The sequence below is a fragment of the Pantherophis guttatus genome, chromosome 10 (genome assembly GCF_059756535.1).
Source record: "Pantherophis guttatus breed Tessera chromosome 10, ASM5975653v1, whole genome shotgun sequence".
Classification (NCBI taxonomy): domain Eukaryota; kingdom Metazoa; phylum Chordata; class Lepidosauria; order Squamata; family Colubridae; genus Pantherophis; species Pantherophis guttatus.
The window spans coordinates 4862501-4985000 of NC_142072.1; the positions used below are offsets into that span (position 1 = coordinate 4862501).

The following is a 122500-nucleotide window of genomic DNA, read 5'->3' on the forward strand; positions in this document are numbered from 1 at the left end:
TGATTGGGAGGAAATGGGGATTTTGCAGTAACCTTCCCCTGGAGTGGGGTGGGAATGCAGATTTTACAGTATCCTTCCCCTGCCATGCCCACCAAGCCAAGCCACACCCACCAAGCCACGCCCACAAAACCGGTAGTAAAAAAGTTTGAAACCCACCATTGCCACAGATGTTTAGGAGAGAAAGGCATCCAGCTGTTTTAAGGCTCCACCGGTTCTGTCGAATGTTGCAATGGAACTGAATCTACTAAGGAGGGTCTATCCGGGTCAATGATTGCCTGAAGGAGTCACCGATGCTAAGGAGAAGAGGACCATAGATAGTTCTCCCATTAGAGTTCATTCTTTCTGGCGCCCCCACATAATTCTAAGAAAAATGGACAGCTAAGTAGGAAACATGATTACTGCCCATATTTAACAGGTTCCTGAGCCAAAACCTCTCTGGATTCCATTCCATGCCGGGGAAGGCAGAAGCAAAATATTGGAGATGAAATGAACAAAGGAAAACAAACAGCAGATTTCAATGAAATGGCAAACAGGTGAAAAATGTTTTACAGGTAGCTCTTGACTTATTGTGTAGTGACCATTCCAAGTTACAATGGCACCGAAAAAAGGGACTTTTCCACACTTACAACTTGTTGCAGCATCCCCGTGGTCACAATTTGGACACTTGACAATTGGAATGTATTTGTGACCGTTGCAATGTTCCGGGGGTCATGTGCCCACTTTTTGCAAGCTTCTGACAACCATGTTACTAGCGTGGTGCATTAACCACTAGACCAAACTGGCTATAATGGATATATTGAAAAAGACCGTAGACATCATCACTGGAAGAAATGACTTTTATGTCAGTGGTGGGATTCACCGGTTGTAGCAACCGGTTCGCTTCGCGTGCTCTCCGGAGGCCGGAAATGGGCCCGTTTCCGGATTTCCGGTACTTCCGGTACTTCCGGTAGGCCCATTTTTTGCCCTCCCCAGGTTCCAGAGGCTTTCCTGGAGCCTCCAGGAGGGTGAAAACGGCCTCCTCCGGGCACCGCGTGGAGACTCCTGAGAGGGGAGGGGCAGGTGGGGTGAGCCACTCCTTGGAACAACTGGTTCGGCAAACCAGATTAAAATTAACATCCGGTTTGCCCAAACTGGTCCGAATGGGCTGAATCCCATCCCTGAATTCTTCCAGTGACAATGGAGAACTGAAGTCAATATCCATGGATATAAAGAAGAGGTTGAGACTCTAGAAAGAGTGCAGAGAAGAGCGACAAAGTTGATTAGGGGACTGGAGGCTAAATGCTATGAAGAACTTAGAATGAAGGAATTGGGTATATCTAAGTTTAACGAAAAGAAGACTATAAGGGGACACGATAGCAATGTTGCAATTTTTGAGGGGCTGCCACAAAGAAGAGGGAGGGGGGGGGGTCAGCCTCTTCTCCAAAGCACCTGAAGGCAGGGCAAGAAGCAGCAGATGGAAACTAACCAAGGAGAAAAACAACCTAGAAATAAGGGGGGAAAAAAATTGGACAATTAGAACAATTAGCCAGCGAATGGCTTGCCTCGAGAAGTTGTGAGGGCCCCAAAACTGGAGATTTTTTAGAAGAGACTGGACAATCGCTTGTCTGAAATGGTATAGGGCAGTGATGGCTAAACTTTTTGCCATCGTGTGCCAAAAGCAGGGGGAGTATGGGGGGGCCACTCACCCGCGTGCCCACAGCCATAATTCTACGTACCCCGCCCCCTGCACATGCATGCATGACCCTCCCCCCGCGCTCCACCTGCTTTTGGCATGCGATGGCACGGTGGGCCCGTTTTTCGCCCTCCCCAGGCTCCTAGAAAGGCTCTGGAGCCTGGGGAGGGTGAAAATGGCCTTCCCCACCCCCATGGAGGCCCTCCAGAGGCCGGAAATGGGGCGTTTGCCAAATTTCCGGCCTCTAGAGGGTCTCCGGAGGGGGGGGGAGTAGGGAAGGCCATTTTTGCCCTCCCCAGTCTCCTAGAAAGGCTCTGGAACCTGGGGAAAGCAAAAAATGGGCCTTCCCCACCCTCCCGATGCCCTCCGGAGGCTGGAAACAGCCTGTTTCCCTTCTTCTGGTAGCCCAGAAGGCCCAAAAATCAGGTGGCGGGAGCTGAGCTCGCGTGCCCACCGATAGGGCACCGAATGCCACCTGTGGCACGCGTGCCATAGGTTCACCATCACGGGTATAGGGGCTCCTGCTCGAACAGGGGGTTGGACTAGAAGACCTCCAAGATCCCTTCCAACTCTGTTATTCTGTTATTCCATCAGACAGCTGCCACTGAAATTCTAGCTTAGAAGGCCAGTGAGTTTATCCCAAACAAGGACTTCCTAGCCACGTTCTTCTATCTCAGGGGTCGGCAACCTTAAACACTCAAAGAGCCACAAAGGTCTTAACCAGAAGCCCCCGTTCAATTCTGGAGCCGACCAGATGTCCGGTTCCCCCATCATAGTCTCCTCTTAGCACGGCATCCTTTTTCCTCTACCTGTCCTAACCGAAAGCCCTATCGATTGTGGAGCCGACCAGCAACAGGGAGCCGCAGCAGAGGGATGAAAGAGCCACATGCGGCTCCAGAGTCGCGGATTGCTGACCCCTGTTCTATCTTATCTACACCTAACTTTAGACTTGTTCACTCTCATTCAGAGTTACTAAAGACTGAGAAGGCCAAAGAATGGAGGCCTTTGAACTCTGGTGCTGGAGAAGACTCCTGCGAGTCGCTTGGACTGCAAGGCGATCAAACCGGTCAGTCCTAGAGGAGATCAACCCTGACCGCTCTTTAGAAGGCCAGATCCTGAAGAGGAAACTCAAATCCTTTGGCCGCATAATGAGGAGGAAGGACTCCCTGGAGAAGAGCCTAATGCTGGGAACGATGGAGGGCAAAAGAAGAAGGGGACGGCAGAGAACGAGGTGGCTGGATGGAGTCACTGAAGCAGTCGGCGTGAGCTTAAATGGACTCCGGGGGATGGCAGAGGACAGGAAGGCCTGGAGGAACGTTGTCCATGGGGTCGCGATGGGTCGGACACGACTCCGCGACTAACAACAATAACAAGCACCCTACAGCCCTGAGTTGTGAGCGACTGAAAATGAGTGGCTCCATATCTTTCCTTAAATTTCCTTTCTCGGTGTGTTGCGCCATCGAAAGCACAATAGTTTACGTCTTGCAAGTATATCTCTTGGCTAACTCAAGGAGTATGTCGCGTATCCCCCTTGCAGGTTGAGAGAAAAGACCCCATGGGGAAGGACTTCTTCCAGCCTTACCGGGCTCGGTCAGCGTGCTGAATCGTCGGTCATTCCCAAGAGTGAGGGAGCATTGGGGAAAGCTGGAAGCAAGGAACAACCCCCCCCACATCCACCCCACCCCCCCTAACTGGTTATGTTGAGAGGTCAGAGGATCCTGTAATATCTCAGACTGCAATCACTTGGCTATTTGCCTGTCACCGTAGCCATCAAGCTCAGCTATCAACACAGCAATTGCCTTTCTCTGTCCCTGTTTCCATATCGCTCTATTTCCCTCACCTCTTTTTATTTATTTATTTTTATTTTTTTTTTCTCTTTTCTTTTCAGATTCCCCTCCTCAATCCCTCTTTCCTTCAATCTGTCTCCTGGGTGCCATAATTCTAGCCACCAACATGTCTCGTTCGCTCCTTTCAATTGGGCAGTTCAAGTGCCGCCCGAGGTACAAAGGAGCATAAAATCCCCAGCAAGCAAGCGAACAAACAAACAGACTCCGGGATGGGGGGAAAAAAAAACGACAATATAGTGGTTCGTTTTTGGTTCGTTTTTTTTGTTGCTTTCCTAAGCAGGTTAAAGTGGACACCCGGAATCAAGCCAGGGAAGTAGAGGTAGTCCTTGACTTACAACAGTTTGTTTAGTGACCGTTTGACATTACGATGGCCCTGAAAAAGGGGACTTATGACCATTTTTCACACTTGCGACCATTGTGGCATCTGTACAATCTTCTCTTCTCTTCTCTTCTCTTCTCTTCTCTTCTCTTCTCTTCTCTTCTTTCTCTTCTCTTCTTTCTTTTCTTTCTTTTCCTTCCTTCCTTCCCTCCTTCCTTTCTTCCTCCCTTTCCCTTTCTCTCTCTCTTACATACACACACACATACACACACACACACACACACACACACACAGAGGCCTCCCCATTACTAAATGGAAACCCGAATGCTCTTGCAGGTTACAGAACCTTACAGGTAGTCCTTGACTTACAACAGTTGGTTTAGTGACCGTTCGAAGTTACGACGGCCCTGAAAAAAGGGATTTATGACCATTTTTCACACTTGCGACCGTTGTGATATCTGTATGGTCTTCTTTTCTTTTCTCTTTTCTTTTCTTTTCTTTTCTTCTTTCTTTCCTTCCTTCCTTCCTTCCTTCCTTCTTTCTTTCCTTCTTTCTTTCTCTTTCTCTCTCTCGCTCTCTTTCTCTCCCTCTCATACACACACACACACACACACACACACACACACACACACACACACACAGGCCTGCCCATTGCTACATGGAAAGCCGAATGCTCTTGCAGGCTACAGAACCTTACAGGTAGTTCCCGACTTAACAACAGTTGGTTTAGTGACTGTTCGAAGTTACGACGGCCCTGAAAAAAGGGACTTATAGCCATTTTTTACACACGTATGACTGTTGCAGCATCTCTATGGTCGCATGATCAAAATTCAGACGCTTGGCCACTGACTCACATTTATGACGATTGCAGTATCCTGGGGTCATGTGATCAACTTTTGGGACTTTCTGACTAGCAAAATCAACAGGAAAGGCAGATTCACTTAACAACCATGTGTGACTAGCATAACAACTGCAGTGTTTTCCTTAACCACTGTGCCAAGAAAGGTCCCAAAATATGGCAAAATTCTCTTAAATGTGTCGCTTAGCAACAGAAATTATGAACTCCATTGAAGTCGTAAATTGGGGTCTACCTGGACTTTATTTGGCCAAGCGTGATTCATTACATATACAAGGAATTTGTCTCCATCTCACGTGACTTTTTTCAGATTTGGACTTTTGCTTCCGTGCAAAACTTCCGTGCAATCTTCGCTTTCAAAGCTCCTCTGGGCCCCATTTTATTATTTTTTTTAAAAAAAATTACCTTCATCTTGAAAAATCCTGTTTTAAGAAGGGCGCTGTTTGCAGGTTTTCTCTACTGCCATCTAGTGGTGGTAATCAGGATTAGGATTCCCCAAACCCTCTCAACCAGGTCAACTTCTCAACATGCTTAAAACCCCGGATCAGCGGAGTAACCTTGGCTGTCGCGTTTCTGTAGCTTAACATGTTGTGGAAACGATGCTTAATTGATGCCCGAATAGATTGTGTGAGGCTGGAAAAAGGGAGTAATTCATCCATTCAATTACTGTGAGCCGGTTGTTGGGATTACGGGCGCAATCTGATTTCTTGTGTCGATTTGTTCTGAATCTGCCTGCGAGCTTCAAGACGGAGTTCTCAGCGCTCCGTGTTGGAAACAGGCAAGTGCAGGTAGGCCTCAACTTACGACGATAATTGAACCCAAAATTTAGGTTGCTAAGCAAGACATGGGTTAGGTTGACATGGGCGGAGTTTTGCCCGTTTTACGACCTTACTTGCCACAGTTGTTAAGTGAACTGGTGTAGTTGTTAACTTGTTGTGGCCCGCCAGCGGCCTCCGCGGATTGTTGCTGATCCCGACGACGAGAAGTCTGGTGTGGTCCTGCGCCAGTAGCCTGTGCAGCCGGCGCTCGAGTCGGACAGCGAGGAGGCTGAAGAAGATGTGGTGCCAGAGGCGGGGATTCAGCCAGGGCCTTCAGAACCTCCAGAAGCTCCTTTAAGTGAAGAGGATGAAGAGGAGGAGCCTCTTCTCGATGCACGGGAGTGCAGAGCTGCCAAAAGGCAGGAGTGGCTCCTCAAGAGGAAGTCTCCTCGAGAGTAAGGCTTGGGGCTAATTGGCCACTCCCTTAGTCTATTTAAGAAAGGACGCAGCTTGCAACAAGCTGCAGGAAACAACTTTAGTTCGCTAATCATCGCGTTGGGATTTTCTCTGCAACCTTGCTTCTGGGCTTTCGGCCAACTCCAGTAAGACTCTGACTATCTTATCTGTGGAATTCTGGCAGGCTGTTAAGAATGCTTATTCAGTTCAGCGGTTCGAATCCCTAGTGCCACGTAACAGGGTGAGCTCCCGTTCCTTGTCCCAGCTTCTGCCAACCTAGCAGTTCGAAAGCACGTAAAAAAAAAATGCAAGTAGAAAAATAGGGAGCACCTTTGGTGGGAAGGTAACAGCGTTCCGTGTGCCTTTGGCGTTTAGTCATGCCGGCCACATGACCATGGAGACATCTTCGGACAGCTCTTCGGCTTTGAAATGGAGATGAGCACTGCCCCCTAGAGTCGGGAACGACTCGCACATATGTGTGAGGGGAACCTTTACGTTTACTTATCCATCTTCAAGTTCCTGAAGTTGAGAAACATTGGTTCAAGGACACAACACACCCGGCTGGGGGAATTCTGGGAGTTGAAGTCCACTTATCTTCAAATCACTGAGACTGAGATACATTGGTCTGGGGTCAATCATGGATGTTCCATCTTCATGATGCTCAACCGCATTTGCAAGATATCTCTGCCGAGTTCTAGAACCATATCTCTCCTCTGTGGTACCAATCCCAACCTTTCTGGTACCAGGGAATGTTTTTTTGGGCCAATAATTTTTTCCACAGGCTGGGAAGAGGAGGAACATGTAACCTAGATACTGTGCATGCACAGTTTTGTTCACCTGCCACTCACCTCCAGCTCTGCGGCCTGATCCCTAACAGGCTATGACCCAGTCTGCAGCCTGGGGATTAGGGACCACTGCTCTGTAGGACAAACAGACCCAGCAGATGGGTACCACAAGGTTCTGTCCTAGGCCCAGTATTCTTCAATATCTTCATAAACGACTTAGATGAGGGTATAGAAGGAGAACACACCAAATTTGCAGATGATACTAAGCTGGCAGGAATAGCTAACACCCTAGAACAGTGTTTCCCAAACTTGGCTATTTTAAGATGCATGGACTTCAATTCCCAGAATTCCCCAACCAGTATGCCTGGTTGAAGAATTCTGGGAGTTGAAGTCCATACATCTTCAAAGGGTCAAGTTTGGGAAACACTGCCCTAGAAGATAGTTTCAAGATCCAGATGGATCTCGACTGACTTGAACACTGGGCCCTATCTAACAAAATGAAATTCTATGTAGAGAAAAGTAAAGTCTTACACTTAGGTAAGGAAAACCAAAAGCACACATATAAACTGGGAGAAACCAAACTTAATAACAGTGACTGTGAGAGGGATCTTGGAGTCTTAGTGGACACCCAGTTAAATATGAGTGAACAGCGTGCGGCGGCAGCCAAAAAAGCCAATGCAATCCTAAATCACATTAACAGAGGGATACAATCAAGATCAAGGGAGGTACTAATACCACTCTATAAAGCCTTAGTAAGACCACACCTAGAGTACTGCATCCAGTTTTGGTCACCACACTATAAAAAAAGAAGTTGAGCCTCTAGAAAGAGTGCAGAGAAGAGCAACCAGGATGAATAGGGGACTGGGGGCTAAAACATACGATGAACGGTTGCAGGAACTGGGCATGGCTAGTCTAGTGAAGAGACGGACCAGGGGAGACAGGATAGCAGTCTTCCAATATTTGAGGGGCTGCCATAGAGAGGAGGGAGGTCAAGCTATTTTCCAAGCCACCTGAAAGCCAGACAAGGAATAATGGATGGAAACTGACTAAGGAGAGATTCAACCTGGAAATAAGGAGAAATTTTCTGATAGTGAGAACAATCAACCAATGGAACAGAAGTTGCTTTCGGAAGTTGTGGGACCAGTGGTGGGTTCTAACTGGTGTTACCACCAGTTCGCTTCACGCATGCGCTTTGTGTGCAATCGGCACACACATGCTCACTTCATTCACCCGCACGCCAGACTTGCGCTTTGCGCAAGCGCATTGGATTTCAAAACAGGTGAAGCATGGCAATCCACTCTGCCGCGCCTTTCAGCTGGGCTAAAAACGAAGGAATGAAGGTAGGTATAGTGGGAGGGCCCAGCTGACGGGTGGAGAGAACCGGTTGCTCTCACATAAACATTTCCGCTACCGGTTCTCCTGAACCGGGGAGAACCGGTAGCAACTCAACACTGGACTGGACTGGACTGCCATCTGTCAGAAATGGAGTAGGGTCTCCTGCTTGGGGAGGGTTTGGACTAGATGACCTACAAGGTCCCTTCCAACTCCGTTAATCTGTAATCTGTAAAAATCTAGATGACCGCTGGAGGCCAGCAACGGTAGACCTTGCCAGTCTCTTGCCTTCCCCATCGCGCCGACCCGACGCCACTGCGCTGCGGAGTCTCCTGGGGCAGGGAGCTGCTTCTGCTTCTGTCCCACGGCGTTTCATTTAACAAAGGAGGCGGTGGATCAATGCTGACTCCTCGCCTAAATGTGGCAGGGCCTGGCCTGCTCGGGTGTCGCTGTGCGTTGCCCTCCAGCCGACAGCTTGAGTGATGGTACACATTAAACAGTTAATCCGCCTGATTGAATGTTTGCTTCCTCCAAATTGAAACATTAAACAACAACGGAGGGAGAAGAGGCGGCGACAAATCAGTCATGAAAGATTCATTTTCTCCCGAATAATGTATCTCATGAGCTTGGAATATACAAATAGGTTGGCGCAATTGGCGGAAACCCCACCTTCTCCACACATACCCCCAACCCCCACCTGCCAAGTCGGGCGCAGGCCACCCAGGGTCCTTTGCACAACCGGCCTGGCATTCTCAGAAGGCCGACGGAAATGTAGGGAGAGAGGTCCTACTTTGTCACCTGAAGCCCCACAAGGGTCTTTTCTGCAGGCCATCCAAGGAACTGGGTGGGTTGTCCATCAGGAGACCAGGAAGACCAAGGAATAATGGCAGCTCCAAAGTGGTGGTTCCATATTTCGAAGGACTGAGGCCTGAAAGAGGAGATACCAATTGTGAAAGGGTCTCAGTGCGACTTGAGAAACCAAATAAAGGAAGTAAACGGTGTCCCTCAACATCTACACAGGGGTGGGCTTCAAAAATTTTAGCAAAGGGTTCTCTGCCCGGTTGGTGGGTGGGCGTGGCCATGGTGGGTGTGGCCTAGTCAGCCTCCTGCACCACAGCTGGGGGGGGGCGTTTTTGCCCTCCCTGGGCTCCAGAGACTTTCCTTGAGCCTCCGAGAGGGTGAAAATGGCCTCCCCAGGCTCTGGAGGCCCTCTGGAGGCCGGAAATGGGCCTGCTTCTGGCCTTCCCAAACTTCCAGTAGGCCTGTTTTTCACCCTCCCCGAGCCTCCACCCACACCCTGCACTTACCTGCATCCAAAACGGGTTGTGTGGGGACTCCTGGGAGGGGAGGGGCAGCTATACCAGGAGATTCCCCACCTCCTGCTGATTTCTCTCACATGCATTAACTTCCAGCCTTATGAAAGGACTAGAAAAAAGTCACAAATGTTAGAGAATGCGCACGAATGAGGGAAGGGTTAAGCACCCTTTCTTGCGCACTAGGTTTTCTATGGACCTGGGGAGCTAATGGACCTGGGGAGGCCGGTGCTGCTTGGAATTCTCAGCTGAAATTGGTATGTGTGAGCTCTATCAGGGTGATGCGCAGAGCACATGCATTGTCCCTTCTTATTTTCATAGTCAGAAGGTAGCCAGCTGGTCATGCAAATAATCCTGTCTCACTTCCACTTGAAAAAAAAGGTGGTATGATTTTCTCAGCAACAACACATGTTTAATCCCAAGTAAGACACATGGCAGCCTTCCAACATTTGAGGGGATGGCAACTTTTCTCAGATATTGGTGGAGCAGAGAAAAAAAAAAACCCTCTACTCTGCAATTTGTTCTGCCTTCAGCAGAGTTTCACAAAATTGGCCATTTATTTTATTTATTTATTTATTTATTTTTATTTGATTTATATGCCGCCCTTCTCTGGAGACTCAGGGTGGCTTACAATGCGTTAAGCAATAGCCTTCATACTTTTGTATATTTATACAAAGTCAGCTTATTGCCCCCACAAACTGGGTCCTCATTTTACCCACCTTAGAAAGGATGGAAGGCTGAGTCAACCTTGAGCCTGGTGAGATTTGAACTTACAGTAATTGCAGACAGCTGGTGTTAATCACAATGCTTTTAGTCTGCTGAGCCACGAGGCCCTTTATTTATTTTATTTATTTAAAGATACGTGGATTTCCGTTTCCAGAATTCCTTAGACACCATAAATGGACTTCAACTCCCAGAATTCCCCAGCCAGAATTCCCCAGCCCAGGATTTCAACTCCCACAATTCTCCAGCCAACATGGGATTTCAACTCCCAGAATTCCCCAGCCAACATGGGATTTCAATTCCCAGAATTCCCCAGCCAACATGGGATTTCAATTCCCAGAATTCCCCAGCCACCATGGATGGACTTCAACTCCCAGAATTCCCCAGCCAGCCATGGTAAATAGGCCCGTGGTTTGGTCCATTGCTGTCATTTGCGCACAGAGTTACTAAGAAATACATAGTAAGAGAAAACGGCTGAAAAGGATGGGGAGATTGGTGAGGAAGGGGCTGTTGATGGACCATTGTTTTCTGTTTCCTTGTTCGGGCTTCAGGTTGGATCTGATGTGGAAGGGGAGTCGCTGTAATAAATGAACATCTTAGTTGCCTTTAAAGTTACAGACAAGTCTTAATGATGCATCAGCTCCAAAAGGATCTCTGCGTATGCGTGTTGTACCAATAGTAAATACCAGGAAGGATTTGAGCGATGGTCCCTGTTTTGTTTATCCTCATTAAATTTAGCACTACAATTTGCTAGCTTTGCCGCGACAGCTGATTTACATGGGTACTTAATGAGATGGGGGGGTGGGAGGTGGAAAAGAGGGGAGGGAGAGAGATTGATCACGGTGTGTATATGCACAGTAGGAGAAGATGGGTCTATCAAAGCTCATTTGTACCAAGGCCTGAAATCTATGCCAGCCTTTTTCAGCCCAACCTGTGTTTAAATTTTGGGCACTTCATAGAAAAATAAAATAAAAGATTGACCTTCTTAGGGATCTCCTCTGGAGGAAAACTCAAGAATGGATGTAGATTCTTCTTATTTCTTCTTCTTCTTCTTCTTCTTCTTCTTCTTCTTCTTCTTCTTCTTCTTCTTCTTCTTCTTCTTCTTCTTCTTCTTCTTCTTTCTTCTATTTCTTCTTCTATTTCTTCTTCTACTTTCTTCTTCTTCTTCTTCCTTCTTCTTCTTCCTTCTTCTTCTCCACCTCCTTCTTTCTTTCTTTCTTTCTTCTTCTTCTTCTTCCTTCCCTCTTCTTATTTCTTCTTCTTCTTCTTCTTCTTCTTCTTCTTCTTCTTCTTCTTCTTCTTCTTCTTCTTCTTCTTCTTCTTCCTTCCCTCTTCTTCTTTCTTCTTCTTCTTCTTTCTTCTATTTCTTCTTCTATTTCTTCTTCTTCTACTTTCTTCTTCTTCTTCTTCTTCCTTCTTCTTTTTCTCCACCTTCTTTCTTTCTTTCTTCTTCTTCTTTCTTCTATTTCTTCTTCTACTTTCTTCTTCTTCTTCCTTCTTCTTCTTCTCCACCTCCTTCTTTCTTTCTTCTTCTTCTCCTTCTCCTTCTCCTTCTCCTTCTCCTTCTCCTTCTCCTTCTCCTTCTCCTCCTCCTCCTCCTCCTCCTCCTCCTCCTCCTCCTCCTCCTCCTCCTCCTCCTCCTCCTCCTCCTTCTCCTTCCACCACACAGCCACTTGTTGTCTTCTGGACAAATAGCTCATCATCACAGTGGAATCCCAATGTAATTATTGCCGATTGATTCTGCCCGGTCTCAAGGGCATAAATTGGCCAATCCATATATCCTAATCTCATTTCATATCTTACAAGGGCCTGGTGCCCATGGAGGCTGCCCAGGAGTCAAGATTGCTCCACAGATCAGCAGAAGAGGATAATCGGGATTGCTTGGGTCAAGACCAAAGTGGTTGAGAAAACTCCCACTCTGCAGCTCGTCTTCCCTTCAGCAGAGTTTCTCACAATTGGCCATTGTGAAGATATGTGGAAAGCATCGGTGGACTTCAGCTCCCCAAATTCCCCAGTCAACTTGGTTGGACTTCAACTCCCAGGACTCCCCCAGCCACCATGATTGGATCACTTCCCAGAACTCCCCAGTCATTATGATTGGACTTCAACTCCCAAAATTCCCCATCCAGCATAAGTAGGTTCCCCTCTTAGGGACTCATGGCAGGAGGCTGGCACAAATGGGCATCTGATGGACAATATGCTCCTGCCTCAGGTCATCCCAAGTTTGCTGGCCTTACAACAAGGCCTATTTGCTGAGATTTTTTTCCTCCCTCTGGACCAGTGAATGAATAATGGCCAGGAAAATAGAGAATAGCTGTGCCTATGCTTAGGGATTCCGTCAATTATTCGCGCTTTCAATGGCAAAGCAAGCAGGAATTGGCAGTCCTGTACCCCTCCGGGAAGGGAATCACTGTGGGTGCGTTGCTTAATCCTTTCTCTGCAAAAAAAAATACAAATAAGTATAGGTAGTTCTCTACTTATTTGTATTTTTTTTTTGCATAAATTCAAGTATAAGTAGTCCTGTACTTATTTGTATTTTTTGCAGAAGTACAAATAAGTACAGGTAATCCTGTAGGCCTCTATCGCTAAGCAAGACATTTCTTTTTGACGCGCTCATTTTACGACTTTTCTCGATACCGTCGCTGCAGTTGTTAAGTTAGCCACCGTGGTTCTGAAGTGACTCTGGCTTCCCCATTGAATTTGCTTGTCAGAAGGTCGCCCAAAGGGAGGAATCCCATGTTCCCCAGGACTCTGCAGCCGTCATAAATAGGAGTCCGTTGCCAAGCATTTGAATTTCGATCACGTGACCATGGGACCATGCTGCAACGGTCGTAAGAGTGAAACAGGCGTTAAGTCGCTTTTGTCAGTGCTGTGGAAAATTCAAACCGTCGCTCAGTGAAGAGTTTGTAAATCGAGGACTACCCGTGTATGAATTTGACTACCTTCATAAGGTGTTGGGATCAGCGGTGAAATCTAAAATTTGTTACTGTGGGCGTGGCTTAGTGGAGGGGGGGTAATGTGACTGGGTGGGTGTGGCCAATTTTTTCTTTTTTTTACTTTTAAAACCATTTTTTCTACAACCTCTTCGGCTGAAGAGGTTGAAAAAAAATGCTTTCAAAAGGCTCTGACGATCCCAGCTGAGTTGCCTGATCGGCAGAGGCTTTTTTAAAAAACATCTGCCGATCAGGCAACTCAGCTTGGATCGTCAGAGCCATTTAAAAGAAAAAAAGGGTTTTTTTCTTTTAAAAGGCTCTGACAATCCCAGCTGAGCCGCGTGATCATCAGAGGCTTTTTTTTCTTTTTACTTTTAAAAGCAGTTTTTGGCCGAAGAGGTTGTAGAAAAAATGCTTTTAAAAGTAAAAAAAAAAAAAAACAGCCTCTGATGATTGCGTGGCTCAGCTGGGCATTGCGGGGGCGGGGGCAGGGATTTTTGCTACCGGTTCTCCGAACCACCCGCCTCCATCGCTACCGGATTGGGCGATCTGGTCTGAACCGGGAGCATTTCATCCCTGGTTGGGATGCTTGTGATGTACGCCAGCACAAATTTGTGGTGCTGAATGCTGTTATACCTGCAGCAGGAAGGCAATTTGGAATTCTGCAGATGTCTCTGCAACTCATTTGCATGTGGCAGATTTTGAACGATATCATTCAAAGCACAAAAAACAGGCAAATCCAAGGATCAAATCTTACGCGGCCTGTGAAATTTTTGCATTTTGAGTATGCCCGGAAGATCTTTTGGCCTTTGGCGTTTGGATTTTGGCAGCCGGCAGAAAAGAAATCAAATATCTCATTGCCATCCAATATATAAATAGAATCAAGTATGGTGTGGGGGGGTTGGGGAGGGAAACTAGGCTTAAAAATATATCTTGGCATCAAAGATGGCTTTAAAATGTTTAGGGAATTGATTGAGTGACGTTTGGTGCCATCAGAATAACAGAATGACAGAGTTGGAAGGGACCTTGGAGGTCTTCTAGTCTAGCCCCCTGCTCAGGCAGGAAACCCTAGACCGGGGATGGCGAACCTATGGCACGCGTGCTACAGGTGGCACATGGAGCCCTCTCTGCGGGCGTACGAGCCGTCGTCCAGCTCAGCTCCACCACACATGCGTGCGCGCCTCCCGCCAGCCAGCTGATTTTCAGGTCTCTGGCTTGGGGGTGAGGCACATGCAGGAGACACGCACGTATGCACGGGGGGGTCTCGCCCACATGTGCGGAGGTAGGAGGGGGTCTCGCACGCATGCACAGGGCTAGGGGGATGCGGCTGGAGCAGTGCGTCTCCAATGCCAAAATGGGCCGCGGGGGTGTGTGTGGCATACACACACACACCCGGCGGCCTGTTTTTGGTCCCAGGAGGCTTCAGGGAGGCCTGCCAGGCCCAAAACGGGCCGCGGGGGGGGTGTTCGTGCACGTATGCGCAGAGAGCAGGGGTGAAATGCTCCCGGTTCGGACTGGATCGCCCGATCCAGTAGTGATGGAGGTGGGTGGTTCAGAGAACTGGTAGCAAAAATCCCTGCCTACCCCCCCCCCCGCCCCCAATTGCCCAGCTGAGCCTCTGACGATCAGGCAAGTCAGCTGGGATCGTCAGAGGCTTTTAAAAGCATTTTTTTTACAATCTCTTCAGCCGAAGAGCAGAGAGGATGGGGGGAGCATGGGGGATCATGCACGCCTGCACAGAGAGGGTGGGGGGAGCTTGGGTGGGTCGCACGCATGCACAGGGGGCATGGCGGGTGGAGGTATTGCATTATGGGTGTGGCACGTGCACGCATAACCCCCTCCCCCCCGCATTCCCCCCGCTTTTGGCACATGACGGCAAAAAGTTTAGCCATCACTGCCCTAGACCATTTCAGACAAATGGTTGTCCAATCTCTTCTTAAAAACCTCCAGTGTTGGAGCACCCACAATTTCTGGTGGCAAGCAGTTCCACTGGTTAATTGTTCTCACTGTCAGGAAATTTCTCCTTAGTTCAGGTTGCTTCTCTCCTTGGTTAGTTTCCATCCGTTGCTTCCTGTCAACTTTTAATGACCACATAGATGGATTTTCTCTGGGCGCTTCGTGTTCAGCCTGGACTTTCAGATCTTCTAATAATGCCCGTCTTGCTGTCGGGCATCCCCCTGGTCACATGATCAAAATTCAGACCCTCGGCCACTGACTCATCTTTATGACGGTCGCAGCGTCCCCGGGGGGGGGTCATGTGATCCGCTTTGGCGACCTTCTGACCAGCGAAGTCACAATGGGGAAGCCTGATTCACTTAACAACCGTGTGACTCACTTAATAACGGCAGTGATTCGCTTAACAACGGTGGCAAGAGAACTCATTGAACAAAATTCTCACTCAGCGACACAAATCTTGGCCTCAGCGGTGGTCGTAAGTCGAGAACTACCTGCAAGTTCCAAAAATTCTGGAGAACTTTTGTGGTTCCTGGTGAAACTTTCTCGGAGGAAAACCTCTGTGTGTCTCATATGTGAATTTCCAGGATGTTCGGCTGTTCCCTGTTGGAAGCAGAATGCTAGATTAACGGAGCCCAGGCTGCATCCAATCAGAGGCTCCTTAATTTTATTTTATTATTTTTTTAAAACCATCTGACTTCTTTCCATCAACACAAAGATTGGCAGCTCCCACACGAAGAAGTACAAGCAGCCCGGCTGAAGGTGGCATGCTGTTGAGCCATCTGCTCTCTTCGAAAAGCAATCAGAACGATGGTACCGCTTTTCGGATTCAGCCCTCTCCGTGGAGCCTTGTCTGGGTCAATCACGGCAAGGTTTCTGATTGTGACAAATCAACAGCACTTGCAAAAAGCCCATTCTCTGAAAACGCAAGTCCCAGGTTTGTAAAGGTAAAGGTTCCCCTTGCACATATGTGCTAGTTGTTCCCGACTCTAGGGGGCGGTGCTCATCTCCGTTTCGAAGCCGAAGAGCCAGCACTGTCCGAAGACGTCTCTGTGGTCATGTGGCCGGCATGACTCAACGCCAAAGGCGCACAGAACGCTGTTATCTTCCCACCAAAGGTGGTCCCTATTTTTCCACTTGCATTTTTTACCTGCTTTCGAACTGCTAGGTTGGCAGAAGCTGGAACAAGTCACGGGAGCTCACCCCGTTACGCGGCACTAGGGATTTGAACCGCTGAACTGCCGAACTTTGTGATCCACAAGCTCAATGTCTTAGCCACTGAGCCACCAAGTCGAAAGGAAAGAAAGGAAAGGAAAGGAAAGGAAGTCAGAGAAGGGAAGGGAAGGGAAGGGAAGGGAAGGGAAGGAAGAAGTGGGAAGGGAAGGAAGTAAGGGAAGGGAAAAGAAGGAAGGGAAGGGAAGGGAAGGGAAGGGAAGGGAAGGAAGTCAGGGAAGGAAGAAGTGGGAAGGGGAGGAAGTAAGGGAAGAGAAAGGAAGGAAACAAGGGAAGGGAAGGGGAAAGGAAGGGAAGGGAGGGGAAGGAAAAAGTGGGAAGGGAAGGAAAGGAAAGGAAGGAAGGGAAGGAAGTCAGGAAAAGAAGGAAAGGAAAGGCAAAGAAAGAAGGAAGTCAGGGAAGGAAAGGAGGGAAAGGAAAGGAACGGAACAGGAAAGAAAGGAAAGGAAGTCAGGGAAGGGAAGGGAAGGGAAGGGAAGGGAAGAGAAGGGAAGGGAAGGGAAGGAAGAAGTGGGAAGGGAAGGGAAGGGAAGGAAAGAGAAATAAAGGAGGTGGGAAGGGGAGGGGAGGGGAAGGGAGGGACAGGCTTAGATTTGCTGACCTGAGGGCAACCTCGCCACCAAGTGTGAGACCCTGACATAGAAAGAAAATATGATGGGCACGTATTAACAAGGGGGTTGTTATTGTATGTCTCTCTGTGTGTGCACCAATCCTGCTGCAAAAGGAAAGCTGCTCTCACCTCCCAGGCTGGTCCAGTGCCGGGTTGCTGAAGGACCCTTTAGCCAGTTCCAGGCTGCAAGGGAGGCTGGCAAAGTCACCCAGGCGGCTTCGGTGCCCAGAGGAGGACCTCTGCCTCCTTCTACCCCCCTCCCACTCCCCAGTCGGGTGCCTTCACTAACTACACCCTCCTGCCTCTCCTTTACACCCAGAGTTACCCCTAGGCCCTCACTCCCCCAACTGACAGGCAGGCAGGCAGACAGACAGGCAGAGGGGACCCCCCCCCCATCCCAACTCCCCCTCCCTTTGGAGCCCAGGAAGACCCCCTACCCATGCAGGCCTGGAGATTTGGGGTGGGGGTCTCTCCCGTCCCTGGGCAGCTGTGGTGGCCGGCCCTAGGGTGGGGAGGGACAAGCAGGGGGCTGGAGCTGGGTGTGGGGGAGCGAGCCGTGAGCCCCTGCTCGGGCAGCGAAGTGGAGCCGACTCTGGAGTTGATCAATATTCGATTTAGGTGCTAATTCGCCGCTTTTCTGCTGCTGTCAGCGGGTGATATATGGGGGAGGCGGCGGGGGTCGCCGGGAACCAGAGCTTTCTCCGCAACTTAACAATAGAGCCGCTTGAATATTATTTATGGGCTCGGACTTTGGGCTGGGGTCTGTATAGGAGGGGGGGAGGAAGGAGGAGAGGAGGCCCGAAAGAGGATGGTGGACAGGTGGGTGGGTAGGTGGGGGGTTTGGGAGGGGGGCCGAGGGACGAAGCGAAGAGTTGTCTTATTTGTGATGTTTCTTTGGCCCGTGAATGACAACAACTCACTGGCTAATTTAACAAACACTACAGAAGAGAGACAAACAAGGGGCGGAGGGAGGGGGGGCACAGGGGAAGAAAAGGGGGAGGCTGCCAGCTGATCTCTTCTGCGCCCCCCCCCTTTCTCTCAACCACCACCAACTGACAACTTAATCCCCTTTTCAGGGCGCTGGGAAAAACACCCAGGGCTGGGTGGGGGGTGGGGGGGCGAGCTGGGAGAGGGTTCATCACATAAAATCTGGGAATTGGGGTGTCTGTCAGGGGAGAAATGGAAGGATGGAATGTTCTGGAAGAGAGCAGCCGGTTCTGGAAAGCAAGGTCATGGGTGGGTGGGTGGGGGTCAAAACCCGTCCTCTTCCTTTTTGTTGAACCCCCCAAATTGATTTGGCCCAATTTTCAGTCAGGTAACGGTCCAAATCAGTGTTTCTCAACCTTGGAAGCTTGAAGATGGGTGGACTTCAACTCCCAGAAACCCCCAGCCAGCGCTGCTGGCTGGGGGATTCTGGGAGTTGAAGTCCACCCATCTTCAAGCTACGAAGGTTGAGAAACACGGGTCCAGATGATGGTGATTTTCTGTCCCGAATTTGGGTGCTTTGGCAAAGAGAGATTTTTAAAAAAACGAAAACAAAAAAACAAGTATTTATGATTAAATTCGCATGCCTCCCATCTTGTGTTTTTCGAGGCGACTCCGGGCGGCTGACAATGTAATAAAACCCACAGATATATAAAAAAGGGGAGAACTTAGAAAAGGGCTCACACCCCTTCCTGGGCCATATACAAAAAAAAAGCGGGGGGGGGGGGAGGCCGTGGCTTCTATGGCACAATGGTGGCCGCCATCTTGGTTTTTTTGATGCTCCCTCCCCCAGCAGCGGGCAGCCCTGCTTGGCGCAGATGGAGAAGGTGTTGCATTTCCACTTTACGTAGTGTTTTTATGCTGTTAATATTTTATTGTACATCGCGTAGAGACCCTCTGTGAGGTAGATGAGCAGTTCTTAAATATGATTGATTGATAGATGGGTGGATGGATGGATGGATGGATGGATGGATGGATGATAGGATGGATGATAGGATGGATGGATTGGATAGATAGGATGGACAGAGGATAGATAGATAGATAGATAGATAGATAGATAGATAGATAGATAGATAGATGGATGGATGGATGGATAGGGGAGAGAGATGGATAATAGGATGGATTGGATGGATAGAGAGAGATAGGATGGATGGATGGATGGATGGATGGATGGATGGATGGACGATAGGATGTATTGGATGGATAGAGAGAGATAGGATGGATAAAGGATAGACAGGCAGATAGATAGATAGATAGATAGATAGATAGATAGATAGATAGACAGACAGATTATGGATAGATGATAGATGGATGGATGGATAGATGGATAAATAATACAGACAGAGAGAGATAGAAACAGATAGATTAGATAGATAGATATGATAGATGGATAGATAGATGGATGGATGGATGGATAGATAGAGATAGATAGATAGAGATAGATAGATATGATAGATGGATAGATGGATGGATAGATAGATAGAGATAGATGATAGATGGATAGATAGATGGATGGATGGATGGATGGATGGATGGATAGATAGATAGATAGATAGATAGATAGATAGATAGATAGTTTGATGGGGGCAGGGAGAGGGGAGAGAGGGAGGGAGAGGGAGAATGAGAATGAGATTCTATTGGAACCCGAGCCCAGGTCCTTTTCTGATCCCAGCTGGGTGATTCCATCCCTATTTATTCTTTTCCACCTCTTCCATCCCAACTTAATTGAGGTTCCCTCCCCTCTTTTTCCTCTGTTTTGTAAATCCACAATTATCCCTCGCTTCATTATGAGCCCTGACAAACCCTCCCTTCCCTCCAGCACGATCACATCTGCAACCCCTAGAAAGAACATCTCCATTTCCTATCCCACTTGCACGTATTTGCCCTAATTTTCATCCCTAAAAATGGGATTAGGGGCCCCGGAGGACGAGGCAGGAAAACCCGGGACCGAAATTGGAAAGCAGCTAAGCTGTCAAAGGAGCAGCAGAGATGCTAAGGAGGGAGGAAAGGATTTTCCCCTCGCATATAAATCTCCCACCCCCACCCCTTCAAAAATAAATAAACAGACAGTTTCCAATCAGAGCCAGTCAAGAGAAGCAGCTTTAAAGAACAAAAAGACAAGGAGGGAGGAGGGGGAAAAGGAGGAGGAGGAGAGAAATTTACATAGTAGCATATGATCTTGCCAGTAATTCGTTTTAATTACTATTAAAATCTGCTCTAATCATACAAGTGGGGTGGTTATAGCCTTGGGAGAGGCGAGCGAAGTGAAAGCTGCCAGCCTGGCATCTTTGGTGGCCAATTTGCTAAGGAAAAGGGCTACCCAAGGGCATAGGAGCCTTGGTAGTACGGTGGTTTAATGCACCCTGTAATTAACACAGCTGCCTGCAATTTCTGCCTGCAGGTTCGAATCTCGCCAGGCTCAAGGTTGACTCAGGCTTCCATCCTTTCTAAGGTAGGTGAAATGAGGACCCGGATTGTGGGGGCAATAAGCTGACTTTGTATAAATATACAAAAGTATGAAGGCTATTGCTTAACGCATTGTAAGCCGCCCTGAGTCTCCGGAGAAGGGCGGCATATAAATCAAATAAAAATAAAATAAATAAAATAAAAATAAATAAGGTTTGGCCGACCAAGTGCCGAAAAGGTCACTCATAAATGTCTCGGGCGTGTGCTCATTGGGGCCGAGTTCCGGAAAAGCTGAACTTCTGGGTTCTAGAGCGTATCCTTGCCTACAATCAGCTGGCTGGCGTGCATGTGTGCACCGGTTTCGGCATTGCTGCGTGCGCGATGGACAGCTGATTGTCACGCGTGCATACGTACCAGAAACCCGGAAGACAAACAGGCAAAGCCGTGCGTGCTGGGCAACATGGCTTTGCGTGCCACTTTGGGCACACATGCCATAGGTTCACCATCACGGGCCTAGTGATTAAGGCACCAGGCTAGAAACTGGGAGACAGTGAGTTCTAGTCCCACTTTGGCCCTGAAAGCCGACTGGATGATCTTGGACCAGGTACCAGGAGACAGTGAGTTCTAGTCCCATTTGGCCATGAAACGCAGTCGGGTGGCCTTGGGCCAGTTACCAGGAGACAGTGGGTTCTAGTCCTGCCTTAGGCATGAAAGCCGGCTGGGTGACCTTGGACCAGTTACCAGGAGACAGTGAATTCTAGTCCTGCCTTGGCACGAAAGCCGGCTGGGTGACCTTGGACCAGTTACCAGGAGACAGTGAGTTCTAGTTCTGCCTTAGGCATGAATGCTGGCTGGGTGACCTTTGACCAGGTACCAGGAGACAGTGAGTTCTAGTCCCATTTGGCCATGAAACGCAGTCGGGTGGCATTGGGCCAGTTACCAGGAGACTGTGAATTCTAGTCCTGCCTTAGGCACAAAAGTTGGCTGGGTGACCTTGGACCAGTTACCAGGAGACAGTGAGTTCTAGTCCTGCCTTAGGCACGAAAGCCGGCTGGGTGACCTTGGACCAGGTACCAGGAGACAGTGAATTCTAGTCCTGCCTTGGCACGAAAGCCGGCTGGGTGACCTTGGACCAGGTACTAGGAGACTGTGAGTTCTAGTCCTGCCTTAGGCATGAAAGCTGTCTGCGTGACCTTGGACCAGTTACCAGGAGACAGTGAGTTCTAGTTCTGCCTTAGGCATGAATGCTGGCTGGGTGACCTTTGACCAGGTACCAGGAGACAGTGAGTTCTAGTCCCATTTGGCCATGAAACGCAGTCGGGTGGCCTTGGGCCAGTTACCAGGAGACTGTGAGTTCTAGTCCTGCCTTAGGCACAAAAGTTGGCTGGGTGACCTTGGACCAGTTACCAGGAGACAGTGAGTTCTAGTCCTGCCTTAGGCACGAAAGCCGGCTGGGTGACCTTGGACCAGGTACCAGGAGACAGTGGGTTCTAGTCCTGCCTTAGGCATGAAAGCCGGCTGGGTGACCTTTGACCAGGTACCAGGAGACAGTGAATTCTAGTCCTGCCTTGGCACGAAAGCCAGCTGGGTGACCTTGGACCAGGTACTAGGAGACTGTGAGTTCTAGTCCTGCCTTAGGCATGAAAGCTGTCTGCGTGACCTTTTTTTTTTTTTTTTTTTTTTTTTAATTTGATTTATATGCCGCCCTTCTCCGGAGACTCAGGGCGGCTTACAGTGCGTTAAGCAATAGCCTTCATACTTTTGTATATTTATACAAAGTCAGCTTATTGCCCCCACAAACTGGGTTCTCATTTAACCTACCTTAGAAAGGATGGAAGGCTGAGTCAACCTTGAGCCTTGGAGAGATTCGAACCAGCAGTAAATTGCAGGCAGCTGTGTTAATAACAGGGTGCTTTAAACCACTGTAGTACCAAGGCTCTTGGACCAGTTACCAGGAGACAGTGAGTTCTAGTCCTCCCTTAGGCACGAAAGCCGGCTGGGTGACCTTGGACCAGTTACCAGGATTCAGTGAGTTCTAGTACCATTTTAGGCATGAAAACCACCTGAGTCCTCACCTACCTTCTAAACAGAGTGATTTTTGGAATAAAACCCCCTCTACTTCAGAGAGAGGGATAGGAAAGAAAAGGCACTTTTGATCTGCTTAGAGTACGTCTACACAGGGGGCTTAACACAGATTAACAAAACCACATTAAATTCACCCCTTTGATTCAGGTTAATTAACTTGCTTACAAACCTCACATGCGCCAGGCCTCGATCAATGGAAGGCCCAGTATGGTTGTTTTCCTTGGTTAAATTTAATGACAAGTTTGCTCACATAAGCCAAACACCGGATTCGGAAGGAGTTTCACCTGGGAAATGCAACCGCCCCTCCAATCGGGAACAGAGCTCCATGTTGAACAGAAATGGAACTCCATCAATCGATTAATCCATCAATTAATCAGTCAATCGTCATATGTATAAAGGAACCAGTGTGATGTAGCGATAAATATTTTGGACCAGAAGTGGGGGAAACCCTTGTTCCTTAGTCAGAAAGGAAGAAAGGAAGGAAGGAAGGGAGGGAGGGAGTGAGAGAGAGAGAGAGAGAGAGAGAGAAAAGAAAGAAAGAGAAAGAAAGAGAAAGAAAAGAAAGAAAGAGAAAAGAAAGAAAGAGAAAGAAAGAAAAGAAAGAGAAAAGAAAGAAAGGAAAGAAAGAAAGAGAAAGAAAGAAAGAGGAAGGAAGGAAGGAAGGAAGGAAGAAAGAAAGAAAGAAAGAAAGAAAGAAAGAAAGAAAGAAAAGAAAGAGAAAAGAAAGAAAGAAAGAAAGAAGGAAAGAAAGAAAGAAAAAGAAAGAAAACCTATCAGTGCATTATGGTCTGTTTCTTCCAGTTGTAATTTGTGGTATGAATATTTTAATATTTAAAAAGCACCAGAAAAGCATTTTTAGCCCTGGTTAAGAGAAAAATATATGGAATGGTGTAACAGCATCTGCCAAGCCTGTGGAACTGGGTTTGGTTCTGGTGCCCAGGCAGAAGTGTGTCGATGCGGAAACTTATCCCACTGTTTAAAAATGTGTATAAATAAATCATTTTATTGTGGTCATTAACCAGCAGAAAGTTTAAAAATGTATACGCAGGCATACAATACATACGGAGTCATACACTTCGTGGATTATGTGCCATCACGTTGTTTTTTGACCCGCTACCACATGGAGTACCAGGGAAGAATTTAAAAAAAATTAAGAGGGTGGTTATTTTTTTTTAATGTGTGTTGAATAAGAGGAAGGAAGGAAGGAAGGAAGGAAGGAAGGAAGGAAGGAAGGAAGGAAGGAAGGGATTTGATTGCATGCTTGTGTCCACCATTTTGGTTCTTTGATCTATACACACCCCAGTCTTAATAGACTGGCAGATCAAGAACTGGAATCTCAACTTGGAAATCATGATATAAGGGAGACATTCCTTCCTTCTTTCCTTCCTTCCTCCCTCCTTCCTTTTTTCCTTCCTCCCTCTTTCTCCTTCCTTTCCTCCCCCTCCCCCCTTCCCTCCTCTCTTCCTGCTTCCTCTCTTCCTCCCTCCTTTTTTCCTCCCTCCCTTTCTCCTCCCTCCCTCCCTCTTCCTTCCCTCCCTCCCTCCTTCCTCCCTTCCTTCCTCCCTCCCCATTTCCTCCCTCCCTCTCCCTCCCTCCTTTTTTCCTCCCTCCCTCTTTCTCCTTCCTTCCTCTTTCTCCTTCCTCCCACCCACCCACCCTCCCTCCTTCCTTCCTTCCCTCCCTTTTTTCCTCCTTCCCTTCCTTCCTCTGTTCTCTTTTCCCTACCAGCACTGCTCCTTTTAATTAAGTATCTTTCAGTGTTAATTGATCATTTCTTCTATTAAATTTCCAGCTCTTTTCTACTAGCCAGTTTAATTGCATCCCGAAAGGACGGTCCTTTTACCTCTGGGCTTGATCAAGATTTGCCTCCATCCTTAACTCTCTCCCTGGGCTTTGCATCGGTGACAGGACTCTCCCCATTATCTCCCCTTCATTTATCACAATTTCCACTGCGCTTCCGTGCTTTCTTATGAGAAGATAACAACCAGCACACTCAAATAGATGCTTAACCAAAAACTTGTCAGGTTCTGCTCGTTGTTATTAGTGTTGTTGTCGTTTTCTTGAGGTCAGCATGCAGAGGTTTAAAAAATAATCCTAATTGTGTGGCATCCAGTTTAAACAAAGACAAACTCAAATGGACCCAAAGAAATGGGGGCAAACTCTCTGACTCTCAAAACATCCCAGGAGTTCTGGCATCTTCCTCCCTGGCAGGCGGGATTAAACTAACTCTTGTTTTTCTTTGTCCCTGAATGTTGGGTTTTTATTACGACTAATGGATGTGTTTAATCTCTAATTTTCATCTTAAAAATAACTGCAGAATGCAAAAGTGACTGAAGTATCTGGCCTAGATTTCAGGCTTTCTGTTTCTTCTCCTGCTTTCCATAATATCTCATCCTATGAAGGCTTCTGAAGAACTTAAGGTTCCCCCCCACCCATCCATCTTATCCTGGTTAATCAAAGTATCATTCCTATCTATCTATCATCTATCTATCTATCATCTATCATCTATCTATCTATCTATCTATCTATCTATCTATCTATCTATCTATCTATCTATCTTCCATCCATCATCTCTCTCTCTCTCTCTCTCTCTCTATCTATCTATCTATCTATCTATCTATCTATCTATCTATCTATCTATCATCCATCCATCCATCCATCATCCATCCATCCATCTATCATCTATCTATCTATCTATCTATCTATCTATCTATCTATCTATCTATCTATTTTATCTATCTATCTATCTCTCATCCATCCATCCATCCATCATCCATCCATCATCATCTATCTATCTATCTATCTATCTATCTATCTATCTATCTATCATCCATCCATCATCCATCCATCCATTTATGCATCCATCTATCAATCATCCATCCATCCATCCATCCATCCATCCATTCATCTATCATCTATCTATCTATCTATCTATCTATCTATCTATCTATCATCCATCTATCATCCATCCATCCATCATCTATATCTATCTATCTATCATCCATCCATCCATCCATCCATCCATTATCCATCCATCGATTCCATCCATCCATCTATCATCCATCCATTCATGCATCCATCTATCTATCTATCTATCTATCTATCTATCTATCTATCTATCTATCTATCATCCATCCATCCATCCATCCATCCATCTATCTATCTATCTATCTATCTATCATCCATCCATCTATCATCCATCCATCCATCCATCCATCTATCATCTATCTATCTATCTATCTATCTATCTATCTATCTATCTATTTATCATCTATCCCCCCGTCCAGTAATGGGTTTCAATTTAGTTTGCTACCGGTTTGCCCATGCGCGCGCAAATAATTTTTATGCAGACCTTCAAAATTTCCTCGTGGACCAGTTGGTGACTGCTGTTCTAGCCCAACCGCTGCTCAGGCAAGAGATCGTATACCAGGGGTGTCAACCACTGATTTCATTGAGGGCAGCATCAGGGTTGTGTGTTGCCAGGGTGGGCGTGGCCAGCTCGGCATCACTCATATCAGGGGCACAGAGTGCCCAAGTGCTCTGTCAGTGAAAATGGGCTCCCGAGCTCTGTTTTCGGCTGTGAGGGGCCCCTGCAACCCTCTTCCAGTGAAAACGGAGGTCGGGAGGGCCGCATGCAGCCTTCCCAGGCTCCATTTTCGTTGGCAGAGGCATCGCAGGCCGGTCCTTTGTTGCTTCCGGGGCAGCCCCATGGGCCAGATCTGAGCACCCTGCAGGCCGGATTTGACCTTGAGTTTGACAGCCCTGTCCTAGGCCATTTCCAACAAATGGCTGTCCAATCTCTTCTTAAAATCCTCCAGTGATGGAGCGCCCACAGCTTCTGGAGGCAAGTTGTTCCACTGATGAATTGTTCTCACTGTTAGGAAATTTATCCTTAGTTCTAGGTTGCTTCTCTCTTTGATTAGTTTCTGGCTAATCAGACTGGTCCTCTCCTACAATTCACTTAACAACTGCAATGGTTGTCTTAACAACTGTGGCAAAAATGGTCGTAAAACCAGCCATGACTCACTTAACAACTACCTGGCATAGCAATGGAAATTCTGAAATTCATAAGGCGAGGACTCCCGATACTTTTCACTCAACATCCTCCCCGAGTTGCTCCTTTCTCCCCAACGTCACCTTCTATAGCCCCAAACTTTCCTTTTCCTCTGTCCTCTGGTCCTCCTCCTTCTCCTTCTCCTTCTCCTTCTTCCTCTCCTCCGCTTCTCCCTCTCCCGTCTCTCCACCCATCCATCCCTGTTGCTTCTCGACAGCCGAAAGTCCCAATCAATCAATGAGCCAAGGATGTTATCAATAACCCCGAAGATGGATAAAGCCTCACGTCTTGATTACAATCCCTGTCTGCCGCACTTTAATTAACACTTTAGTTAATTAGTTCGGGACCATTTACGAGTAAAATGTTTTTATTAGGGAATTTGCATGATGGTGCCATTTGATGAATTGATGTGTTACCCAAACTATCCGACTGTTCTTAATAGATAATAAACAGGAATCAATCAGGCAGGGCCGCCGGAGCCTCCCACAATGGCACACTGTCTCCGCTCATTAAGGCCGGGCGACGAAGTAAGTTTCCTGGCGGCCTCGCCTGTGGCAGAACATCAGGGGAGGGGAGGGGAGGGGGGGGAAGATCTGGATTTGGGGAAGAGAACAGCCTGTTCGGTGAAAGGTTCGCCGTGATCAACAGCAGCCCAGACCCACCGCAGGCATTGCGTCTGGCAGCTGGGAGTGCCGATTGTCCCTTCGAGTTAAGGATTCAGAGCATTGGGAAAAGCAGCTTGGAGAAGAACTGATCGGCTTCGCAATAAAGGCACCGGTACGTGGCGGGTCTCCGGGAAGCGTCAGAATTCTGACCCAGCTCCCCAAACACGACAAACCCTCTGTAGTTTTTTTTTTTTTTTTAATTTGATTTATATGCCGCCCTTCTCCGGAGACTCGGGGCGGCTTACAGTGCGTTAAGCAATAGCCTTCATTCTTTTGTATATTTTATACAAAGTCATCTTATTGCCCCCACAAACTGGGTCCTCAATTTACCTACCTTAGAAAGGATGGAAGGCTGAGTCAACCTTGAGCCTGGTGAGATTCGAACTTACTTTAATTGCAGACAGCTGGTGTTAAATTACAGTGCTTTAGTCTGCAGAGCTATCCAGGCTCCTGTTGAAGCAACAGTTCTTTTATTAGGAGCGCCAGCAGCCCCAGGAAAATAAGTTTCTCTCTCAGGCTAACATGTCCGCCGGTCTGGGAGATGAACAGTTGTCTGCCACATCTATTCATCTCCACCCCCTGCCTTTTATCCCCAGAGATAGGGTGGGGCTTCACTAGCAGCAGTGGCTCTTCCATCCCAAGGACCGGCCCATAGATTTCCACTGCTCTCCTCTCCTCTGCCTTCTGCGCATCGGCGCGTCAGGCACTGGACCCAGCTGTTCCTCCTCCTCCTCATCAGCCATCTCCAGACCTGGGGGCTGTTGACTCTCCATCTGAGGGCTGACGGATGGCCCAGGCTCCGCCTCTCTCTCTCTCTCTCTCTCCCTCCCTCCCTCCCTCCCTCCCTCTCTCTCTCTCTCTCTCTCTCTCTCTCTCTGCCAGCTCCATTCCCTCTTCCTCCTCCGAGCTCTCAGGTTACCTTGATGTGACCCTGTTTCCCACTCCTCCTCCACCTCCTAAAAAGAATAGAAAGTCTTATGAACGTCTTGCGCTAGACTTGGCTTGGCTTGTTCAGGGCCTCCTGAACGATTTTGCACAGGAAATAAGTCAATCAGAATAGAGCTGGAAGGGATTTTAGAGGTCTTATAGACAAGCTCAAGCAGGAGACCCTATAACAGTGGTCCCCAACGTTTACGGCTATCCCCCACCCCAACCTGCCTGAAATCCTGAAAAAGTCCTTTTCCCCATGCAAACCAACTAAGTGAAATCAGGGATTTTTGATTTTGGGGTAATTTGTTTTCGTTTTCTCCTCTCGCCCCCCCCCTCAGAGCAACCAAGAAAAGCCAAGCGCTAAATATGTCTCAGGAACAGACGCTTAACATTCAGGGTTCACATTCGGCCTGCAAATTTATTTTCGATGCTGAAAATTGAGTTCATGTCGGGGGTGGGGGAGGGGGAAAAATCCACATTCTCATTTTTTTCCTTCCAGACTACCCTTCGACCAGCTTCTTAACCTGTCCATTTTGGAAGAGAAGAGGCTCCCTTGGTTGAAGGACAGGCATGATTTTGGGGATCACATCCTATTCGGGGATCCCCATATTGGCTTGTGATGGCAGGAGTGGGATTCAACCGGTTCGTTCCACTTTGGCTGAACCAGTTGTTAAAATGCTGGCTGGCTCTGCCCCTCCCTGCCCCTTCCAGAAGTCCCCACGCGCCCCGTTTTTGCTCCCAGGAGGCTGCAGGGAGGCCTACTAGGCCCAAAACAGGGCACGGGGGGTGCATCGTGGCTTCCCTGCGGCCCATTTTTGCCCCCAGGGGGGTACAGGAGGCCAAGTGCTGCCTGTCACATCCCCTGGCCACACCCACCATGGCCACGCCCATCCAGCCAGTCATTAGGGCAGAGAACCGGTTGTTAAATTCTTTGAATCCCACTCCCGTGTGATGGTATCTGGGTTGTTCTGGGAAATGAAGAGCTGTGTGAATTTGTCGGATCGAGGCTTGGAGTCACTGATGATCTTGAAAGAGTTTGCATGAACCGGAAAGGAGAGAAGGCTCAAAACTCCTTGTACATTTGCTCCCAGATTAGCTGGAGATCCACCCCAGAGAGTCCTTGACTGACAATCATTCGTTTAGCAACTGTTCAAAGTGACAGTTCCACTGAACTCAATGACTTATGCCGGGTCCTTGCCAGGGGTGAAATGCTCCCGGTTCGGACCAGATCACCCGATCCAGTAGCGATGGCAGCGGGTGGTTCGGAGAACCGGTAGCAAAAATCCCTGTGCCGCCCCACCATGCTCAGCTGAGTCGCACGATCATCAAAGGCTTTTTTTTTTTACTTTTAAAAGCATTTTTTCTACAATCTCTTCCTACGAAAAAATGCTTTTAAAAGTTAAAAAAAAAAGCCTCTGATGATCGCGCGGCTCAGCTGGGATCCTCAGAGGCTTTTCAAAGCATTTTTGTCTGCAACCTCTTGGCCGAAGAGGTGGTTAAAAAAAATGCTTTGAAAAGTCTCTGACGATCCCAGCTGAGTTGCCTGATCAGCAGAGAGGCTTTTCAAAGCATTAGAAAAAATGCTTTGAAAAGTTAAAAAAAAACAAAACTTGGCCACGCCCACCCAGTCACATTACCTCCCCCACCAAGCCACGCCCACAGAACTGGTAGTAACACATTTTACATTTCACCCCTGGTCCTTGCCCTTAATAACAATTGCACCATCCCCATGGTTACATGATCAACATTCAAGGTGCCTGGCAACCAGCATTATTTACAATGCTTGTAGCATCCTGGCCAGGGCATCGTGCCTGCCAGTTATGACCTTCCCAGCCGGCTTCCGACATACGTAAGTGTCTAATACAAGCCATGATGGGTACCTTCATGTATCTATCTATCTATCTGTCTGTCTATCTATCTATCTATCTATCTATCTATCTATCTATCTATCTATCTATCTATCTATCTCCAGTTTGATCCAGTGGTTAAAGCACCAGTCTAGAAAACGGGAGTCAGTGAGTTCAAGTCTCGCCTTAGCCATGAAAGCCAGTTGGCTGACTTTGGGCCAATCACCAGGAGACTGGGAGTTCTAGTCCCACCTTAGGCATGAGAGCCCATATTGTTGGATGTTTTTTAAAGGTATCAATAAGCAAGATGACTAGACCCAACTGGAGAATTTTTAATATTTTTTTGAACTGGAGAAAGCTTTTTTGGAAAATTTAAGAAAGAAAGTGCCACAGATTGTTCTATCTTTTCCAGAGCTGTTAAAGATAGATAGGTGATATAGATAGATAGATAGATGGATGGATGGATGGATGGATGGATGGATGGATGGGATGGATGGATTGACGGACAAATGGATAGATAGATACATAGACAGACAGATATAATATAGATAGATGATAGATAGATAGATAGATAGATAGATAGACAGACAGACAGACAGACAGATAGATAGATAAATGGACAAATTGATAGATAGATACAGACAGATAAGATATAGATAGATGATAGAGATAGATAGGTAGGTAGATAGATAGATAGATAGATAGATAGATAGATAGATAGATAGATAGATAGATAATGATAGAAGATAGATAGAGTGAATAAATTATAGAGGATGGATGGATGGATGGATGGATGGATGGATGGATGGATGGATGGACAAATGGATAGACAGATACACACAGACAGATAAGATATAGATAGATGATATAGATAGATAGATAGATAAATAATGATAGATGATAGATATCTAATAGAGAGTGAATAAATGATAGAAGATAGATAGATAGATGATAGATAGATAGATAGATAGATAGATAGATAGATAGATAGATAGATATGTAATAGAGAGTGAATAAATGATAGAGGATAGATAGATAGATAGATAGATAGATAGATAGATAGATAGATAGATGATAGATAGATAGATAGATAGATAGATAGAGAGTGAATAAATGATAGAAGATAGATAGATATCTAATAGAGAGTGAATAAATGATAGAGGATGGATGGATGGATGGATAGATAGATAGATAGATAGATAGATAGATAGATAGATAGATAGTAATAATAGTGAGAGGGGGGAGAGAGATGATAGACAGACACACACACAGACATACTTCTAAAGCTTTGCAACTAGCCTCAACTGGAGTCTGTAATTGCGTTTCTAATAGCAGCTTGTTGTGCAACCCTTTGTGAGTGAGATTGCTTATCTACAGCGATTAATGCCACAAAAGCGATCTGGGAACCTGCTTTTTGGCTTCAATAGCAACATTTATTTGCCACTGGTTAATTCCAATGAAATTTATAAAGAAACTTTGCTCCAGGTATGTCCTCAGGAGTGTGTGTTTGTGTGTGTGTGTGTGTGTGAGATCAAAAAAGTGAAGATGGCAACCAGGACCCCAGTGGCTTCAAATCCCAACCTATTTTTTTTTTTTACTGTGAGGTGTGGGCAACGCACTTGAAAAGGGCCCCGTCTCCCCTTTCTCCTTGCATTTGCGATCTTTAATGTTGGTTTTTAATCGTGGACTCAGCCAGACCCTTTCCTAGCAACTCTACTTGGGGGGAAATTTGCAGGCAAAAGGTCTTGTTTCTGGGAGGGTTAGCCGGGCAATTTTCTTGCAACCCAAAATCTACTTGCAACGGGTGGATTGTAGTGGGTGAAAGGGCCAACACCCTTTCTACTGCCAATGTTCTGAGAAATTCCCTGCCTGGTGTGTTATGGGGAATTGCAATTGTGAGAAGCGAGGAGGGGTACACACACACTCAGGGGTGGCAGAGGAGAGAGGGGGCAAGCCCAATGCAAACCAAGAAATAATGCAAGGAAAAAAACACACACAGAGAGAAGTAAACTAGGGATGGGTGCCTGATTACTGGCAAATGGCCACAAAATAGTTCCTGAGGAATGCCAAGATTGGTTTCAGAGTTGGGCCACTCAATCTCGCCCTAGAGGGGCATGAGGAGAAAAAAAAAACCCCTGCTCTCTTTTGTATCTCTGTCTCCCATAAAAGCAAAACCATTTTACCAGGCAGAACTGGAAGGGCTCTTCGGTCCTTTTAAAATCCAGTTTTTCCCCCTTTTCTTTGAAGTCAGGAGCCTTTCCCTGCGGATACTCGTCAGCTGAGCGCCATCGTGTGGCCACAAGGAATCATGGCACAGAGCGAGCCTCTCAAACATCAGGAGCAGACTTCTCCAGAAACCCGGAGTGTGATCCTTCCTCCCTCCCTCCCTCCCTCCCTTTCTCCTTCCTTCCTTCCTTCCTTTCTCTCTCCCTCCCTCCCTTCTCTTTCTTTCTGTCTTTCTGTCTTTCTTTCTTTCTCCTTCCTTCGTCTCTCTTCCTTCCTTCCCTCCGTTCTCTTTCTTTCTTTCTCTTTCTCTCTTCCTCTTTCCCTTCCTTCCTTCTTTCTTTCTCTCTCTCCTCCTTCCTTCCTTTCTCTTTCTTCCTTCCTTCCTTTCTCTTTCTCTCTTCCTCTTTCCTTCCTTCCTTCCTTCCTTCCTTCTTTCTTTCTCTCTCCTCCTTCCTTCATTTCTCTTCCTTCCTTCCTTTCTCTTTCTCTCTTCCTCTTTCATTCCTTCCTTCTTTCTTTCTTTTTCTTTCTTTCTTTCTCTTTCTCTTTCTCTCTTTCTCTTTCCTTCCTTCCTGCCTTCTTTTCTTTCCTCCCTCCCTTTCTTTCTCCTTCCTTCCTTCCTCTCTCTCTCTCCCTCCCTCCCTTCTCTTCTTTTCCCTCTTTTGTCTTTCTTTCTTTCTCCTTCCTCTCTCCTCCTTCCTTCCTTCCTCTCTTTTTTCCTTCTCTTTCTTTCTTTCCCTTTCTTTCTTTCTCTTTCTCTCTTTCTTTCCTTCCTTCCTCCTTCCTTCCTTTCTTCCTTTTCCTCCTTTCTTTCTTTCTTTTTCTTTTTTTGTTCTTTCTCTTCATCATCACCGCTTCTTTGTCTCCCTCCTTCTTCTGCTATCTCCCAGAACGAATTGCTCCCAACCTACAGGTGGTCCTCATCTAGCGACCATTTGCAGCTAGTATGCATTGCCGCGGGTGAAATTGTAAGGCCGGTCTTGCGATTTTTCACTTAGCCACTGTTTCAGTTAACGACCAAGTTGCAGGTCCCAGTGGTGGTTGCTAAACGGGGACTGCCTATATATGAAAGCTGAATGCCTGTAAAATATTCGAGAAGACGAGGATTTTTTGCGACTCTAACCTGCAGGTTTGTCATCTTGCTGCACACCGTCAAAGCCAAGATGTCTTTCTCACTTTCAGGAGAATTTCATAAAGTTCTCCCTGTTTATTTCATGTTTTCCTTTTCCAAAGGTGCTTTTCCAAAAGGCAACTGGACTTTCTTGTGAACTGCTTTCATTGAGAACTGCCAAGTGAATAATAATTAAGCAGCACAAAATTAAACACGTTGGTTGGTTGATCAAAATCAGACTAGTTGGAGGTAACAAACCTCTTTGGGAACAGCTATATACCAAGGACTCCACAGTTCAACCCTGAGTTGCAAACATCCTCTTCTATTGGTATAATCAACTAGCTTTTTGAAACCATAGAGCTTTTGACCCACAATTATCTCCACTGTTGTCTGAATTCTGCATTGTTTTCTCTGGAATTTGTTGCCATTGATCTTAATTTCCAAATGTCCAAGGCTTGGCATACTTGGTTAAAACACCGCTCTTGCAGGTAACAGAAAAGACTCCGTGCTGTCGGTTGGTTTCATGTAAGATTGTTCCTACAGAGCATCTTCTGTTCCTTTATCAGCCGTGTGCCATCACAAAATTTTAGCTAGTGTGGCTTTAAGACGTGCCCTGTCGTGACACCAAGTCAAACGGTTGTTTTTCCTATGATGTCATGGCTAAAAATGTAAGAGCTGGTTTTAGTTGTCGAATTCAAGCGTGTTAAAAAAGGAGAATAAAGCTAAATCTTGAAAAGTACATCTACAGTGGGACTAGAACTCACAGACTCCTGGTGATTGGTCCAAAGTCACCCGGCTGGCTTGCATGCCGAAGGTGGGACTAGAACTCCCAGTCTTCTGGTGATTGGTCCAAAGTCACCGAACTGGCTTTCATGCCTAAGGTGGGACTAGAACTCCCAGTCTCCTGGTAATTGGTCCACAGTCACCCGGCTGGCTTTCATGCCTAAGGTAGGACTAGAACTCGCAGACTCCTGGTGATTGGTCCAAAGTCTCCTGGCTGGCTTGCATGCCTAAGGTGAGACTAGAACTCCCAGTTCCCTGGTGATTGGTCCAAAGTCATCCAGTCGGCTTTCATGCCTAAGGTGGGACTAGAACTCATCATCTCCTGGTGATTGGCTCAAAATCACCCAGCAGGCTTTCACGCCTGAAGTCAGACTACAACTCACTATCTCCTGGTTTGTAGGCCAACACCTTAACCTCTACATCAAACTGGCTCTCCATTGTTGGTCACTGTCATGACGAATAAGTTGACTTTCTTTGACCATCCCTTGAAGACAATCCTCAGCTTCGGACAATAAGAAAAGTGCACAAGTGAACCAAATGCATTCTGCACTTTTTAAAAATCTTCTGCCCAAGAGGTCTTGGAAGCAGTGGTGGAATTCAAATTTTTTTACTACCAGTTCTGTGGGCGTGGCTTGGTGGGCGTGGTGTGGCTTGGTGGGCACGGCTCGGTGGGCATGGCAGGGGAAGGATACTGCAAAATCTCCATTCCCACCCCACTCCAGGGGAAGGATACTGCAAAATCTCCATTCCCACCCCACTCCAGGGGAAGGATACTGCAAAAGCCCCATTCCCACCCCACTCCAGGGGGAAGGATACTGCAAAATCTCCATTCCCTCCCCACTCCAGGGGGAAGGATAGCGCAAAATCTCCATTCCCTCCCCACTCTGGGACCAGCCAGAGGTGGTATTTGCCGGTTCTCCGAACTAGTCAAAATTTCCGCTACCGGTTCTCCAGAACCTGTCAGAACCTGCTGGATTTCACCCCTGCTTGGAAGGCTTCGGCTTGTTTTAAATTTGCTTTCTTTTCTTGGCAACCCTTGTAAAGCTTGTTTTTTTCCCCCAAGGTTTAAGAAATAATATTCACTTGACCTCTCTCAAAAGTGGGAGATATCTATTCTTCCTGTCCTCTCCCGCCCCCACCTCTCAACACGCTGAATTGTTTCAACATTATAGATGTTTCTTCAGAGGTTTAGAGAGAAACACATGAGAGAGGTTGGTTTGTCAAAACAGCAGCGCCTGAGGCCTTTCCTTTTAACACGCTGTTTTGCTTTTTACCTTTCTTTATTTCATCTTCTAAAAGATGTGCTTCCCTCCTTCTACGGCCCCATCTTGGGGAGGGAAAATCCCTCGGAGTTATTTTGCTAATATCTAGCACGGTTTATTGTACGCCTTATCCTCTCCTACCCACCACAGCAACAGCAGCCCTTCTGTAGAAGGGTATAAAAAAAATTCATTTTACATATATGAATGAGGGTTAAATGGGTGTCTTTGCCTGGATTTCAAAGGGTCAACGAAAGGAAAAATAAAATGATGGAACTAACAGAAGCAATTAAGAAACAAAAAAAAAAATGGAAAGACACCAGGACCAAGATGGTTTGCCTGTTGAATATTATAAGACATTACAAGAATGCTTATGCCTCCCACTTTTGGACATTATGAATGAAGTAATGATAAATAAAACAATACCCCAATCATGGACTGAGGCTTATATCACACTGATTCATAAAGAAGACACAGACCAGTGGTGGGTTCCTCCCGGTTCGGTCCGGTTCGGCCGAGCCGGTAGCGGTGACGATATGACCTTCCAGAAATGACTCTGACCAGCTAGCCACGCCCACCTAGTCACATGACCTCCAAGCCACACCCACAAAATAAGCCACGCCCACAGAACTGGTAGTAAAAAAAATTAGAACCCACCCTTGACACAGACCCACAGCAAATTAAAAACTATAGGCCTATATCCCTGCTAAATTCGGATGATAAAATCTTCGCTTCAATACTGAAGCAAAATCTCCATTTCCACCCCACTCCTGGGGACAGCCAGAGGTGGTATTTGCCGGTTCTCTGAACTGCTCAAAATTTCTACTACCAGTTCTCCAGAACCTGTCAGAACTTGCTGAATTTCACCCCTGATTGTTAGTTATCATTGCTATCGAAGGAATTCATGGGAGTCCAAAAAAAAAAAAATGCAGGAGAATATACTGGAAGGTTTGCCAACCAGAAGAAACGAAATATGATGTTTGTGTGATTGTGTGAACATTAACAATTGTAAACATCTGTTAATTGAATAATCTTGGAGATCCAGCCAAAATATATGAAGAACGGTTGCAGGAACCGAGTATGTCTAGTTTAATGAAAAGAAGGACCAGGGGAGACATGATAGCAGTCTTCCAATATCTCAGGGGCTGCCCCAAAGAAGAGGGAGTCAAGCTGTTCTCCAAAGCACCTGAGGGTAGAAGAAGAAGCAACGGGTGGAAACTAATCAAGGAGAGAAGCAACTTAGAACTAAGGAGAAACTTCCTGACAGTTGGAACAATTAACCACTGGAACGACTTGCCTCCAGAAGTTGTGAATGCTCCAACACTGGAGGCTTTTAAGAAGAGTTTGGACAGCCGTTTGTTATTCGGTTATCCTTAAAGATTGCCATGCTTTTTTTCCCCCTGCTGGACCGCAGCTTGACACAATGTCACACCAAGCAACTACGTTCTAACTTAGCAGAATGTGTGAGAGACAACCTGTTTTGTAAACCATGGGATGGCACATGTATGAAAACGGTCAAACAAGCGATATTAAAACGACAGCTTAGCATGTTGCATGAACCCAACCGTGTTCTAATTAACGACCATCAGTTAAACCAGGGGTCTGCAATCTTAAATACTCAAAGGGCCATTTGGACCCATTTCCCACAGAAAAGAAAACACCGGGAGCCACAAAACCTGGGTGGGCGTGGCCAACTCGATGTCACTCACTTCCACCAGTCACATGACTCCCCCCTAGCCACGCCTACCCAGCAGGTCATTTGGGCAGAGAACCAGTTATTAAAAAACACCGGGAACCACAAAATCCTTTTGACATCTCTCTCTCTCTCTCCCTCCCTCCCTCCCTCCCCCGTCTCTCCCTCTCTCTCTCTATCTCTCTATGTCTCTCTCTCTCCCACTCTCTCTGTATCTCTCTATGGCTCTCTCTCTCCCTCCCTCTCTCTCTCTCTCTATGTCTCTCTCTCTCCCTCTCTCTCTCTATCTCTCTATGTCTCTCTCTCTCCCTCTCTCTCTGTATCTCTCTATGTCTCTCTCTCTCCCACTCTCTCTGTATCTCTCTATGTCTCTCTCTCTCCCACTCTCTCTGTATCTCTCTATGGCTCTCTCTCTCCCACTCTCTCTGTATCTCTCTATGGCTCTCTCTCTCCCTCTCTCTCTGTATCTCTCTATGTCTCTCTCTCTCCCCCTCTCTCTGTATCTCTCTATGTCTCTCTCTCTCCCTCTCTCTCTGTATCTCTCTATGTCTCTCTCTCTCCCTCTCTCTCTGTATCTCTCTATGTCTCTCTCTCTCCCCCTCTCTCTGTATCTCTCTATGTCTCTCTCTCTCCCACTCTCTCTGTATCTCTCTATGTCTCTCTCTCTCCCTCTCTCTCTCTATCTCTCTATGTCTCTCTCTCTCCCTCTCTCTCTGTATCTCTCTATGTCTCTCTCTCTCCCACTCTCTCTGTATCTCTCTATGTCTCTCTCTCTCCCACTCTCTCTGTATCTCACTGTCTCTGCCCTGGCCGCTTCTCCATCTCCTGCTGTCACCCTTATCTTCTCAGGCGAGGAGTAACTGGGAGGGGAGGGCGAAGGGCGGGGCCAGCCAGTGGTGGGATCACCCGACAGGGAGCCACAGCAGAGCGTCCAAAGAGCCGCATGTGGCTCCAGAGCCACAGGTTGCTGACCCCTGAGTTAAACTAACCCTGGTTTGGCATAACCTGAGAAGCCAAGAGACTCTTTGCCTACCATGGAATTTTTTTATTATTATCTCTTTTATTCATTAAACATGAAACTCAGTCAACTTATCATTCAAAAATGCATCACAAATACCATTGACTGGTGCTGATGGTTGATACGGGTTGCTGCCAGCGTCCTAGGGATCAGCCAAGTACCTTCTTAAGATGTACGATGTTCCAAGTAGCGCAGTTTTTTGCAGTTCCGCTGGTGTTATTGCAGGAAGCTGCAATTAGTTGATGTATCTTATAAAATTCATGGACATGGTACCAAGTGTCCCGATGACAATGGGTATCACTGTGACATGTTTCATCCATAATCACGTAGTTTCGATGGCCAGGTTGCGATATTTCGTGATTTTTTTCCCCAGTTCTTTTTCTTCGACTCTGGCATCTCCTGATACTGCAATGCCAATAAATTGTCCGTTTCGGTTTTCAATAACTGTGATATCTGGCGTGTTGTGTTCCAAATGACAATCCGTCTGTATTCAAAAGTCCCACAAGATCTTCACCTTCTCATTTTCTGTAACTTTTTCCACTTTGTGTTCCCATGACTTTTTGGTTACAGGTAAGTCGTATTTTTTACATAATGATCAGTGGACTAATTTAGCAACTCAATCATGTCTAGCTGTGTAATCAGTTTGCGCGATTTTGCTGCACTCACATAGTAAGTGTGAAACAGTTTCAACTTTGACATTGCAAAGTCAGCAGTTTGGATTGTTGGTGGATTTTTGTATCTCCGCTTTCATGGCATAAGTTTGTAGTGCTTGTTCTTGAGCAGCAAATATTATTATTATTTACTTTATTCATTAAACATGAAACTCAGTCAACTGAACATTCAAAAATGCATCTCAAATACCATTGAGTGGTGCTAATGGTTGATACGGGTTGCTGCCAGCGTCCTACGTATCAACCAAGGATCTTTTTAAAATGTATGATGTTCCGAGTAGCGCAGTTTTTTGCAGTTCCGCTGGTGTTATTGCAGGAAGCTGCAATTTCTTGATGTGTTTTGTAAAATTCTTGGACATGGTACCAAGTGCCCCGATGACAATGGGTATCACTGTTATATGTTTCATCCATAGCCGTGTAGTTTCAATGGCCAGGTTGCGATATTTCATGATTTTTTTCCAGTTCTTTTTCTTCGATTCTGGCATCTCCTGGTACCGCAATGTCAATAAATTATATGTTTCGGTTTTTTTTAAAATATGATGATGATGATGATGATGATTTTTAAAAGGCTGAGAAAAAAATTTGCCTTATGGAGCCTTCGGGAGAAACAGGGGCTAGTTGGGAAAAAAAAATGAAAGCCCTTCTTTAAGTTTGCATCTGTCAGGAGAGGTAAAACGTAGACTAACCCTGGCAAGAAAAATGGGCTGTTGTTTCTTAGATCAAAGGGTGGAGGGAGAGAAATGACAGAGCGGGGAACAAGAGCTTGCCAGATACCTGGCACATTATAGGATCTGCTTAAAGATCCATCCGTTTCTCTGATCCTGCCGGGATTTGAGGGATGGATAGGAAATTGAAGAGAGAGCAAGGGCTCGCAATAAACCATTGATCAGCCAAAGTCCTGCCGGAGACAGGTTCTTAAAAGGGGAAAGGAAGGGGGGGAGATGCTCAGCCCAGCTACGGGAGGGAGAGAAAAATCAAACAGGGTCATAGAAGGAGATCTGAGACCAGTTAATAATGATATAATGGGGCTTACCTTAGCCAAGCAGCCCTTACTCTAAAGGAGAAGGGTAACTAAGTGAAGAACACGTGAAGTGCAGAGGTGGGTTTCAGCAGGTTCTGACCAGTTCTGGAGAACCGGTAGCGGAAATTTTGAGTAGTTCGGAGAACCGGTAAATATCACCTCTGACTAGCCCAGTCCCCATCTATTCTTTGCCTCCCGAGTCCCAGCTGATCGGGAGGAAATGGGGATTTTGCAGTAACCTTCCCTTGGAATGGGGAGGGAATGGAGATTTTACAGTGGCCTTCCCCTGCCTTGCCCACCAAGCCACACCCACAGAACCGATAGTAAAAAATGTTGAAATCCACCACTGGTGAAGTGTTAATACCACTTTATATTGCCTTGGTAAGGCCACATCTGGAATACTGCATCCAGTTTTGGTCACCACAATGTAAAAAAGATGTGGAGACTCTAGAAAGAGTGCAGAGAAGAGCAAGAGAGATGATTAGGGGACTGGAGGCTAAAACATATGAAGAACGGTTGCAGGAACTGGGGATGTCTAGTTTGATGAAAAGAAGGACTGGGGGAGACATGATAGCAGTCTTCCAATATCTCAGGGGCTGCCACAAAGAAGAGGGAGTCAAGCTGTTCTCCAAAGCACCTGAGGGCAGGACAAGAAGCAATGGGTGGAAACTAATCAAGGGGAGAAGCAACTTAGAACTAAGGAGAAATTTCCTGGCAGTTAGAACAATTAATCAGTGGAACAACTTGTCTCCAGAGGTTGTGAAGGCTCCAACACTGGAAGTTTTTAAGAAGATGTTGGATAACCATTTGTCTGAAGTGGTGTAGGGTTTCCTGCCTAAGCAGGGGGTTGGACTAGAAGATCTCCAAGGCCCCTTCCAACTCTGTTATTCTGTTATTCAGTTCAAAGTGTGACTAATTCAACTATAGATGGTCCTCGACTTTCGACCACAATCCGGACCAGAATTTTCATTTGCTAAGTAAGGCAGTTGTTAAGTGAATTGTGCCTGATTTTGTCACTTTTTTTTGCCATGGTTGTTAAGTGAATCACATGGTCGTTAATCAAATCAGGCTTTCCCCCACCACCACCTCAATTTTGCTTGTCAGAAGCCGGCTAGGAAGGTGTCCCATGGCGACCCATGACCCCGGGACATTGCAACTGTCGTAAAGATGGTACTAAGTGCCTGAATTTGGGACACGTGTCCATGGGGATACGCCAATTGTGTGAGGACCAGTTGTGAGTGGGTTTTTTTTTTCCAACACCACTGTAACTTGGGGAAAAGAAACTAAAAGAATCTCTAGAACTCTGTAAAGAAATTGGCAGATACGTTTCCAGACATAAACCATGGTTTCTTTGAAAACGTGAACAGAGAATTCTGGGACCTGAAGTGGAGAGGTCAGCCAGAGCAGACAAGAAGGGCAAGATGGAGGAAACAGATGTGCCACCAAACCCGGCCATTTTCGGACACATTGCCACAGCTGCCATCTTGACTGGGGGACACTCTGCCCCGACGGATGTCTCTGGTTTTGTCTATGGAGATCCCTTGGCCCCAGCTGGACACAGATCTGCAAACAACATGCGATCTATCACTGCCAACTTTCTTTCTTTCTTTTTTATCTTAGTTTTTGCTGCATTTTTGGAGGCCTTCAGTTGAAAAACATCTCCAAACTAGCACAACAGGGAGTGGGCTGGCCTCAGACTTTGCTCCCCAAACATGCCACTTTAAAGGGGGCTGTTGTTATCTATGTAGCAGAACATCTAAACTCAGCAGCAACGCAACTAGTATCTATCCATTACTCATTCTTGGCTAGTTCCATAGATATTTATTATCTAATTTGATGTCTCAACTCAATTCCACCAATTCCGGCTAGTTTCTCCTGTCGTAAACGAACCCCGAGGCTTGTTCTAGATACTAGCTAACTAAGCCATAATGTGGGTTATTCCATCTTGGTCTTAGTGTACTTGTGTGGATCTAATTAGTATGGCATAGCCAAGCAACTTGATCATAGGGACCAAATCCATGTTTTTAGCCCCAGCCTAATAAGCCTTTTTCTTCTTCCTTTTTTTTTTTAAGGATAAAATATTTTTTATTTATAGTCTTATAGTAAAGGGAAGCCTTAACTTGCAAGACAATTCTTGGGCAGTATGTACAGCATACTTCAGTTCCATGGAATAGACTCACATCTGGACAGAGACCAAGCTACATTTGTACACGCTAAATTCAGAAAACGTCACAAACAAGTGTGGAAAGAAGACAAAAAAAATATCACACATACCACACGCACATGTATGTGCATATCCATGCATATGTGTGTACACACACACCCCTACACGCAAAGAGGCCTTTGCTTGCTTACAGCTTAGGCCTCTTTAATTCACATGGGAAACTGGCTCATTTGCCAGAGAGCAGGTCCACACTTTAAACTAGTACCAAGTAACAAAGCTTGTGTGTATTTACATTAAAAAAGCTGGTGCTTCTTGAGAGCCAAGATGGGGACATCATTGTTGTGGCTCCGACCCCCGAGCCTGTCTTATCGGAGGAAGAAGGCTCCGAAAGGGAAGGAGAGGAATTGGCCGGGCCTCCCTCTCCAGGACCCTCCTTTCTGGCAATGCCTCCTGTGTCTCCCGACAGAGAAGAGATTGGCCAGGAGCCAGGTATCCCCGCGCAGGCGCAGTTGGACAGTGACAGGGATGAGTCTTGGCTGGATCCACGCCAGCGTCGGAGAGATAAGCGTACGCAACAAAAGAGGAGGCATGCCAGAGATTAGGCTGAGTCACTGGACCACACCCCACAGGGTATAAAAGGGAGCGTGGTGGCCAGTCAAGCCTTGCGACGAACAAAGCTGAAAGCTTCCACGCCATTCTGCATTGCCGGACTTTTGCTATAGGCTTTGCTGGATTATATTTGGACTTAAGTTACTCTGTAATTATTTTATTTTACTTTGATGTACCAGAAGCGGAGAGAAGTTATCTCTTCCCTTCGTGAGTAATAAACTCTTGGCAGGCAGCCACTAGGTTGCTGCCAAGTTCCGTTATCATAAGGAGTTTGTCAGCTGGTTTGGTTTTTAACTCTTGGATGTCTGTTGGTGTGTGTGCATGTGGGACGGGGACAGAACAATCATGTCTTGGGCGGTGGGTTCAAACAACACAAATAATTGGCAGTATTCACAGTGTAGGATGGGCCCAATTTATAAGCCCCAACTTGCCAAGACAACCTACTGAACCACAAACCAACCCAGCTGAGCATCGCTGGGACTATGGCTTAAACGCAACCAACATGCCTTGATGTTTGGGCCTTGCTCGCTCTCTTTGCACAAGCCAACTTCCACGTTTACACGTTTCTGCAGGATATGGTGAAGAATTGAGAGACTGCCCCATTGCGGCTGCCGTTTTGCTATTCTTCATCATGTCCTGGGCACATCCCTACATCTCAACCTTGGCAAAGCTACATAATTCTGGCAAGGATGTACGGGTGTAATATTTTAAGGGGCTGCCCAAAGAAGAGGAGAGTCAACCTGTTCTCCAAAGCCCCTGAAGGCGGGACAAGAAGCAACGGATGGAAACGGATCAAGGAGAGAAGCCACCTGGAATTAAAGAGTTGGATAGCTGAGAATCTCCACGAACAGACGGTTAGAACAATTAACCAGTGGAACAGCTTGCCTCTAGAAGTTGTGGGGGCTCCAACATGGGATGTTTTTAAGAAGAGATTGTACAGCCATTTGTCTGAAATGTTATAGGATTTCCTGCTTCAGCAGGGGGCTGGACTAGATGACCTCCAAGGTGCCTTCTAATTCTATTATTCTGTTATTTTGTTCTCCACCAGGGCAGGGGTGTCACCCCTTGGCCTGGCCTCCTCCTTCTTCCTTGCCACCTTCGGAAGTCAAACTTCTGATTCTCATATTTAATTTCCCTTCTTTCTCCCTTTCTTTTTGGTTTATTCCCCTGGTCCCCTTCTTCTTCCTGGCTCCCCTCTCTCAGGTCTTCTGCCTTGGGCAAGGGGCTGGACTAGGCCTCCAAGGTCCCTTCCACCAGCCCTATGATTCTGTGCTTCTCTGTTTCTCTATTGTTAGCCACCATCTCTCTCTTTCTCTCTTTATTTTTCTTTATTTATCTATGCCCCCTAGCCTCCCACCCTCTTCCTTCTCTCCCCTCGGCTGCTCCTCCTCTTCTTCTTCTTCTTCTTCTCCTCTTCTTTCTTTCTAAACACTTCCTCCCTCCTCCTCCTCCTCCTCTCGGGAGCCCCGCACTCCCCCGAGCGTTATGACTTCATCCCCGGCGCGCGCGGGCTGCCGGCAAGGAGAAATAAATCTTCATAAAGACTGGGTTGTGATTAATCCGTGGGCCAAGGCTTGAGAGCGGGACCTTTCCCATTAGTGGATAATGGGAAGATGGAAAGCTCCTGTCGCCGGCAGTAGCTGCCCGTCATTTGTTCCACTTTGCACTCCATTTGGCGGGGAGACTACAAGGCACTCCATCAAAAATATTTTCAGAGTTAATTTCCGTCCCTTAATCTGCTTGATTCTTATTTTGTATCGAATGGCAGAATCGATTTTCGTGGCGACTAAATTAAATAAGGATCTTTTCATGCATGGGGGAGCCTGGGAGGTAAGGGGAGGAGGGGGGGAGAAAGCAAGGAGGAATTAGAAAAGAGGAGGAAAGGGGGTGACTGGGGAGTAAGGCACCAGTCCAGAATATTTCTTTTTTGGGGGTAGGGAAAGAAAACAGCCTCCCCTCCCCATGTGTTCCCCCATTCACATGCGTATCAGATAGGGCTGAAGAAGGCCGGTTCAACAGAACCGTCCTGATTTTTGTGCTTAAATTCTCCTGGGCTGGATTCGAAGCTATGATCCTGCCCGTTTTTGAGTCCTGGTATTTGGCATTTCGGAAAAGGTGGGGAAGGTGATTGAAACGGCCTAGCCTTAACAGAGAGGACTTCCAAGTCCACTCAACAGTCAAAGGAAGAAACAGTATAATTCTAAGAGTCTTACTTGACGGCAAAAAAGGGGCAGCCTGTAAAATTTAATAAATAAAAATAATCCAGATCATAAAAAGCAAAGAAATCGGGGGTTGGTCCTAGGGCTTTTATTCTCAAATGAATCAAATTTGGCAGCTCAGATGGCAGGAGGAGCATTGGGGTATCAACACACCCTGATATGCCAAGCCAAAATATACGAAACAGGAATTTGAAGGACACAGAGTAGTTACTAGTTGAGTAATGAAAGGTTTGTAAGCAAACAACCAAGCCCAGAGAGCACCAAGCTCCCTCCCAGTTCAACCCTGAGCTACAAATCAGCAGGAAGTCCTTGATTTATAACTACCATGGGGAGCAGAATTTCAGTTGTTAAGCAAAGCGGCTCTTAAGTTGGGCCCCATCTTGTGACATTTTTGTCACAGTGGAGTGATTGACTGCCATTGTTAAGTGAATCACACGGTCGTTAAGCAAATCTGGTTCCCCCCTCCCGTCCCACACCCCCCATTGACTTTGCTTGTCAGAAGCTGGCTGGGAAGGATGCGAATGGCAATCACGTGACCTCAGGATACTGCAACCGTCGTAAATACATGCCAGTTGCCAATCATCCGAATCATGATCACGTGACCGTGGGGATACTGAGATGGTCATAAGTGTGAGCACCGGTCATAAGTCCCTTTTTTCAGCACCACTGTAGACCGTTCAAAAAGCCCACTACACAAATGGTTGTAAGTTGAGGCCTACCTGTACTGATAGACAGAGAAGTACAGGTAGGCCTCAACTTACAACAATTTCACTTAGTGACCATTCAAAGTTACCATGGCACTGTAAAGTGACTTAGGACCGTTTTTCTCACTTACGACCATTGCAGCATCCCCATATGGACGTGATCAAAATTCAGATGTGTGGCAACTGACTCCTATTTATGACCGTCGTAGGGTCCCACGGTCCCACAATCCCCTTTTGCGACCTTCTGATAAGCAAAGCCAACGGGGGAAGACGGATTCACTTAACGACCGGGTTACTGACTTGAACAGCTGCAGGGGTTCACTTAACCCCTGTGACTGCGAAAGTCGTAAAATGGGGCAAAATTCACTTCACAACTGCTTCACTTAACAACGGAAATGTTGAGCTCAATGGTGATCAAGGAATATCCTGGACCTAAATTGTCGCAATTTCTACCCTCGAAACGACGTTATAGGGCACTGCACGTCAGAACAACTTAGACACAAGGACATTTTTTCCCCTCATGCCATCACTCTGCTAAACAACTAATTCCCACAACACTGTCAAATTATTTACTAAGACTGTATTACTATTCTTCTTCTCATTATCTCCTCCCACTTATGACTATAACCTTGCTGCTTGTATCTTTACGATTTATATTGTTTTATTTAGTTTCCTAGTGTGATTTGATTGCTTATTTAGTATCCTATGATTATCACTAAGCGTTGCATCTTATGATTCTTGATGAATGTATTTATTATGTACACGGAGAGTTTATGCACCAAAGACAAATTCCTTGGGTGTCCAATAACACTTGGCCAATAAAGAATTCTCTTCTCTTCTCTTCTCTTCTCTTCTCTTCTCTTCTCTTCTCTTCTCTTCTCTTCTCTTCTCTTCTCTTCTCTTCTCCCTATCCTATCCTATCCTATCCTATCCTATCCTATCCTATCCTATCCTATCCTATCCTATCCTTGTTTTATTCTATCCTATCCTTGTTTTATTCTATTCTATTTTAATCAGCAACCCTTCTCGGTAATCAACAAAAAGAGCCAAAATTAAGCCCTGGGTTTAAATTATTCCATGGACATTCGCCCTTCCTAGGAAGCAAATCTCAGATTCCCAGGACGCCCAGCCCCAAGAAGCAAGTGAGAGTAGAGGCTGTTGACAAAGAATAATAATCCAAAAGACAAATAATACACCAACAAGCCATCGCTTTCCCTGTCCGTGTCAGGCTTAAGCGTCCCTCCCCATCCCCATCTCCCCCCCCTCCCCAATCAGGCCTATCTGTGCTCATTTCATCCGCCATTCTTCTTCCGTTGTCAGATGGGCTGGCGGGCACCCCCTCCCTCCCCCCTGCCCACTCGGGGGTCCCCACGGGGAGGGAACGCTGCTCCTTCCGTCTGCCTCACATAACCCTTTTGCCCAGAAAAGCAGCGAGTTCATTTATTCGTGCTGGAGCCCCAGCAATTCATTTATCTCTCTTTTTTTCTGTATCTTTGACAGCTTGACGTGCCGCTGGTTCTCACCAATGCCAGCACACGGGCGTGCACGCACGCACACACACACTTAACACACACGCACACACACACACACACACACACACACAAAGAGAGAGAGAGAGAGAGAGAGAGAGAGGCCCTGGGTCTCCATTTCTTCTGATCTGCCTTCTCTTTCCACAATTAAAGAAAAAAAAAATCTGGGATTGGTATTTGGGAGCTATTTTTAATGATTACAGTGATAATAATAATAATTGCCATATTTTATTTATGCCTTTGAGGTTTTGCATCGTTTTTATCTTTTCTTTTCTTTTTTAAAGATTGTAAGCCTCCCAGAGTTACCCCGTGCTAAGAGGGGAGCCCAATAAATTTTACAAACGAACAAACGAAGAAATATAGGCTGAATGTTTTACAGCCTTGAAGACTTCTGGAAGGCAAACCAGTTCAGCAATAAAAGTAGGGGAAAAACCAGATGTCTTTGGAGAAATAGACAAATAGACTTTGCTTGTCGGAAAAAGGTGATCCCCGGGGACACTGCAGTCGTCATAAATGGGAGACAGTCGTCAAGCATCCGAATGTAAATCACGTGACCGGGGGTGGGTGGGTAGGATGCTTTTTCGCAAATGCGAAAAAGGATCCTAAGTGGCTTTTTTTCAGTGCCATTGCAACTTTGAATGGTCACTAAGCGAACTGTTGTTAAGTCAAGGACGACCTGTATTCTGTTAAATAAATAAATACCATTACCATCAGGGACATTAGCTAAGGACCGATGAGAGTTGCAGGCTAAATAGCTTAAATAGAATTGGTTTTAGTTGATGCTGAGGGCGTTATGTCAGCTCAGCCTGCAGCCATTTATGGCTCTCTGCAGTTAGGCAAATCTAGAAAATTAGGTTGAGTTAATCCACAATATCTTCACTTTTTAATGTTTGCTCTCTGCATCCCTGAGTAAACACCGTTTGTCGCTGGTCTCTCAACCACATAAGTTGACAGTCCAAAGTCCAGAAAGTTTAGCAATGGGAAAAAAAGAAAGCTTTGCCTACACAAATATTTACCAACCGCTACAGATTATGCTGTCAGGGTTGCAAGTAACACCCCCAACGAAAGAAAACTCCGAGGCTTGAAGTTCCTCAAAGTTCCATTTTATTAGAGATGTCAAATTGGCACATCTGGGAAAACCCGAATCTGAAAGCTTCCAGGTTTTCCCCACCCAAAGGGAAGTCTAAGTCCCTTCCTCCTGCACCCCACATGTCCATCACATGGTCCAATCAATGCATCAACCCAACTGGAGATGCCTCCCAGTCAGGAGTGCTATTCACTTACCTTCACTGCCAGTTCGCAAATGTGATGCGTGCACGCTTGCTCGCACGTGCCACCTCCGTGAATGTGCAGGATTTTCCGTGCATGCACAGAGCATCAAAAACGGGATATGATGACATCCGGGCAGGTAGGCAGAACCTCCCGCAGCCGCCGCTACCTGTTCGCCAGAACTGGATAGAACCGGCTGAATATCACCACTGCTCCCAGTCACGCCACTCCAGGTGCAGGCTGAATGTCCTTGACTCCCAGAGAAAAGAATGTTATTATGACTAGATATCTCTACAACTCCATGCATTCCCCACTCCCAATTTCCCACAGCACTAAGGGTGGCAGCCCTGAAGATCCAGAGAAAAAGATGACCTCCAGGGCTGACATATGCAGCTCAGGGCAACTTTCTCAAACCTCTAAATACGTTAAACCGCAATACCAATATTTCCATTATACGATTGTGTTGGAGGTATCATTCGGCGAGAAGAAACCATGATATCCGTAGACCAGGCAGCTGATCCCTCTGAGAAGGCGCAAGCCATTTTTTATTTTAAAAGGGGGAAAGTTGGAAACCCCAGAGATAACATCCTCTGCCCCTTGGGATATGATTTTCTTTATAAATCATATCCCTCCACTCTGTTTAACAAAGGTTAACAATCTTGGGCTTCCGTTTTACCTCCTAGTTGCCCCACCTGATTTACTCATGCTTTCCCTATCAACTCATTCTAAGCACAGCCCCTCCGACATTCTCCGCCCTAGCAATAAAGTCTATATAACAGATGGCCATTGACGGAACTGAGTTTCTTGCCTAGAGACAGCTGGGCATCAGAGAAATCTGAGGTTTCGGTTCGGGGTTTAAAAAAAGAAAAATACAGGTAAGAGAACGTAAGCCCGTGTGGAAATATTTGCAAATCCTCTGTGGATGCCAAGTTGGTTTTTGGAGCAGGAAGAAGAATAAATAGGAGTTGAAAAACTTTGAAGCTACCTTCTAGAATTGTGTGTTTTGTTTCCAGCTCATAGATTACGTTAGGTTAAATTGAGCTGCATGGTTTGTAGTTTATTATGTTAAAAGAAACTAGAAACAACACGGATTTTTTGGGGGGGGAGTAGGTTAATAGTAGAAAGAAGAATAAGGAAAGGGTGGATCCATTGTGAAGAGAAGAATGATAAGATAGGTGATAGATAGAGAAAGGGTTGATGCCTTAAATCTTCTTGAGGGATCCTGGGTGCTCTCTGAGCTTGACTGTTTTCTTGCATGCGTTTCATTACCCAACTAGGGAACCTCATCAGGACTAGGGGTGGAGTTTGCTCTTAGTTTATATTCTAGTGCAGGGGTGAAATCCAGCAGGTTCTGACAGGTTCTGGAGAACCGGTAGCGGAAATTTTGAGTAGTTCGGAGAACCAGCAAATACCACCTCTGGCTGTCCCCAGAGTGGGGTGGGAATGGAGATTTTGCAAGATCCTTCCCCCAGGAGTGGGGAGGGAATAGGGATTTTGTAGTGTCCTTCCCCTGGAGTAGGGTGGGAATGGAGATTTTGCAATATCCTTCCCCCAGGAGTGGGGAGGGAATGAGGATTTTGCAGTATCCTTCCCCTGGAGTGGGGAGGGAATGGGGTTTTTGCAGTATCCTTTCCCTGGAGTGGGGAGGGAATGGAGCTTTTGCAATATCCTTTCGCCAAGAGTGGGGAGGGAATGGGGATTTTGCAGTATCCTTCCCCAGGAGTGGGGAGGGAATGGGGATTTTACAGTATCCTTCCCAGGGGTGAAATGCTCCCGGTTCGAACTTGGTGGGCGTGGCAGTATCCTTTCCCTGCCACGCCCACCAAGCCACACCCTCCAAGCCACACCACGCCCACCAAGCCACGCCCACAGAACCGGTAGTAAAAAAAATTGGATTTCACCACTGTTCTAGTGGCTTGCCCTGTCGTGTTGATGGGGATTGTCGTAGAAGTTCTTTGGTTGGGCTGCTTATTGTTGACTTGTTTGGCAATTCCTTGATTGAGGTATTCTTTATACTTGATTGTTGGTCTGGTGTTAACATGATGTTCATCAAATCTTCATTTCCGTCTTCTCTCCGGCAGAAAACTGGGTTCAGATGAACTCCAGCAGAGACATCTTATGTCTTTGGAGGATATTCTCAATCATACAGGTCATGGTCCCTAGCTGATACAACAAAGGTGATTAGGGGACTGGAGGCTAAAACATATAAAGAACGGATGCAGGAACTGGGTATGTCTAGTTTGATAAAAAGAAGGACTAGGGGCAGGGGTGAAATGCTCCCAGTTTGGACCGGATCACCTGATCTGGTAGCGATGGTGGCGGGTGGTTCAGAGAACTGGTAGCAAAAATCCCTGCCCCTCCACCCCCCAATGCGCAGCTGAGCTGTGCGATCATCAGAGGATTTTTTTTTTTTACTTTGAAAAGCATTTTTTCTACAACCTCTTCGGCTGAAAAAATGCTTTTAAAAGTAAAAAAAAAAAACGATGATGATCGTGCGGCTCAGCTGGGATCGTCAGAGCCTTTTAAAAGTATTTTTTAAACAACCTCTTTGGCCAACCTCTTTTTGTACTTTTTTTAAAAGTAAAAAAAAAAGAAAAGAAGAAGTTGACCATGCCCATCCAATCACATTACCCTCCCCCCACCAAGCCACACGCACAGAACCGGTAATAACAAATTTTACATTTCACCACTGATTAGGGAGTGACATGATAGCAGGATTCCAAATTCACAGGGGCTGCCCCAAAGAAGAGGGAGACAAGCTATTCTCCAAAGCACCTGAGGGTAGAACAAGAAGCAATGGGTGGAAACTAATCAAGGAGAGAAGCAACCTAGAACTAAGGAGAAATTTCCTGACAGTTAGAACAATTAATAAATGGAACAACTTGCCTCCAGAAGTTGTAAATGTTCCAACACTGGAGGTTTTTAAGAAGATGTTGGATAACCATTTGTCTGAAGTGGTGTAGGGTTTCCTGCCTGAGCAGGGGGTTGGACTAGAAGACCTCCGTTCCGTTCCGTTCCATTCTTCATTCCATTCTTCTATTCTATTCTATTCTATTCTATTCTATTCTATTCTATTCTATTCTATTCTATTCTATTCCATTCCATTCCATTCCATTCCATTCCATTCCATTCTTCATTCCATTCTTCATTCCATTCTTCTATTCTATTCTATTCTATTCTATTCTATTCTATTCTATTCTATTCTATTCCATTCCATTCCATTCCATTCCATTCTTCATTCCATTCTTCATTCCATTATTCTATTCTGTTCTGTTCTGTTCCGCTCCGTTCCGTTCCATTCCACTCTATTCTATTCTTCAATCCATTATTCTATTCTATTCTATTCTATTCTATTCTATTCTATTCTATTCTATTCTATTCTCTCCTATCCTATTCCATTTTATTCTATTCTGTTCTATGATGAACGTAGTACAGATTCGTTATTCAACTTGGCTAAGTTTTATCTGTGGAAAAAAAAGGATTGTAGGAAAATCTACCAAATACGGTAGCAAGCAAGAGTGAGGGGAAAAAAATACCCCGTTACGCTTTCTAGAAGTCTGCAAAACATGTTTTCTTAAAAACAAAAAACGGAACTGGAAGCTGAAGGCAAACTTCAGGGGGCTGCCTTCATGTCAGCCTGTGCCGCGAAGAAGCCGCACTACAAATGCAAAAAAAAAAAACACCCCAACAACAACCCAACAACACATAACTCAGCGGCGCCAAAGGACGAGGCGCTAGTTAGAAGTGAGCTGCCTTGAAATCAATGGGATTTTCTTTCAACTGAATGTTTTTAGGATTGGATGTTAAGCTCATCGATTGTAGGCAACCCAAAGCTCAGTTAAATGTTTAATTCCCATTGATTGCAATAGGGTTTTTTTTTTCTCTCTCTCTTCATGAAAATCTCGTGGAACCTTGGAGGCTAACTTGGTTATTGTAGCCTGGGGTTTTCTCTTACTATAACAGATATATCTTCATGAATTCACTTCTCCTAAAACAAGGTTACCAGTGAGCAATTTAAAAAGCAACCAAAGAGAGAGAGAGAAAGAGCGAGAGAGAGAAAACAATTGGAGCGTTTTTGCTTTTCTCAGAGGTCTATGCTGTAGAGATCAGAAGGTGATCATGGAGAGAGAACCAACTGTCTGTGAAATCCTGAAGCTTGGCAGCAGGGCCTTATTATTCATTTTTTATTTATTTTTTGGTTTGATTTATATGCCGCCCTTCTCCGAAGACTCAGGGCGGCTTACAATGCGTTAAGCAATATTTATTTATTTGTTTAAATGTCTATACCGCCCTTCTCCAAATAGGACTCAGGGCGGTGCACAGCCTAAGTAAAAACAAAGCATACAAAATTTAAAAAACAGTGTTAAAATAATTAAATATTCTGGCCGTAAATTAAAACAACCCAATTTAAAATCAATTTAAAATTTAGCTCAAGCCAGCCCAGCCAGCCTTCATACTTTTGTATATTTTATACAAAGTCAGCTTATTGCCCCCACAGTCTGGGTCCTCATTTTACCTACCTTAGAAAGGCCGCACACATGTGTACAAGCCGTGCATGCAAGCAAGCCGCGCACGCTCACATTTTTGGTGCGCAGCGAACCTGTGGTAAAATTTTGTGAAACCCACCTCTGAGGCTAAAATATAAGTAGCCCTCAAGTTAGGATCACAACTGAGCACACAACAAAAGATGACGTTGCCAGCGAACCTGTGGTAAAATTTTGGGAAACCCACCTCTGAGGCTAAAATATAAGTAGCCCTCAAGTTAGGATCACAACTGAGCGCACAAAAAAAAGGACGTTGCCGGCGAACCTGTGGTAAAATTTTGTGAAACTCCCCTCTGAGGCTAAAATATAAGTAGCCCTCAAGTTAGGATCACAACTGAGCACACAACAAAAAATGACGTTGCCAAGTGAAACATTTGTCAAGTGAGTTTGCCCCCGTTTTACGACTTTTCTGGCCACCGTTGTTAAGTGATTCGTTGCATTTGTTATAAGTTAGTAAACATGGTTGTTAAGTGAATCTGGCTCCCCCCCCCTTAACTTGGCTTGTCAGAAGGAGATCGCAAAAGGGGATCACGTGGCACACACACACACACACACGGGACAATGCGACCATCGTAAATATGAGCCCGTTGCCAAGTGGCTGAATTTTGATCACCTCACTGTGGAGATGGTCGTAAGTGTGAAAAACGGCCATACGTTGCTTTTTTCGGTCCCGTTGTAACTTTGAACGGTCACTAAACGAAATGTTGTAAGTTGAGGAGTACCTGTATTGCTCATTCATATGGATTGTGGGTGAAGCAGAATCTGGGTCTCCTTAGTCCAGCACCTTCCCTGTTGTACCACGTTGGCTCTTATTTTGGTAGAGGTCAATGGAAGGAGAAGTTATTTGCAGAAACTCAAACTTATTTGCAGAAACTCAAACTCAAACTTAAACGTCAATGGAAGGAGAAGTTATTTGCAGAAACTCAAACTTATCATCGCCCACATGACCAAAACTCTGGATAACAAAGAAATGGTGTCCCACCCTTCAGGGTGTGTAGCTCCATCCTTCCATTTTCTCCTGCTCACCATTCCTTTCGATTCAGATAACCACACCACACCTGATTAGGCCCCACGTCATAAGCGTTCAACGTTTCATTGGAGGAGGGACCACTACAGACCTGGCCACCAGATTTGCAAAAAGGGGTTAGGTATGGATGTAGAAAAGGGACGCAGTGGCTCAGTGGCTAAGACACTGAGCTTGTCGATTGAAAGGTCGGCAGTTCAGCGGTTCGAATCCCTAGCGCCGCGTAATGGGGTGAGCTCCCGTTACTTGTCCCAGCTTCTGCCAACCTAGCAGTTCGAAAGCACGTAAAAAATGCAAGTAGAAAAAATAGGGACCACCTTTGGTGGGAAGGTAACAGCGTTCCGTGCGCCTTTGGTGTTTAGTCATGCCGGCCACATGACCACGGAGACGTCTTCGGACAGCGCTGGCTCTTCGGCTTTGAAACGGAGATGAGCACTGCCCTCTAGAGTCGGGAACAACTAGCACATATGTGCGAGGGGAACCTTTATCTTTTATGGATGTAGAGGGAAGTCCTTGCTCACAAACCACCATCCCAGACACTCAGATGTCCTTGGTGCTCTCTGAGCTGTGTTATTTGTTTGCAGATGCATTGTTACCAAAGTAGGTAACATCAACTGCATAACATCATTTACTGGGCTGGCAGACGAGTTTAGCTGAGCTCATAAAACCCATAAATATCCCTGTGTCTAGTTGTTTTGGCATGCATGATTTGAAAACGTCTCTCAAAAAGCCAGGCATGGTAGAGAACAGCCTATCCTACCTGAACTGAACCAGCAGCTGGTCTACCTGTCCCACTTCGTGTTTGTGGGAAATAAATATGCCGGGGCATCTGTGTTGCTTGATTTTTTTATTACAAACAAGTCTTAACTGAGTGCTGTCCAAACGCCTCCAGTTTGACCACGGTGCTACCACAAAACAAACAATTAAAACAAAGAGGCCCTTCCTTTTCCCCGGTGTAGCTCTGAGAAGGTGATTTTTTCCCCCTCTCCTGCTCTATGACTATCAGCTTCTCTTGGGTGTGATGGGAATATTTATGTCTCAAAGCTGTTCCTCAAACAGATATTTACAATCGAGGTCTTGTACCGTTCAGAGAAAGGTGTGTTGCCTTGCGCAAAATATTCATGGGGATGGACTGGGGCACAAATGGGATTGCTCTCGGAGAAACTTCTCACATTCCCCCCTCCCCGGAGGGGAAGAATTCAAAAGAAGAGCTCATGGGAATGGACTACAGCCCCAACATGGCCTGAATAGCAATGCCAGGGGAGGCCCAATCACTTCTGGATTGGCGGGTGCATCTCCCACGCTATAAAAAAGATGTTGAGACTCTAGAAAGAGTGCAGAAAAGAGCAAGAAAGATGATTAGACGACTGGAGACTAAAACATATGAAGAACGGTTTGCAGGAACTGGGCGTTCTCTAGTGAAGAGAAGGACCAGGGGAGAGAGGATAGCAGTCTTCCAATATTTGAGGGGCTGCCACAGAGAGGAGGGGGGTCAAGCTATTTTCCAAAGCACCCGAAGACCAAATGGAAACTGATCAAAGAGAGATTCAACCTAGAAATAAGGAGAAATTTTCTGACAGTGAGAACAATCAACCCATGGAACAGAAGTTGCCTTTGGAAGTTGTGGGAGCTTCATCACTGGAGGCTTTCAAGAGGAGATTGGACTGCCATTTGCCGGGGATGGTGTAGACTCTCTGGCTTGCGTGAGAGGAGTTGGACTAGATGACGTACAAGATTCCTTCCAACCCTGTTAATTTATCTATCATACAAAGGGTGTATAGGCTGACCATTCCCATCAGCTGTCACAAGGTGCCCTGAATGAGGGGGCATAGGAAGGGTGGGGGGTAGTGACAGTAATCCTAATCTCTCAAAAGAGATTCCAAAAGTTGGAGCTAATATTTATTTATTTATTTATTTTATTTTATTTTATTTTTAATTTGATTTATATGCCGCCCTTCTCCGGAGACTCAGGGTGGCTTACAATGCGTTAAGCAATAGCCTTCATACTTTTGTATATTTTATACAAAGTCAGCTTATTGCCCCCACAAACTGGGTCCTCATTTCACCTACCTTAGAAAGGATGGAAGGCTGAGTCAACCTTGAGCCTTGGAGAGATTCGAACCAGCAGTAATTGCAGGTAATAACAGGGTGCTTAGACCACTGTACCATCAAGGCTCATTTTATGGGTGAGCTTTGTGTCTGGGCTGCTTGGCAAGGGTCACAAACTGTCAGGGCACAATTTTAATGTCGCAGGGATGGGAAGAAAGGTTGACAGAGTCCGATCCTAGGTAGAGGCAGATATTTCTCTCTCTGGGCACACTGGGGGGAAAAAACTCCGCCTTGGTAACAGGAAGGGCATCCGGCCAGTAAAGACTCTGCTAGCTCCATTCAGTTGCCCAGACTCCACCCCGCGAGGGATTATGGGGTCGTTAAAAAAGGATGATGAGGGATGGGAAGAAATGTTGCCGGTTGTGAAACTGGTTGCCAAGTCTCTCAAGGCCCAAAGATTTCTTGGAGCTGATGGGGTAATCGAAATAATTGGTCTTCCTGTCCTCCTCCTCCTCCTCCTCTTTCCTGTCTTTCTGGCCCTCCTCCTCCTTCCTTCCTTCCTTCCTTCTTTCCTTCCTTCCTTCCTTCCTTCCTTCCTTCCTTCCTAGGGTTAACATGGCCTATCAATCGGAGGTGATCATTGATGCTCAGCCTCAACCTGCTGGCACCAGCTACACATTCAATAATCAAGGAAGCTGGAATTCAGAGCTGTGTGACTGCTTTTCTGACATGGGCATCTGTGAGTAATGGAGGCATTTGGGGATGCAAAGGCGTGGGGGGGAATCTCTCATGGCTGGGCTTTACATGGGAAAAGCAAGGACCATGAAAGGGTCAAACATGTCAAGATGGCAGCCACAAATGTGTAATCCTTTTCTGTGAATTGTATTTTGGCTTTTTTTCCACCCCAAACCACCTCAAATCATCATCATTTAATGACCCCATAATCCCTTGCGGGGTGGAATCTGGGCAACTGAATGGAGCTGAGTGTTTATTGGCCGGATGCCTTTCCTGTCGCCAATGCAGAGTTTTGTTCAGCAGATATATTCTCACTGTGCCCAGAGAGAGAGAGAAATATCTGCCTCTACCTAGGATCAAACTCACAGCCTCCTGACTGTGAGGCGAGAGCTCCACCTCTAGGCCACCACACCACTCTTTCAAGTCCATCACAAATACCCTAGCTCAAATCATAAATGCAGGTAGTCCATGACTCACAACCATAAATTGAGCCCAAAATTTCAGTTGCTAAGCAAGACAGTTGTTAAGTGAGTCGGGCTTCTCCATTGATTTTGCTTGTCAGAAGGTCACAAAAGGTGATCCCGTGATCCCGGGACAATACAACCGTCATAAATAAAAGCCAGTTTCCAAGTGTCTGAATTTTGATCACATGATCATGGGGATGCTGCGATGGTTGTAACTATGAAAAGCGTAGTAACTTCAAACGGTCATTAAAGTAATGGTTGTTTAGTGTCTGGCTGGGGAATTCTGGGAATTGAAGTCCACAAGTCTTTATTCATTACAGTTTTCTTCATTGTATTTATTTATTAGTTTATGAGTGGTGCTGTGGCCTAGAGGTGGAGCTCTTACCTCACAATCAGGAGGCTTTGAGTTCGATCCTAGGTAGAGGCAGATATTTCTCTCTCTCTCTCTGGGCACAATGAGAATATATCTGCTGAACAAAACTCTGCATTGGCGACAGGAAGGGCATCCGGTCATTAAAACACTCAGCTCCATTCAGTTGGCCAGACTCCACCCTGCAAGGGATTATGGGGTCAGAAAAAGGAGATGGTGATGATTTATTTATTAGTTTATAATTTATAATATATAATACAAAAATAGAAAAGATAACAGGAGGAAAATAAGGGAGGGAAATGGGAAGGGGAAAGTGTGGGAAAAAGGGAAAAAAGAAAGAAAAGGTGTTGACTTCCTACTCCCTTTGGTGCAGTAGAATAAGATAATAACATCAAGGCTCAACTTTTTACTTTTACGTAATAGTTTAAACTAGCCATTTCTGTAACAGCAAACCTATTCATCGTAAAACCCAAAATCAAAGTTTCATTTCCCCCCCCCCAACCTCAACCACAAAATCCAGAAACGGTTTCTGAAGGCCACAAGTCTTAAAAGTTGCCAAGTTTGGACACTCCTGAACTACAGCTTGGATAGTAGATATCTAAGGGGAAGAAAGTCATCTGTCGTTTTTATTTGTCTCTCAAGGAGTTTGGGAGAGAACCTCACACCCTCTTCCTTCCTTTTCTCCAGGTCTTTGTGCCACTTTTATACCCTGTGTTCTTGCCTGTCGGGTCTCGGAACAAGCCGGGGAATCCTTCTGCCTCCCATTTTTGCCAGGCTCTCTGATCGCCCTCCGTACAGGAGTGCGTGGAAAATACCGTATTCAGGTAAAAGGCGGAACGTCAAAAATAAAAATGCAAATTGAGTTTGGGGATAGAGGGTGGCTGGGACCGGATGTGACTATGCCTCTTTTCTTCCCTAAAGAGGAAGTCACCCTCCAGTGGTCGGTTTCAAATTATTCCACCACCGGTTCGCCGAAAATGTGAGTGTGCGCGCACGGCTTCCGTGCACGCATGCACACACAGCTTCCGTTACGCGGCGAGGCTCGACCAAGCAGCCTGCTCCCCACTATCTCTGCAAGCGGGAGCGAGCGGTTCGCCGAACTACTCAAAATTTCTGCTACCAATTCACCCGAACCGGTCTGAACCGTCTGAATAACACCTCTGTCGCCCTCCCCTCCTTCCTTCTTGATTCTCATCATGAGGTCCAGCCTCATCACCGACCCCCGTTTTAACTCAGCCCTTTTTTTTTTCCACCCAGGGGTCTATCTGTGAAGACTGGATGATCATGTCGTGCTGCCCACTGTGTGGACTCTGTCAGATGGCAAGAGAGTTGAACAGGAACTGAGAAGACAGAGAAGAGGTGGCCAGACTTCACTCTGGAGAAAGCAAAGGAAGAGTGGAAGAAATGAGTCAAGGGGGACAAAGCTAGCGCTGACAGATCTGAAGTGAGAAAGAAAGAGGACAGAAGATTACAACGGGATTAATTTTCCTATCTCTTTGTTGACTAGAGTTTGAAACTCCACAATGCAAAATCCTGCAAAAAAAAAAAAAAAAGAATATGCACCCAAACCCATAACCACACACACATATATTATAGGAGAAATGAGATTTAAATTTTTTACACCCCGTAAGGATTAGATATAATTATGAGTAAGTATGATAAGTCATACTTATCTTCTAGAAGTTGCTTTCTTTCTCTCTTTGGTGTCATCTAGTGGTCATCCAGAATCTTGCAGACCAGATCTGATCTGTCTGGTCCAGGGGTTTTCAAACTTGACAACTTTTAAGACTTGTGGATTTCAACTCCCAGAATTCTTCCATGCAGGCTGGGGAATTTTGGGAGTTGAGGTCCACAAATCTTAAAATTGCGAACTTTGGAGAGACCCTAGATTGAACTAGAAGATTCTGAATGCAGCTGCCTCTTGGTGCTAACAAAAGAGGAATATTCAATAAGCAGGGATTTTAATGTTTATTCCCTCTGTCATTTCCACCTTGAAATCTATGTCCTAATAAATCCTGATCTAAGACTCTGCTCGTTTTTTTTTTTTTTAAATAATTGCTACTTTTGGAAATGGAAACTGCTGCGTGCCTTTGGACAGCTTGGTAATGTGTTTATGTTTGAGAAAACCCCTCCTGGATTGTTCTTTTCCTCCATTAAATGTGTCGAAATCAGTTGATTTTTATGACTATAATTGAACATTTCAACACTTTTGAGAATGGCTGATGGTCGGATTCCGAAAGATCTCCTGGATGGAGAATTAGTGCAGGGAAAGCGCCTCAGAGGGAGACCACAGCTGCGATATAAGGATATTTGCAAGAGGGACCTAAAGGCCCTGGGAATGGACATTAACCACTGGGAAACCTTGACCTCCGATCGTTCAGCTTGGAGGCTAAAGATGCAGCCTGGCCTTCTCCAATTCGAAGAGACCCTTAGCCGAGGCAAAGAGGCAGTCCAGGAACCAGCGAAATCTGGGGGCTGGGCAGGGGACAGAATATATCTGCCCTCAGTGTGGAAGGGATTGCAACTCTCCAATTGGCCTTTTCAGTCACACTAGATCAGTGTTTCTCAACCTTGGTAGCTTGAAGATGGGTGGACTTCAAGCTTCCAAGGTTGAGAAACACTGCAGTAGATGGTGTTTTAGGACCTCTTTCCAGAGCACGATACCATAGTCTCTTGAGACTGAAGGATGCCAATGCCAGAAACCCCTCTGTAGACTAACACAGTTCTTCTACAATGTCTGTGCTGAAGTTATGAATCAGAAAGCCCAACCAGTTTTTGTTCTGGTTTTCTTGACAGAAAGAAAAACAAGATTTCATCTGCTGACTGGAAAAAATAACAATAAGATTTTCCTAACCATATTGCAATTGGCTGAATGCGTACAACAAAATGCAGAACTGAAGACGCTTACGTCAGGAATTAGTCATGCCTGAATCTAGCCGTTATAAAAATAAGGATTATAACTAACAACCCACGGTTAGCATTTTACCACGCATGCGTTTATTCTGACTTTAAAATGGAAAGCTAGTAACTATTTAACCAGGATACAGATACAGATACAGAACAGGAAGTGGAGTCCCAAAATATGTGTTTTTTTACAAAGCAAGTGAACTGGAATATCATTGCTAACAGAGCCTGGATAGCTCTGCAGACAGGTACTGTGATTTAACATCAGCTGTCTGCAATTAAAGTAAGTTCGAATCTCACCAGGCTCAAGGTTGACTCAGCCTTCCATCCTTTCTAAGGTAGGTAAATTGAGGACCCAGTTTGTGGGGGCAATAAGCTGACTTTGTATAATATACAAAAGTATGAAGGCTATTGCTTAACGCACTGTAAGCCGCCCTGAGTCTCCGGAGAACGGCGGCATATAAATCAAATTAAAAAAAAAAAACCAGTTGCTGTAGCAATGACAAATCTCAGTCAGTATTATTTGCAAATGTCCAAGACTACACCACCCCATCATCCTGAGTCAGTAATAGCTTTCAAGCTAAGAGCAGCGGGTTGGGGAAAAGGAAAGGCGTGATCCTGTTATTTTCTGCTGTGCATTAAACACGGTCAATAAACATTATTTGTTTTCAAGGATAGATATTAGAACAAAAATGGGCTGCTATTGACGCAAATGGCAGAGCTCGCCAGTAGGCGGCCAACAAAAGACTCTATTTCCCAGTAGGCTCCGCGCCTAGGAAAGTAAACATCCGCGCTCCACCCCGCCCTCCCTTTGCCACGCAGACCGATCGCTTCCGCCCAGGAGCTGCATTGGGTTCTGTTAAGAGGTGAGCGGGGTTCTGTTGCCAGGGGCAACCCCGGATGCAGGAGAGACTGGACCGCGCAGCATCGGAGGGACCTTTTTTTTTGTCCCTGGTCGTGGATGCCTGGGAAGAGAAACGGTTTTACGGGGGCGGCCAAGTTCTTTTTGCCAGTTTGCGGACGGAAACCTGGGAGACACACCCTGGATTCACGGGACAGCCCAACCATGAGCTCGGTTTAGAATTGGGCGCCCCATATGGGGCGGTGGGCTCATCCTGAGAGGGGGGCAAAGGATGGGGCGTATCCAGTCTCCAGCGCTGGCCGGATAAAAGCCTGTGATAGAGGCCCATATTAGCTGTTTTAAAGAAGAGAGAGAGAGAGGAAGGGCAAGGAAAGAAGAAGATAAGGGGTATTTACTAAAGACACGAGAGATTATAAAATGGTGTATTTTATGTGTTATTTTAGTGCAATTGCCTGATGGGAGGTAATATGGTGTAATGGTGCCGGCATCAGGCTAGAAACTGGGGGTCAGTGAGTTCTTGTTCAGCCTTAGATATGAAAGCCGGCTGGGGGACTTTGGGCCAATCACTAGGAGATGGTGAGTTCTAGTCCTGCCTTAGATATGAAAACCAGTTGAATGACTTTGGGCAAAATCACCTGGAGATGGTGAGTTCTAATCCTGCCTTAGGCATGAAAGCTGGCTGGGGGACTTTGGGCCAATCACCAGGAGATGGTGAGTTCTAGTCCCACTTTAGGAATGAAAGTCGGCTGGGTGACTTTGGGCCAATCACCAGGAGAATATGAGTACTAGTTCCACCTTAGGCATGAAAGCAACTGGGGGGTGTATTTATTTGTTTGTTTGTATCCCACCTTTATTATTTTTACAAATAAATCAAGGCGGTAAATATATCCAACATACCTTCTTTCATCCTCTTATTTTCCCTACAACAACAACAACCCTGTGAGGTGGATTTGGGCCAATCATTAGTAAATTGTGAGTTCTAGTCCCATGTTAGGCATGAAAGCTGGCTTGGATGACTTTGAGCCAAAGCCTGTTTTTTGTTTGTTTTTGCTAGCAAGCAATGAATAAGATGTGCTTTCATAGCAGGTGAGGTGAGGTTATGCATTGATGTCACTCTGGAAGGTCTGTCGTGCAGCAATGTATCAAGTATGTAAAGGAAGTCTATGGAGATTCTCAGTCATCCAAGTCATGGTTGTCCCAAAGGTGCTCTTTTTTCAAGAGTTAACTGGACTTTCTGTTTTTTCTTTGAAGACGTTTCGCTTCTCATCCAAGAAAGAGAGAGCTGAAGAAACTGCTTGGATGAGAAGCAAAACGTCTTCAAAGAAAACCCAGAAAGTCCAGTTGCCTCTTGAAAAAAGGGACAATTATGTAAAGGAAGGGAATGGGCCTCTAAATGACATCATTACTGTGGATAACATCATGAGGCATTCAGGGTCGGTTTTGAGCCTCAACCAATCAGTATTGTGCCTGACTCCCATATCTGTCTTTCTGTACAGCTTCTCAGTATTAATTTACCATGGCTGGTAAAACTGGACCAGAACATCTCTTTAATGCAGCCACTGAAGTCGAGACCACAGGAGCATTGTTGAGCAACAAGTAAGTTATGAGAAAATCATTTTGCTTTTCCTAGCTGAAGTGTTGCATACAACTCCTATCCTTCCCAGCCATCACAGCTAAGAGACATGCTGGCTCAAGAGGAATTGTGGGGTTCCTGGTGCTGTCTGAGCTTGGTTGTTTTCTTGCAGACATTTCGTTACCCAACTAGGTAGCATCATCCGTGCTAGAAGGGAGCAGGATTTGATTGGAGTTTTGTTTATTTATTTTTATTGTTGGTCTAGTGTTAATCTTGGTGTTAATTTCTGCTCAACTGGGTGTTGATTGCTGGTGAGGAAATGTTTGGGTCTCTTTCTTTCCTTTCTGGCATTTTGATTGTCTTTTTGGAATGGTGTATAAACGTTGTTTATCTCTATGGGCCTGTCGATGGCCGATTTGTCTGAGTGAAATTCCTCAAGAGGAATTGTCATTTAACATTCTGAGGACAACGGAGCTGGAACGCTGCTTTTTAAAAAGAGCTGGGGTCTATGGAGATAGTCATCCAAGTCATGGTTGTCCCAAAGGTGGGTTGTTGTTGTTTTTTTCATGTTTATTTGAAGACCATTCTTCTAATTCTTTCCTGGCCTTCTGACTTTGTCCCTTCCAGGATTAACATCCCAGCACTTTTGCCCCAAGGCCCAGCTAAGGAATGGCTAGATCAGCGTCGGGCTACCATTCGCCCCTGGGCCAACTTCGTGGACCAGAGGCGTTTTGCAAAGCCTCAGAATTTTGGGGAACTGTGTAAACGGCTTGTCCGCAACGTGGAATATTTCCAGAGCAATTATGTCTTTGTCTTCCTGGGACTTATCGTCTATTGCCTGTGAGTAGATTTGATTGCTTCTTTGTTTTACTTGTGTGGGTGAGGAATTCTCCTGATTCTGTGCTGCAAATATCACTGATGATAGCAATGGCAGTTAGACTTATATACCGCTTCACAGTGCCTTACAGCCCTCTGTAAGCAGTTTACAGAGTCAGCATATTGCCTCCAACAATTTGGGTCCTCATTTTACCCACCTCGGAAGGATGGGAGGCTGAGTCAACCTTGAGATGGTCAGGATTGAACTTCTGTCAGTGGGCCAGAAGTTAGCCTGCAATGCTACATTCTAACCACTGTGCCCCATGGAAGGGAGGGAGGGAGGGAGGGAGGAAGGAAGGAAGGAAGGAAGGAAGGAAGGAAGATAGCAGTAGCACTTAGACTTATATACCGCTTTACAGTGCTTTACAGCCCTCTCTAAGCAGTTTATAGAGTCAGTCTATTTCCCCCAACAATCTGGGTCCTCATTTTATCGACCTCGGAAGGACGGAAGGCTGAGTCAACCTTGAGCCTGGTGAGATTTGAACTGCCAAGTTGCAGGCAGCCGGCAGGCAGCAGAAATAGCCTGCAGTACTGCACTCTCACCACTGCGCCCCCACGGCTCACATACTTTCCACAGACTTTCATTTGTGCAGGGCAATCCCTTGATAAATGCAACCACCTTTAATACTCACAACCCGTGGAATCAAAACTCTGCTCCCTTGAAATGTGCATTTCGAGAAGACGCTTCTAGCACCCAATTGTGGGAAAGCATGAAGAGGAAATGTGTTTGCCTAAATTCCCTCCTGTAGTTTGCGCCCGTGTATTAAGCTGTATGTTTAAAGACGCAAGCAGATCAGCAGAAGAGTCCCATTTCTGTGCCCAAGGGCATCGGTGCGTAGGGGATAAGGAAGGGTCAAACCACAACGCACGCATCACAAGCAAAAAATGACAACTTACATTGTTGCATCCGACATTGGGATGCAAGGATACACAGCGAGCTTTGCATCGTGACATTGCCACATGCATTTTGTCATCTTGATGTAACCTCCGTTTGCTACAAATGCCTGACTCTGTTCTTGGCAATGTCACTGATTCAGTGCTCGCTTGGATAAAATCCTGTCTACAATATACATCAAGGGAAAGGATTCTGAGTGGCCTATACTTAGACACATTAGGGAGAATTCGGGGCCTAGTAGATAATCCCCCTTTTGTTCCCGGGCATATACAATTTTATAGATTTTATTTATTATTTGTAGAGCTTTTAGAAAATAACCACCAAGGAAGACCTGTAAAGGAATTAATACACTACCAGAATATATAAGTAATGATTAGGGGACTGGAGGCTAAAACATATAAAGAACGGTTGCAGGAACTGGGTATGTCTAGTGTGATGAAAAGAAGGACGAGGGGAGACATGATAGCAGTCTTCCAGTATCTCAGGGGCTGCCCCAAAGAAGAGGGAGTCAAGCTATTCTCCAAAGCACCTGAGGGCAGGACAAGAAGCAATGGGTGGAAACTAATCAAGGAGAGAAGCAACTTAGAACTAAGGAGAAATTTCCTGACAGTTAGAACAATGAATCAGTGGAACAACTTGCCTCCGGTAAATACTCCCAACACTGGAAGTTTTTAAGAAGAGATTGGACAACCATTTGTCTGAAGTGGTCTAGGGTTTCCTGTCTGAGCAGGGGGTTGGACTAGAAGACCTCCAAGGTCCCTTCCGACTCCGTTATTCTATTTTAGTCTAGTGTATACGTATAAAATTCTTCCATTCTTAGTGGGTTCAGCCAGGTTTTTATTAATTCAATTTTAATTCCATGGAATTAGCAAGAAAATTAGGGTGCTCCTCCGTGTTGTTTCATGATGCATTTAACCCCACTGGTCTTTCCTTCTCACCCGTTAGCATCACCTCACCTTTACTTCTGATTGCGCTTGCTGTGTTCTTTGGGGCTTGTTACATCATGTACTTGAAGACCCAACAGTCACAGCTTGTTCTGCTTGGTAAGTAGCAATCTTTTGCTCCCACGGGGCTTTGCTGGCTGGGGAATTCTGGGAATTGAAGTCCTCCAGGCTTAAAGTTGCCAAGGTTGGAGACCCCTGCCTTAGATAGCTCACTTAAAAGCATTCTCTTGACAATAAAAGTCCTTGAAAGCTACAGTTCCAAGAATAACCACCAGATGGTGCTGCACCAACATGAACAATGTCCGTCTTGCACACAAATGTCCATATTTTGCTAGGCTCCAGCCTTCTCACCTATTTCTAAACCACAGAAAGCAAAAATTTGACCTCAAAGCTGGCATCTCTTCGGTCAGGCATTCCAGGCTGCCCCCTTCTCTCTCTTTTTTTAAAAAAAAATTGGAACCCAGCCTGCTTTCTAACTCAACTGTCTTTCCCTGTAGGGCGAGAACTCAGCACAGCCCATCAATACAGTCTGGCCGGAGCTGTCTCTTTTCCTTTCTTCTGGCTGGCAGGCGCCGGCTCAGCCGTCTTTTGGGTGCTGGGTGAGTAAACAGGAAAACCACCGTTCTGGGTGGACTGCCCTCATCTGCCTTGCGGGCTCCTTGGTGCTTCTCTGAGTTTGGAGGGTTTCTTGTGGACGTTTCATTCCCAAACTAAGTAACATCATCCGTGCTAGAAGGGAGTGAGGTTTGCAGAATGGAGGAGGAGGAGGAGGAGGAGGAGAAGGGGAAAATCAGTGGAGTCCTTGGTGCTCTCTGAGCTTGATTGTTTTCTTCCAGACATTTCATTCCCAAACTAGGTAACATCATCAGTGCTAGAAGGGAATGGGGCTTGCAGAATGAATGAGAAGAAGAAAGGGAGGAGGACGAGGAGGACGAGGAGGGGGGGGGAAATCAGTGGAGTCCTTGGTGCTCTCTGAGCTTGTTGGTTTTCTTGCAGACATTTCATTTATTTATTTATTTATTGGTTCAATTTATATGCCGCCCTTCTCCGGAGACTCAGGGCGGCTTACAATGCATTAAGCAATAGCCTTCATACTTTTTGTATATACCTGCTTAGTAGGGCTTTTTGGCCCTCCCTAAGCAGTGTTCTTTTTTATACAGTCAGCTTATTGCCCCCACAATCCGGGTCCTCATTTTACCTACCTTGAAAGGATGGAAGGCTGAGTCAACCTTGAGCCTGGTGAGATTCGAACTCGCAGTAATTGCAGGCAGCTGGTGCTACTTAACAGCACTTTAATCTGCTGCGCCACCAAGGCTCTTGGGCTCATTCTCAAACTAGGTAACATCATCCGTGCTAGAAGGGAGTGAGGTTTGCAGAATGGATGAGTAGGAGAAAGGGTGGAGGAGGAGGAGGAGTTCATTGGGGTCCTTGGTGCTCTTTGAGGTTGGTGGTTTTCTCGCAGACGTTTCATTCCCACACGAGGGAACATCATCAGTGCTGGCAAAGAGCACCAAGGGCTCTGAGCTACAAATACTCTCTGTTATCATTACTCATCTGTCTTTGCTCATATTTTGAACCATGCATGTTTGATGGCCTTAACCCATTTTTTGATTACCGCTGATGATCCCTGATTAGGGCTTTGGATATTTTCATTGTTGCCACAGCAACAATTGCAAAGCCTAATTGTAAAATTAAGCGTTCTGATTTTCTCCTCCTGTTGCTTCTTCCTTGCAGAAGAAAACCTAATGCCAATTTAATGCCAGTTTGAAAAGAGGGGTGTGTGAATACCTTAACTTTACATAGGTCCTTCTCAGGAACTGCAACCCCGTTAAAACCTGCTCTCTGGGATTCTGTTCCATCATACTGTGTGTTTGAATCTTTCCTTCCTTTTCCTTTCTACTCTGGTTCATCCAGTTTTTGTCCTAAGACAGGGGTGTCAAAACTCAAGGCCCCTGGGCCCGATCCGGCCTGCGGGGTGCTTAGATCTGGCCCATGGGGGCCACCCTGGAAATGAACATGCAAGAAGGGAGAGGAAAGGAGAAAGGGAAAGAGGAAAGACAAAGAAAAAGAAGGGAAGATGGGAAGAGAGCAAGGAAGGAAAAACAAAGGAAGAGGGGAAGGAAGAAGAAAGGAGAATGAAGAGGGAAGGAAAAAAGGAAGGAAGGAAGGAAGGAAGGAAGGAAGGAAGGAAGGAAGGAAGGAAGGAAGGAAGGTGTCAGCACTTCAAGCTGCATTTACTCTAGTGCTGACATAAGAAGGAGAGGCGGAGGCGTCTGGAAAGGGACGTTTGACTTTTCACCTACTTATTTTCCCTGGAGATAATATCCCCTAGGAGATGGGATGGGAGGGGGGAAATTCCTTTGAGCTGGAGCGGTACATTGGGGTAGAATGACTTGGAAGATGGCCAATGAATGCAGGGCAGTGGGGAACGGAAAGGGAGGGTTTTGGGTCTGGAAGTCAGTGTTGGCTTCTGTGGAGTCGGATTTTAGAATGTCGTGCTTAATAAATAGGAGTTTTCCTTCAGAGACTTTGTTTGAAATGCAATTTATTTGAGACGACCTCGAAACCTGACGAAGGAAGGAAGGAAGGAAGGAAGGAAGGAAGGAAGGAAGGAAGGAAGGAAGGAAGGAGATTATAATGAGAAGGAGGGAGGGTCTGAGGGAAGTCCTGCCTTAGCCCTAACCTGATATGAGTGACATCGATTGGCCACACCCACCCTGACCACGCCCACTCTGGCCATGCCTACCCAGACCACACACACCCAGCCCTCCCCCCCCCCAGATCAAACACAAACATGATGCGGCCCACAGTGAAATCGAGTTTGACATCCCTGCCCTAACAGATCCTTAGGAGCTCTTAAGACAAAAAGTCCATGACTGTGAACCTGAGACGAGGAAGAGCTAGATCACCCCATGGCCTCCTTTCCCATCATTTCTCCTATCATTCTCTTGCAGGCGCCACCTTGGTCGTCATTGGTTCCCACGCCGCCTTCCATGAACTGGAATCCGCGGAGACCGACGACCTGCAGATGGAACCCGTGTAAAAAAAAAAGAAAAGAAAAGCTGCAGCCCTTCCTCTTGGATCCATGTCTCCCTCCGTCCCCCTCCCCCATTTGCTGTTACATTGCCTATGTATCCAGTGCTGCTATTTCGTTCAACGTCAGGATGCCAGCTTAGATTGCAATTCCCTCCGAATCTTGAAAACTCCCCGTGGCTAACCCTATGTCGAGGATTTCTGATTTTTTTCAGATATTTCTCCATCTCTGAAAAGTCTTATTCCCGGTGGCCGTGGGCTGTTTTCATTCAGCATATAATAAAATGCTGCTGTTAAGATTCTTTCCTCTCTAGGTTTTTTAGATCCCATCATTGGCATTTCCCAATAGCTTAGAAGCCCCACCTGCAAAACCTCCTGCACTCAGCCTCCTCCTGCCTCTGATCCGTTTAACATTAAAGAAACGGTGACATTCATCCATGCCTCCTCGTGAGTGTTTTTTTTATTTATTTATTTTTATTATTTTATTTAATTTATATACCGCCCTACTCCCGAAGGACTCAGGGCGGTGAACAGCCACAAGATAAAAATACATCACACAAAAGTTAAAAACCATTTAAAAGTACATTAAATAATTTTGGCCCAAAAAACGAATTTAAAAACGCCCAATTTGTATAAAACTTAAAAGCAAATTTTAACGGGTACCGCCCAAGGTTGCAGTGACCCACAGGATTACATCAAGTCTTTTATACCTGATGACTCTGCTAAGTTCCCTGCCAAGGTCTGCAGCTTATTCAGCAGCGCTGCGTCAAAATTACCCTCTCGTAGGTATCGTGCATGGCTGCCGCGCTGGTCTGTCAGAGATGGAATATAGGAAAAGCAAAGCCATCAAGCTAGATCTCTGCATTTGCCCTTCAGAAAATTAATCCAGGCGCTTGACATGGGTTTATTTTTAATAGCTTGGGGATGTTTCGATATTCCAGCATCGTTAAGGCTGGTTCACACGAGACATAATGAAAAGGCATCTCATCTTACGGAAATCTTTTCCAAAGGTACAGAAGAGATGTTGTTATTTTTTTTTAAACGCTCCTGTTAGTCTCCTCTGCAATATTACTGCCTTGATTGAGCATACGGGTAGTTCTCGACTTACAACAGTTCATTTAGTGACCTGTTGTGGCCTGTCGGCTGCTGGGCCTCCAGCAACCGAATCAAATGAGGTGGCATGGGAGTCAGGGTCAGCATCAAGGCAACTGAGAGCTCCGAGGGGGAAGAGGGAATGGAAGGGGCAGAGAGGGAGAGACAGAGGCGGAACCTGGGCTGTCCGTCAGCTTTCAGATGGAGAGTCAACAGCCCCCAGGTCTGGAGGTGGCTGATGAGGAAGAGGAGGAACAGCTGGGTCCAGTGCCTGATGCACAGATGAGCAGAAGGCAGAGGAGAGGAGAGCAGTGGAAATCCATGAGCCGGTCATTGGGACAGAAGAGCCACCGCTGCTAGCGAAGCCCCACCCTATCTCTGGAGATAAAAGGCAGGGGGCAGAGATGAATAGATGTGGCATGCACCCCATTTTTGGGCCTTTTTGGGGAGCCTTTTTTCTGCCCTTTTCCAGCCTTTTTTTGCCCGTTTTTGGGGCTTTTTTTCTGAAAAAACGGGCCAGAAAAAGGCCGAAAAAAGGCTCAAAAACGGGGCGTGCGGAGGCCAAAAACCGGCCAGTGGGTGGGCAGGGCTTCAGCAATATTCGGTCTATAAGATGCACATACATTTTCACCCCCTTTTGGGAAACAAAAAAGTGCATCTGATAGTCCAAAAAAGACGGTGCTTGTTCCATTTCCCATCCAATATTACTCAGTTTTGGAAATGGAGAGCTTGAACTGTCTAGTCGGACCAATGGCTAATATTCTAGCAATATTAGATAATACGTTCCTGATAAGATCATTCCGTTCTGTTCATAGTAGCGGGACGTCTCCATGGCTTCCCGGAGAATTTTTTTTTTTCCACGGGGCAAAGTCTACGGTGGGCAAACGCGGCCTCTGTCACTCGAGCGAGCGCGAGAGAGAAAAGCCTCAAAGGAGAATTAATAATGGGACACTTTCCTGGTGTATATAATTACTCCTCCATAAACTTAGCCAGCGTGGCTGATAATTGTCCAGCTTTCTGCATTGGATTAGGGCCCAAAGCCGCAGACTCAGTTCAGTGGTGGGACTCAGCCGGTTCGGGAGAATCGGTTGCTAAATTATTTGAATCCCACCACTTTCTTTCAGTTCCAAGAAAGAAGATTTCAACAAAACGTTAGGAAAGGTTTTTAAATTGTGGTTTTTAAGTAGAAGTAGTCGCTTTAGCAGAGGGGGGGTTGCTTTGCCTTCATGAAATCCTGGCGAGCTATTCTGATCATGAGTCATGGAGCATCTCGTTCTCCCCATCAAGTTAGGCTTCATGGCTTTAGAAATATTTCTATTTTTTGAATCCTTTGTTAAGGAAACTGTCCAGTCCTCCAAAGCAATTTGGAGCCAGTTTGGTCTAGTGGTTGAGGCACCCATCTAGAAACCAGGAGATTGTGAGTTCTAGTCCTTCCTGAGGCATGAAAATGGCTGGGTGACTATCAGCCAATGACCAGGAGATCGAGTCCCACTTTAGGCATGAATGTTTGGGCCAATCACCAGGAGGCCGAGTTCTAATTCTGCCTTAGGCATGAGAGCAAGCTGGGTGACCGGGCCAATGACCAGGAGACAGTGAATTCTAGTCCTGCCTGAGGTATGAAAATGGCTGAATGACTTTGGGCCAATGACTAGGAGACGGTGAGTTCTAGATCTGCTTTAGGCATGAATGTTTGGGCCAATCACCAAGAGACTGTGAGTTATAATTCCACCTTAGGCATGAGAGCCAGCTGGGTGACTGTAGGCCAATGACCAGGAGACGGTGAGTTCTAGTCCTGCCTGAGGCATGAAAATGGCTGAATGACTTTGGGCCAATGACCAGGAGACGGTGAGTTCTAGATCTGCTTTAGGCATGAATGTTTGGGCCAATCACCAGGAGACCCGAGTTCTAATTCCATTTTAGGCATGAGAGCCAGCTGGGTGACTGGGCCAATCACCAACAGATGGTGAGTTCTAGTCCTGCTTTAGGTGTGAAAATTTGGGCCAATCACCAAAAGAATGTGAAAGCCAATTGTGGGACTTTGAGTCTTGTCTGTCCCTCTCTCTCTCTCTCTCTCAGTCCAGCCCATCTCACAGGGTTGTTGTGGGAAAATGAGAGAAGGAAAGGAATATTATGTATGTTCATCACCTTGAGTTTGTTTTTATATATAAAAATAATAAAGGTGGGATATAAATAAATAAATAGGGAGTATTTCAGGAGAGGCACAAGAAAGATGACCTAATTATTTGCAATGAGAGGTGATTTTTATTTCAAGGGCACTCACCTAGGACTCCAACAAGCTTCCGCATTCGGGTGTTCAGTCAGTTGGAAATGGCGTGTGCGATTCATTAATGATTTTTTTGGGGGGGCTACCAGAAATAGGATGCAGTATCTGGGATGACCACCAGGTGGCAAAAGGATTTATTGTACGAGCTCAGATGTGGTAGCTCAATGTTTTCAATAAATGGACGATGGTGGACATATTTACGGACCTTCCTCCTATTACGTTAACAATTTCCAAATAATAATATCAAAAGATAATTTCCTTTCTTCCTTTTGCAATGGACAGTGTCTTTTACTTGAATCCAGTGCTTTGTTTCTCAACCCTGGCCATTTGAAGATGGGCAGACTTCAATTCCCAGAATTCCCCAGCCAGCCATAGAATAGAAAATAGAAAATAGAAAATTAGAATAGAATAGAATAGAAAATAGAAAATAGAAAATTAGAATAGAATAGAATAGAAAATAGAAAATAGAAAATAGAAAATAGAATAGAATAGAATAGAATAGAATAGAATAGAATAGAATAGAATAGAATAGAATAGAAATAGAATAGAATAGAATAGTTGGAAGGAACCTTGGGAGGTCTTCTAGTCCAGCCCCCTGCTTAGGCAGGAAACCCTACACCACTTCAGACAAATGGTTATCCAACATCTTCTTAAAAACTTCCAGTGTTGGAGCATTCACAACTTCTGGAGGCAAGTCGTTCCACTGATTAGTGCCCATCATCCTTGCATTCCAAAAGGAGGGAACGCATTGCACCCCCCCCTCCTCCGTCCTTTCGCTCTGCAGTTCTCCCTGTGCTTCTTCGCTCTTTCCATTTCACACAGTTTCCATTTATAGAGCAGTTTCATCTCCGGCCGTGACTCAGAGTTGGAGATCATGTGAGCAGCTCTTCAACCCTCAGGAAGATTTGCAAGGCCTCTCCAAGACCTGCCTAATCCAGGCAGGAGGACATCATCATCATCATCACCATGGCAGCCTGCGTCTTGTTCTCCATCCTTCCGTTCCCTTATGACCTGCTCCTTCTCCTCTTCTCCCTCCCACCCTGGATGGAAAAAAAAAAAACAACCCCACCCTAATCCAATTACATGAACCGCATTAAGCAGTATCTTAATGCAGCAGACTGCTAAGCCAAGAAGGATGGCGGGATAATAGCCTTCAAGGGGGAACTGAGGTAAAATCTCGAAAAAGATCCTAGAGTCGAAATGCTATAAGGCTGACGATGCTAATTCCCTCTAACCTTTTCCTCCTTGGATGCTTGTTTGCCTTTGCCCACCCCACTTATAGACAGCTCTAAACTAGATGGGGTTGTCTTCAGCAAAATCAACTTTGGGTCGACTTATTTTCCAAAGCACCAGCAGGCCAGGACAAAAAAACCCAAAAAACAATGGGTGGAAACTAATCAAGGACAGAAGCAACCTGGCATTAAGGAGACACTTCTTAACAGCGAGAACAATTAACCTATGGAACAGCTGGCCACCAGAAGTTGTGGGTGCTTCATTACTGGAGGTTTTTAAGAAAAGGCCGGACAGCCACCTATCTGAAATGGTACGGGTTCTTCTGCTTGAGCTGGGGGTTGGACTAGAAGACCTCGAAGGTCCCTTCCAGCTTTTTTTTAATTATTAAAATGTCACCCCCAAGGCCATTTCACCCACTTTGGCTGCGGTTCAGAGGCACGTAGGAGTCTTGAACAAACACAATTTTCCAACTCCAGCTTCACTTTCAGCAGAGTCAGGATGTGCAAGCCACTTAAGGAGTGGCTGGCTCCGGGTTTTTTTTTATTGTATTGATTTTTTAAAAAATTTATTTATTTAGAGAATTTATATAGCCGCCCACTCTCTTTCAGTGTCTCTGGCTGGCTTTATTATAATCACAGTACTTGCATCCTGTTTTTCATTGCATGGAAAGTCTTTGGAGAGCCGTGTTCAAATCCTTCGGGCTAGAGATCATGGTTGTCTTCAAATGGAACATTCCCCCCCCCCCCCGTTCCTTCTTCCAGAGATTTGGAAGTTCTCTTCCAGATCTTTGCTTTGATCCAGCGCAACCCATAATTTTATGGCCTCAGTGCATCCCCTTTTTCTGCATTACAGATAGATGGCGTCGGGGTGGGACTCACTTACCTTCCCTACCGGTTCGCTCGGCATTCCGCACATGCTCTTTGCTCTCTCTTGTGTCTACCGCGCATGTGCACAGCCTCCAAAATGTGGTTAAATAGGACGGCATTACATCCGGGTGGATGGGCGGGGCCTACTGCAGTCGCCGCTACCAGTTCGCACGAACCGGCTGAATCCCACTACTGGATGGAATCTCCCCTACCTTTTCTTTCTTATTTCACAACGCATCCAACCCCACCCCCACCCCCGGCATATACAATGAGGCGTCCACATATCTCATATTAAATATTCCACTTCTTTAATTATTTGTTAAATCGGTTGGGTTGTTGTTGTTGTTGTTGTTGATTGGTTTCACACGACGACACGATCCCGAAAGGGGAAGGGGAGATGGGACAGAAAACAATGACCTGACATTTATGTCCCCGCTCCCCTCACCTCCCACCTTACAAAGAATATAAGGGTTGGTGTGATGAGTGGGGCAGGCCCAGAGCGATCAAGCCGCCTTCGACCCACCAGGAGTGAGCGATGCCTTCCCTCCCGCCCCCTCTTGCTTAGAGAGGGGCTCTATGGGGAAGGGGCTATGGCTGAAGTCGCAGGCTCAAATAACAGGAGCGCATCTGACCAAGGGGAGGAGGCAAAGTTAAGCACCGGTGGGGAGACAGCCCGAAACGTCACCCCCCTCTCCTGGGTGGGTTGCGGGCAACCACCCGAAGGCCGTCTGGTCTCCGATGGATGGGCAGACCCCTGGAGGGAAGGTGGCTTAAACGGCTGCCACGATGCTAGCAGAGCAAATGTACATGCAGGAGAAAGAGGTTTCACCCCCGTTTAGGTTTGCATTTACACATCTACAGAGTCAGACTCCAGGGATTTAGGGCAGGGGGGTCTCCAAAATCTGGCCACTTTAAGACTCATGGACTTCAACTCCCAGAATTCCCCAGCCAGCATGTCTCCAATTCTGGGAATTGAAGTCCCCAGCTATGATTGGCTGGGGAATTCTGGGCGTTGAAGTCCACGATCTCTTAAAAGCGGCCATGTTGGGAGATTCCCTGGTTTAAGGGAAAGGGGAATGAAAAAAAAATCCCGCTGCTTTTTAGTCTAAAAATGAAAGAGTTTCAGAGGATGTCCGGGAAGCTTTGCTGGGCAGTGAAACGAATCCCGGCTAATCTCTGTCCTTTCTCATTTACACAAGCACAGGCACACACAATCACCCGTACACAATCACCCACTTGCACACAGGGGAACGGAAATGGGGGAACACATATTGGCACAGCCGGGGTTGAGGGTCGGTGGGTGGGGATGGTGAGGAGAGCAGGAATTCAGCTCCCCCCAATCTAATCTCTTACTAGCGCTAACCGGGTCATCATCCTTCCCCCTGCCCCCCTGCCCCCCACCCCACCCCCAAACCCCCCTACCCCCCCATCCCTGTTTGGTTTCTCATCTCCGAGGCAAGTTGTTTTTCGAAGTGGCTGGTCCCTGCGTTCAATCCCAGCTCCAGAAGGAAATTTTGAGTTGTTGGACGTTTTGCAGAGGTCAAGAAAGATTGACAAACACACAACACACCCCTCCCATGGCATGTTTCCCCCCCTCCCTCTCTCACACACACATACACGGACCCTCTTCCCGTAGACTGCCTCTAGAAACCGAAGCAGAATTTGGCAGAGAGGAGAAGTGGGTGAGAGGCGGGATGGAGGAGGGGAGGGTGTCCCTCCCTTAAATCCAGACTGGGACATGCATGCAGGACAGGACAAGTCAGGTGTTCCATTTGGGTGGGTGGGGGGATGGGGGGGCTGGGGAAAAAGGAGTGGGGAAGGAAGATTCGTTTGGTTGTTCCTCTGTCCCGGCATGTGATTCTGGTGTTGTAATCTCTCATAGTCATGAGGGGGGGCAAGAGGGAAGATTAATTTGGGAGGGTCAAGATTCCCCCCCCAACAGGGGAGGCAACCAGCAATGGACACAGGAAGAGATTCAGTAGTAAGTCTCTTTCTCCACCCATCCTGCAAGGAAAAAAAGGAATATCCATGAGGCATTCATGGCAGGATGGCCATTCGAAGCCCACCCACCCCAGCCCTCCTGGCTGTCCTTATTTATAACCCCCACCACCACCCTGCCAGGTAAGATGATGAAGGTTATGAAAATAACGACAAGAAAAATGGCTGAAGAAATTGCTCTCGATTCTGTAGGGTGGATAAGAGGACCCCCAAACGTCTGCCCTCAAAACAGACCCTTGCCTTTGGAAATGAAGCGAGGAAGAAAGGAAAGAAAGAAGGAGGAGGGAGAGGATTGAGAGCAAGGGAAGGGGAAGGGGGTAAAAAAGAAGAAGGAAAAAGGGAAAGAAAGAAAAGAGAGGAAGGAAGGAAGGCAAAGAAAGACAAGAGAAAGGGGGAGAGGGGGAGGGAGGAAAAAAGGAAATGAAAAAGAGAGAGATGGGAAGGAAGGAAAAGAAAGAAAAGAGAGAAAGGAAGGGAGGGAGGAGGGAGGGAAGGAGGAAAAAAGAAAGGAAAGGAAAGGAAAAGAAGAGAGAAAGGAAGGGAGGGAAGGAGGGAGGGAGGAAAAAGGAAAAATAAAAAAGTCAGAATGGAAGGAAGGAAGGAAAAGAAAGGAAAGAAAGAGAAAGGGAGGGAAGAGGGAGGGAGGGAGGAGGGAGGGAGGAGGGAGGAAAAAGGAAATGAAAAGAGAGAAAGGAAGGAAGGAAGGAAAAGAAAGAAAAGGAAGAGAAAGGAAGGAGGGAGGGAGGAAAAAGGAAAAGAAATAAAAGAAAGAGAGGGAGGGAGGGAGGGAGGGAAGGAAGGAAGGAAGGAAGGAAGGAAGGAAGGAAGGAAGGAAGGAAGGAAGGAAGGAAGGAAAAAGGGGGAAGAGAAAGTAAAGGACTCAAAGTGCATAGAGGACAATAAGGGAGAGTCATATAGTTCCTGAATTCCTCAAAGTAAAAACGTACTCTGCTTAGGACTGTCTGCAAAATGACCAATAAATGCAAAAATCTTGAACTAAAAATAGAAAGCCTTATTTTAAAGCCCCGGGATTGACAGCTTCGGTTAGGTTGGCAAGGATCTTTCTGTAAACCTGGCAGCCCTTTCAGGCCCTCCCGGCCCCCAGCCGGCTCTCCCGGCCCCCTCTCACCTCCTGGGTTACGGCGCAATATGAGTTTGCGGATTTCATCGTACACAAAAATGAGGAAACTGTACGGAAAGGCGCAGAACCACCAGCTTGGCCTGTGGAGAGAACACAGACATTCAGCCCAAGAGGGTGAGAGGCCACCCAGCCCTTTAGACCCCAACAAGTCTGCCCCTTTCCACTAATGTAGGTAATGCGGGTCCAGCTGGATGATCACTGAAGGGCCCTCTTTATTCACATTATTATAAAGAAAGGAATGTCCTTGTTCAGAGATTACACTGTCAGCTAAATTCCATTCTTGGCAACATATACCAGTGAGGGGCCTATCTGTCAAGGATGCAGACATCCATATGAAACAAAAAGTTACTTATTAATCCAAGGCCAGCCATGAATCTATGCTTCGGTGATTTACAAGAAGAATTATGATTGTTTGGCAAGAATAATATGAAACTTTGTAATTAGAAAAATGTCATTTAATGTAACGAATGTCTGCAATGATAAAACTGCTGAGTTAACAGAATCCTTTGTCTTAGAAGGGTATAAAACCATTGTAACTAAAATTCTGTCTTTGTTCACAGCTTCATGTAAAACTGGCTCTGAACCTATTGCGCAATATACTGTCTCTGACTAACCTAGAAAAGTTGTGTTGGTCTAATTAATCCACAACACCACCACCACCCCCTAAATAAAATAAAATAAAAAGCTGGTACTCACTTCAAAGGATACATTCTGAGAGCCACATCCATACCGGGGCAGTAGGATAAGAAGGCAGCTAAGGCGGTCTCCTCAAAGAGGCCAAATATGAGGATCTTGTTTCTGAGAAGTGGGGAGGGAGAGATGGAATTGCCAATTACAATTGCTGCCGATTGCTGCGGCAATCGACAATTTTTTTGTGTATCTTTGTGTGTGTGTGTGTGAGTTGCCTAATATCACAAGGTTGAGATGGACAGCTTTATCATCATCACTTTCATTTAATGACCCCCTTACGGGGTGGAGTCTGGGCAACTGAATGGAGCAAGCAGAGTGTTTTTTACTGGCCGGATGCCCTTCCTGTCACCAATACGGAGTTTTGTTCAGCAGATATATTCTCAGTGTGCCCAGAGAGAGAAATATCTGCCTCTGCCTAGGATTGAATGCACAGCCTCCCGATTGTGAGGCGAGAGCGCCACCTCTAGGCCACCACGCAACTCCAGATGGACACCTTTATAAATTCAATATATAAACAACACATTCCTGAAAGCAGAACTGGCTTTGTAGCCTGTTACTGCATCCCGTTTTTTTGGCTGGCAAAAAATAAAACATTTTAAAATAAGTTCAAATTTTCTGCTTAATTTTTTTTTAAAGTTTCTGGGCATCAAGCTATGTTTTCACTGACTAGACCCCACTGCCCTTAAGATTTGGGGACAACTTTGCTTCTTGTTGCTTTGCGGAGTTTATGCCCTTTCTTTGGCCAACGGGAAACCCGGCAGCCACCGTACCTCATGCCTTGCTGGAAGACGGAATTCCTTCTGGTTTTGCAAATAATCAAGTCGGCCCATTGCACCACCACGATGCTGACGAAGAAGGCGGTATGGCAGGTGAATTCCACTACTTTGCGTTGCTCGTAAGTCTAGGAGGAAAACAGCAGGGAATCAAACATCTGTACTCTCTTCCAGAATTGTCTTCCTTTCTTCAGGGCTGCTGCGGGTTCATAGGGGTTCGGGAGAACCTCTAGCTAAGATTCTGTGCAGTTTGGAGAACCCCCCCCCAGATCCCACTCCTGGCTGGCCCAACCCACTCCGCCCCCTCCCCTCCCAGGAGTCCCCACGTGGCCCATTTTGGATGCAGGTAAGTGCAGGGCGTGTATGGAGGCTTGGGGAGGGTGAAAAACGGGCCTACCGGAAGTTTGGGAAGGCCGGAAATGGGCCCGTTTCTGGCCTCCAGAGGGCCTCTGGAGCCTGGGGAGGCCGTTTTCGCCCTCCCAGAGGCTCGAGAGAAATCTCTGGAGTCCATGGGAAGGCAAAAATGCCCTCCCCACACCGTGGTGCAGGAGGCCGACTAGGCCACGCCCACCGTGGCCACGCCCACCCAGCCACCCGGCAGAGAACCCCTTGCTAAAATTTTTGAAGCCCACCTTTGCCTTTCTTGCATAACAACCTGCTCTCTCTCAGTTCAAGATTAGACACTTGGTGGGGTGCAAAGGGGGAAGATGGAAGTTGCTGCTTTCTTCCTTTCTCCTAGACTCACTCCCCACAGTGTGCAACAATTGTGCTGTTACTTCAGCAAAGACTCAGTGGTAGTACAGTGGTCTAAAGCACCCTGTTATTAAGACCAGCTGCCTGCAATTACTGCAGGTTCGAATCTCGCCAGGCTCAAGGTTGACTCAGCCTTCCATCCTTTCTAAGGTAGGTAAAATGAGGACCCGGTTTGTGGGGGCAATAAGCTGACTTTGTATAAAATAGAACACCGCTTGGGGGGGGCCAAAAGCCGTACTAAGCAGGTATATACAAAAGTATGAAGGCTATTGCTTAAAAGCATTGTAAACCGCCCTGAGTCTCCGGAGAAGGGCGGCATATAAATCGAACCAATAAATAAATTGCCGTGTTGGCACATTGCAATAAATAAGTGGGTTGCAGTTTCGGCACTCGGTCTCTAAAAGATTCGCCATCACTGGACCAGGGGAGACATGATAGCAGTGTTCCAATATCTGAGGGGCTGCCCCAAAGAAGAGGGAGTCAAGCTCTTCTCCAAAGCACCTGAGGGCAGGACAAGAAGCAATGGGTGGAAACTAATCAAGGAGAGAAGCAACTTAGAACTAAGGAGACATTTCCTGACAGTTAGAACAATTAACCAGTGGAACAACCTGCCTCCAGAAGTTGTGAATGCTCCAACACTGGAGGTTTTTAAGAAGAGATTAAACAACCATTTATCTGAAATGGGATAGGGTCTCCTGCTTGAACAGGGGGTTGGACTAGAAGACCTCCAAGGTCCCTTCTAACTTTGTTCTCTATGCATTTCAGAATGTGATTCGTTGGTTGGGCTTTTATTGTAATTGATGACAATGCCCATTAATTCAGGCCTTCTCTATGGCTTACGCCATCCTGATTAAATAAGATGCGCTTTGTTCTTGCGTGCTTTTCACATCTCTTGTGACGTGATGTGTCAAAGAGGGCCCTTCCTGGCCCATCACGGGGTTTGTTCTGCATCTGGGCAGCACGGTTGCCAAGTTCGGCTCTTCCGCAGCTTCCTTCTCTTTTAGCGCTTGCCAAATACAGCGTCTCTAACTTCCCCCCCGCAGTTTAGGGCCTCGGGGGTGTCTAAATTCAGCTCTGAAATTCGATCGCCCTTCCAATGGCCAACACCCAGCAAAGGATGGAGACCAAAAAAGACACAGCTTGAGTGGAAGCTATTAAAACGGAAAGCCTGCAAACTCAAGGCATCTTTGGCTGCGGAGAGGAACATCAACGTTTAACTCTCATTCTCGCTGCATACAGGTAACAACAGAGTTACTTGCATTGTGGTTTAAGGTCACATCCTGGGTACCTCCCTGTTTCTTTACTTAGGGTAACAGAATGAAAGTGGCTTGTCCCTGTCTTTTTGGGGGGGATGGTTTTTGACTTTACTCCAGCTTATCCCCAGCCATATTTTTCCCTGTGCCTTCCAGATTTTATACTTATCCCAATTTCCCAAATCTCTATTAAATAGTTCTTTTTTTTTTTGTTTATTCTCAATTCATGGAAATGGAAATAAAGGTGGAAGAAAAAAAATTTGCCAACCATTCATAGAGCAGTAGTTAAACTCCAAATAGAAGTTTAAATGCAGTTCTGTCTGGTGGGTCCATCATTTGATTAGATTATACAGTATTCCCTCTATTATTTTTAAAATTAGAATCTAGCATTGGCAGAAAATTAAAGCATCTCTCCCTCTCTCTTTCTCTCCCTCTCTCTCTCTCTCCCTCCCTCCCCCCTCTCTCGTGCAATATTCATTCTCTGCAAAAGGCAGTGACACAATACAGTCTTGAAAACAATGTCCTCAAAAGATACCAATTCTACACCCGTTGCAACATCGCTACCATAAAATATATTTCTGTGGGGCCAGCTAGAATCGTAAACATCCATGATCCATTACCAGAAATGAAATGAAGCACCATTGTGTAAAGAGTGATCAGATTAATATTTGATATATCAAAGCAGAAACTCTTGGAGGAAGAACATCTAAAAAAAGACATCTAGCACCATGTTCTATGTTGCTGTTGTTAGTTTTGAAGTCATGTCCGACCCATCACGACCCCATGGACAACGTTCCTCCAGGCCTTCCTGTCCTCTACCATCGTCTGGAGTCCATTTAAGTTCACGCCTTCTGCTTCAGTGACTCCATCCAACCACTTCATTTTCTGCCGTCCCCTTCTTCTTTTGCCCTCCATCTTTCCCAGCATTAGGCTCTTCTCCAGGGAGTCCTTCCTTCTCATTAGGTGGCCAAAGTATTTGAGTTCCATCTTTAGGATCTGGCCTTCTCAAGAGCAGTCAGGGTTGATCTCCTCTAGGACTGACCGGTTTGATCGCCTTGCAGTCCAAGGGACTCTGGTGCAGGAGTCTTCTCCAGCACCAGAGTTCAAAGGCCTCCATTCTTTGGTGCTCAGCTTATGGTCCAACTCAACTTATGGTCCAACTTTCACAGCCATACATTGCAACTGGGAAAATCATAGTGTGTTCTATAGACTTGTCCAAACAAACTGCTACTTAACAGGGATTGGATCTCAGCCATCCTTTCTGTAAGTGATCCAGATGCCTTACATGGTTCTACCGCTTTCCTCTACTTACCCACTGCTGCCCATATGAATCTTCCAAGTCGTTGACTGACCGGTCATCCCAATTAAGACGGATGCCAACCAGAACAGAGGGCAGGAACCCGTTCTCAGCCAAGATCACAAAATAGGAGAAGAATCCTCCCAGAGCCTGAATCATTCCTGCAAAGGAATTTTGAGAGTTGAGGAAATCCTTTCTTGACATCAACAGCTTTAAGACGTGTGGACTTCTTAGAACTTCCAGAATCCCTCAGCCAGCTGTCCTTAAAGGTTTATTGTACTCTAATAAGTAAAGACTCGAAGTTTCTGTGCTCAGTATTATTATTGTCACTAAAATATTGTTATTACTACTGTATTCCTGTTTTAATTAAGCTATGCGCTCAATGCTACTGTTGTTTTGACTGATGAGACTTTTATATTTTACAAACATGTAGATTTATATCAATCACTGAGGAGAAAGGTTTGGTTTGGGGGCTTATAAAGAGCCACGGTGGCACAGTGGTTAGAGTGCAGTACTGCAGGCTACTTCTGCTGACTGCCGGCAGACTGCAATTTGACAGTTCGAATCTCATCAGACTCAAGGTTGACTCAGCCTTTCATTCTTCCGAGGTGGGTCAAATGAGGACCCAGATTGTTTGGGGGCAAATAGGCTGACTCTGTAAATCGCTTAGAGAGGGTTGTAAAAGCACTGTGAAGCGGTATATAAGTCTAAGTGCTATTGCTATTATAATGGCAGTGGAGAAAGACTTTATAAACCATAAAGGTAAGAATAACACAGGGGGGGGAAGAACTGGTTCGGCGACGTCATATCATCACCACTACTGGCTCGGCGGAACCGGGCGGACCCGGGAGGAACCCACCACTGATCTGGTTGCCTACACATGACTCACCAATCTGTCCGTAGGCCATACTGATGAGTCGTTCATTCACCAGCTTGTCAGTCCTGGGGTTTCGGGGCTGACGTTTCATGATGTCGCTCTCAGCAGCTTCGTAAGCCAAGGAGATGGCAGGCACCTGGTGGGAAAACCAAGAATGGAGATTGCTCGATCACAGGTTTCGTCTTACACTTGAAAGTTTAGCTCTTCTCATCCCAGCCACTGGAGGAAAGACCAGGCCAAGGACCAGAATGAAAAATCAGGCTCCTTTGGGCCATTTCCCTCCAAATTCTGTGTCTTCTTTTGCCGTCCTTTTCTTTTCTCTCTTTCTTTTTTGACTCATGTATTCTTCCTTTTCAAAGTCATGCCAGGGTCAACTTCTGCAGGAAACCGGAGCTTCTGTTTCCTGCTCAGATTGTAAATATTAAGTCAAACCCATATCTTAAGCCAGGAGTCTCCAACCTTGGCAACTTTAAGCCTGGAGGACTTCAACTCCCAGAATTCTTTGCTGGCTGGGGAATTCTGGGAGTTGAAGTCCTCCAGGCTTAAAGTTGCCAAGGTTGGAGACCCTTGGCTTAAGCTGCCTATTAGATGTATCTGCCCTAGTTTTTCCAAAGAAAACAAGAGAATTTTGGTTGTAAGAATTATAGTTCCCAAGGTCCTTGAGTAGGGGTCTCCAAGCTTGGCAAATTTAAGACTTGTGGACTTCTTAAAGGCCAAAGAATTCTGGGACTTGGAAGTCCACAAGTCTCAAAGTTGCCAGGTTTGCCACCCATGTCCTTGAGGAATGGAAGTCTCAATGAGTGTGAGAAGGTGGGTGAGAAGATTCCTTGCATGAAATTCAGTTGTGGGAGAGAAGGTCATTAAAGTAGCCTACTCCAAGTTTCCTTTGTGCTATTATGATCATATTATTTATGCATATTCCACCTTTATTATTTTTTTATAAATGATTCAAGGTGGTGACTATACCTAATACTTCTTTCTCCTCCTATTTTATTTATTTATTTATTTTATTAAATTTCTATACCGCCCTTCTCCCGAAGGACTCAGGGCGGTGAACAGCCAGAAGATAAAACACAGAGATACAAAATTTAAAATAGATTAAAACGAATTAAATAATTTGGCTGAATTTTAAAATACCCCATAATTAAACAGATTAAAATTTGTATTTAAAATTTAAATTTAAAAGAGGAGAAGATTTAGGCCAGGCCAGCTTGATGAAATAAGCTGCCTCTGCCCCCCTCCTCCTATTTTCCCTATAACAACCACCCTATGGAGATGGACTGGCCTGAGAGAGAGAGGAATTAGACTAAAGTCACTCAGCTTTTGTGCCTAAAGTGGGACTTGAACTCACCATCTCCTGATGACTGCCCCTATGTCACCCACTGGCTTTCATGCCTAAAATGGGACTAGAACTCCCAGTATCCTGTTCACTGACCCAAAATAATCCAATTGGCTTTTATGTCTAAAGGGAGACTCGAACTCACCATTTCCTGATGATTGCCCCAAAGTCACCCACTGGCTTTCATGCCTAAAATGGGACTAGAACTCACAGTCTCCCAGTTTCTAGCCCGCCTCCTTAACCATTAGACCAAACTGGCTCTTATTTGCACTGGCTTCATTTGCCTGAAGAAGCACACAGTTTCTGTTCCTTGACACCTTCAACCAAAACTGGTCCAGGCCAAGATCTGTTGTCCTTTGTAATGAAGGACCGAGTTCAGGTTTTGAATCCTGGCACAGGAGGAATCTATGGAGGGCCCACTTCCACCTGTGAGAAGGCTTGCAAAGAGGAGGCAAAGGATGAAACACTTGGATGAAGAGGATGAAGACATGTAAGGAGGAGAACTCACCATGTCAGTCCCCAAGTCAATGCATAGGATGGTGATGGTACCCAGAGGCAGTGGGATGTTGGCCATGATGAAGAGCAGAAAGGGAGTAATCTCTGGGATGTTACTGGTCAAGGTGTAGGCAATGGATTTCTTCAGGTTGTCAAAAATTAGGCGTCCTAGTGAGACAAATGGGGAGAGAATGGGGCACAGCTGGAGAGCAGGAGAAACAGGCTCCACATAAAGTCAATGCCAGCTAGATTTCTGCTCCATTGGCACAATAGCAATAGCACTTATATGCTGCTTTACAGTGCTTTTACTGCCCTCTCTAAGTCAGCATCTTGCCTCCGACAATCTAGATTCTCATTTTACCAACCTCGGAAGGATGGGTCCACCTTGAGATGGTCAGGATCGAACTCCTGGCAGTGCAATACTGCATTCTGACCATTACGCACCACAGAAGGGAGGAGGGGAGGGAGGGAGGGAGGGAGGGAGGGAGGGAGGGAGGGAGGGATGAAGGAAGGAAGGAAGGAAGGAAGGAAGGAAGGAAGGAAGGAAGGGGAAAAGGAAGAGCAATAAGCACTCAGACTTATATACCGCCTTACAGTGCTTTTACAGCCCTCTCTAAGTGGTTTAAAGAGTCAGCCTATTGCCCCCAAACAACCTGGGTCCTCATTTTATCCACCTCAGAAGGACGGAAGGCTGAGTCAACCTTGAGCCTGGTGAGATTCGAACTGCCAAATTGCAGGCAGCCAGCAGTCAGCAGAAGTAGCCTGCAGTACTGCGTTCTAACCACTGCGCGGCTCACAAGCTGCTTCTCCTCCCCTCCTGCACGGGATTAGTCCTTCTCACCCGCTCCTAGAGGTAGTCCTCACAACCATAATTGAGCCCCAAAATTTATGGTGCTAAGTGAGACATTTGTGAAGTGAGGGCCGCCTCAAGGTTGTGTTTGACCTTGCGGGGCCAGGGGGGGCATGGCCAGCTCAACATAATTCATTTCGAGGGGGGGCACCTGTGGTGGTCTGAGCACTCTGCCAGCGAAAATGGGCTCCCGAGCTCCGTTTTCGGCTGCGACGGTTTCCTGCAACCCTCTGCCAATGAAAACGGAGCTCGGGAGGACTGCCCGCGGCCCTCCCAAGGTCTGTTTTCGCTGGCAGAGGCACTGCAGGCTGATCCTTTGCTGTTTCCAGGGTGGCGCTGCGGGCCAGATCTAAACACCTTGTGGACCAGATCCAGCCCCCGGGCTGTGAGTTTGACACCTCTGTCCTATAGCAATCCCCTTATATTTGAGCTCTCTTTCCAGTAAGCAGACTCAGGGAAGAAGAGAAATAGCATTTACCGAATACCTGAGGTGATTTCTGGCCAATGAATGTTGAAATTAGCCTGGAGAACATTTGATATTGTGCCAAGGCAAGCTGCCATTTTCAGCTTATAAATTGCTTGCTCCTGTCCTCAGAGCTTACTCCATGAGATACATCGGCTGCGATGCTTGGTAGAATCCCGCCCTGAATCCTGATGCTATATATAAGTAGTTCTTGACTTACAACAGCTCATTTAGTGACCATTCGAAGTTACAACGGGCGCTGAACAAAGCAAACTGAGGACCATTTTTCACACTTATGACCGTTGCAGCATTCCCCACAGTCACATGATTTACTGTTCTGCCCCAGCTATGGACCCCAAAGAACGCAGCACACACAAAGTCTGTACAAACCTTAGTTTACTAAATTAAATCAGTTTTTTTTTTTTGAAATAAAGGCTGTTAATTAACTTTCTTAATTAAGGTGGCCGATCCACCTGCCAATCAGCTTTTTTCTTATTTTCCTCCCCAAAAACTAAGGTGCGTCTTATACTCCGAAAAATACGGTAACGTGCAACCCACCGCTGGCGACCTGTATAATCTTTCTCCCAGAAATAAGTTATTAGCAGAACCCATAACTGAGATCTACCCTCAATTCTGACGGTTTTAGCGGGAAGGGAATCAATCTCCTTCTCCTTGCTTACCTTCTTCAACTCCAGTAACAATAGAGGCAAAATTGTCGTCCAGCAGAATCATGTCAGCAGCCTGTTTGGAGACATCTGAGCCAGCAATGCCCATGGCGACTCCAATGTCCGCCTTCTTCAGGGCAGGGGAGTCATTGACTCCATCCCCCGTCACGGCCACAATTGCGCCCTGAAGGGCAAAGAAAGGCACGGTTAGAAACGGAGAACAGGTGCTGTTGTGCAAAAGATGTTTGTTTGTTTTGTTTTATTAGATTTGTATACCGCCCTACTCAGGGCGGTGAACAGGCACAGAATAAAATACATAAATACAAAAGTTAGAAACAATTTAAAACCAAATTAAATAATTTAGCCCAAGACAATTAAAAATCCCAAAAAATTTAAAACAAATTAAAATTTCAGCTTAAAAATTTAAAAGAAAGGGGAGAAAATTAGGCCAGGCTGGCTTGCTGGAATAGGAGGGTCTTAAGAGGGTCTTAAGAGCAGATGTTTTAAGAGATGGTTGGGTGAAGATGGAAGAGATGGTTTGGATGGGGGAAACGGTGGTAGGAAATATTTGCGCTCAACTTACACTAGGAGGTTGTCCCAAAGTCATGGTTGTCCCAAAGGTGCTTTTTCTTTTTAATTAAATTTTATTAATTTTCTATTAATTACATTTCTTAGTGCTTGATAAACATCGTGTTGTCTGGGTATTTCATTTGCTTAACCATACAAATTTATTAATTCAATTTATTTATTAATTCAATTTGTATGCCGCCCCTCTCTGAAGACTCAGGACAAATGCCTTTCTTACTCTCCACCCCTTTTTTCCAACCACTGGTAAAACAAGTTCCATGTTTGATAATATTCTGCGTCTTCTTTCTGTTTGATTTTCAATGTCAGTCTATCCATTTCTGCACAGTCTAGTATCTTCTTAATTATCTCTTCATCTTGAGGAGTTTCATCATCTTTCCAATATTGCGCGAAGATAATCCTCGCTGCTGTTAAAACATGTAATACTATCGTGTTTCCCCAAAAATAAGCCCTCCCCCCAAACTAAGCCCTCCCCAAAAATATTTAAAGACATGCGCAGCCGGTCTCGGCCATTTCCTCTGGCTAGGGTTAGGAAGACAGAGCTGGAAATCAGGTAAGATGGCAAGAGGAGCCCCGTCTTGCTCCACGCGCCCCAAAATAATAAGACCTCCCTGAAAATAAGGCCAAGCTCTTATTTTGGGGTTCAAAAAAATATAAGACAGGGTCTTATTTTTGGGGAAACACGGTAAGATAGATGATAGAAAATAGATAATAGACAAGAAAGGAAAAGTTATAGAAAGAAAGAAAGAAGGATAGATATAGATGATAGTAGATAGATAGATAATAGACAAGAAAGAAAGAAAAAGAAAGAAAGAAAGAAAAAGATATAGAAAGAAAGAAAGAAGGAAAGAAGGAAGGAAGGAAGGAAGGAAGGAAGGAAGGAAGGAAGGAAAGAAGGAAGGAAGGAAGGAAGGAAGGAAAGAAAGAAAGAAAGGAGGAAAGAAGGAAAGATAAGAGATAGATACCCTGTTTCCCCCAAAATAAGACATCCCCTGATAATAAGCCCAATCAGGCTTTTGAGCACATGGCAATAAGGCCAAGCGCTTATTTCAGGGTTCAAAAAAATATAAGACAGGGTCTTATTTTGGGGGAAACACGGTAAATACATACTTTTCTTATCAAATTTTTCTGATATCATCACTAATAAAAACAGTTCAGGTTTAAAATCTACAAGTTTCCCTATTATCAGCCAGAGCTGAAGAAGCATCTTGGAGGAGAAGTGAAACGTCTTCAAAAGAAAAACCAGAATGTCCAGTTGCCTCTTGAAAAAAACACCTTTGGAACAACCTACATTAGGGTATCTGGTCAACTGGGATGGAATCTCCAGCTAGGCCGGAGGGAGGCGTCAAGGGAGGGCCGAGGGAAGAGAGTCTCCATTAGCCCTTCCGTGTTAGCCCTTCCATTCCGAATGCTTTCTGTTGTGAAAAGGTGAGATTCAGAAGAAGCAACTGGTGGAATCTGTAAGGCTACGGGAGTAGTAAAATCCTTCTCTCGATCACTCAAGTGTGTAAATCCATGCATTTTATGTTGCATATTTGTACACCTATGGCACTGTTCTGCCCTGAAAGTCCTTTGTTAGCTGTATGAACTCCCTACTTAGCTGGAGAGGACAAATTTAATGGAATTTGCCATTTGTGGGCATGAGCTATAGAGCTGTGACATGGTTGGTTGGCTGTCCTTCTCAATCTCTACCTGTCTTTGGCAACCTTCCACGATGATGAGCTTCTGCTGTGGAGAAGTACGGGCAAAGACGATCTCGGTGTGATTCTGTAGGATTTCATCAATTTGCTCGGCAGGCATGTCTTTCAAATCTGTCCCGTGGATCACGCAAGCCTTGGCATCTCTAGGAAGACAAAGGACAGTAGACACGACAAGCATGACCTCCCCGTGTGCAGATAATTAACTATGGGACTGTTCTGCTTCATCATTTCAATGTTGTTTTTGTTATATTTGTCTTCCTGCCTTTTTCTAAGCATTCCCAAGAACACAACTGTTGTGGCCCGCCAGTGGCCAGCGGAACTGGCGGCAGATTCGGACAATGAGGAGATTGGGGAGGAACATGAGCCATTCCTGGAGTCTGGGATAGGCTCTGATGAGGGCTCTGCGTCGGAGGCAGAGATGGGGCCAGGGCCGTCTGACAGTTATCAGCTACCTTCGGAGTCGGAAATAAGTGGGGCTGAAGAACAGCTGGAGCCTGTTCCCGATGTGCGCATGCATGCCCAGAGCTGCCAGGAGAAGGGAACAATTAAGGAACAGAGGTCGACTCAGGAGTAAAGGCACAAGGGGACGCTCTATTTCCTTGTACAGTGTTACGCCTGGAAGCTCTCGGCCTGGCAACTCTCCAAGGACTGATAAGGTCTGTGGTTGCAATTCATCCTTGAATTGAAAAGTCATTTGCTATGACTTTGCTGACTGTGAATGCTAGGAATTCACATTAGCCAAATAAAACATGGTTTTGTTGAGACAAGGAGTCTGTTTTGTGATTTTTGTGAAGCCCGGGTCAGGACAACTACATTTCAACCTTTCATCGGGGTGAATGGTTACAGCCCTCTGAGAGATGCCAACAAACAACTATCTATTGAATTGCCACACAGAGTAATGAAGGAGAGAGAGAGAGAGACTGCAACTAAACAGATATCTCATCGATACACCGTTAGAGAATAAAACTTAAATGCTGGTATTGTCTAAGTCAGGGGTGTGCAGTCTTGGCTACTTTAAGACTGGGGTGGACTTCAATTCCCAGAATTCCCCTTCAGCACGGCTGGCTGAGGAATTCTGGGATTTGAAGTTCACAGGTCTAAAAGTTGCTTGAGATGGGCCTAGCTTCAGTGAGGAAGCCATTTCAAAACGTGACGAACACAAGAAAAATAGCCCTGGGCATGTGACTTCCTTGCCCCCTTTCTGTTTTCCCACATTTTGTCCTTTGGATTTTCATGATGTCCTGGAAGCTGTTACTTTTCCCCCAGACCCACAAAGTTGACTTCTGCCCTCCTACTTTCCCCTCACCTGGGGTTGACCTGACTGACAGGAATGTTTAGCCGGGCAGCAATGTCTTCCACTGTCTCGTTGCCCTCAGAGATAATTCCAACACCTTTGGCGATGGCTTTAGCTGTGATGGGATGGTCACCTGTTACCATGATCACCTATGGAGGAAAAACAGGTTTATCAAAGGGGAATACAAAGACTGTCCAATAAACCAGAATGAGTTGTCCAACCCAATTCATTTCTAAGAGTTGGAAGGATTGTGGGAGATAAGGTGGTCTCCAAGGGTTTCTAAGAGGTCCTAGACAATTTAAGATTGCTACATCTTCAGTCTGGTCCAAGCCAGAAGCTGCCATTGACATCACATCAAATACACAAACCTTGGGCCAATCCATTAATTAATTCAAGACAAAGGACCTTGAACTTTGGAATCTGCGGATAAACTAATAAAAAGAGCACTGGGGTATATTTATGGCATAGGTGTTTGAGTGACCTTCTACGGCCCAGATGAACCATTTCAGATCTTTTCACTATTAAAGTAAAAGTAAAGATTCCCCTGCACATAAATGCTAGTCGTTCCCACCTCTAGGGGACAGTGCTCATCTCCGTTTCAAAACCGAAGAGCCAGCACTGTCCGAAGACGTCTCCATGGTCATGTGGCCGGCATGACTCAACGCCAAAGGCGCACGGAACGCTGTTACCTTCCCACCAAAGGTGGCCTCTATTTTTCTACTTGCATTTTTTTACGTGCTTTCGAACTGTTAGGTTGGCAGAATCTGGGACAAGGAACGGGAGCTCACCCCGTTACGCGGTGCTAGGGATTCGAACCGCTGAACTGCCGACCTTCTGATCGACAAGCTCAGCATCTTAGCCACTGAGCCATCACGTCCCCATTTTTCACTATTAGGAGACAATAAAAAAAGGCTGCTTAGGAAAGGGAATTGGCCTTCTGGAATATCAAAATTGAGATAAAGCGATTTTCAAAATCGGATAACGTCTGGAATTACATCTCTAAATTCAATGAACGCTATTCATTCAAGGAAATATTTGCAGTTCATCTAGAGCAGGGGTCTCCAACCTTGGCAACTTTTAAGACTTGTGGACTTCAACTCCCAAAGCTGGATGAGGAATTCTAGGAGTTGAAGTCCACATGTCTTAAAGTTGCCAAGGTTGGAGACCCCTGCTCTAGACCGTCCAGCTGCTTTACCTTGATGCCAGCGCTTCGGCATTTGCCCACGGCATCGGGTACAGCAGCACGGGGTGGGTCAATCATGGACATGAGTCCCACAAAGCAGAGGTTCTCGGTGCAAAAGTTGACATCGTCGCAGTCAAAGGCGAACCCTTTGGGATACTGCTCTTCAGGCATGTAGTAGTGGCAGAAACCTGGAAGGAAAAAAGGCGGTCAGGAAAAAAATAAACAACCAGGGAATATTTGATCTGGATGGCCAGATCTTAGCCAATGATTTTGCTTGTATCTTAAGAGGCATTGCCTATTTTTAATTACTCTTTGGGATGTGTGCATAAGCGCTGCCCATTGATTAAAGACATCTTACTGCATCAGAATGATTTTTGCCAGATTAGCGCATCTAACAAAATTAGTATATATTTGTATACCTTGGAAGGATGGAAGGCTGAGTCAACCTTGAACCTGGTGAGATTCGATCTGCCAAATTGCAGGCAACCGGCAGTCAGCAGAAGTAGCCTGCAGTACTGCACTCTAACCACTGCACCACTGCACAATAGTTAATCTATATCTAAGTTTCTATAGAGGGTATCTGACTTCTCACTGGTTTTTTTCTTTTTTTAAAAAAAAAAGAAACCTCACTGACTTCTCCAGGATGTTGTATGACATCTAGGCCTTCTACTCATAGGGTTCTTGCCTTCTTTAGTCCTTCCAACAACCCAATATCCTCTCCCCGGCCATTCCTACCGAGCACCCGCTCTCCAAGTCCGCCGAGCTCTAAGTAGGCATTCTGAAAAGCTTCTTTCATTTCTTCATCGAGAGGCTGTTCTTTGCCTTGGACCACAATGGTAGCGCATCGGTCCAGGATGCGCTCAGGGGCCCCCTTCATCACCAGCAGGTAGCGGTTATCGTTGGGGTCTTCTGTCTCGTGAATCGAGAGCTGCAACAGGAGCAGAAATTCTCTCAGGACCAGGGGTGGGGCTGCTGGGGGTTCGCAAGGGTTCGGGGGAACCTATAGCTAAGATTCTGTGCAGTTTGGAGAACCCCCAAATCCCATTCCTGGCTGGCCCTGCCCACTGCACCCTGCTCCTCCCAGGAGTTGGACATTTGCCGGTTTTGGATGTAAGCAACAATAGCGGCCATGCATATCAATATTACATAGAAACACTGCCCCTTCTCTCTCTGGAAATGATTTGCCAATTTATTCCAGGTCATAGCACACTGGGAATCCTAGCTAATCCTTCCCATATGTCGGCGTAAAAGATGGGGATTAAAGCTGACGGGCCTGAAATTCCCAGAATGTGGGGGACTGTTTTGGTGCCACAATTTGTGAATGGAGAACCATAAGTGGGATAGTTCTGATACAACAAGCTGGCCAGACCCACATTTCATGATAAATGAGTTCATCCAAGCTTCCAAATTATGCATTTTTCTTCTTTTTCGATTAATTCTAGAGTTGAGTTCTGTTGCTAAACTAAGTTCAGTGAGTTCTGCCCCATTTCGTGATCTTTCTTGCCACCGTTGTTAAGTGAATCACTGCAGTTGTTAACTGAGTAACATGGTTGTTAATTGAATCTGGCTTCCCCATTTGTCAGAAAGTCACAAAAAAGTGACCACGTGACGCCGGGATACTGCATCCGTCATAAATACGAGTCTATTGCCAAGTGTCTGAATTTTGACCATGGGGATGCTGCAATGGTCATACGTTACTTTTTTTCAGTGTAACTTTCAATGGTCACTAAATGAACTGTTGTTAAGTCGAGGGCTAGCTGTACTTACTACGGTATTAGTTCTAAAACCAAATTAGACTTAAATAGTTCTAATTATTATCAGTTCTTTAATTTTTTCGATGTAAGAAAATACCGTGTTTCCCCGAAAATAAGACCCTGTCTTATATTTTTTTGAATCCCGAAATAAGTGCTCGGTTTTATTTTTGAGGAGGTCTTATTATTTTGGGGCACATGGAGCAAGACGGGGTTCCTCTTGCTGTCTTACCTGATTTCCAGCTCTGTCTCCCTAACCCTAACCAGAGGAAATGGCAGGGACCGGCTGCACATTTAAATATTTTCAGGGAGGGCTTATTTTTGGGGGAGGGTTTATTTTAGCGCAGTTGCACACAAGCCCAATTGGGCTTATTATCCGGGGAGTCTTATTTTTGGGGAAACAGGGTAGACAACGTTGGAAATCAAAATATATTTTCAATGCGAGCTACGCCTAAAAAAGCCATCTTCAGTTTGTTTGTTTTTAATAGTGTTGCTTAACGCCCTGAGAACAATATTAGTTTTGCTTCGCTTTTAATTCATGAAAAACTTCGGTCTATATCAAGGGTGTCCTATCTTGGCAACTTTTAAGACCTGTGGACTTCAACTCCCAGAATTCCCCAGCCAGTTATGCTGACTAGGAATTCTGGGAGCGGAAGTCCACAGGCCTTAAAGTTGCCAAGGTTGGACACCCCTGGTCTATATGAAAGGTTACCCAACCCTAGAGTTAGAGGCCTCTTTGAGGGACACTCAAGAACCCATACCTGGTATTTGTTGGTGGAGTTGAAGGGAATTTCTGCCACTTTTTTGTTCTTCTCCCTCATCAGCTTCACAGATCCAGACGAAAGCTCGATACATTTCAATAGGGCTGATTCAGAAGCATCTCCTGCTACGTCACGCTTGGGGGGTGGGGGGTGAAATAGGATCGTTTCAATGTTCTGTGTTTGGACATGCAGCCTGGCCTTCTCTCCCCACCACCCACCATCACCCAACCATCCTAACGATGGAACTAACAACATTCATAAGTGTAGGAAGTGGTGCCACAGGAGAACATTGGCTGCTAGATTAGATGGGTTCAAAAACGTCCAATATAGTTCTTGGAGGAAGGTCTATCACAGGGATCTGCAACCTTAAACGCTCAAAGAGCCATTTGGACCCGTTTCCCACAGAAAAGAAAACACCGGGAGCCACAAAACCTGGGTGGGCGTGGCCAACTCGATGTCACTCACTTCCACCAGTCACATGACCTCCTAGCCACACCTACCCAGCCGGTCATTAGGGCAGAGAACCAGTTGTTAAAAAACACCGGGAACCACAAAGTCCTTTCGACATCTCTCTCTCTCCCCTCCCTCCCTCTCTCCCCCCTCTCCTTTACTCTCTGTATCTCTCTATGTCTCTCTCTCTCTCTCCCCTCTCTCTGTATCTCTCTGTCTCTGCCCTGGCCGCTGCTCCATCCCCCGCCAGTGCCCTTACCTTCTCAGGCCAGGCGAGGAGTGACTGGGAGGGGAGGGCAAGGGGCAGGGTCAGCTAATGGTGGGGGAGGGAGGCACAGCAGAGGGCCCAAAGAGCCACATGAGGTTCCGGAGCCGCAGGTTGCTGACCCCTGGTGTATCAGAAGGAACCAGACCTGATGACCAAGTGCTGCTTTCAGGCATGGAGTCAGTCTACTTCTATATAGGGTATAGATGAGCAACAACAGATGTCTTGGATCTCCTACTGGTGGATTTCCTAAATGTATCAGGTGGGCCACCAAGATGGAATGCTCCTTATTTGGACCTAGGCCTGATCCAGCAAGCCTATTTTCAGGTTCTCATATTTCATCACGTGGTGGTATAGAAATGAACATTCTTTTTCCTTATACTTGACCTTCAACCCTCACATCTTCACCTGTCCTTATCTCCAGCACAATGACCATTCTCAATTTTCTAGATGCCGCTAAGGCCCAGATGATGCCTCCTCACAAGGAGTGGGTTCTCCTCCGCTCACCTTGAGGATGGGCACGTTCTCTTGACCTCCCTTGAAGACAGCTCGGTTGCAAAGCCCAGCAATAAGAGACAAGGCCACCCAGGTGGGGGAGCTCTTATCAAAGGCCGTGCCTGCAATGAAAAATAAAGGAAGATGGTGAGGGGGGAAGTTCTAGGTTAAGAAAGGAAATCACTTGAACTGTAGGCCAGGTGTCAACCCTGAAGCTGTCCTGACCGAAGCCATTTCGTCCGCTTCTGTGTGGCCACACTGGAGCTGAGGGTCAGGCAAGGGGGGATTTGAGATAGAGGGACTGTTGTAGCCAAAACAAAACACTTTCTCTTGGGAACCAAGGTCACATCTGGAAGGAAGAAGGCAGAGTGATGCCACCCGGTTGTCAGACTGTACAATGATTGGACCATGTGACTGATTGTTTTGAGAAAGTAGAAAATCTTTTACTTTTAATGACCTAAGCGTAGTACATAAAATCATCTGCCACAATGTCCTACCTGTCAATGACTACTTCAGCTTCAACCACAACAATATACGAGCACACACACAACAGATACAAACTTAAGGTAAACCTTTTCAAACTCGACTGCAGAAAATACGATTTTAGCAACAGAGTAGTCAATGCCTGGCATGCACTACCTGACTCTGGGGTTTCTTCCCCAAACCCCCAAAACTTTAACCTTGGACTGTCTACTGTTGACCTCACCTCATTCCTAAGAGGTCTGTAAGGAGCGCGCATAAGTACACCAGCGTGCCTACCGTCCCTGTCCTAATATTCCTTTTTTACTCTTACTCTGTTCATGTATTCAAATTATGTTTATACTTTTACCTGTTATCTTATATAGGCTTGACAAATAAATAAAATAAAATAAAATAAAATAAAATAAAATAAAATAAAATAAAATAAAATAAAATAAAATAATAAAATAAAATAAAATAAAATAAAATAAAATAAAATAAAATAAAATAATAAAATAAATAATGGGGTGAAAACCACAGGAGTTTTAGAGTCGGTTTTCACCAGATATGTGCCAATGTAATATTATCCAATAAAAGCAACGTTTGAGGAACTCAGTGGCCTCGGGGTCTTGCTTGCAATGGATTTATTACTTGGAATCCTGACATTAAACCAACTTTTTGACACCAGGGAGAAAAGGGGAAATCGGGTGAAGGGGAAAGAGTAAGGGAGAATGGGTCAAATCGTGAAGAGGAGAAAGATGGGATTTCAATCAAGGTTCCACCTCAGCCTTTCTCAGTCTGTTGCACATCATTCTCACCCTACACAGCAAAACTGGGAGGATCTGTCATGGATCTAGAGCTGAGCTAGAGACCCCAAGAAGACATGAACCCCCCTCCGCTTCCTATCCTTTCCGTTACAAAGAGGTCCTCTGTCAACTCTTCTTAATGCAAGATGGGGAAAGGGTCTCTGTAGTCTCTTTCCCCACAGTAATCCTCACCAGATTGATCCTCGGTGGTATCAGCCTCATGGATCTGGTTGTCAAACCACATGTGGGCAACAGTCATTCGGTTTTGAGTCAGGGTCCCTGTCTTGTCCGAGCAGATGGTGGAGGTGGAGCCCAAGGTCTCTACGGCTTCCAAGTTCTTCACCAAGCAGTTCTTGCGAGCCATGCGCTTGGCAGTCAAGGTCAGACACACCTAAATGGGAGGAATGAAACTTAGCGATGGGCTGAAGGAAAGGATTCCAATCAGAGATGCCCAAACTCGCATTTTCCTTGAAAGCCAAGAGTCTTCCAATATCTAAGGGGCTGCCACAAAGAAGAGGGAGTCAAGCTATTCTCCAAAGCACCTGAGGGCAGGACAAGAAGCAACGGGTGGAAACCGATCAAGGAGAGAAGCAACTTAGAATTAAGGAGAAATTTCCTGGTAGTCAGAATAATTAATCAGTGGAATGACTTGCCTCCAGAAGTTATGGATGCTTCATCACTGGATGTTTTTAAGAACAGATTGGATAACTGTAACGGATGCTTCATCACTGGAGATTTTTTAAATTGTGGATGCTTCATCATTGGAGGTTTTAAAGAAGAGATTGGATAACTCCTTGTCTGATATGATATAGAGTCTCCTGCTTGAGCAGGGGGTTGGACTAGAAGACCTCCAAAGTCCCTTCCAACTCTGTTATTCTCTTATTCTTTTTCAAAAAATGAGCTCAACTTCACATCATTTTTTTTCCTAATGGAATATTGAGACATCATTATCATCACCATCTTTGGGAAACCAAGATGAGATATCAGTAGTTTTTTTTTTTTTAACAAATATAACAGAATAACAGTCAGAAGGGATCTTGGAGGTCTTCTAGTCCAGTAGCAAGAGCATGTAGACCAGTGATGGGATTCAGCCAGTTCACACCCCTTCGGGAGAACCGGTTGTTAACTTTCTGAGCAGTTCGGCAAACTGGTTGTTGGAAGAAATCATTAGGGCAGAGAACTGGTTGTTAAATTACTTGAACCCCACCACTGATGTAGACTTATATACCACTTCACACTGCTTTACAGCCCTCTCTAAGGGCCCCCTACAATCTGGGTCCTGATTTTACCCACCTCGGAAGGATGGAAAGCTGAGTCAACCTTGAGCCCGTCAGGATCGAACTTCTGGCAGTGAGCAGAGTCATCCTGCAATGCTGCATTCTAACCCCTGTGCCACTACGGCCCTCAAGCAGCAAACCCTATACCATTTCAGACAAATGGTTGTCCAATCTCTTCTTAAAAAAACTCCAGTATTGGAGCATCCACAACTTCTGGAGGAAAGTCGTTCCACTGATTAGTTGTTCTGTCGGGAAATTTCTCCTTAGTTCTAGGTTGCTTCTCTCCTTGATTAGTTTCCATCCATTTTCTCTAGGAAGTTCTTTGGTAGACTTCTTGTCAGGTACTTACTGTGACTGTAGCCAAGAGTCCTTCAGGGACGTTGGCCACAATGATGCCAATGAGGAAAATGACAGCTTCCAGCCATGAGTAGCCCAAAATGAGCGAGAGCACGAAGAAGGAGACGCCCAGAAAGACAGCCACGCCTGTGATCAGCTGGATGAAGTGCTCAATCTCCCTAGCAATGGGGGTCTTGCCAACTTCCAGGCCTGAAGCCAAGGTGGCAATTCGACCCATCACTGTCCGATCTCCAGTGGCAATGACAACCCCACGGGCTGTGCCTGGTGGGAAAAGAGACAAATCGGTGGGCATGCATTCTCTCTCCAATTTTCTGTGCATCTAACAATTTCCAGATCTGGTAGGTGATTATAGCTCCTAGAATTCCCAGCTAACTTGACCGTTCTGGCTAGAAATTCTAGAAGTTGTAATCTCAGCTCAGGTTGGAGATCTCCGCTGTCGATTTGTGTTGGATGTTCACTGCCCATAAGGTAAAGGTAAAGGTTCCCCCGAAGCTGCCATTGACATCACATCAAATAAGCGAACCTTGGGCCGATCCATTAATTAATTCAAGACCTTGGATTTTGGAATCTGTGGATGAACTAATTAAAAGAGCATTGGAGTGTATTTATGGCATAGACCGCGATGAACCATTTCAGATCTTTTTACTATTAAAGGTACTAGGCATGCTAGTCATTCCCGACTCTAGGGGGCGGTGCTCATCTCCGTTTCAAAGCCGAAGAGCCAGCGCTGTCCGAAGACGTCTCCGTGGTCATGTGGCCGGCATGACTCAATGCCAAAGGTGCACAGAATGCTGTTACCTTCCCACCAAAGGTGGTCCCTATTTTTTCTACTTGAATTTTTTACGAGCTTTCGAACTGCTAGGTTGGCAGAAGCTGGGACATGTAATAGGAGCTCACTCTGTTATGCGATGCTAGGGATTCGAACCGCTGAACTGCCAACCTTTCAATCAGCAAGCTCAGCGTCTTAGCCAGTGAGCCACCGCATCCCTTGCAATATTTAAATGAATTTAGGAACCATTGTTTGATAACTGTAACTTACAAATCTCACTGGGTTCCTTGAGGAGAGAGACAAACCATTAAGCTAATTTAGGATGAGAGTTTAGGTGTCAAGCACCAGGGGAATCAGAAGATCCACGCAGTTCAAATAGCTATAAAGATGTATTTGCAAGCTTAAGGTCTTGACAAGAACCTGAACTACTAACAGTCAAAGCAAACAGCCGGTAGATAAGAATCAACGGAATTCATGGTGAACTGGGCTCAGATCTCTTGTTGTCATGAAGGGACTCAAGACTGATGAGGGGCTTGATACCTCCCTCAGGCTCAGCCTGGTGAACTCCTACATTAGGTAAGCCCTTACTGAATTATTCTAGATTCCTCTCTAGCAATCCTTACAATTCTACAATCCTACAGTTCTATAGAGGAATTATTGAGTCTGTCATCTGCACCTCTAGAACTGTCTGGTTTGGTTCTGCAACCCAACAAGACAGACACAGACTTCAGAGGATAATTAGAACTGCAGAAAAAGCAATTCCTACCAACCTGCCTTCCATTGAGGACCTGTATACGGCACAAGTTGAAAAGAGGGCTGTGAAAATATTTACAGACCCCTCGCATCCTGGACATAAATTGTTTCAACTCCTACCCTCAAAACAACGCTATAGAGCACTGCACACCAGAACAACCAGACACAAGAACAGTTTTTTCCTGAACACCATCACTCTGCTAAACAAATAATTCCCTCAACAGTGTCAAACTATTCACTAAGTCTCCATTACTATTACTATTAGTCTTCTCATCGTTCCTATCACCCATCTCCTCCCACTTACGACTGCATGACTGTAACTTTGTTGCTTGTATCCTTACGATTTATATTGATATTGTTTCCTAGTATGATTGCTTATGTGTACCCAATGATTATCATTAAGTGTTGTACCTTATGATTCTTGACGAATGTATCTTGTCTTTTTATGTATACTGAGAGCGTATGCACCAAAGACAAATTCCTAGTGTGTCCAATCACACTTGGCCAATAAAGAATTCTATTCTATTCTATTCTATTCTATTCTATTCTATTCTATTCTATTCTATTCTATTCTATTCTATTCTATTCTATTCTATTCTATTCTCTATTCTCATAAATTAAGGCAGATATATGCCCTAGCAGTCGCAAAGCCAATAGAAATTAAAAAAAAAAATACTGTGCTAATATGTTCTCTTAAATCAGTGTTTTTCAAATTAGGTAACTTTAAGATGCGTGGATCAAAATTCCCCAGACAAAGGATAATACACAGGTCATCTGATCACAATCCGGAAAGGTGTCAAATAAAGTTATTCTATTCAAATCGTAGCAGTGATATCTAGACTGGGGTCGAAAACTCATATCAATTCACAGCAATGTTTTTACTGAGATGTGGTTTCCCTTTTTCTAGTCAGGCCTAGAAGGTGTCCTAACTCCGACAGAAGCCCCTACCTTCGACGCAGTTGGTAGAGAAAAAAGTGATATTCCTGGTCTCGAGAGGATTGTCGTGGGTACAATCTGGAGAACGGGTCTGAGGTTCGGATTCACCCGTCAGGGAAGAGTTATCCACCTAGAGAGAAAACGCCAGGCCATGTCAAGTCCGTCCAGAAAGGGTTCGCGGTTAAAATTATCCTGGTTTTATCTCAAATTTGGCAGGTCAACAAACTGACAGATCTCGTAATCGTCACAACTCGTTTGAAAGGACAGATGGTTTGGGCCTGTTACGTAAGTCCGGGAAAGCTGATCACTTTTGTGACAAGGATCCAAAATTCATTCTTCTCCCACTTGTCTGATGCTGCTTCGCGTCAAACAAAAGAAACAGGGAAATCCGAGCTGCAAGGTTGTGCAGTGATACGACCTACGCAACATTGATCTTGTGCTCGGTAATCTGATCTCTCCATTTAGATTTGGTTAATGGGAGAGAACAGTTGGTAAAGGACACCGGCGAATTGCTCTAATTCCCAGGGGCTTGATAGTCTGTTCCAGAGCTGAAAGGAACAACAGCTGAAAAGAAGACTAGTAAGATTTTCACCAACCTTGCAACCATGAGCTGAGATGATCCTTAGGTCAGCTGGGACTCTATCTCCTCCTTTCACCTCTACGAGATCTCCAACCACCACATCCTCGGCGTTGAGTTGCATCTTCTCCCCTTCCCTGATCACCAGAGCTTGCTTTGGGACGAAAAGCAAACTTCATTAAAACAATATATTCTGGATTTTCAGTCATGCTGACACGTGTTCCCCTAAAATATTTCTTTGTAAATCTATCCTTTTCCAAAGTTCATTGGCAACGCAACTCTCACACTGCCTAAGAATGTACCATGGGGGGCGGGGGGGGGGGCTCAACACGTCTGGAGTTTGCCATATTGTCTCCAGAAGAGAACATTGTGTCATTCTTGTTATTATTATCCAGTTTCCCCAAAAATAAGACCCAACCGGAAAATAAACCCTAGCATGATTTTTCAGGATGCTCGTAATATAAGCCCTACCCCCAAAACAAGCCCCGGTTAAGATCGTCAACCGGAGGGAGGCGTTTAGTACTGTATTTCCCCCAAAGTAAGATCTAACCAGAAAATCAGTCATAATGCGTCTTTTGGAGAAAAAAATTAATATAAGACCCGGTCTTATTTTCAGGGAAATACGGTATTTAACACATGTGCAACATTTGCAAAGGTTTCATATCTGATTTCATAAACCCGAGATTCTAAATGGTTGTGTTCACTCAACAGCCTTAACCAGACAGACTTCTGATTAACCCCCTTTTGACATTGTACCATACACTGAATCCTAAATTAATTTAATGCCCTGGACTCACACAACACACATACATACACCAGAAAAACAGGTTAACGCTAAACTCAGCATGGTACCTTACGTCACCCATTCCTGCTCACAAAAATCCCCTGAAGTGGCTCCTAATTTCTGCTCCCATTTTACAAATAGGTGAGCTGAAAGATACCAGCAATGAAAATAATACTTATACATCACTTATAAAGGTGGCTTGGGCCTAACTTTATGGGGATTTTTTTTTCTCTGTGCGCTGTGTGCTCTCTGTCATTTTACCTCATAATGTTCCTGCTGAGTCAATTTACCTGACGATGCTCCCGTTTGCCTTCCTTATTTACTTAAATATATTTATTTATATAAAGCCACAAGTTCTTGTCTGATGCCATTTGGACACCAACTGCGCAATTCTCTGGCAGACTACCTGTACAGTAGTGGAAACCTTTTGGGAAAAGTGTATTTTTGAGGTTTGATGGCTAATAACACCAGATAATCCTATTCCACTGCTGGAATGGCCTGGGAATAGCCCAGACCTTCACCCAATTGAAAACCTATCTAACCGACTAAAGAAACTTATTAGAAGCAATCATTCAATCTTGGTTTCACATTAGAACAGCTGCAGAACTAAAAGACTTGGTTCACTCCATGGGAAGACGTTGTAAGGCTGTAATTCATGCTTAAGGTTACCCAACTAAGGATTAACTGACGTGATAATTTTTGTATATCTCATTTTTTCTATGGTGATCATTTTTGTATATCTAGTTTTTTCTACATGTTTCACTTTTCTTCTTTATACTGTAACTGCTATTCTAATAGCAAATCCTTCATCAAAGTTATTGCATTACATTCTCGATTAAATTATCTTTCCATTGATATATAATTTTATGATACTACTACTCCAAAAAAAGGTGGTGTTATTAGCTACTTTTAGAAAAGACACTTTTTCCCAAAAGGTTTCCACAATGTTGGCCACTACTGTACGTTGGTGTCGATATAAAAGACAACTGGCCATACCTGGGGTACCATATTCTTGAAGGATTCCATAATCTTAGAGCTTTTGGCCTCTTGGTAGTAGGAGAAGCAGCCGGTGATGATGACCACAGCTGCCAAGACAATACCCAGGTAAAGCTGTCCAAGAACAGAGAGGAGGAAAGATTGGATCATCAGAAGGTCTTTGAGATACCCCAATCTTCATCCCTCCCAAAAGGACACTCTCCAAACACGTAAATCCCACCGAAACTCACTGTCAGCACTTCAAGCTACATTTACTCTAGTGCTGACATAAGAAGAAGTGGAGGCGTCTGGAAAGGGACGTTTGACTTTTCACCTACTTATTTTCCCTGGAGATAATATCCCCTAGGAGATGGGATGGGAGGGGGGGAAATTCCTTTGAGCTGGAGCGGTAGATTAGGGGTAGAATGACTTGGAAGATGGCCAATGAGTGCAGGGGAGTGGGGAACGGAAAGGGAGGGTTTTGGGTCTGGAAGTCAGTGTTGGCTTCGATGAGTCGGAAGTAGAATGTCATGCTTAATAAATGGGAATTTTTCTTCAAAGACTTTGTTTGAAATGCAATTTATTTGAGACCTTGAAACCTGACACTCACATTGTCACCTGCAGGGTCCTCTTCGGTTCCTGCCTGGATGCCGTAGGCGAGGAAGCAGAGTATGGCACCGATCCACAAGAGGATGGAGAAGCCTCCGAAGAGCTGACGACAGAACTTGACCCATTCCGGAGTGGTTGGGGGTGGGGTGAGAGCATTGGGGCCATCGCGGGCCAGGATCTCTTGGGCTTTGCTGTGGGTCAGACCCTGATAGTCAGAGAGAAAGAGAAAGGATAAAAAACCATAGGCTGGGAAAATGTTCTGACCTAGGCTTCCCCCAAAAAGCATGAAGCAGAATCCTGGTCCCAACAAAACCCCTTTTATTAAACGAACAGTGAATTCCTCTCATTCACCTTCAGCAAAGTCTTTCGAGGGAGAATTTCAGTCACAGACCTTATCTGGCTTGGAGAGCTGCCAGGCCGATATCTTCAAAACTTGGCAAAGAGTCTCGGAGAGTCACGAGCCAATTAAGCGAACTATTTGTCTCCTGCAAACTCCACTCCCCTTTTGCTCCTCTTTTATTCCCTCTGGGAGGGGCCATTCATCGTCCATCTGTGGCCTTACTCCCAAGTCGACCCTTGTTCTTTAGCTGTTCCCTTCATCTGGCAACTCTGCGCATGCGCACATTGGGAACAGGCTCCAGCTGTTCGTCTGCCTCACTGATGTCTGACTCCAAAGGCAGCTGATAACTGGCATCTGGCCCTGGCTCCCTCTCTGCCTCCGACGCAGAGCCCTCATCAGAGCCTTCCCCAGACTCCAGGACTGGCCCATGTTCCTCCCCAACCTCCTCACTGTCCGAATCTGCTGCCAGCTCCGCTGGCCACTGGCAGGCCACAACAGAGAGAAACATCTCTGCATCCCTTCACCCTTCCTAAGATATTTTTCCCTGGGGAGTAAAAAAAAGCATGAACTACTCCAAATCATAAGCCACTTTTTCTATCTTTGGATAAATCATAGAGCTCAGTACACTTTACTTTTTGTAGTGTTTTTATACTGTACAAAACTTCTTTTATAAAAATAATTCTATTTTTTTTTTTAAAAAGGGATGAGTGGAAAACCCCCTTCATAGTCAAGGGATCTCCCCTGCCAAGGAAGTTTCTCCTTCCAATATTTTCTTGCGTTGGATCATCTGATTCACCTATCAACATTTTGCAAGAATTCCTGCAGGTCCAAAATTTTAGTTTCAACGGCCCTGCAGAATGTCATTAAAATTAAAGAATCACAATCAACTGTGGACATTACAAATGCTTCTCTTCCATTCCAATATTCTACAACCTAGTTATGCACAAAATAAGAAGAAAAGGAGACAGCAGGTATGGGAAAGAGACAACTAAAATCTCAAATATGGAAGTGTATCTTAGAGTCTAAGGGCTTCAATGAAATCAAACATTTTGGAATCTGGTGCAGGAATTCCCAGGAGATCCCAGAATAGAAATGAAGAACCTCAAAAAGAAATATCATCTAGGACCTGTTGATCATACCTAACATTAATCCTTACAAAAAGGTCTAATTTGTTCATTGTATGTGCTTAGAAATCTCTTCAGTCAGGATCTTGAAATTCTTGGTTGACGGTAAAATTATAAGGAACTGAGAAAGTTCCTAATTTGGCTGAGTTCTACTCCTTTGTAAGCAAAGGTCCCCACTAGGGATAACATCGTAGTAGTATTCCAGTATTTGAGGGACTGCTACAAAGAAGAGTAGGTCAACCTATTCTCCAAAGTATCTGAAAGCAGGACAAGAAGCAATGGATGTAAATCAATCAAGGACAGAAGCAACCTGGAATTAAGGAGAAACTTCCTAACAGTGAGAAAAATTAATCAGTGGAAGCGCTTGACTTCAGAAGTTGTGGCTGCTCCATCACTGGAGGCTTTTAAGAAGATGTTGGATAGCCACTTGTCTGAAATAATATAGGGTCTCCTGAATGAGCAAGAGGTTGGATTAGAACAGGAGTCGGCAACCTTAAACACTCAAAGAGCCACAAAGGTCCTAACCGGAAGCCCCATTCAATTCTAGAGTCGACCGGAAGTCTGGTTCCTACATCATAGTCTCCTCCTAGCACAGCGTTCTTTTTCCTCTGCTGACCAGAAGTCCAGTTCCCCCACCATAGAGTCTCCTCCTAGCACGGCATCCTTTTTCCTCTATCTGTCCTAACCAAAAGCCCTATCAATTGTGGAGCCGACCAGCAACAGGGATGAAAGAGCCACATGCGGCTCCAGAGTCGCAGGTTGCTGACCCCTGGATTAGAAGACCTCCAAGGTCCCCGATTGAAACTTTTTTCAACTATTACACAGCTGCTCCAAAATTCTGTATCTGCTGGTCAGCTGATTTCCTCCACCAGCTAGGTCATGGTGCTATGGAGCCTCCAGGTAGATGTTCAACCTATCTCCAGTCCTTGAGGAAAATAAGAAACACCCACCAGCCCTAAGTGGAAAGTCCTTACCTGTACACAATCTGTGTTGTATTTCCGGCAGACTTCCTCAATGGACATTTTGTGCTCCGTCTGAAACACATGGCAAAAAGACGACACTTAGGAGGACCTTCTGCTATCTCCCTCCATCTTCATCATCATCATCATCTCTTGCAGTTCCACCCAACCACCCCATGGCCATCATTGGATCAAGGAAAGTCATCATCACTCCCCATTTCTTGCAGCTCCACTCAACCACCCAATCACCTCTGTTGGATCAAGGTAGGTCATCACTCACCATCGCCACTTCCTTCTTGAGATCATCCAGATCCCGACTCTTCTGCTGAGCTTTGGTCTTCTTGGGTGAAGAATCGTCATCATGTTTGTCTTGGGTGGTGGCCACACGATAACTGTCTGAGCGCCCGTACTGCGTGGAGAAAACCGGCGGAGACTTAAGTAAAACACCCCATCGAAAAATGCAATCTTTGTCTCAAATTGTTTTTCAGTTTGCCCCAATTTGCCATGTACAGGAGGTCCTCGACTTACAACCACCTTTGTTAAGTAAGTTTTGCCTCATTTTACGACCGTTCTTGCCACAGTTGCTAAGTGAATTGTTGCAATTGAGAAGTTAGTAACCCAGTTGTTAAGTGAATCTGGCATCCCCGTTGACTTTGCTTGTCAAAAGGCTGCAAAAGGGCATCCCGTAACCTTGGGACACAGCAACGGTCGTAAGCACGAGTCAGTTGCCAAGGGTCTGAATTTTGATCACGTGATCAGGGGGAGGCTACAAAGGTCGCCAGTGTGGGGAAAAAACGGCCATAAGTCACTCTTTTCAGCGCCATTGTAACTTTGAGTGGTCACTAAATGAACTGTTGTAAGTCGAGACTACCTGTACACCTGTTCTGAAAGTAACAGATAAATTAAGCTGTTCTGAACAGGAAACAGAGAAAATGGAGGGAAGGTCAGTAAATGGGGAGGGGGAAAGCTCTGTGTGGATAATTCTCCTCCCAATAACAATTTGGATATGAAAGCAACTCCAGTTTGTATCTAATGGTTTGGAAGCCTTGATCAATTTTAATTGATATCAATATGATGGAATCGGCTATTTCTAATTTACAGCTAGTCCTCGACTTACAACCATTCATTTAGTGACTGTTCGAATTTACAACGGTGCCGAAAAGGTGGCTTATGACCAGTCCTCAAATTTACGACCATCGCAACAACCCCCATGGGTTCTGTGATCAAAATTTGGGTGGTTTGCAACCGGCAAATGTATTTACGATCCCAGGATCAAAAGGTTGTCTTTGTGCAACCTTCCCAGCCATCTTCCAACAAGGAAGGGCCATGGATGAAGACAGATCTGCTTAATGACCATCTTTCATCTAACAACTGCAATGAAGAGCAACAAAGATGATGAGGGGACTGGAGGCTAAAACATAGGAAGAACGGTTGCAGGAACTGGGTATTTTTAGTTTAATGAAAAGAAGGACTAGGGGGGACATGATAGCAGTCTTCCAGTATCTCAGGGCTGCCCCAAAGAAGAGGGAGTCAAGCTGTTCTCCAAAGCACCTGAGGGTAGAACAAGAAGCAAAGGGTGGAAGAAATTCAAATGAATCTTACAGGGTAGTCTTAAGTAAGTAAGGCAGTTCCTCTCCGTTACATTCCTTCGCCTACGATTAGCCTACCTTACAAAGCTCCAGTTGAAATTACAGAGGGAAAAATTTCTGCTTTTTAGAAACTGGTTCCTTTGAGGACTTTTCACTGATAAGGTTTAATTTCAGAGCTAGCATCCTTTGCCACTGATATCCCTCTGGAACAGGTGAGGAATAAGTCTAGCACAGTATTTCTCAACTTTGGCAACTTTAAGATGTGTGGACTTCAACTCCCAGAATTCCCCAGCCAGCAACTTTAAGATACGTAGACTTCATCTCCCAGAATTCCCCAGCCATTATTGAGAAATAATGGATGGAGCAAGAAAATATCAATTCAACTGCATCCTTAGCACCCTCTTAACACAACTTGCTCCACACTGTTGTTGTTGTTGTTCTTGCGGGGGTGGGTGGGTGGAAAATGGAGAAGAAAGTGTTAGGCATTGCTCTCTGGAAGAATCTAAGGATTTAAGCCAATGAAACAACCAACCAATAAATAATAAAGTGCATTTTTCTTTCCCCAGTGAGAAATTGGCTTAAAAGGAGATCCATATTCTGGGGGTCATTGCTGTTTGATCCTGAAATGACTTAGGACTATTTTGCACACTTAACAACTGTTGCAACATCTCCATGGTCTAAATTCAGATGTTTGGCAACTGACTCATATTTACGGCCATTGCTGCGTCCCAGGATACGATCTCATTCTGCAACCTTCCAACAAGCAAACTCAATGGGGGAAGCTAGATTCGCTTAACAACCGTTTGTTACTAACTTAACAACTGCAGTGTTTCCCTCAACGACAGTGGCAAGGAAGGTCGTAAGATGGGACAAAATTCACTTAACAAAGGTTTCACTTAATTTCAACAAAAATTTTGAGCTCCATCGTGGCAGTAAGGACCACCTGAATTTGTGATTCTTTGCCATGTTTACACGACAGGAGGAGGGGGGAAATTAGCATCATGGACCAGACAACTCTCTGAAATGTATAATTTGTAGGTAATTTCACCGATCATTTTTGGATTGAATTCACCCAGGGCTGAATCAGTGAACAAAGGAAAAGCGAGCATCCTTTTGAAGCCGAGCCTGGCTGCTATCCACAAGAGAAGCAAGATGAGATGCCATCAATAAACATGCAAAGAATATCCAAGGAGAAATTGAATGACCTTGGGATGTCCTTGCCCAGAGGCCCAACAGCCATCTTAAGTAGGAATTGGATATGTCTGTTCTATTGAAAAGAAGGACTAGGGGAGACATGATAGCAGTCTTCCAATATTTGAGGGGCTGCCACAAAGAAGAGGAGGGGGGAGTTTTGTCAACCTATTCTCCAAAGCACCAGAAGGCAAGACAAGAAGCAACGGATGGAAACAAATCAAGGAGAGAACCTGGAACTAAGGAGAAATTTCCTGACAGTGAGAACAATGAACCAGTTGAATGACTCGCCTCCAGAAGTTGTAGGTGCTCCAGCATTGGAGGCTTTTAAGAAGAGATTGGGCAGCCATTTGTCTGAAATGGTCCAGGGTTTCCTGCCTGAGCAGGGGGTTGGACTAGAAGACCTCCAAGGTCCCTTCAAACTCTGTTATTCTCTTATTCTGTCAAGTAGGCCTTACTGGGAATAGGGTGGGGGTTGTTGTTGGATGGATGAGCAGCAAAGGAAAAATAAAAACCAAAACTGCTTCCCTCTTTCTTAAGTCCCATCATGGAATTGTCGGTCATGATATAAATCCCTGCCAATAAAAACCAGACTCCAGACATCCGAGCGTCTAATTTAACCCCGCTCTTTAATAAGCAGAGTTTACCCCTTTTTTTTTTTTAAATGAATGTACGCAGAATAGGCGCTGCTGTTTGCTTTGATGGGGTCACGCTTCCCCGTAATCACCGTTAAGAAGTGGATATCAAAAGCTCAGACGTCGTCACATGGCAGGGCCCCCGCGCGCGGCCCACCCAACGCAGCCGTGCGGAAAGATCACTGTGAAAAAGGGATGGACATCTCACATCCATCACTGCAGCTCTTTTCCTGTTGTTGTTGGGTTTTTTTCCCCCCCTCTTCTCCAGCCGCAGGACCAGGGGGACAAGGTTTTGGGCCCGAGAATTCAACCCCGTTCTTAGTCCGTGATGGTGGGGGGACCTGCAAGGCTGTGGGGTGGGGTGGGGTGGGGTAAGGGCCATTCTGTGGCCCTTACCAAGGCAGAGACATTATTTCAACCTTGGCGCACCCCCGTGTGTGTGTGTGTGTGTGTGTGTGTGTGTGTGTGTGTGTGTGATGCAGAGAAATAAGAGCCCCCATCTTCTTCTTTTTTTTGCAAAGACATCAGGAAGAAGAAGATATAAAATCTATAGCTAACGCAGAAGCGGGGGTGGAATTATACTGCAGTGCAGAAGAGAGGGGGGAAAAAATGCCATTCGGAGGGGAGCCATTTTTCCTGGTGGCAGCTATTCGAAGGCAATCGAAAAAGGAGACGTGCCAACCACTCGCATTCTTAGCCAGAGCCGGTGCAGAGAAGGAGGGGAAAAAAAGGGGGGGGTTCCTTGTCTTAGAGATTTGGTGGGGGGAGGAAGGCTGTTGACAGCAGGCTGTTTAGCTGAAGGGCTCTTGGGGGGGTGGGGGGTCCTGCACCTCACCCGAGCGCTCTGGGGCCTCTTTCTTCTCAGCTGGGACTGGCTGCCACCCCCAGATTCTGCGGTGCTGCGTCGGTAAGATCCCTGGCGTGATGCCAGAGCTGCAGCAGTGCCCGGACAACTGCAGCGGCCATGCCATGGGGAAGAGGAAGGGCGGGAAGGCAAACCCTCCCCACTTTTTTTCCTTCACCTCAAAGAGGCGGCCTGCGCCGACCTTTGGGGATCCCATTGGAGGTCACTGTGACCCAAGGAAGAGGACACGGGTGAACAGGAAGGCTGGGGGGGAGGGATAAGAGATCCCCTCTTTTCTTCAGACCTTCCAAAAGACCCCCCCCCCAAAAGGACAAGGAAGACATCTCCAGAACCTGGAGCCAAGACACAAGGAAAGAAGGGCCATTGGATGGGGGGCAGGAGGGGCATCCTGCTTGCTCTCACCCAGGCCAGCAGGAATCCCCTTCCCCCCGGGGCCCAACTGTGTCAATGGTCTATTTTCCTTCCTCTCCCTTCGGATCCTCAAACACACACCCCCACCCCGTTTTTTGCTGCAGAGGATGTCTCTCCCACAGCTGCAGACACCAAATATAGAAATATGGGGAGGGGGGGAGGAGAGGGGGAGAGAGAGAGAGAGAGGAAAAGGGAAGGGATGGGGCAGCCATGGAGGAAGCCAGGAGGCAGCCATTCAAATCTCCTGCCCCTTCATTTCTTTCCTGGAACATCCTGGGGGATGTTAATAAGGGGAGGGGGGGAAAGAAGACTCCAGCCACCTTAGAGTGACCTATGCATTTCCTTTCCTCACTTCAATGCTACCCCCCCCATCCCCATCCTCCCCCCCCCTCAACACTGCCACCATTTTTCTGTTTCCCCTTCCTACAAGGTTACAGCTGCCACTGCTGCAGGCGTCCCTTCCTCCTTGGGATCAGACTGAAGGCAGATCAGCTGCCTTTCTGGACCCAGGCCATCTGTCTCTCTCTCTCTCTTTCTCTCTCCCCCACCCCTCAAGCTACCCACACATATCTAGGGCAGGCAACCCTCTCCTCACCCTCTCCCCGTCCCTGTCCTTGCATTGATTTTTTCTTGCCCATTGATTTTTTCCCCTTCTATCTTCTATCTCAGTCTGGGGGGGGGCCTCTCTTTTTTCCCCACCTGCTCCCCACCTGCCCTCGAATCCCCGCAGCCCCCTTTGAGAAGAGCAACGGGGAGGGGGGGGAAGGAGGGGGGTTGCCTCGTGTGGGGGATCCCACAATTATTTGGGGGGAGGGAGGGGGAAACAGCCGCCTTAGGCTGCCGCAGCCTCCGTGGATGCGCCCCCCCCTCTCTCCCAGCAAGACTGGCGTCCCTTGCTGAATATCAATGAGGGAGGACGAGCGCCCCCCCCCCTCCTCGGTGTAATCATCTTCCCTTAAACCAGGTTTCTCTCCCAATTTTTTTTAATTAAAAATATATATATATAAAACCCGCCTCTGCTCATTCGTCTTCTCCATCGCCCTTCCACACCTTTCTTATTTTCTCTCTTTGCAAGACAGTGAGTCATCTTTCTCCTTCATTTGTTCATCGCCCTTTGCTGACATATTGTCACCTGGAGGTGGGGGGGGGATTAACCAGAGCGCCCTGCTACTTCCCTGCTAGCTTTTCAGCACCTTTGGCTTTCCCGATTCCTAGGCAGCCCTCTTCTCCGACCCCCGGCCCGCTCTCCAAATAAAATAAAATAAAACAAGTCTCATAAAGGAAAATGCAGGTCCTTGAGATCTTATTTGGGTCCATCGCTGTCACCCCAATAATGCACAATCGTAGGTTCTGGCGGACACACTCACACAAACGTATCTAGGCACGCATATAACCTTCTCGAGGTTCAGGGGTAGGGAAAAGAGGAGATATGACGGGCCCGGCTTAAAATAATTTCCAAACTGTATGAAAAGTGGGGGGGGGGGAACAGTCTGAAGCCAAGGGGGGAAGTAGAGGCCAATGGAAAGGGCCTGGAATGCGTCATTCGCCCTCCTGCATTGTGGGTCGAGAGAGGGAGAGAGGGAGGGAGGGAGAGAGAAAAGAGAGAGAGAGAGAGAGAGAGGGAGGGAGGGAGGGAGGGAGAGAGAGAGAAAAAAAGAGAGAGAGAGAGAGAGAGAAAGAGAGGGAGGGAGGGAGGGAGGGAGAGAAAGAGGGAGAGAGAAAGAGAGGGAGGGAGGGAGAGAGAGAAAGAGAGAGAGAGAAAAAAAAAGAGAGAGAAAGAGAAAGAAAGGGAGGGAGGGAGAGAAAGAGGGAGAGAGAAAGAGAGAGGGGAGGGAGAGAGAAAGAGAGAGAGAAAGTGAGGGGGAGAGGGAAAGGGAAGGAGGGAGGGAGGGAGAGAGAGCAGAAGGGGGGAAATTGGGGGCGGGGGTCCTTGCTCTCAGTAATGAAGGAAATCCGAAGCCCACCCATTTTCCATCACTTGCCCCCGTTGGCTTACAAGCCCCCACCGTCCCCAACCAAGCAGCACGCCGGCTGAGGATGATGGGAAGCTGTCGCCCAGCCTCTCCGGAGGGTGCAGCAGCAGGGAGGAAAGCTGACTCCCCACCCCCCACCCAGCCACCCACCCCCCACACAAGACACCTGTCGCTCCAAGAACGACGCGCGTTTTCCCAATTGCAGAGTCAGCCACAGGCAAGGTTATTCAGACGGACGCTTATCTACGGACCAGGTCCTGTGGAGATGGAGGGACCCCGTTGTAAGGGACGTGCGTGCCCCGGTGGGCGTCTCTGGGGAGGGGAGGGGAGGGGGGGCAAAGGGTCCTGGGGAGAACCCAACCCCCTCCCCACAGAGAAACAAAGAGCATCTCTAGGGGGGTGGGGGGTAAAGAGAGAGGGAGGGAGGGGGGTAGATAGAGAGGGAGGGAGGGAGGGAGAGCAGAAGAGCCTTGGTAGTACAGGGGTTTAAGGCACCCTGTTATTAAGCTTATTAAGACCAGCTGCCAGGTTCGAATCTCGCCAAGGCTCAAGGTTGACTCAGCCTTCCATCCTTTCTAAGGTAGGTAAATTGAGGACCCAGTTTGTGGGGGCAATAAGCTGACTTTGCATAAAATATACAAAAGTATGAAGGCTATTGCTTAACGCATTGTAAGCTGCCCTGAGTCTCCGGAGAAGGGCGGCATATAAATCGAAATTAAAAAAAAAAGAAGAAGAAGAAGAAGGGGGAAAATTGGGGGCGGGGGTCCTTGCTCTCAGTAATGAAGGAAATCCGAAGCCCACCCATTCTCCATCACCTGCCCCCATTGACTTACAAGCCCCCATTGCCACCCTTCTCCCGGGTGGCAAAGTGGGCACCCTCTGTCTCTTGGGTGGGCTCCTCTGCAGGAGCCAGATGCGGATTGTGGGGTGGGGGTGGGGGTGGGGGTAGGGTGGGAAAACGAGAGACTGCAACTTACCCCCATCTTGGCGGCTTTGGCGTCTCAGCCTGGGTGTGCCAGGCTCCCTTCGGGGAAAGCAGACACCCGGCAGGCAAGCGGGATGGCCGGATGGATGGATGGATGGATGGAAGGAAGGAAGAAAGAGCCGGGAGCCGAAGAGTGAGAGACAGACAAGGGAAGAGGAGGGAGCTGCCGGCGCCCCCAGCCAGGGATGCTGTGCCCACGGCTGCCAGGCACAGAAGGACGGGACGTAGCGCACTCCTGGCGCTGCTGTCTGAACCAGGGCAGGCTGGCCAGCCAATCAGCGGGCGCTTCCCCCCTCCCCGGCCCACCGCTAAGCCCCGCCCCTTTTACTGCAGAATTCACCTTGTCCAAGGTGGGGGGCGGGAAGGAGCCGGGGATCCCCCAGCTTGACTCCCCTTTCCCCCCTTCCTCTGCCCCCCAATGCAAAACACAGAAGCTGCAGATGGGGAATACATCACAATCATATGATTTTATTTTATTTTTTTAAGACAACGGCCTCAGGGCAAATCTAGGCCTAGGGTCCCAGCCTCCTGGATGCCCTTCGGGCCCAGCCAGAGGTGGGTTTCAGCAGGTTCTGACCAGTTCTGGAGAACCGGTAGCGGAAATTTTGAGAGGTTCGGAGAACCGGGTAGTAAAAATTCTGACTCATCATCTATTCTCTGCCTCCCAAGTCCCAGCTGAGCGGGAGGAAATGGGGATTTTGCAGTAATCCTTCCCCTTGGATTGGGGAGGGAATGGAGATTTGACAGTATCCTTCCCCTGGAGTGGGGTGGGAATGGAGATTTGACAGTATCCTTCCCCTGCCATGCCCACCAGGCCGTGCCCACCAAGCCATGCCACGCCCACCAAGCCACACCCACAGAACCGATAGTAAAAAATTTTGAAACCCATTACTGGGCCCAGCCCAGCGCCCCCTCCCCACGCCCACCCCTTCTGGGTGCGCACACCAACCCCTGCAGGTAGACCACCTCAAGATCAAAAGGATCCAAAACTGGAAAGGAGAGAAGATAATTACCGATGAAGAAATTATTATGAAAATGTTGGACTGTGCTGAAATGAGTAGATTGACATTTGAAATAAGAGAACAGGAAGATAAACAATACTATTTGATATGGGAGATATTTTATCAATGGTTTGATAAAAAAAGTATGGAGATGAGATAGCATATATGAAATGTTTAAATATTTATCTTTAGTTTAAGTAAAGAATAATTGCTATATGAGGAGATTTGGAGAATTGTAAGCACGAAATGATTTTAACCGATTGAGATGCTGTCTATAATTGTTTGTAAGGATGATATTTTTATGTTATTGTTGTTGTGGTTTTTTTTTCTTGTTTTTTTTTATTTTTAATCTAAAATAAAACTTTTTCAAAAAAAAAAAAGATCAAAAGGATCCACCCTCCCGCCTCCCTTTCTCATCCCTACGGAAAACAGACCCGCAAACGCCATGTTTCCATGTTCTGCACCAGGCCCTGATCCACAGAGTGGGGTTAAATGCACCCCCCCCCCATTCAACCTCCAAAGCCACCCCAGCCCAGTCTCTGTGGTAGATTTGTCAGAATGCAAACCAAGGGCATTCTTAAAACAACATCTAGGCTGCATTCACACAACACGCTGTATTTTAATCAGGTCAATTTAGGATCTCGGGGTGGGGGGTCACCTGGGGGCTGTTTCAACCTTGGTTTGGGTTGTGGTCCAATCCTTGGTGAGCTCAGTGAGATTCAGTATAACTACCCAAGTCAGAGACTGGGTTAATTCAGGCTGAAGGTGTTGTGGGAATGCAGCTTTTTTTAAAAAAAAAATTGATTTATATGCCGCCCTTCTCCGGAGACTCAGGGCGGCTTACAATGCATTAAGCAATAGCCTTCATACTTTTGTATATTTATACAAAGTCAGCTTATTGCCCCCACAAACTGGGTCCTCAATTTACCTACCTTAGAAAGGATGGAAGGCTGAGTCAACCTTGAGCCTGGGGAGATTCGAACTTACAGTAATTGCAGACAGCTGGTGTTGATCACAATGCTATCAGTCTGCTGAGCCACCAGGCTCTTTTACCTATTAACCCAGACGTAAGAATATATAACGTAGCTACAGACAACCGCCAAATATAAACCAGAGAATAAGCGCAACGGAAGACTAACATGGTTTGCCAATCAAAGAAGTCTTCTTCAAAACTTCCATTTCTGATCTTTGCACTTAAAAAGCTCATGGAACAAACGAGAAATGATCCTCTATTAAGGAACATCTGCTACTTGTATCAGACCAAGATTCAGTATTTCTCAAGAGTGCTCAAAATATATTTTTTTAGCTTTGTTGGAGATAGAAAGCATGATAATAAGAGAGGCAAGACTCAGCCAGAAGCTAACCCTAACCGGAAGCAAAAAAAAGGTAAAATATAAGAAAATTTGTGGTCCCAAATCTCAGCTTTAGAGATGACTATTTTATCTGGTGCTTCTCAACTCAGCAATTTTAAGATGTGTGGACTTCAACTCCCAGAATTCTGGCTGGGGAATTCTGGGAGTTGAAGTCCACACGTCTCAAAGACATCAAGTCTGTACTAGTTTGTTCCTATAAATAAAAATAGTGTACCAATGGTGGAGAAAATGGTGTCGGTGGACATTAATTTGGGTTAATGTCCCAAATTAGAGATAATTCGGAAATAAAGGGATTAAAAATTAAGTCACAAGAATATAAGGTCCAAGCATTCGCAGATGATCTAGCATTTATTATTGAGGAACCTTTAGAATCTGGACCCATTTTATTACAAGACATAAACCAATTTGGCGCAGGATTTAAAATGAATAAAGACAAAATTAAAATATTGACTAAGAAAAAATAGTGTACCAACTTGTATTGTGTACCAACAAGATGTTATGCCACTTTTGACCTCTACAAATGCAAATATTACTAAATACTGGGTTTACACAAACACTTAAGCTGATTATTTATTATTTATTTATTATTTATTACATGTATTTATATGCCGCCATTCTCCCGAAGGACTCAGGGCGGCGAACACAAGTTAAGAAACAAGTACAATAAAATAATAATTTAATCCAAATAATTAAATAGTAGTAAATAATAAAGCCCGGAATCAGTCTTAACTGTATCAATTGCCTGATTTGTCTAGGAAATCATAAACTAGCCAAATCGTCTCTGTTCATGCAATAAAGCTAACCTAGTATCCAAATATTTTGCTGCAACTGCAAGAGTTCTGAAGAATCTTACAGTCTAAAAACAAGGATGTCCTACCTTGGCCATTTCAAGGCCTGTGGACTTCAACTCCCAGAATTCCCCAGCTAGCCATGTTGGCTGGGGAATGCTGGGAGCTGAAGTCCCCAAGTCTTAAACTTCAAAACCTGTGTCTACAAATCCACAAGTCATGCTGGCAGGGGAATTCTGGGAGCTGAAGTCCACAAGTCTTAAATTTGCCAAGGTTGGACACTCCCTGGCTTAAAATGTGTCTTTAGTCACCATTTCATATTTTTGTCCTTTGGCTTTTTTTGAATCTTGTTATTGAATAAAGCAGCAGAACAAGATTTTAGAATCAATCAGTTTGGAAAAAAAGTATATTTACGAGAAACGGACAGAGACAGAGACATCTGCCTTTGAAAAGGAATATTTGGCTGCATTTGCACCTTTTAAGTGTTCTTTGGCTCCAGCAACACAGGAAGTTACCAAAGAGTGACTAAAGAAATTTAAGTGGGGAGTTTTCACCTTGATGTGTTTACGAGACTGTACCACCTTCTCCTCCCCACCCCTGCCAATCTGCAGAATTCAGTGTGAATTTTGGAAGAGTTGCACTACAAAGCAATCTATTGGTGCAGGTAGTCCTCAATTTACAACCGTTCATTTAGTGACTGCTTGAAGTTACAATGATACTGAAAAAAGGGAGCTATGGCTGTTTTTCCTATAACCATTTTTATAACCATGGTCACCTAATCAAAATTTGGATGCTTGGCAACGGACTCGTATTTATGACGTGTCCCAGGGTCATGGGATCACCTTCTGTGACCTTCTGATAAGCAAAGTCAATGAGGAGGCCAGATTCACTTAACAACGGTAGCACAAAAGGCCGTAAAACAGGACAAAACTCGCTTAACAGCTGTCTTGCTTAGCCATGGAAATTTTGGGCTTAATTGCAGTCATAAATCGAAGATTATCTGTACCTTCAATCCAAAGAATCGTCCTGTTTTTCCATCTCTAAGTCCCATTCCCCACCTCCCCATTTCTACCCCGGTCTCCGAGATCAAGGCTAATGCCAGAATTCAGAGCATCTCTGGGCCTTAGTACCAATTTTTAGCCTCCTTCATCCTTCATCCAATCTCCATGGCAACTAGATGGGGGGGGAGGCCATGTGACTCAGAGTCACTGTGGCAACCAGAAAGAAGGGGTTTCCACAGCAGCAAAGGGAAAAGAAAGGGAATATGGGCTTTAAGAAGGATTTGTCCTGTGTCTCAATGACTTTTAAGTCTAGCGCAACTGAGATGGAGGAGGATATATTCATTCTGGGCATCTCAGTGGCTGCAAAATGCTTGAGCAAAGTCACAGTAGAACAATTCTTTCTCCCATCAATATTACAAGAGCTATTAATTGATTGAGAGACTAAAGATTCACCCAGGGATAGAAGGAGAAATTCACCACATTTTTCACCAGTTCCCTTTCAAGCTGGACTCCTCCACATCGCTCGGCCTACATCTCCTGTTATCTCATGCAGGGAAAACTATAAGTTCCAGGAGGCGTACAGGGTGCCTCTGTAGAAAAGCACAGTCATGGTTTTGGAGAAGAGGTGACTGCTGGTAAAACTTGAGCTTAGCCCAGGAGGAAAGTAGGTTGAGAAAGAATTCAAGACTTACTTCGCCTTGACTCTCTTTGGTACCCAAAGGGAGGGAAGGCCAGACTTGATTAAGCTTTCGAGATTCTGTTCTTGTAGCCTCTATAAGAGCTATGGTGGTGCAGTGGTTAGAGTGCAGTATTGCAGACTAACTCTGCTGACTGCCATCAGTTCAATCCTGACAGGCTCAAGGTTGATTCAGTCCGAGGTCAGTCAAATGAGGACCCAGATTGTTGGGGGCAAGTTGCTGACTCTGTAAACTGCTTAGAGAGGGCTGTAAAACACTATGAAATGGTATATAAGTCTAAGTGCTATTGCTATACTGGCGGTGATGGCGCAGTGGTTAGAATTGTAGACAAATTCTGCCCACTGCCAGGAGTTCGATCCTGAAAAGGCTCAGGGTTGACTTAGCCTTTCATCCTTCCAAGGTTGGTCAAATGAGGACCCAGATTGTTGGGGGCAAGAGGCTGACTCTGTAAACCGCTTAAAGAGGGCTGTAAAACACTATGAAGCGGTATATAAGTCTAAGTACTATTGCTATTGCTATATTATTAGAGTTCTAATTTTTTTAAAAAAAATCATAGCTATTTCCTGACCTGGCCTACTTTGAAGGGCTGACAGCATCTGCCTTCCCCACTGTCAATATCACTGACCTGTTTATTCAGTAACACAACTAAATTACTTCTAAGAAGCAATAGATTGTTGCATCAATGAAGAGAGGGAATAATGTGACACTGATCAAGTCGATCATGAAAAGAAAGGGTATATCTGGTCTATTGAAAAGAAGGACTAGGAGGGACATGGTAGCAGTGTTCCAGTATTTGAGGGGCTGCCCCAAAGAAGAGGGAGTCAAGCTGTTCTCCAAAGCACCTGAGGGTAGGACAAGAAGCAACGGGTGGAAACTAATCAAGGAGAGAAGCAACCTAGAACTAAGGAGAAATTTTCTGGCAGTTAGAACAATTAACCAGTGGAACAACTTTGCCTCCAGAAGTTGTGAATGCTCCCACACTGGAAGTTTTTACGATATTGGATAACCATTGGTCTGAAATGGTATAAGGCAGTGATGGTTAACCTTTTTGCCATCGCTTGCCAAAAGTGGGGGGCGCACAGGGGGGTTGCGCGTGAGTGTGCCCACACCCATAATTCAATGCCCCATTGCCCCCCTCCCACGCATGCGCGCGCAACTCCTCTGCACTACCCCTGCTTTTGGCACACGATGGCAAAAAGGTTACCGGTGGGCCCAATAGGTCCATTTTTCACCCTCCCCAGGCTCCAGAGGCTTTCTGGGAGCCTGGGGAAGGTGAAAACAGCCTTCCCCACCCATCCTGGAGGCCCTCCGGAGGCCGGAAACAGCCTGTTTCCTGACTTCTGGTGGGCCCCAAAAGCCCCGAAAATCAGCTGGCGTGCCATAAGTTCGCCATCACGGGTATAGGGTTTCTTGCCTGAGCAGGGGGTTGGACTAGACAACCTCCAAGGTCCTTCCCAGCTCTATTCTGATGAATGAATAAAGTCCCAGGTTCTGGATGTCCTATATATGGCAGATAATCCTTTTTGTTTCCGCTCCTTAGAAGAAGAAAAGATCAAGTCATTCATAGGCTCCCTTGCCTGTATTACCAAGGCCAAGAGAATCATTTTGCAATTGGATTGCATTGACATAGACTCCTTGCTTCTATCGATATATATATATATATATCTCCCTTCCTCGGCGCTGACTAATTTCTAACCACAGACAGGCTCCCTTTCATCTGTTATTATTCATCCAAGTGTATGCAGCCTAATTCAGGAGGAGTGACCCGGGCTTGCTCACTTTCCATTTTGTTCCTCCTCCTCCCAATCTCAGAAAGGAGGAAACCTTTTGCCAACAATTTCCCAGCACAGGGTTCTCTTGGGGACGGAGGCGCCCGCAAAACCCTTCAGGCTGCTTCTCCAACTGCTCGCAGGCCGTGGTGCTGAAGGGACAGCTCCTGGCCTGGGGGGGAGTTTTAAGGAGGCGCCTCGTGGGCCTGTTTGCAAGAGCCACGGGAGCTTCTCAGTTTCTCGATCTGGCGATTTTTTTTTTATTTTTTTTTTAAATTTGATTTATATGCCGCCCTTCTCCGAAGACTCAGGGCGGCTTACAATGTGCTCAGCAATAGCCTTCATCCTTTTGTATATTTATACAAAGTCAGCTTATTGCCCCCACAAACTGGGTCCTCATTTCACCTACCTTAGAAAGGATGGAAGGCTGAGTCAACCTTGAGCCTTGGCGAGATTCGAACCCTGCAGTAATTGCAGGCAGCTGGTCTTAATAAGCTTAATAACAGGGTGCCTTAAACCCCTGTAGTACCAAGGCTCTTCATCTTCTGCCCCCACCTGTTCTTCCTGTTAAGGTTATTGTTGTTGTGTTACCAACCAGCAGGGTAGATTGCACAGTGAAACGTTGCTGAGAGCAATGAATAAGAGATATGCAAACTGGTTTATCAAAAGCTTACTTGATAGTAGAAAAACAGTCTCATAGTCTTTAAACAAATTCCAAGTCTTTGCCAGTAAATCAGTCCAGTAGTTACAGAATCTTCTTACTCAACAAACAGTAGTTGGTTAGAATAACAAACTCACTCTGGTTCACAAACCACGATGGTTGCAGATCCATCCAATGATTATTAGCAGATAACAACTCCTCTCAATGGTAGCTTATCATCAACAGCAGCATCATAGCAGCAACTGAACACGTTGCAGTACCTTGCTTAAATATTCTTACAACCAGTAATTATGTGATTACAGCATGACTCAGCAGTAAAGTCACATAATACATATACAGATAAAGTAACAGTACACTTATATTGCCTGTACAACATAGTTAGGCTCAAACCATATCCTAACACTTCCTATCTAGAGGTTTCTCACAGAGGCGCTCGCTTACACGGCTTCGGGCTTTGAGCAGCCGCTGTCCCGCTTTTTGGCGGCATCCATAGGTTTTTATTTCTGGTGGGAATTATTTATTTATTGGTTCGATTTATATGCCGTCCTTCTCCGGAGACTCAGGGCTGCTTACAATGCGTTAAGCAATAGCCTTCATACTTTTGTATATACCTGCTTAGTAGGGCTTTTGGGCCCCCCCAAGCCGTGTTCTTTTTTTTATACAAAGTCAGCTTATTGCCCCCACAATCCGGGTCCTCATTTTACCTCCCTCGAAAGGATGGAAGGCTGAGTCAACCTTGAGCCTGGTGAGATTTGAACTTGCAGTAATTGCAGGCAGCTGGTGCTAGTTAACAGCACTTTAGTCTGCTACGCCACCAAGGCTCTTAAAAGACGAAGAAGCAGCGGGGAGACAAGAACAAGGATGACAGCCTGACCCCATAAAATTTGGAATAGTGCGTTGTTTTTTTTAAAAAAAAAAATATGTTTGGAAACATGCATAAAAAGGCCTTAAAGCACTTTCTCACACCCTGGCAAGGTTTACGATGGGTGGACTTCAACTCCCAGAATTCCCCAGCCGGCAAAACTAGAAAAATGTTTGTCCATAAGCAATTGGAAAATCCTTGCACAAAATTTACCATGGAGGAAGAGAAGGAGGAGGAGGAGAAAGAGGAGGAGGAGGAATAATCAGAATCAGAATCATAGTAGAGCGGAAGGGACCTTGGAGGTCTTCTAGTCCAGCCCCCTGCTCAAGCAGGAGACTCTATACCATTTCAGACAAGTGACTGTCCAATCTCTTCTTTAAAACCTCCAGCGATGAAGCACCTACAACTTCTGGTGGCAAGTTGTTCCACTGGTTAATTGTCCTCGCTGTTAGGAAGTTTGTCCTCAATTCTAGGTTGCTTCTCTCCTTGATTAGTTTCCATCCATTGTTGTTGTTTTTTAATTTGATTTATATGCCGCCCTTCTCCGGAGACTCAGGGCGGCTTACGATGTGTTAAGCAATAGCCTTCATATTTTTGTATATTTATACAAAGTCAGCTTATTGCCCCCGTAATCTGGGTCCTCATTTTACCTACCTTAGAAAGGATGGAAGGCTGAGTCAACCTTGAGCCTGGGGAGATTTGAACTTGCAGTAATTGCAGGCAGCAGATGTAAGTGGATGTTAATAACAGTGCTTTAGTCTGCTGAGCCACCAGAGCTCCCTTGTTTCTTGTCCTGCCTTCAGGTGCATTGGAAAATAAGTTGACCCCCCTCCTCTTTGTGGCAGCCTCTCAAATACTAGAATTCTGCTATCATGTCCCCCCTAGTCCTTCTTTTCCCTAGACTGACCAAACCAAAAACAGGAGGAGGAGGAGGAGGAGGAGGAGGAGGAGGAGGAGGAGGAGGAGGAGGAGGAGGAGGAGGAGGAGGAGGAGGAGGAGGAGGAAAGGACCAAATTACAGCCAGGGTCACCTTGATACAACAACCTGGATACATCCAGGGGCGTTTAAACCTTCAGACCTTCCTGCTCAGTGGAGTGCCTGGGGTGCCCG

The 122500-nt window shown here is 45.9% G+C and overlaps 3 protein-coding genes across 8 annotated transcripts; 2 read left to right on the plus strand and 1 right to left on the minus strand.

Annotated features, from left to right (window-relative positions):
- The first annotated feature begins 29701 nt into the window (after window positions 1-29701).
- Window positions 29702-59249, plus strand: LOC117677664 (cornifelin homolog). 5 transcript variants are annotated; one of them, XM_034438005.3, is made up of 4 exons: window positions 29702-29763; window positions 56263-56393; window positions 57911-58047; window positions 58481-59249. In XM_034438005.3, exons 1-4 carry the CDS (start codon window positions 29735-29737, stop codon window positions 58565-58567), a joined length of 384 nt encoding a protein of 127 aa, XP_034293896.1. In that variant the 5' UTR covers window positions 29702-29734; the 3' UTR covers window positions 58568-59249. The 5 variants fall into 5 exon arrangements, with proteins under 5 accessions (XP_034293896.1, XP_060549845.1, XP_034293898.1 ...); XM_060693862.2 differs by lacking the exon at window positions 29702-29763 and adding an exon at window positions 38404-38421; XM_034438007.3 differs by lacking the exon at window positions 29702-29763 and adding an exon at window positions 47165-47250.
- Window positions 59250-60879: 1630 nt separating this feature from the next.
- On the plus strand, window positions 60880-68744 carry RABAC1 (Rab acceptor 1). 2 transcript variants are annotated; one of them, XM_034438003.3, is made up of 6 exons: window positions 60880-60993; window positions 62486-62585; window positions 63190-63402; window positions 65279-65376; window positions 65775-65876; window positions 68232-68744. In XM_034438003.3, exons 2-6 carry the CDS (start codon window positions 62506-62508, stop codon window positions 68318-68320), a joined length of 582 nt encoding a protein of 193 aa, XP_034293894.1. In that variant the 5' UTR covers window positions 60880-60993; window positions 62486-62505; the 3' UTR covers window positions 68321-68744. The 2 variants fall into 2 exon arrangements, with proteins under 2 accessions (XP_034293894.1, XP_034293895.1); XM_034438004.3 differs by lacking the exon at window positions 60880-60993 and adding an exon at window positions 61032-61376.
- A 5332-nt stretch (window positions 68745-74076) lies between these two features.
- Window positions 74077-113466, minus strand: ATP1A3 (ATPase Na+/K+ transporting subunit alpha 3). The gene is made up of 23 exons (XM_060693858.2): window positions 113230-113466; window positions 105869-105997; window positions 105604-105663; window positions 103167-103370; window positions 102578-102691; window positions 100817-100951; window positions 100233-100350; window positions 97755-98023; window positions 96321-96519; window positions 94876-94985; window positions 93654-93788; window positions 91877-92069; window positions 91154-91329; window positions 89971-90107; window positions 88657-88807; window positions 86395-86563; window positions 84415-84569; window positions 82580-82703; window positions 81706-81851; window positions 78385-78515; window positions 77621-77722; window positions 76913-77004; window positions 74077-75789 (listed from the first exon to the last, which is right to left on the minus strand). The coding sequence occupies exons 1-23, from the start codon at window positions 113233-113235 to the stop codon at window positions 75761-75763; spliced, it is 3084 nt and encodes a 1027-aa protein (XP_060549841.1). The 5' UTR covers window positions 113236-113466; the 3' UTR covers window positions 74077-75760.
- Between the last annotated feature and the right edge of the window lie 9034 nt (window positions 113467-122500).

What these genes read in the sequence shown, in the direction of transcription:
- RABAC1 (XM_034438003.3), top strand. Translation starts at nt 62,506, where the DNA reads ATGGCTGGTAAAACTGGACCAGAACATCTCTTTAATGCAGCCACTGAA. An exon ending in GGAGCATTGTTGAGCAACAA is followed by an intron (nt 62,586 to 63,189) that starts GTAAGTTATGAG and finishes TGTCCCTTCCAG; the next exon opens with GATTAACATCCCAGCACTTT. An exon ending in AGCCGTCTTTTGGGTGCTGG is followed by an intron (nt 65,877 to 68,231) that starts GTGAGTAAACAG and finishes ATTCTCTTGCAG; the next exon opens with GCGCCACCTTGGTCGTCATT.
- LOC117677664 (XM_034438005.3), top strand. Translation starts at nt 29,735, where the DNA reads ATGACCTTCCCAGCCGGCTTCCGACATAC. An exon ending in CCAGCCGGCTTCCGACATAC is followed by an intron (nt 29,764 to 56,262) that starts GTAAGTGTCTAA and finishes CTTCCTTCCTAG; the next exon opens with GGTTAACATGGCCTATCAAT. An exon ending in CTTTTCTGACATGGGCATCT is followed by an intron (nt 56,394 to 57,910) that starts GTGAGTAATGGA and finishes CCTTTTCTCCAG; the next exon opens with GTCTTTGTGCCACTTTTATA.
- ATP1A3 (XM_060693858.2), bottom strand. An exon ending in TCTCAGCTCATGGTTGCAAG is followed by an intron (nt 100,351 to 100,816) that starts GTTGGTGAAAAT and finishes TTTTCTCTCTAG; the next exon opens with GTGGATAACTCTTCCCTGAC. An exon ending in ATTGCGCCGTAACCCAGGAG is followed by an intron (nt 75,790 to 76,912) that starts GTGAGAGGGGGC and finishes TTTTCCTTGCAG; the next exon opens with GATGGGTGGAGAAAGAGACT.